Source organism: Asterias amurensis, chromosome 22, assembly GCF_032118995.1.
Source record: "Asterias amurensis chromosome 22, ASM3211899v1".
In the NCBI taxonomy this organism is placed as follows: Eukaryota; Metazoa; Echinodermata; class Asteroidea; order Forcipulatida; family Asteriidae; genus Asterias; species Asterias amurensis.
In genome coordinates, this window is record NC_092669.1 from 6,360,708 (window position 1) to 6,504,886 (window position 144,179).

Sequence of the window (144,179 nt, forward strand, 5' to 3'; positions counted from 1 at the left end):
GCATATTGCTGTTTAAGATAAATAATCATTTACAAGATTGGTGAATGTTGAGTTGGTTGTTAACAAATTGTGTACAACATTTTCAACTACATACAAGACTTTGACAAGATAAAATATTGGTCAAAACAGATTACCCAGGCTGTTTTTCTTTGAATTTGTTTTTATACAGATGTTTATCGGGGACAGTATCATTCGCCACAGCAGCGGCATAGTGGTGGTACAGTGACATGGAAAGGCGTGTATGGGGCACGCCTGGACGGCTGGGACTAGGCTCAGGAGATACGGCAAAAGGCGAGGTCCCGACGACAATAGTGTTACATCTAAGAACCAAAGATATCTTGAAGGAAAATTCGGGACAGATAAGACATAGGGTAAAAGGGAGCCTAAAGATGTTCATCAATCCGATGCAAGAACGTGGGTACCGGGACAGTATCATTCGCCACAGCAGCGGCACGGTGGAGATACAGTGACATGGAAAGGCGTGTATGGGGCACGCCTGGATGGCTGGGACTAGGCTCAGGAGATTCCTGGCAAAAGGCGAGGTCCCGACGACAATAGTGTTACATATAAGGACCAAAGATATCGTGAAGGAAAATTCGGGACAGATAAGACATAGGGTAACAGGGAGCCTAAAGATTTTCATCAATCCGAAGCAAGAACGTGGATACCGGGACAGTATAATCTGCCACAGCAGCAACACAGTGGTGGTACAAGTGACATGGAAAGACGTGTCTGGGGCACGCCTGGACGGCTGGTACTAGGCTCAGGAGATACCTGGCAAAAGGCGAGGTCCCGACGACAATAGTGTTACATATAAGGACCAAAGATATCTTGAAGGAAAATTCGGGACAGAGTAGACATAGGGTAAAGAGAGCCTAAAGGTAATTAGGAACATCCTACCCAACACACGGTTAATTTGGTCAGACATTTTGTTAAGGGCGAAGTATCAAGGTAAAGTTAAAGGAGGGCAGACAAACGCTGCACTTGGGATTTAAATATGTATGCAAAGAAGATACTTCGGGAGATGCAAAACGCACATGTTGTAAAACACCCCCATCTCATTAACCCTTCCCGGAAGGTGCGTACTGGCAAGACATGATTCATTTGGTTCCATCAAAATTAATCAGACGGATAAAAAAAAAAAAAAAAAAAAAAAAAAAAAAAAAAAAAAAAAAAGGGGGGGGGGGTGTTTGGGCAAAGTTTTATATCAAAATTTGCTTTGGCGGTAAGTTTAGGTTGTTCTTATAAACAAGAAGCTAATAGGCATTATAGCCTGTGAGGAAGTGGTAAATTAATTTATGTGAATTTGATATGGATAAATATGGTGGTAATAAAATGATGTGATTGTATATAAAGAAGTAGATTAATTTGGTAACTTCTTGGCAACTCGCTGGAAGTGGGAACCTCATTGACCCGGAGTTTTCTCCAGTCAATGAGTGCATTTATAATTATAATAATTGTAATTAGTCTGGTACCTTCTTTGGCAAATCGCCAAGAAGTGGGAACCTTTGCGGATTGGAAATTTACCGTTCGCAAAGTGAGTAATTGGGACCCTTTGCGAATTGGTCGCAAAGTGTATTATAATGGGAACTGGTATACTTCTTTATGAGTGGATATCACTGGATGGAATTAAATAAAGGGAAATCCCTTATATTATTATGAATTGGTGTTTTACCACGGAATTCAGAGTACGGAATAAATTAACTCTTGGCAGAGTTCACTACAACAACAAATCCCTGTGTCTGTGTATATTTATCAGGTGGCAATGGGCAAATAAAGAATAAGAATAAGAATAAGAACCAATGAAAGTAATGAAAACATATGACGTCGCTCCAATGTCGTCCATACATTAGCAAAGTAAATGGCGGACTATCTCTCGTCTTCTTCCTTTAAAGTGCTGCTTCAGAAAATTTGAAGATTACCTCACAGCGTAAAACCAAAACTTTGAATATTTCGAAAAAGGTTGGACAGTTGATTTATAGTTTTTGATTGTGAACAATTTTCCTGTTATCCTAATTTGTTTTTACACTATAGTATCATGGAGATAGTATTGAAGAGAGGAATCGCTGTCGGTGTACGTGCAGCATGCACACTGATCAGATCGGATCGTCTGCCCATTTCCAGCTAGCCCGGGTGCTAGCTATAGCGTCGGTCGTCAGTCACGCCGTCGCGACGTGTCGGTCCCCCTCTCCCTTTCCCATTTCCAGTGAAGCGTGCGCAATGATTACCAAGTGTCAGACAAAGGCTGAATTTACGGCTCAATGATTTTCGTTCCGATTTTAACCTTTGACGGCTGTTGACGTCCTTTGTATGAGACTTTATGTCTTATATATATGGGTGCACATGTCTTATATATATGAAACTACGTCCAATATAGAGCTGTTAAATATATTTGTGTTTGTCATTTATATTTGAGGTTTTTTTTTTTTTCCCTGGAGGGGGAAATTTATTCAAGTTTCTTCAATGTACAAAGCTACACAAACTACTGGTAAAACCAACTACTTATAGAACGATACTAAGAGAGAAATGGCAAATTGCAAAAACAGGAAGTTTGATGATTATGCAAGGCATTTAGTTGGTACATAGCAATACAAAAGGCTCCCATTTGGTATTGAACTTATCTAAGTTGTTATTCTTAACAAAGATCATTTTTTCCATTACAAAATAATGATTTATTTCCTTTTTGATAAGAACAAATGAAGGCTTTCTGTCGTTCATCTTCATCCGATAAATATGAAAACGGCAAAGAATGAGAATTAAATTGAGAGCAGACCATTTTCTATTAAGGACACCAAACAGCTTAGTCGTGTTGTCAAAATTAATGTCAATGTTCAGTGTATTAGTCAACCAGTGTTTTATCTGACGCCAAAAATACAGAGACACCTTGCAATTACAAAACAAGTGGACTAGTGTCTCTTCTTCCCTTTTACAAAAAGTACACAGATTAAAATTCTTCCGACCAATTTTAGAAAGAAAGGAATTTACACCCAAAATTCTATGCACCAATCTAAACTGGAACCAACGTAACTTGGTGTCACATGTACAGTTAAAGGGTAAACCACAGAAAATGTGCCATTGAGGAATCGGAAAAATCACGCCAATTTTTTCTTCCCATTTAACAATAAACTTGTGCACAACTTTTTTGCTGGAGGTGAAAACACTGTACAGACGGGTGGAGCCCTTTATATCCATCAACAAAGTCTCAAAATTAAATGGTAAAAAAGGGCGAGCAATTTCTGTGGTTTCTCCATTCAGTACATTACGGAAGGAATGTTTGATTGCATTGACCACGCCCCCGTACTCTAAAAAATTTGTTCTGACCCTGAATTTCCTTTGAAATGCCACAAGAGAAAGAGCCACACCTTGCGTGTCAAAAATGTCACACACGAAGTTCACACCCTTTTTGGCCCAGTGTTTATAGTTAATGTTTTTGTTACCGAACATAATATTCTGATTATGCCACAACACATTTTTCAAAGCGTCAATTTGACTGGCAGGTACGTGACACTTAACAAAGCTGCACCAAGCATTAAGAACATCAATCCAAAAATGGTTTTGATTTGCGGCCCCTTTTAAATAGATCAGCAATGCCTGGTGGCCTCCCTCGAGTGCTAGAGGATCATGAATGTTCGAAATCTTCAAAAAAAGAGTGACCCAACCCAAGTTATTTGAACTTAGAAATCTGCGGATCCAGGTGACCTTAAGGACTTTTATATACGAATGCATGTCAATCATTTTAACTCCTCCATGACTATAGCCTTGAATCATCTGGTTCCTGGACACACGGTCATTCCCTTTCCATATAAAGTTATAGAACATACAGTCTAATTCTTTGATAACATTGCTAGGCGGGTTGGGAAGAGTTAAAATAAGAAAAGTAAGCTTAGATAAAAGGAGCGACTTTGTTACAGTAACTCTCCCCAGCACCGTTAGGTTACGTTTAGACCACTGCTCAATTAAACTTTTAATAGCAGAAATGACCTTGGTGTAGTTCAAATTCACCATACTAGCAAGATTAGTGTTAAAGTCTATACCAAGGGCTCTGAAAGAGTTTTCAGCCAAAACCCAGTTGACTTTGATGTGCTCACAAATCCCTTTCTTACGCCCTTTGTTGCTACCAATCCAAACCGCATTAGTTTTCTTAGGGTTTTCTTAGTGGCCGGTATATTGGAGAAAACATTAGGCTGATGTACGACCTGCTTAATTTTACAGAAAACAATAATATTCCCGGTATGTTTTTGTTAATTGATTTTGAAAAAGCCTTTGATTCAGTTTCACACAGTTTCATTTTGAAGGTTTTTGAACAATTTAATTTTGGCCCTTCCATTCAGAAATGGTTCAGTGTTTTTTATAGCGGGGCGAAAGCTTCCGTTCTTGTGAATGGTTCTCTTTCCGAATCTTTTAAGATTGGAAGAGGTTGTAGACAGGGTGACGGTTTGAGCCCCTACCTATTCCTTTTATGTGCAGAAGTGTTCGGAATGTTGATCCGAAAAGACTAAGTGCTTAAAGGCATAATGGTTAGCGGTTGTGAATTCAGACTTTCCCAGTATGCTGATGATACAGTTCTTTTTTTAGACGGCTCAGAAGGCTCCTTTGAAAAGTCCTTTGAAATACTTGCGGCCTTTGCTAGAATGTCTGGCTTAAAAGTCAACATTGACAAAAATATTTGAGGTTTTTGGTCCTTTATATATATTTGCCGTTGATCCTCTATATATTTTCGGTGGTCTTCTGAATATTTGTTTTGATCATTTTACATTTATCATTTTGCTCTTAAATATATTGGTTTGCTCTTATATGGGTTTGCTCTTATATATATGGGTTTGCTCCTTTATATATGGGTTTGCTCTTATATATATGGGTTTGCTCTTATATATGTGGGTTTGCTCTTATATATATGGTTTTGCTCCTATATATATGGGTTTGCTCCTATATATATATATGGTTTTGCTCCTTTATATATAGTTTTGCTCTTATATATATGGTTTTGCTCTAATATATATGGTTTTGCTCTTATATATATGGTTTTGCTCTTATATATATATATATGGGTTTGCTCTTATATATATGGGTTTGCTCCTATATCTATGGGTTTGCTCCTATGTATATATGGTTTTGCTCCTTTATATATAGTTTTGCTCCTATAATGAATAGGGTAGATGGCCTTAGCTTTCTATCCAATCCGGACCTTCTTCAGAGGCATAAAACAAGTACAAACAAATACATATCCATTTATAGAAAAAGAGAGGGGGAAAGGGATTAAGGAAAGGATCCAGAAAGAAGCGGGAAAATAACAGCCAATCAAAGTTTCTATTTCAGAGACAATATTGGTGGCTATGAACCAATAGGAGTGAAGTGGCGAGGACAAAGGATGTTTGGAATGAAAGGATGGGTTACTGGACCATAAAAGTGGTAAATGTATTATTCGACAACAATGCAGGGAGACATGAAAGGGTAGGATTAGAGAGCAAGTTGCATCATGATGCAACTAACAATGGTCAATTAATAAGAATAGCAAGATCAAAGGTATGATGATTTTAAAAATAGGTACGAGGGACCTGTGGAAAAAGGGGGGGGGGTACTTACATCAGATAGTTACAGTGATGAATTTATAAAAACAACTTTAAACAAGATTAAATTATACTTTATGTACAGAATATATATAACACATAAGTTAATAGGCCGAAGTGAAGTGGAGGGTAATGAGAAGTTATTTAACACCAGTGTTTATGTTAAGTCCAAAGGGTTTGACCAGTCCTTACTCTATGGTTTGACTGTCTTGAGTTGGTGAATCCAGGTGAGTGTGATTCTCTACTCTTGCGGTGTGTGTCATCACCATTGCAAGCTTCAATCACCAGAAGTTCAACATCACTGACACTATGATTGGGGCTGTTGAAGTGGATAGAGACTGGGTACGGTTTCTTAGTCTTTATGGAAGAGACATGATTAGCAAAGCAAAGACTAAGTTTGGTCTTAGTCTCTCCCACATATTGTAGCCCACATCTCTTACATGATATGACATAGACTACATTAGACGTGCTACATTCAGAGTCGGTCTTGATGTTGTATGAAGAGCCAGTGGTATGACTCTCCACCTTAAGTCAGGGCTTAATGTGCAGACACGTTCTGCATTTGGAACGGGTACATTTGTGACAGCCCAGTATATCTGTCGGGGGTTGTGTTTGGACTGTACCTGGGGGAAGTTTGGCCCTGACTAGTATGTCACCAAGGTTCTTAGGGCGGCGGAATGCAACCATGGGAACCTTAGGGATTGCTGAGTGTAACCTGCTGGAGGAGTGAAGTATAGGCATGTTATTATTGAGAATTGAGGGAAGTTTGGGTAGTTTGGGGTGGAAGGTGGTGACCAAAGCAACTCTATTGGTCGGAGCTTTTGCTCTTATATATATGGTTTTGCTCTTATATATGTGGGTTTGCTCTTATGGTTTTGCTCTTATATATATGGGTTTGCTCATTTAGTCATAAACGGCCCCTCATACTATACATCTAAAACCGTATTAGTGACCTCATTGTGCACGAGTCATATTTATTTGAGAGGAGGAAGGAATTATACATTTTGGCGTCCACGGAGCATAGAGTAAGTTTGCTTGATGACCACCTTGTTTGAACAACCGACAACTGAAGATATTTCATTATTTTTACGTTTTGAACTTGCTTTATCGATACGTGACGGTAACTGTTTCCCAATTGGGATTAAGAAGGTAAAGAATTACTTATATATTTTGTTGTTGATTAAATTATTTTTTAATTAAGTGCATACCTCGAATGATTGAAGATGTGCGCACTGCGTGTGTGCATTAATTGGATGGCTTGAAACAACATGAATATTTTGTCAGATGCAGTTAGAGGTATGTAAGGTCGCGCGTATAGCTGCAGATGAGATTACTTCAGCCGGGGTTCCTTAAAGACACTGGGCACTATTGGTAATTGTCGAAGACAAGTCGTCTCACTTGGTGTATATCGACATGTGCATAAAAAAACAAACTTTTGAAAATTTGAGGTCAATTGATCGTCGAAGTTGCGAGATAATACATGAAAGAAAAAAAAGATGCTTGATTTTGAGACCTCAAAATCTAATTCTGAGGTCTCAAAATCAAATTCGTGGAAAATTAGTTCTTGCTCGAAAACTACGTCACTTCAGAGGGAGCCGTTTCTCACAATGTTGTACACTATCACAACCTCTCCCCGTTACTCGTTACCAAGTTAGGTTTTATGCTAATAATTATTTTGAGTAATTACCAGTAGTGTTAGTGTCTACTGCCTTTAACACGAATGCTTGGCTTTTGTTTTTTGTAACCCGTTCTAAAATATATTGTCGAGATGTCAGTTATGGCAATGTACAATACCCCTTTTCGACGGTCGTTCAATGTTTTGTAGGTTTTTAAATAATGTTATGATTTGGGAGTGTCGTGGCCGAGCGGTTAAGAGCACCGGATTCAAACGCTGGTGTTTCCGATCAGCAGAGTGTGGGTTCGTATCCCCAGCCGTGACACTTGTGTCCTTAAGCAAGACACATAACCATTGTTTCGTCCTTCAGATGGGACGTAAGGCCGTTGGTCCCATGTGTTGTGTAAACGCATGTAAAAGAACCCAGTGCACTTATCGAAGGGGCTCGCCCCGGTGTTCCTGGCTGGATTGGCAGCATATTGCGCCACAGCACCTTGTAAAACCACTACATGGTGCTAAGGATTAGGTCTTCTATATCTCAAAATTCACCCCACTCCTTGCAGTAGTAATACCTGGCGCTTTGTATACTTTGGCAAAAGGCGCGTTATAAATACGGTTATTATTAGTGCTTGCGATTGGTTCTCGGTTGTTCGTGTGGAGGCAACTACCAATAAAGAGTATTTTTAAACGAACAGCACTTTTGTTTGTGAACATACATAGTCATAGGATCACCACGCTGCAAAAACTGGAGTGTTAAAATTGACGATCTGTGTGTTGTTAAAGAGAATCAGAGTTAACAAAATAAAGAGTGTGTTAAAATGAACCCTTCTTTAAATCCAACTACCTTGGTGTTAACTTAATATCATGTGGTGTTTGGGTATCCGTATATGACTAAAAAGGTTGTGTCACGTTTAACACCCGGTGTTTGCAACTGGTATTTGTATTATTTATTTTAAAGACAGTTGACACTATTGGTAATTACTCAAAAAAGTTGTTACCTAAGAAACTAACTTGGTTACAACATTCTAAGAAATGGCTTGTCCTGAAGTAACGTAGCTTTTGATAGAGGGGTAAATCATCACCCAATGAATAACATACTTCAGCTGAAGCATTTTTTATGCATCTAGAAGCATACAGAGCAAGTGCACCACGAATGTTTTATTTTTATTATGCATCCAAAAACCCACACAGTTGTGCACAAGGGTGTTTTTTCTCTATTATTCTCTTGTAAATTCGATTACCAAAACGTTCACACACAAAGTGAAATTACTGGTCTTTACCAAATGTGTCCAGTGCCTGTAGCGGCAGCAAAGACGGCTATCATTATCAACAGTTGTTCTTGGTGACGTATTTATAAATGTCGCATACAGACAATGGAATACATTAAAAGGAACTAAAAGACTATAAAAACATCTAAATTAGGGGAAGATCATTAGCAGAAATTATTACATTACAAGTTCTGTAAAAACATGAAAACATGTATGTCTGTGTTTTGTTTCCTTGTCTGTCTGAGTTGATTTCCTTTTTACAAGCTTCTGCTTTTCAAAGCGGCCCATACTCTATTTATTACATCGGTGTTTCCTGTTTCTTAAAGGATCATTACAGACTTGGTTTTGCTGGCAGTGTAAGCACTTTATGTAATGCCCTATATACATAAACTGACAAACCTGTAGAAGTTCGAGATCGATCGGCCATCTGGCTCACGAGAGAATAGTGAAAAACCGATTACAAATTTTGCGTTGCATCGATGAAAAAAAAGATAAGATTAATAATAAAAAACGCGAAATTAGATTATTTATTTCTCGTCAAATATGAAATTTCAGACAGTAATATTTCAAGGGATGTTTTCTACTATCATCATCATTGGATCATGTAAGTTTTATGTAAATCTGTGATCTTCACGATTTTTGTTTCTTATCAATTCTGTAACGTTTTCCTTTAATGATATAATTTTTTGCATTACTCCGTAACTGTTGATATTTTGATATGGAAGTATGGACATAAAATGTCTATTTGAGTTTAATGCATTGAATTGAAATCGAAACTTTCGTCAACAAGTTATAGAAGCACATGTTAATTAATAATAATACTACAAATAATATAAAGAAGACAACGCCTCACAACCAACAACAGAATAAGTACAACACATTCTAGAACATGCATTGCAGCAAACATGTCATAAAACAGAAGAGTTTGTTGTTGTTGTAGGGCCGCGGAACAAAGATATGAGAAGAAGTTAAAAAAAAAAAAAAAAAAAGATATGTATTTATTAATGTCCAAGATAAACAGCGGAAATCACTTCAAGAAACGTACAACACTAAAACAGATTCATTATTATGCTGGGGAACATCAGTGGGAAAATATATATTACATTACAAGTTCCATAAATAAAACATGAAAATGAAATCGGAGTTTTCAATCACAAGTTGAGAGAAAACAAAATTAAACACTCGAATAAATACAGAACATGAAGAACTAAAACATTGCACTTTCCCGGGCAAATTCGTCAAAAGTCATAAAGTTTCATTAACACGCATTCAAATTCAAACGTTTCCCCGAATCCACGCAATTTAGCTAGGGTTTCTTATGTGCTGATGCTGCATTGTCATTTTCACGACCGGGATTCGAACCCAAACTCTGATGAACAGAAGCATCAGAGCTTGAGTTCGGTGCTCTTATCCACTAACCCACGACACCCCACTTTATAGCTTTGATCGTTATAAACTGCACTACGAAGTGAGTTCTCCAATTTATTGGTCTCAACGTTTCGACTAGTCTTGGTTCAAGACTCTCCTGGATTTGTCACAAGAGAGCGCGCTATCAACCCCAACGCGCTAGTATACAAATATTGACTGCTTCGAGTGCTATGGTTAAAACTATGACTCCCGAGGTGATCCCCGTAGCGTTCTGTTTTCCCGAGGCGAAGCCGAGGGAAAATAGAACGCTCCGGGGATCACCTCGGGAGTCATAGTTTTTAACCATTGCACGAGTAAAAGCAGTCAATATTTGTTTTATAACACCCCGAACATTGCTAAATACTGTACTATTATTATTAAGTTACAGACCTGAATGCTACAATCCACGGACGACGCGAATACAGATTGCAAACACTTTTGCTGAATGTGTTGCATGTCGTGTCGTGCAATCCGAAATGGTTACAGACTATTAATTTATCATACTCGTACACGCAACGGACGTCTGGGTACTGCAAGCCGTGTGCTAGTCTGTCGGACTAGCGCACGGCGCCATGTGCTAGTCTTCGGACTAGCGCATGGCAAACCGACGGCCGTCGTGTAGCAAAACTAAGACATGTCATGTGACGCGCTCTAAACCAATGAGCAGGCAGAATCTTTGCAAGGGGTGTTATAAAACCCAACATCACCCGAGAACCGCTATCACAGGATAGCCTTTGCACATTCGTTAAATCCCCCCCCCAAGAAAAAAAAAAAAGAAAAAAAAAAACGGGAAAAACATAATGCGCGTGCGTAGGTTTCCCGCAGAGCCCGCCCCCTTTTTTTTTTTTTTTTTTTTTTTTTTTTTTTTGGGGGGGGGGGGGTGGGGGTGGGGAGATTTAACGAATGTGCCAAGACTCTCCTGTGATAGCGGGTCTCGGGTGACAGCGGTGCTCGGGTGATAGCGGTTTGTGGTTGATAGCGCGTTGGGGTGATAGCGCGCCCTGTTGTGACAAATCCAGGAGAGTCTTGAACCAAGTCTACGTTTCGACTTGCTTGCTCTAGTCATCGCTAGCTCTTGTCATGCGACCCGTTCGCATTGTAAAAGAAGATACACGTCAAACAAAGGGTAACGTTGCCTTTGATCGGGCGAGTTGGTCTATGAAAAGCGTTTGGAAACCGTTTGTTATAAATGTGTTTGGAAAGATGTTTTAAAAATAGAATGTAATATTCACCACAAAATAGTTCGCAAAATAAAAGGAAAACCGTGCAAGTTCGAGGCATATTTGTGTGGGCCATTATATTATACTTTTAAAGGCAGTGGACACTATTGGTAGTTACTCAAAATAAATATTATCATAAAACCTTTCTTGATTACGAGTAAAGGGGAGAGGTTGATAGTATAAAACATTGTGAGAAACGGCTCCCTCTGAAGTAACGTAGTTTTCGAGAAAGAAGAAATTTTCCACGAATTTGATTTTGAGACCTCAGATTTAGAACTTGAGGTTTCGAAATCAAGCATCTGAAAGCACACAACTTCGTGTGACCATGGTGCGACAAGGGTGTTTTTTCTTTCGTTAAATTTCGCAACTTCGAGGACCGATTGAGCTCAAATTTTCAAAGGTTTGTTATTTTGTGCATATGTTGAGATACACCATGTGTGAAGACTATATTCTTTGACAATTACCAACAGTGTCCAGTGTCTGTAAAACATCTTCCCAACCATATGCATTTTATAACAAACGGTTTCAAACACTTTTCATAGACCAACTCGCCCGATCACAGGCAACGTTCACTTAAAGTAAACTAATCATTATTTGTTATGATTTTTGTTTAGTGTACTCGAATCGCATTTGTTGCTCGAGAATAGAGGGCGCTGTTCATAATGAGTGGTCTCTACCAGGCTACGTGCCAGGTGATGAAGCTAGTTATTTTGCTTTTTACCTGCAATTTTACACTAGCAGGTAAGTATTTAAATTCACATTCAAACTTACATTTATTACCATACTTCATGAAAACAGTACAAACAAAATTTATACAGGAGTACCCATTAAACAATGCTATTTTATAAGTCAGAGATTATTTAAGTATGGAGGCATCATCTTTTGTTGTATCTGTATGTCCTTTGTTGCTTTTGGGAAAAAATAAAATAAAATAATTTTGAAGCCGAGGCCTGTGTTGATATGCTTACAGTTAGGGACAGACAAACATAACCTAAACAGGAACAAGAACGCACAGACAGACAATTAGAACAAAGACAGAAATGGTAAAGACAACGATGATAAGAATAACAATATTAACATTAACAATATTAAAGGAACACGTTGCCTTCAGATTTCACAAAATTTTACGTTTGAGGGTGTTCCTTATACTTATTAAGAGTTGTTCTTGCAATAAAACACATTTAATGTGTTGTAATTAGTGAATGGTAATTAAAAAAAAAAAAAACACTGACCTCTGACCCCGAAACATGGCCCGCGAAATATATACGTTTTTCAAGCCGTCAAAACGATCGTCCGTTTATGCGCGATGCACAGCAGTTAGGCTGGCACCGTAGCCAATAGCCTGGTAAACCTACCAGAAGAACACGAGGTAACATACCGTTCTCTACCATACGACGTTGTGTGAAATGTAAACACACCATTTTGCTGTCAAAATGGATCGCCGAAAAACACAGATTCAGCTCATTGCTCTACGCAAAGAGATGATTGAAGACACGTCCAAAAAGAAGGAATGGACACCTCGCCAATCAGGGTAAGAATAATGTAGTGGGACATGGACTAGCCGACGAGAGAGAGAGAGAGAGAGAGAACGGACCGTGATTGTTTATACCCAATGCAATGTTATTGTTAGTTATTATTGTGGACGTGACACGTAAATTCACAGCCATGACAGCCGCAACACTGAGTTGTGAGAGTACATAAATGTACATGTACTATGACTAGATTACATGTAATTTTGTAGATCTATTCACTCGGTGCATAGATGGGAGTGGGGATTTGAATCGAGTGTCCAGCGTCCTAATGACTTGGCATAATTTACCCTAATTTACTTTGATGCTACAATTAAAAGAGTCGTTTATCTGGCTGGGAAGGGGAGGACTTTTGTAAAAATTGTAGAAATACATTTTAAAAATACTAAATAGTACAGATTTATTAAATGTTTTTGTATATTTTTAACAGTTTACCCAAAATATTGTACCCAAGTCAACTCGTACCCAAGTCAACCCGAATTCTTTCAAAGAAGTGTGACCTTTCAAACAATAAAAAATAAAATTGTCGAGAACTAATAAGTTATATCAATGGTTATGAATTTCTTGTTGAAGGTACTATGTGAGCAGATGCCAGGACTTGGCGTAAACATCTTGGAGACCTCATCTAACCCAACCAAGCTGGTGTGTTTGTACCAACTGTAGGGAGATGCCAACATAACAGGAGAGGTCATGCTGCAAACAAAGGCCGGATGAATGCTTCTCAAACTTGGCAGTAAGAGAGTGATTATTTCATACTGTCAATGGCATGTGCATGTATAACAATATACACATGTACTGTCAAAGCAGTCCAGTTTTGTTATATGATATTTTGATCTGTCCGCCCCCCCCCCCCAAAAAAAAAAGGAAAAACAAAGTAAATGTGTAATTACTGTAAACAAATATTTAATAAGGAAACACAAATTTAAGCTTTCATTCATTGTAGTTACTTGTAAACAGCCTCCTTCGCCAACGTTGCATTACCAAAAAACTTTACACTGAACAGCCACATCCCAAATTTTAATAACATCATGTCTTTGACCAGCAGCCGATTTCACAAAACTTTATGCAACTGCGTAAGTCCACTTGTGCAACGTTTATAGAGCAACTTGCGCCATTAAAATTGCGCAAGTGGACTCACGCAGTTGCGGCTGCAGGTAGGTAATATTTGCAAAAATGTCACTTTAATGAATCAACATCAAGTGCATGGGTTTTATATTCCATATACATGTACAAATAACCAATTTTTATTTTGTTAATTGTTTCAAAAATGTTTGTGTTTATATTTGAAAAGATCTTGAGGCACCTTGTTCTGGACCACCATTAGAGTTGGCACGACATCACAGGAATGACATGTACACCAGGGGAGCATGATGTACACAACAAATGACTTTGCCACCCAGCCAGCCTTCACAGACAACATGTGTTGTGTCAGAATGGTACTGGAAATAGAGTAACACTACCTAGTTACTGTTTGTAAAATCAGGGATATATTTCCAGATAGTTTCAACTTTCATGTACACATGATTTATGCAAAACAGGTTTTACAAATGGCAATATTTCCTGTTTTCAACAAGTAGATTCTTATTCATAAATTAACACACAATGTCAATATTTCAACTTATTATTATTTTCTTTTGCACATTACTTATGTCAACAAATCATTGAATGTGATGTGAGCAGAGTTTGTTTTCATTAAGTTTAATTTGAAGTACATGGCCAATTGTTTATACAATCATCATATTTATTGTATTATTTATTTGAGATTTCGATATTTTGTAATAAAAAACACACTAGAACAACAAATACAAAAACATAAACAATCTGTAATCAAATAAATTTATCTGAAATATCTTTTTTCTGTATTCATAAAGAGACATGGATCATAGATGCAACAAGTTTGATAAACACAGTGCCATTTCAAATTTTTAACCTTAACCCTTGCAAGTATATTTTGATTTCAACCACATGCCTGTTATGAAATGCATGGTCAGAATGATGTTTTAGAACTAGTCATATTGTTGACTAGCAGACCATGTTAGTTCGAATAAGTAAAAGTTTTAAAGGAAAACCACCGAGTTGCAAGTCATACTTGTGTTGATCATTCTATTCTACTTTTAAAACATCCTTTCTAACCATATGCATTTTACAACCAAATCACTTGATCTAAGGCATTGGTCTCTCTAAAGGGACTTTATACCTTAGATGTTGGTAATTACTAATTTGTGATCATAAAACTCACTTGATTAAGTCTACATGATGAGAGGCATGTCAAAGGACTTGTTTCTATACTGCAATGGTGTTTTTCTTTCACTGTTTCTTGCAGCTTATATTGCCAAATTTAGCCCAAATTGTCACATGTTTATTATTGTATGCATAAATATTGAGGAGATACACCAACTATACTAAGGATACTGCATGGGACTATAGTGTTCTTTGGCAAAGGACAAATTTAATTAGTGTACTGCTGTGAATTGTAAAAACATTAAATAAATTGTCCACATTTTTTTATAAAGTTCCTCTTAATTTGTGACAAAGATTCTCTTTGATTACATACAAACTCTAGAACTTGCCAATAATGCTAATAATGCACTGACCTTATATCTTATGCACACCTGTACAGACAATTTTGTAGCCAAATTGTGGAAAGTTACATGGAAATTAAATTTAAGAAGTGGAAAATCTGGATTTGTGTTTTGCTACAAGTTCTGTTGGTAGTAGTGGTGGTGGTGGTATTGGGGGGGGGGGGGTATAATATTTCGAAACAAAGGCAGAGAAATATGGAAGCTATAAGACGTAGTTGTTTGAGTTGCAACGTGAATCAAGATGGATCCTTGTTCTTTATTCACCTCTGAACTTTAACCTTTGAATAATAAACCTGTATGACAACAAGTCAATAGAGGGCGCTATGCTACATCTCTCCCCTTTTTCAAGATAGAAAATGTTAATGATTTTGTTTTAGATAAAAATTTAAACCAAATCAATTGGGAGAATGCATAGCCAAACTTTCTAAAGTTGTTAAAAGAAAAAGGTTGAGGGCAAAGAAAATGTAAAAAGGAAGGTTCTCCAGTTTCTTTGTTTTGCTCATGAAGATTACGGCTTAAGGCTTAGCAGAGCAAGAGAAGTAAAAGAAATAAAATTTCATAGCAGAATCCTACAACAGTTCAGAGTCATTTTTGTTATTTGTTGTCCTTTACTATTCGGGAGTTACACATAGTCTTTGAACCGAATCGGAGCATGTTTGTCGCGAGAGGGTCTATTTGAGTTCGCTGATGGGGCTTGTTCTTGTTCAACTGATGGCGTACGTGTAGGTTCCTCCTTTCCCACGAATTTCTTGCAATGGGAGACGTTGCGAGTTACAACATGGTGGTCATGTTGAGCAGTGATCATTGGGCCCTTTTTATCAGTGACCGTATAAGGGCGAGGGTGGTAGGGAGGGGTTGTTTTGCGGAGCGTGTGAAAGTTTTTGACGAGAACAGTGTCACCAACAGCAATAGTCGATGGTATTGTGTGACGGCGTTTGTCAGCATATTGTTTCATTTTCTGCTTTGCTAACTCATCCCGTTGGCGAAAGTTGAGCTGTTGGTCGTGAGAAGAGTTGTGTATCTGCGGAATCAGTGTGTTGATGTTGCGGCCGAAGCGTGCAGCCGCCGGAGCAGTGCCTGTGCTGCAGTGCGGGGTTGAGCGATATGCACGGAGAAATGTCCAAAGTTCTTGTTTCCATGGCTTACCTTCTGCCTCAGCACAGCGCACAGCTTTTTTTAGCGTTTTCATGAAATTTTCTGCCTGCCCATTTGCCTCAGGCCAGTGTGGAGTTATTTTGCGGTGGCGAAAACCAAGATATTCGGAGAAGGTTTTGAATTCTGCGCTGTTGAATGGGGGTCCATTATCGGTTTTCACGACTTCGGGAATGCCATGTGATGCAAAGATTTTGTCAAGGATGGGAATCGTAGCGCGAGCTGATGTTGAGCGTAAGATTTCAACACATGGGAATCTGGAGTAATCATCTATGCACACAAGAAGGTAGTCTCCGGAGATGAATGGTCCACAGAAATCAACACTGACGTTTTGCCATGGATATGCGGGAAGCTCCGTCATTGACAAGGGTTCGCGTTTGTGCTCTCGAGTGGAAGATTGGCATGCGAGACAGTGCTTAACAAGTTCTTCAACTTTCTGATCAATATTTGGGAACCACACCTTCTCACGGAGTAGCGACTTTGTTTTTGATATTCCCTGGTGACCAGAGTGGGCAAGACTGAGAACACGCTGTTGCAGAGTGGAGGGGATGACGATACGTTGCTCGCGCAATATTATTCCGGAGTCTGTCACTGTGATGTTCTCGCGAACAGCCCATATGGCGGGGTAGCTTTCTTTGAGTTTGAACCATTGTCCAGCGCGATATGCTTGGATGGAGGATTGGAGTGATAGATCTTTGGCAGTTTCTTGACGGATTTCTTCAAGGGTTATTGCTTTGGGGGTGGAGTGGTGTGCGATCAGGTTGACAAACTCCTCAGTTTCTACAGAGAGGTTGTTGGATTCAGAGTTTGCGATAGGATGTCTTGACATGTAATCCGCTGGATTGTCCTTCCCAGCACAGTGAATAACGGACATGTCATACGACTGGAGTTTTAACAGCCAGTTTTGTATCCTTGGAGATGTATTTGCCTGTGGCTTTGTGAATATTGGTACAAGTGGTTTATGATCGGTGACGATTGTGAATTTTTGTCCAAATACATACATGTGGAAGCGAGTAACACCCCAAGCTATGCCTAGTGCCTCTCTTTCGATTTGGCTATATCGTTGTTCAGTTGGAGTGAGCGCACGACTTGCATAACTCACCACTTTACTTTGTCCGTGTTTGTTTGTTTGTGTGAGCATTGCGCCAAGACCAACCGGACTAGCATCAACCCATATTGCAGTATCTTTAGTTGGGTCAAAGTATGCACCGACTGCTTCCTGTGAGAGTGATTCTTTAAGCAGTTGAAGAGCATTGCGGTGTGTTGCATTCCATTCGAATTTTGTGTTTTTCTCTGTCAGCACTCGAAGGGGTTCAGTTATGGTTGACAGGTTTGGTATGAAGCGCGAACTATAGCTTGCCATACCGAGTAGGCTGCGGACCTCAGCCGGGCTTTGTGGGTCACTGGCGTTTTTGATAGCATCAACCTTTGCGGGGTCCGGGGAGACACCTTTGCCGCTGAAGACGAGCCCAAAGAAGTGAATACGTGGCTGAGCGAACTGACACTTCTCGTTGTTAACAGTTAGGCCCTTTAGTTGTAAACGCTCCAGAAGCAGGTGGAGCCGTTTGTTATGTTCCTCGACGGTAGGGGCATGGATAAGAATGTTGTCTGAGACATTGAGTACACCTTGTATACCTTCGATGGTTTGCCGAATTGTGTTTTGGAAGACTTCACTAGCGGATGAAATGCCAAAGTTTAGTCTTTTGTATCGCTTGAGTCCAACATGTGTAGCAAATGTAGTTATATACCGACTTTCGGGTGATAGTTCAAGCTGATGGTATCCTGAGCGGAGATCCAATTTTGAGAATACTCGTGATCCATTGAGTTCAGCGATAAGCTCATCCATAGTTGGTGTTGGGTGGCGTTCGCGAATTATTGCTTTGTTTGCAGCTCTCATATCTACACACAAGCGTATGCTGTCAGGGCTGTGTGGTTTTGGGACTGCGATTATAGGGGATACCCATGGAGTGGGACCAACTGCATCCTCGATGATGTCTTGGTCTTCAAGTTCTTTCAGTTGTTTTTCAATTTGTTTTCTCAGGTGGAAAGGGGCTTTGCGATGTCTTTGAGCGACAGGGGGTACAGATTCATTGATGTGGAGTTGTACCTGGACTCCTGCTAGTTTGCCAATGCGTGGAGCAAACAAGTTTGGGTAGGAAGTGGCAAAGTCATTATTGTTATGATCAGTGATGTTGTTAACCGGATCATTGATGGTAATAAGACCTAAATCTTGGGCTGTTTGGAGGCCAAGGAGACATCCAGCTTGGTTGTCAACAACAAAAACGTCGGTTGTTATGAAGTGGTTTCCTGTTTCAAGGAGTGCTGTAAACCTACCAAGTATGGGCAGTGGCTCTTTCACGCCGTATGGATAGAGGCGTATGTGTGTTTTCCTGAGAGTTAGTGACTTGTGGCGTGAGATACGACTGAATGTGGATTTGTCGATGAGGTTGCGGGGGCATCCAGAGTCGATAATGACAGTCACTTTAGAACCTTCAATGGAAATGGTTGCATGTGGCTTTCGCGAGGTTGAATCAATTGCAAAAACGTACTCATCATCGGAAGATGATGATGCATTGTGTTCATCTACATTCCTGACCGTACGTGGCTTGTTGTTATATGGTTTTTGTTGGCTTTGAGAGGACCGACAAACCGACGAAAAATGATTGAGCTTACCACAGGAGTTGCATTCCTTTCCTTTGGCTGGGCAATCTTTATCATGTGGGTATTGTCCCCCACAGAAAAAGCATTGCTTCGGCTTGTCATTCCACTGCTTGTTTGCATTGTCACGATTGGTAGATCTGCCCTTGCTGGGAGTTTGACTCGACGGTCGCTTTGAAATTTTGTTAACGGTTTGATGGCTTTCGGTGTGATTTTCAACGCCGCCAGCCCTCTTTTCTGACAACTCAAGGGATCGAGCAAGCTCTAGCAACTGTGATAGTGTGTAAAGCTTCTCAAGCGCTCGTCGGCGAAGTGTTTTTGAAGAGCATCCCGTAATGATTTGTGTGAGCAGTTCACGATTGAGATCAGAGAAGTCACATTTCTTTTGCACTCGAAGTCGAGTGCAAAACTGATCTACACTTTCCTCTGGATTCTGAGTCAGGCGCCTGAAAAGGATGGTCTCATATATAGGGTTCTGTTTTGGAACGAAATGAGTTGTCAAAGCTTCTTGGGCCTTTTCATAATCATTCTCATCGCCCGTGTCAGAAAGTGTATCAAAAACAGTCTGAAGTTGCTCACCTCCGAAATGTAGAAGTAATGCTCGCTTTCTTTTAGCTCCAGTGATGTTGAATCCGACCATAGCTCCTTCAAAACGTTTCAGCCATTTCTCCCATTTGACACTGAGAGCGGTAGGTTCACTGTAGGGGTCGAACGGAGCCAGGGTTGGCATGTTAGATGCCATGATTAGCCGATTAGCTTACGACGTGTCCAGATAAACACGTGTGTGATGACTGTGAATAAATGTTCAGCATTCAGTTCAGGAGTGCGACCGAAAAATGTCCCGAAATCTCACTTTTGTTTGTTGGGATCGCCTTGAAATTAGAGCACTCGACAGATGATGATTACGCTGTGAGTTGAAACAGATCCCATCCTCGTCGCCATTATAATATTTCGAAACAAAGGCAGAGAAATATGGAAGCTATAAGACGTAGTTGTTTGAGTTGCAACGTGAATCAAGATGGATCCTTGTTCTTTATTCACCTCTGAACTTTAACCTTTGAATAATAAACCTGTATGACAACAAGTCAATAGAGGGCGCTATGCTACAGGGGGGGGGGGATGGCGGTTGCGGGTAGAGGCCATCCTTGCACCCTTAGCGGTAAGCCTGGGCGACTAGTGTCGCACTCCAACTATTGAATCCTGAGTCGAGTCGCGACTATTGTTTTCAACTATTCGGTTAAACGTGCTACAAAAATAGTTTAAAAAAAATTGCGTCTCCCTGTTTGGTGAACCAATTTAGTCGCTCATGACTATTCATGACAACATAATTTACTTACAGAACACAGTCGGACATCAGTGACACAAATCTTCAATCTTTTCCGCTTGAATTAGACTATATTGTGCTTGCGGCACACATTGCCACAGTGCATCGTGATAATTAAAATTTTGTTGCGACTAGTGTCGTAGTCGCAACTATTGGATGGAGGTGCGACTAGTCGATTAGTAATTTTCACTGGTCGCCCAGGCCTAATTAGCAGAGTTTTCCTGTCCTGCGAAGAAGCCGGTTGTCATCTAACCGTGCTTGGAAAACTTCTTTGATGTACGTGTACTCTTTCTTGTCCATACCGGCTTCAATAATCACATCACCACCCAACTTTCACTGTGACCTGGGAATCAAGTATCAATACAAAAATGTTACAAATTAATAAAATTGTTCCCCGTTTCTGATTTTGTTTTGTAATTTTTGAAAAGAGTTCTTCTAGACTATGGCCCTTTTCGAAACCACGGCTTTGGCTTTGGATTCAGCTAGGGCTAGCTTGGCCCCGCAGATGTTTGAACAATACTGAGCGTGCTTTGCGTAGGGATTCAGACAAGGGGACGGAGTCTGAAGCCGAATCCATAGCCGATGCCGTGGTTTTGAAAAAGACCTATGGAAGCTTCATTTTTGTGGACAAGAGTATTAATTTATTTTAGCTTTCCTTGCCAACTACCATTTGCAGTATGTGCACCCTGTTCAGATGCATCGCACCGTAAATTTTGCTGTCAAATGATTCTGAGCAATGTAAACAGGAGCTACCTCAAATAGTACTGTCCAAGACCAAGGTCAAGGAATTACATCCCCATAATAGACATAAACATTATTTTATAAAATAATGAATGTATACCCCGAAGAAAGGATCATGTTGGCAAATAAGACAAGTGACATCATCTATCCTATGGCGATGGACTAGTATTAGTAATAGACACCACTGTCCTGTTGCCCTGTGACTCTACATAGGTACATGCAAACAGCATAGAGAAAGGACAGAGAAGTAAAGTCCCTGTAATTTTGTATCTAAAAACGAACTGTGGGGTATAGGCCTATGTGACTCGCAATTGCATACTATACTTACGCGGTAAACGCCTCTGCATGTCTGAGCAGATGTTTTATTGAGAGGATGAACTCTCTAGCTGTAGTTTTGGTGTGGGAGGTCATGACACGTCCATTTTCAACTCCACTCGCTAGTTAGTATACGGGTACTAGACATTCTTCCGTGTACAAAGTGTTCGCATTACTAGACTGGCCCCGCTAAAATCCTACATCGTACGAGCAAGAACGGGGAGTTCACTGCGTCTGGGGAGGTCTGGCCGCGGGGACTGATGGCCCGCTGGACGGCAGCCGCTCGGCCCCGGGACGTGGGCTGAACTTGCTGCTTAGATAGATTAATAAAAAGTTAACTTAAGGTAGGCCCTTTTATTTTTGTTCATGAACTGTTTTGTTGTTGTTGGAGTAACCATCGAGGAAGAGATAGATACAAATGGGTTCGTAAAATTGTTAATAATTGCTCAGTCGTATAGTTCAACGGCTGCGACTGGAAATAAGACTAGTGAATTTGGCGGCCATTTATGGGAGTCAAAATCTTGACCCCCATAAATGGCGGAGCGTTTTGTTTCGAGAAAGTTAGCAAAAGTGAAGCAATTCTAAGGCATGTTTGTGTAGATCATTGTCTTCTACTTTTTTAACATCTTTCCAACCGTAATCATTTTACATCAAACGCTTGTCATAGCCCCAAAACGCCCAACAAAGCGCAGCCCGAAGGCAACGTGTTCCTTTAATATGAATAATACCTCCACTGGCACAACACCGGACGGTCCCAATCCACTCTACTCACAGCCGGAAACAAAATAACTTAATTGGTGGCGGGTAGGACTCAATATATCAAATAATTAAGGATTTAGTAATAGTGTAATACTTCTCATTTATTGATTTAATTTTTATGCCAGTGGTTATAGTGAAAGTTATTGTGATTGTTTTCTTGTAGGTAGTTGTAAATAAATAAGTTTTTTTGCCATAACTTTTAAGGGGTGGTTACCAAACTTACATCTTTCCTTTATTACTTGTGTCATAAAACCCCGGGCCACCCTGCCTTCACGCGCAATGCGTCCGAGAAATACCATGACTCCAAAGCACCCCTTAAAAGTTATGGCAAAAACAAGTTCTGATATTCAGCTTTCGATAATTACAAAGCAAACTCTGAGAAAACATTTCACTTCGAAACTATGTGGTTATTAAACAATATATCAGTTTTTATAAAACAAAAACCAAAAAAAGAATGTGAGAAGCGTTACTGTCACAACGTTTCTGAGATTATTCATTGATAGTAGGGATACTTTTCCTGCGTGAAAATATAAGTTAAGGATTTTAGGAAAAACGCGACCACCTTTTGTAACGCAAATTTCTAGTATTAGCTTCATGGCATACATCAATACCGTTATATAGAAATAAAACGGTAGAATGGTTCCGAAACTAAAAAAATAAACTTTGCCTTAACAACGTGTACTGATAGCAGTACACACTCAAACAAAGGCGTTGGATGACCATAACTCTGCAATAAAGTAATCATCCAAAGACCAATATAAAGCTATACATTTCTTCAAAGCGTAAAGACCTAGGCCTAATTTCATAGAGCTGCAGCCTAAGCACAAACAATTTGCTCAGCATGAAATGTTTTCCTTGATAAAAAAAAGGATTACCAACCAAACTTCCACGTGATTTTCAGTATCAGCAAACAACAGCTGAATACCAGTAACAAGCTAAATGCAACAAATGGAAATTTGGTTGGTAATCCTGTTTTAATCAAGGAAGAAATGTCATGCTAAGCAAATTGTTGTGCTTAGCAGCTCTATGAAATTGGTTCCAGATGATCAGAAACCCACGAGTTTGAATCCGGCGCTCTTAACTACTAAGCCATGACACGCCATGTGCACTTACATGATTCTCGCAATATCTGCACTTCATAAACACAATTATCTTTTTGTTTGTTTTGTGGTTTTGACTGTTCTTGTTAAACGGCCCGATGATGGGAGCTCATAATTTTAATTTCTTCATTCCCCCCCTTTTTTTGTGTTGTGCTTATACTTGCAGGTGATTTTGCATTGATCGCTGATCTTTTTAATAACAGCATTTATGCGGGAAGCATGGGCAAGGCCCTTGTCGATTTGACACCGCTCCCTCTAAGTGGCTTAAAGGGTCCATTGGCCGTTGACTACGACCCAGTGATGGAAATGGTTTACTGGACTGAGGTTCAAGGTGTGCCGTCTTCAAAGATAGCTAGAGCTCATCTGAACGGCAGCAATCAAATGACACTCGTTGAAAGCCTTAGAGGTGAGACTATATTATGCATTGGTTAAAAGTGAACACAATTGGTTTGCCACGTTGTCCTGCTTGATTTGCACTAAGAAAAAACTCAGAAAATTCAGCGGTAACGAAAACGATAACGATACTGCGCAAAGAGAACACATTCGATTGGTTGAATTGCTCCATTCGGAATACGAGGGCGTGCATTTTTTTAACGTTTTCGTTTTCGTTCCCGTTAATCAAGGCCTGTGTGACCGCGCCTTTGTGATACTTTGTTGTTTTCTAAGACAATAATCTGCATCTCCTCCCCTTACAGTACCGGATGGTTTGAGTTTGGACCTGACTTCTCGCATGATGTACTGGACGGATATGGTTTATATGCACATTATGCGAGCCACTATGGATGGAGAAAACAAAGAAGTTATCGTTGAAAATATTGGATCCCCTAGAGCCATCGTTGTTCACCATCTATCGGGGTAAGGGTTTACTTTACACTGAGCTATCGCCTTTAAAGGGAAGGTACACGTTTGGTAGTTACTCAAAATGTGTTCTGCGCCTCTGATAATTTTGTATGTAAGGGGCGCAATGTAAATTTTAAATAGTATTAGTATTATTATTGTTGTTGTTGTTGTTGTTGTTGTTGTTGTTGTTGTTGTTGTTGTTGTTGTTGTTGTTGTTGTGGTTGTTGTTGTTGTTGTTGTTGTTGTTGTTAATGTTGTTGTTGTTGTTGTTGTTGTTGTTGTTGTTGTTGTTGTTATTTTAAAACCAATATTAACTTAAAAACTGACTTTGTAACGAGCATTGGAGAGCTGTTGATAGTAAAAACATTGTGGGTAACAACTCCCTCTGAAGTAACGTAGTTTTTGAGAAAGAGGTAATTCCTCAATCAAAAAATAAAAGACCGATTGATGAGCCCAAATTTTTACAGGTTTGTAATTTTATGCTATGATGGGATACACCAAGTAAGAAGACAGGTCTTTACCAATTACCATTAGTGTACCTTCACTAATTCTAAATCTGAGGTCTCGAAATCAAGTTCGTGGAAAATCATCTCTTTCTCGAAAAGTCACCTCAGAGGGAGCTATTTCTCACAATGTTTTTTACTTTCAACCTCTTCCCATTACTCGTAATCAAGTAAGGTTTTACATATGCCCAACAAATATTTTGAGTTATTATCAATAGTGTCCACTGCGCCCTTTAAGTATAAGTTTTACACCAATTAGAATAACTACCAGTATATTGTTTTGTCCTCATCAGGTTCATCTACTGGACCGACTGGGGGGATTACCCTAAGATTGAGAGGGCAGATCTAGACGGGGGAAATAGGATAACCCTGATTGAAGGAGAGTTGGGCTGGCCAAACGGAATATTAGTCGATCACGAAAGTAAGGATTTTTACCCCGTCTTTGATATCTCATTATATAAACATTACATTTTTTTTCTTTGCTCACAAAACAGTTGCTGGCAGTGTGAGCACTTACTGTAGTCCAACATGTACATAAACTCACAAACCTGGTGAAGTTTGAGATCGGCTATCTGGGTCACGAGAAAATAGTGAAAAAAACGAGTCCATATTTTGGATGACACCGATTAAAAACAAAAAGCGCTTCTCCTCAAATATGACGTTCCAGACAGCAATACTTCAAGGGATGTTTTCTACTAACATCAACTATAGACCGTTTTATGTAAATCTGTGATCCCACAGACGCGATTTTTATTACCACTTTTGTAATGTTCCTCGTATCTTCTTTGCCATCTTACAGATAACATGATGTATTGGTGCGACGCCAGCCTCGACTTGATAGAACGAAGTGATCTTCTTGGAGAAAAACGGCAGGTCGTCAAAAATTTGACGGAGCTTAATCTCCCTTTCCATCCTTTTGATTTGGCTGTTTACAAAGATGAAATATATTGGACTGATTGGAACTATGTAGCTCTTCTTAGGGTGAACATAAATGGTCTAGGGGAGCAGTTCTTTGGGGCACGCGTATTCGAACGGGCTGCAGGACTACACATTCAATTAGGTTAGTTGCCCATAATTATCGAGGAGTTTTGATGACCGTTAACATTGGTTCAACTCTTTAGGGGCACAATTGACACACTTGGAAACTGTCAAAGACCAGTATTTTCACTTGGAGTATCCTAGAATAATGTGTAAAATAACAAACCTTTGACATTTTTTTGCAGAACAATCTTGCAACAAATTGGCTGAAATCTTGCAATGATTTGACAGACATCTTGCAGTGATTTAACTGAAATCTTGCAGTCGTTTAACGGCGATTTTGCAGTCGTTTAACGGAGATTTTGCAGAGGTTTAACTTTAAGCTTTCACTGATTTAACGAAAATCTTGGAAGTGATTTTGCAAAAATATCTTGCAACAATTTGACAGAAATCTTGCAATGATTTAACTTAAATCTTGCAGTGATTTGACAGAAGTCTTGCACCAATTTGACTGCAATCTTGCAGTGATTTGAACAAAATCTTACAATAATTTAACAGATATATTGTAGTGATATGACTGAAATATTGTAGTGATTTGAACGAACTCTTGCGATATTTGGCTGAAATCTTGCAGTGATTTGACTAAAATCTTGCAGTGATTTAACTGAATTCTTTCAGTGATTTGACTCCCATAAAGCAGTAATGTGGCTGAAATCTTGCAGTGATTTGACTGAAATCTTGCAATTATTTGACATAAATCTTGCAATGATTTTGCAGTAATCTTGCTGGGATTTGACTGAAAACTTGCAGTGATTTAACTGAAATCTTGCAGTGATTTGACTGAAATCTTGCAATGACTTGGCAGAAACCTTGCAATGATTTAACTTGAATCTTGCAGTGATTTGACATAAATCTTGCACTGATTTGACTGCAGTCTTGAAATCTTGCAGTGATTTGACTGAAATCTTTCAATGATTTAACTTAAATTTACACTGATTTGACAGAAATCTTGCAATGATTTAACTTAAATCTTGCAGTGATTTGACAGAAGTCTTGCACTGATTTGACTGCAATCTTGCAGTGATTGAACAAAACCTTACAATAATTTGGCAGATATATTGTAGTGATATGACTGAAATATTGTAGTGTTTTGAACGAACTCTTGCGATATTTGGCAGAATTCTTGCAGTGATTTGACTGACATATTGCAGTGATTTAGCTGAAATCTTGCAGTGATTTGACTGAAATCTTGCAATGATTTGGCAGTAATCTTGCAATGATTTGGCAGTAATCTTGCAGCGATTTGATTGAAATCTTGCAGTGAATTGACAGAAGTCTTGCACTGATTTGACTGCAATCTTGCAGTGATTGAACAAAACCTTACAATAATTTGGCAGATATATTGTAGTGATATGACTGAAATATTGTAGTGATTTGAACGAACTCTTGCGATATTTGGCAGAATTCTTGCAGTGATTTGACTGACATATTGCAGTGATTTAGCTGAAATCTTGCAGTGATTTGACTGAAATCTTGCAATGATTTGGCAGTAATCTTGCAGCGATTTGATTGAAATCTTGCAGTGAATTGACAGAAGACTTGCAGGGATTTGAAAAAACACACTTAGCCCGATGCCTGCCTATCTAAGATAAAATTGCTGTCATAAATTGGTTTTCACTTTTTCAAAATAATGATTCATTTTGTGATAACTAGAACCCGACTATTGTGAAAGTTCCCCGTGTGAGACTGGAGCGACATGTGTGGACATCATCAACGGGTTTGAATGTTTGTGTCCTCCCGGATCTGCAATATGTTCTCAAGGTATGTAAACGTTTGTAATATTATTCTTAGCTGTTCCGACCGTCCGTCGGAACAGGTATTGTTCTCGTCTAGATTTTTATTGTTTTTATTATTAGCTGTTCCGACCGTCCGTCGGAACAGGTTTTGTTTTCGTCGAGATTTTTATTATTTTTATTATTATTATTAGCTGTTCCGACAGTCCGTCGGAACAGGTATTGTTTTCGTCGAGATTTTTATTATTTTTATTATTATTATTATTATTATTATTATTATTATTATTAGTATTATTATTATTATTATTATTATTATTATTATTATTATTATTATTATTATTATTATTATTATTATTATTATTATTATTATTATTATTATTATTATTATTATTATTATTATTATTATTATTATTATTATTATTATTATTATTATTATTATTATTATTATTATTATTATTATTATTATTATTATTATTATTATTATTATTATTATTATTATTATTATTATTATTATTATTATTATTATTATTATTATTATTATTATTATTATTATTATTATTATTATTATTATTATTATTATTATTATTATTATTATTATTATTATTATTATTATTATTATTATTATTATTATTATTATTATTATTATTATTATTATTATTATTATTCTTTGTTTCTCCCTAAATCCCTTAGCGTTTGTACACGTTTTTGCGGCAGCCTAATCTCCTAAACCATAATACGAAAGAGTGAGTTTATTATACCAAATTGAAGCTTAGAACATAAGCTTAATTCTTATCGTAAAAAAATGTAAAATTGTTAACTAATAAGCCTTAATTAAGCTTGTGAATATTTAATTTGCAAACCAAGTTAAAACCATATCTCAAAAAGTAGACCGCCAATCCTGAAACTTTTTTCAGCTATACACTAGTCAGGTCCTGTTAATGTGATTTCCGACATAAAAATCTGGACGACGTCACCATGACGTCATGTATTGCACGTTTTGTGTCTGTGCACAAACACAATGGCTCTTGAAGTGTAAACAAACCCAGCTTTCGGAAACATAATTTATTCGATTAAAATTAAATTACATGTTGTACACTTCCCAAAACTGCTTTAGATTAAGATATATTTTATTGATGGTCATTTTAAAAGCATCAGAACTTATAGAAACTATTTTAAAAAACCTGTTTTTCCGGGGAAGATTTTTCAAAGATCATGGGTACGGCGTAAAACTTGATTTGAGTAGTCAAAATTGTAAATTGTTGACTTGACCAAGTCCTTATCCCATTTTCGACCGGTGTTATTGCGTTTTTTTGTTCAATATACAAAGAGGTCTTACGGTCACCGACTAGCACAAGTCTAAACTTGTTCCCAAAATTTGACAAGCCTGAGCATGGTGCGTCGTGGACCGGGTTCATTTCAGGCGACGAGCGTGGTCGACGAAAATAGACCGCCCGGGATTTGGAATTATTTACGGGTAAAGTCACCTTGTTCGCGCCGGGGACCATTTGCCTAAACTAATTCCAATATTTCGCGTTACGTTCGGAAATTAGACCATGATAAACAAAAACTCTTTGACAGGAATACAAAAGCAGAGATTTTATTATGGTGACGTTAATTGGTGGTTGAGTGGCTCAGTTTTATAGAGCTGCTTATAATAAACAGGGAAAACACTTTGCTTTACAAAAATTGCAGAAATTGAGCAGAACATCTGGATTCACAACTTGAACATGAGGCATGGTTAAGCTGCTTTTGTGTTTAAAAAGCTATAATGTAGTTCGGTCCTGGGCCAATGGCTTTTAAAGGAAAAAATCGCAGCGCTTACGTAATCAGGGAACTGTGCTTACGCTAAGCGTGTTTTGCAGCTTAGCAGGGAATGTGTTCTTCACGTCACAATTCGCATACAAAATTTTGCTACAGTTGACTAATTGTGCTCAACTCGATCCTGCGAAACTTTCACTGCGAAAACAGTGACTTAAAATTTTGATTTGCATTCGCAGGAAAAACTGTGCTTTACTTGAGACAAAAGTAGGCAGGGGCGACTAGTGTGCTTAGTGTTAAAGTCGCGACTACAAATTCTTATTTGAGTCGCGACTACTAATTTTCTCTACTCCCGTTATAATCGTGTCCACACATCGACTACAAAATTTGTCCCGACTACCTGTTTGGTGAACCAGTTGTGTTGCTTAAATTAATATTGCCCTTGCGGCATAGCGGCACAAATCTTTAGAATCTGTACTTTATCTCGACAAGTGTCATAGTTAGGTTTGAAGTGCGACTAGTCGAGTAGTAAATTTCACTAGTCACACCCATTCGCAACATAATTAAAAATTTGTCCCGACTACCTGTTTGGTGAACCAGTTGTGTTGCTTACTACTATTCGCAACATAATTTATATTGCCCATGTTGCCCTTGCGGCATAGCGGCACAAGTCTTGAGAATCCGTACTATATCACGACAAGTGTTGTAGTCAGGTTTGAGGTGCGACTAGTCGAGTAGTAAAATTCACTAGTCACACCCATTCGCAACATAATTAATATTGCCTTTGCGGCACATAGCAGCACAAATCTTGACAATCTATATTTTATCTCGACAAGTGTCGTAGTCAGGTTTGAGGTGTGACTAGTCAAGTAGTAAAATTCACTAGTCACACCCATTCGCAACATAATTAATATTGCCTTTGCGGCACATAGCGGCACAAATCTTGCGGTCCGTATTTTATCTCGACAAGTGTCGTAGTCAGGTTTGAGGTGTGACTAGTCGAGTAATAAAATTCACTAGTCACACCCATTCGCAACATAATTAATATTGCCTTTGCGGCACATAGCGGCACAAATATTGACAATCCATATTTTATCTCGACAAGTGTCGTAGTCAGGTTTGAGGTGTGACTAGTCGAGTAGTAAAATTCACTAGTCACACCTATTCGCAACATAATTAATATTGCCTTTGCGGCACATAGCGGCACATTTAGCGGCACAAATATTGACAATCCGTATTTTATCTTGACAAGTGTCATAGTCAGGTTTGAGGTGCGACTAGTCGAGTAGTAAATTTCACTAGTCACACCCATTCGCAACATAATTAATATTGCCTTTGCGGCACATAGTGGCACAAATCTTGAGAATCTGAATTTTATCTCGACAAGTGTCGTAGTTAGGTTTGAGGTGTGACTAGTCGAGTCATGATGGGCATTTGCTTAATGAAAAAGATTCAGTGCTCTGCAGAAGAATTGAATTCTGCGCTTACGTCAAGTGAAATAGACTGCTTATAGCAGGGATTTCTTTTGTTTGTGTGCTTTTCTAAGCTCGCATATTTCACAGCTTAGCAGGGATATTTTTGCTTGTGCGCGGGGAAATTTATCATATGTAATCTTTGCTTTGAACTAATTGCACAGATATTTCAGCGCCTGCACAGTAATAGAATGGATACTTGTATAATAAATGGGCAGAGTTTGGTTGAAGCAGACAGAGCCATAAAACTGGGCCGTGTTCTGTAGGGGCAATTATTACTTGACATTTTATGACAGTTTTGGGCTCTGCGACGTACACATACAAATACAGAGTCAGATACAGACAGTACCGTGCAGAAATCGTGCAATTGAAATGTCTCATAAGCGCATCCTATCGGCAGGAGTAGGAAAATAAAGGAGTATCCTACAAATTAATTATGTGTTTTTAAACACGTCAAATAATATCAAATGGAAGCTTTAGGATGTTTAGCTTAATTCCTATCATAAAAGATATTAAAATTCTTTATTAATTAACCACCAGTGACCCTCATTTGCATGTTAATTAGGAAATCTTTGCAGCATCATATATTTCAAGAACTTCACGGCTGACATTTCAACTGTTTGTTCTTAAAGACTGCTTGGGGGTTGGAGATTAATTTGAAAAAACTGTGACCTCAAGTTGACCTCTACTTCCGCGTCAACCGGAAGTGTCACCATATCTCAAGAACTATACAGCAGATTTTCAAAATATTTTCAGTTTTAAACTCCTTAGGCATAAAATATTAACTTTTAAAAAACCGTGACCTCAAGTTGACCCCTACTTCCTGGTCAACCGGAAGTGGGACCATATCTCAAGAATTATTCAACAGATTATCAATTTTTGTTCAGTTATAGACTCCTTGGGCATTCACGATTAGTTTGAAACAACTTTGACCCCATGTTGACCTTTACTTCCGGGTCAACCGGAAGTGAGCCCATATCTAAAAAAGTAAAAAGCTAATGTTCAAACTTCAGTTATAGACTCTAAGGCAATAAATAATAGCTTTGGAAAACTGTGACCCCAAGTTGACACCAACTTCTGGGTCAACCGGAAGTGGGACTATATATCAAGATCTACACAACCGATTTTATAGAATCCTTGGCATTGCAGATTAATCTTTGGTAGCTGTAGGCCCATGTTGACCTTTACTAACGTGTCAACCGGGAAGTAAGACTTTATAACAAAAGCTACACAACTTTTTTCCTTGGGCAGTGAAGCACATAATCCAAGCAAAACAACACGGAACAGCTTCGTGTTTGTTCACAAACACTTAATGTCTAGTTATTCTTTGTTTCTCCCTAAATCCCATAGCGTTTGTACACGTTTTTGCGGCAGCCTAATCTCCTAAACCATAATACGAAAGAGTGAGTTTATTGTACCAAATTGAAGCTTAGAACATAAGCTTAATTCTTATCGTAAACAAATGCTAAAATTGTTAATTAATAAGCCTTAATTAAGCTTATGAATATTTAATTAGCAAACATAGTTAACACCATATCTCAAAATAACCGCCGATCCTGAAACTTGTTTCAGCTATACACTAGTCAGGTCCTGTTAATGTGATTTCCGACTTAACATTCTGGACGACGTCACCATGACGTCATGTATTGCACGCATTGTGTCTGTGCACAAACACAATGGCTCTTGAAGTGTAAACAAACCCAGCTTTCCAAAACATATTTTATTCGATTAAAATTAAATTACATGTTGTACACTTCCCGAAACTGCTTTAGATTAAGATATATTGTATTGATGGTCATTTAAAAAGCATCAGAACTTATAGAAACAGTGTAATTATTATAAAAAACCTGTATTTCCGAGGAAGTTTTTTTCTAATTTTTGTTCCCAAAATTGTACAAGCCTGAGCATGGTGCGTCGTGGACCGGGTTCATTTCAGGCGATGAGCGTGGACGACGAAAATAGACCGCCCGGGATTTGGAATTATTTACGGGTAAAGTCAACTTGTTCGCGCCGGGGACCATTTGCCTAAACTAATTCCAGTATTTCGCGTTACGTTCGGAAATTAGACCATGACAAACAAAAACTCTTTGACAGGAATACAAAAGCAGAGATTTTATTATGCTGACGTTAATTGGTGGTTGAGTGGCTCAGTTTTATAGAGCTGCTTATAATAAACAGGCAAAACATTTTGCTTTACAAAAATTGCAGAAATTGAGCAGAACACCTGGATTCACAACTTGGACATGAGGCATGGTTAAGCTGTTTTTTTTTTGTGTTTAAAAAGCTATTATGTAGTGTGGTCCTGGGCCAATGGCTTTTAAAAGAAAGAATCGCAGCGCTTACGTAATCAGGGAACTGTGCTTACGCTAAGCGTATTTTACAGCTTAGCAGGGAGTGTGTTCTTCACGTCACAATTCGCATCAAAAAGTTTGCTACAGTTGACTAATTGCTCAACTCCTGCGAAACTTTCACTGCGAAAACAGTGACTTAAAAATTTGATTTGCATTCGAAGGAAAACCCGTGTTTTACTTGTGACAAAAGTAGGCAGAAGTGACTACTGTGCTTTAGTGTTAAAGTCTCGACTACAAATTATTATTTGAGTTGCGACTACTGTTTTTCTCTACTCCCGGTATAATCGTGTCCACACATCGACTACAAGATTTGTCCCGACTACCTGTTTGGTGAACCAGTTGTGTTGCTTATTCGCAACATAATTAATATTGCCCTTGCGGCATAGCGGCACAAATCTTGAGAATCTATACTTTAAAGTAGATAATTATCTCGACAAGTGTCATAGTTAGGTTTGAAGTGCGACTAGTCGAGTAGTAGATTTCACTAGTCACACCCATTCGCAACATAATTAAAAATTTGTCCCGACTACCTGTTTGGTGAACCAGTTGTGTTGCTCACTACTATTCGCAACATAATTAATATTGCCCTTGCGGCATAGCGCCACAATACTTGAGAATCCGTACTTTATCTCGACAAGTGTCGTAGTTAGGTTTGAAGTGCGACTAGTCGAGTAGTAAATTTCACTAGTCACACCCATTCGCAACATAATTAATATTGCCCTCGCTGCACATAGCGGTACAAATCTTGAGAAATCGTATTTTATCTCGACAAGTGTCGTAGTCAGGTTTGAAGTGCGACTAGTCGAGTAGTAAAATTCACTAGTCACCCATTCGCAACATAATTAATATTGCCTTTGCGGCACATAACCGCACAAATCTTGAGAATCTGTATATGATCTCGACAAGTGTCGTAGTTAGGTTTGAGGTGCGACTAGTCGAGTCATGATGGGAACTTGCTTAATGAAAAAGATTCAGTGCTCTGCAGAAGCATTGAATTCTGCGCTTACGTCAAGCGAAATAGACTGCTTATAGCAGGGATTCCTTTTGTTTGTGTGCTTCCAAGCTCGCACATTATTTTCCAAACTTGCACATCACAGTAAGCGGAAAATGGTGATCGTAAGCGCAGATTTTGGTGGTCATGAGAACCATGTAATTTTGCCCTGAAAAGTAGGTTTGGTAAGGCCTGCACTTCAAACATGTAAAGTCAAAAAAGATAGTTAGTACATGAGGGGAAATCTTTGCTTTGAACTAATTGCACTGATATTCAGTGCCTGCACAGTAAGCGGAGAATGGTGGTTGTATAATAAATGGGCAGAGTTTGGTTGAAGCAGACAGAGCCATAAAACTGGGCCGTGTTATATAGGGGAAGTTAAGTTATAGCTTGACATTTTTTATAACAGTTTTGGTCTCTGGGACGTACACATACAGATACAGAGTCAGATACAGACATTACGGTGCGGACTCCTGCAATTGAAATGTCTCATAAGAGCGCCCCCTATCGACAGGAGTAGGAAAATAAAGGAGTAGCCTACAAATTAATTATGTGTTTTTAAACACGTAAAATAATATCAAATGGAAGCTTTAGGATGTTTAGCTTAATTCCTATCATAAAACATATTAAAATTATTTATTAATTAACCACCAGTGACCCTCATTTGCATATAAATTGGGAAATCTTTGCAGCATCATATCTCAAGAACTTCACGGCCGACTTTTCAACTGTTTGTTCTTAAAGACTCCTTGGGGGTTGGAGATTAATTTGAAAAAACTGTGACCTCAAGTTGACCTCTACTTCCGCGTCAACTGGAAGTGTCACCATATCTCAATAACTATGCAGCAGATTTTCAAAATATTTTCAGTTATAAACTCCTTAGGCATAAAATATTAAATTTAAAAAACCGTGACCTAAAGTTGACCCCTACTTCCTGGTCAACCGGAAGTGGGACCATATCTCAAGAACTATACAAAAACAGATTATCAGTTTTTGTTCAGTTATAGACTCCTTGGGCATTCAAGATTAGTTTGAAACAACTTTGACCCCATGTTGACCTTTATACACAAGGCCTGAAAGTCACTTGAAGGTGTTGGCAACAATCATTGTTTCTCCAGGGGTCATTGTAACGTACAGTAGGGCTGAAACAGGGTTACCCCTTCACAGTCCGTACGTACGGACGTATGCTTGGGTAATATCCTTCAGAAGCCTAACAGGAAGAGCAGACAGAAACACCTCCCCAACTTTACGAAACAATACTTAAGTTATTTTACGTGCATTACACAACACACGGGTCTGACGTTGTTCTGTCCCCTTCGAAAGACGAAGCTTAACAGTGCCTTGCTTAAGGGGACATTAAGTGTCACAACTTGGACTCGAACCCACACTCTGCTAACCAGAAACACAAGATTGTGAAATCGGTGCTCTTAAGGTTTTTATTATTTGTCATAGATCCTTCAGATGCTGGCTGTATGTTTACCAGTGACCAAAAAGATAGCGTAACTTTTGTACCGGATAAAGATATCTACCAACCCGGGGAACAAGTGGTGATCTCATGCCCAAGTGGATACAGAGTCAGTGGATCTATCGAACGGATTTGCAGATCGGATTTGACATGGTCGGGAGAAGCAACTATGTGCATTGCCGAAGGTATTCCTACAAAACAAAAACAAAATGTTGTAACACAGAGAATCTGTGTCACTATAAAAGTAATGTAAAATGAAACTCCAAACGCGTATCTTTGGGCTGAAATAATATACAGATGTTATCTTTAAAAACTGTAGGTGCGTTCGATTAGCTTCCCTGTGTCAACCCCGCGGTGCGCCCCTGATAAGAGCTAATCGAACGAGTCTCGTGGTGACGTCATGCACCCGAGGCCAGCCCCAAAGTGACCCACTCCACAAGCAGGGCACTTGGGGCTGACCCGGGTGAGCCCCTGGAATGACGTCACAGCTATTTGAAACGTAATGGGGCAGACCGACCCTGGAAACTATTGGTAATTGTCGAAGACCAGTCTTCTCATTCGGCGTATCTCAACATGCATAATACAACAAACCTGCGAAAATTTGAGATCAATTGGTCGTCGAAGTTGCGAGACAATAATAGCAGAAAAACACCATTGTCACACGAAGTTGTGTGCTTTCAGATGCTTGATTTCGGGACCTCAAAATCTAATTCTGAGGTCTCGAAATCAAATGTATGGAAAATTACTTCTTTCTCGAAAACTACGTTACTTCAGAGTGAGCCGTTTCTCACAATGTTTTATACTATCAACAGCTCTCCATTGTTTGTTACCGAGTAAGTTTTATGCTAAAAATTAGTTTGAGTAAAAAATTACCAGTAGTGTCCATCACTGCCTTCAAAAGATGGAGGTAGACTACAATAAATAGTGAAGAGAAGGCAGTGGATAGTTGGGAACGGGATCGGACTCCTAGTGCAAGATTTTTCACTGGGCTGGCTCACACTATGACCACGTTATGGGGAACGGTAACTACGTTAAGCTGCGACTAAAAATTTATAATTACTGACAATCAGCGTGCGTTGCCGTCAATTGTTGCAAACGAACCCGCTAGCGACTGCAGACGGACGAAATTCGATATTTGACTCCCATAAAAAGCCGACCGTGTTAGCCGACGAGGTAAAAGGCAAACCTCGCAATTTCGAGGCATATTTTGTATAATTATCTTGAAATCTTGCAGTGATTTGACTGAAATCTTTCAATGATTTAACTAAATTTTGCAATGATTTGACATAAATCTTGCAATGATTTGGCAGTAATCTTGCAGGGATTTGACTGAAATCTTGCCGTGATTTGACTGAAATCTTGCAGTGATTTGACTGAAATCTTGCAGTGATTTGGCAGAAATCTTGCAATGATTTAACTTGAATCTTGCAGTGATTTGACAGAAATCTTGCACTGATTTGACTGCAATCTTGATATCTTGCAGTGATTTGACTGAAATCTTTCAATGATTTAACTTAAATTTACACTGATTTGACAGAAATCTTGCAATGATTTAACTTAATTCTTGCACTGATTTGACTGCAATCTTGCAGTGATTTGAACAAAAACTTACAATAATTTGGCAGATATATTGTAGTGATATGACTGAAATATTGTAGTGATTTGAACGAACTCTTGCGATATTTGGCAGAAATCTTGCAGTGATTTGACTGAAATCTCGCAGTGATTTGACTGACATATTGCAGTGATTTAGCTGAAATCTTGCAGTGATTTGACTGAAATCTTGCAATGATTTGGCAGTAATCTTGCAATGATTTGGTAGTAATCTTGCAGTGATTTGACTGAAATCTTGCAGTGATTTGGCAGAAATCTTCCAATGATTTAACTTGAAACTTGCAGTGATTTGACAGAAATCTTGCACTGATTTGACTGCAATCTTGAAATCTTGCAGTGATTTGACTGAAATCTTTCACTGATTTTAACTTAAATTTTGCAGTGATTTGACAGAAATCTTGCAATGATTTAACTTAAATCTTGCAGTGGATTGACAGAAGTCTTGCACCGATTTGACTGCATTCTTGCAGTGATTTGAACAAAATCTTACAATAATTTGGCAGATATATTGTAGTGATATGACTGAAATATTGTAGTGATTTGAACGAACTCTTGCGATATTTGGCAGAAATCTTGCAGTGATTTGACTGAAATCTTGCAGTGGTGTTGAAAGAAATTTAAAGTGATTGGACTAAAATCTTGCAGTGATGTTACTGAATTCTTGCAGTGATTTGACTGAAATATTGCCCTAATGTGGCTGAAATCTTGCAGTGATTTGACATAAATCTTGCTATGATTTGACATAAATCTTGCTATGATTTAACTTGATTCTTGCAGTGATTTGACAGAAATCTTGCACTGATTTGATTGCAATCTTGAAATCTTGCAGTGATTTGACTGAAACCTTTCAATGATTTAACTTACATTTACAGTGATTTGACAGAAATCTTGCATTGGTTTAACTTAAATCTTGCAGTGATTTGACAGAAGTCTTGCACTGATTTTACAGAAGTCTTGCACTGATTTGACTGCAATCTTGCAGTGATTTGAACAAAATCTAACAATAATTTGGCAGATATATTGTAGTGATATGACTGAAATATTGTAGTGATTTGAACGTGGTCTTGCCATATTTGGCAGAATTCTTGCAATGATTTGACTGAAATCTCGCAGTGATTTGACTGACATATTGCAGTGATTTAGCTGAAATCTTGCAGTGATTTGACTGAAATCTTGCAATGATTTGGCAGTAATCTTGCAATGATTTGGCAGTAATCTTGCAGCGATTTGATTCAAATCTTGCAGTGATTCGGCTGAAATCTTGCAGTGATTTGACTGAAATCTTGCAGTGATTTGACTGAATTCCTGCAGTGATTTAGCTGAAATCTTGCAGGGATATAACTGAAATCTTGTCAGTGACTTGCAGGGATTTGACAAAACACACTTAGCCCGATGCTGCCTATCTAAGATAAAATTGCTGTTATAAATTGGTTTTCACTTTTTCAAAATAATGATTCATTTTATGATAACTAGAACCCGACTATTGTGAAAGTTCCCCGTGTGAGACTGGAGCGACATGTGTGGACATCATCAACGGGTTTGAATGTTTGTGTCCTCCCGGATCTGCAATATGTTCTCAAGGTATGTAAACGTTTGTATTATTATTTTTTTTCTTTTACTTTTTGTACAAGTCGCCAAACACACAAGGCCTACAAGTCACTTGAAGGTGTTGGCAACAATCATTGTTTCTCCAGGGGTCATTGCAACGTACAGTAGGGCTGAAACAGGGTTACCCCTTCACAGTCCGTACGTACGGATGTATGCTTGGGTAATATCCTTCAGAAGCCTAACAGGAAGAGCAGACAGAAACACCTCCCCAACTTTACGAAACAATAGTTAAGTTCTTTTACTTGCGTTCCACAACTCACGGGTCTGACGGTTTTCAGTGACTTGCTTAAGGGGACATTAAGTGTCACAACTTGGACTCGAACCCACACTCTGCTAACCAGAAACACAAGATTGTGAAATCGGTGCTCTTAAGGTTTTTTATTATTTGTCACAGATCCTTCAGATGCTGGCTGTATGTTTACCAGTGACCAAAAACTGAGCGTAACTATTGTACCGGATAAAGATATCTACCAACCCGGGGAACAAGTGGTGATCTCATGCCCAAGTGGATACAGAGTCAATGGATCTATCGAACGGATTTGCAGATCGGATTTGACATGGTCGGGAGAAGCAACTATGTGCATTGCCGAAGGTATTGCTACAATATACGAGTAATATGATATACTAGTACTATGATAATATTAGTGGCTAGCTTCTTAAGCAGCGCGCACTGCCGTCACCCAGTGACGCTCAATGCGCTTTAAAAACATTGGACACTATTGGTAATTGTCAAAGACCAGTCTTCTCACTTGGTGTATCTCAACATATGCAAACAATAACAAACCTGTGAAAATTTAAGCTCGATTGGTCGTCGAAATTGCGGAGTGATGAAAGAAAAACAAAATACCCTTGTTACACGAAGTTTTGTGCTTTCAAATGCTTGATTTCGAGACCTCAAAATCTAATTCTGAGGTCTCGAAATCAAATTCATCGAAAATTACGTGACTCCAGAGGGAGCCGTTTCTCACGATGTTTTATACTATCAACATCTCCCTATTACTAGTTACAACGTAAGGTTTTCTGCCAATAACTATTTTGAGTAATTACCAGTAGTGTCCAGTGCCTTTATAACATTCAGTATTTTCTCGCAATGTATGTATGACTACGTTTGATCTATGAGTAATACTCCTTTTATATAGAACGATGTCCATGTAATTTGTTTACTAGCTGCTTTGGTGCAATATGCTGCAAAAAAAAAGAAGAAAAAAAAGACAGGAACACCATGTTGAACCCCCTTCTCTGTGTTCGATAAGTGCTCAGGGTTCTTTTAGGTGAGCTACACAAAACAAGGACCAACGATTTTACGTCCCATCCGAAGGACGAATCACTAGTGTCTGGCTTAAGGACACATGTGTCACGACTTGGACGAGAACCAAAACGCTACTGATCGAACACCACAGATTCGATATTTGACTCCCATAAAAGGCCGACCGTGTTAGCCGACGAGGTAAAAGGCAAACCTCGCAATTTCGAGGCATATTTTGTGTAGATCTTTTACAACATCTTTCTAACCATATGCATTTTATAACAAACGGTCACAGAACGCTTTTCAAAGACCAACTCAACCGACCCAAGGCAACTTGTTCCTTTAAGGGATCCTATTTTGAAACAAACTTTCCAGTAACTTGTATTCCTACAGCAAAATTACCGGAAAAGTAAAAAGTCCTTCATGGTGGGTTTGTACACAACGACGGTTTTGGCTGAAATAATAAAGTATTTTTAAAATTGTTTACTTTATTATGTGTAGGTTTTTGGGCAAAATGTGGTTTATTGTAATTAATACGTTAATTAGCATAATTTATATTTGTATTTACGGAAAGTCATTATAATCAAGGCGAAAATTCACTTTACGGACATTTTTAACAACGTTGTTCCACGTACTGCATCTCTTTGGAACTCTTTGCCTGGTGCATGTTCCCCTCCATCGGAAATGTTTAACATTGTAAAACTGTTGGAATGACTCCCCGTTCTCTCTGTAACTTAAGAGTGCGTTAATTGGGTGAGAAGAACCAGCAAGTTACGTTTCACGCTCACACATTGTAATAGGAGGAACTAGGTCGGACACACTGGTGGATCATTTACCATGAAACTTGTAGTTAAACATGATCATGTTTCCCGTTCTGCAGAATCTGGATGTATAATTCCTCGTGACGATTCAAGCGATATTGAAGTCATACCAAATAAGGATAGTTACTTAACAGGCGACCGTGTTAAGTTTAGCTGCCCCAACGGGTTTCTGCTTAGCTCATCAGCCGAACAGATTTGTCTTTCGAACTCGACATGGTCTGGAGAACAACCACACTGTGTTGTAGATCCGGAAAGTGAAGGTGAAGGTAAGTTACATGTATGCCTACCTGTCCTCAAAGCTATGGAGCGAGCATTCTCACTTTATTTGGCAAAATCTACCCATTTTAATAAATAACTAGCGGGATGCCGCGCTTTGCGCGGCACCCCGCTAGATGATGAAAATCCTTTATTACAAATGTAATGTGGGTGAGAGTGTTATACGCCTCTCTTAATATTTATGCATGGCGTCATCATTCTAACCCAACATGAAGCTATTGCGCACGTCCGCCACTACTTGCAGTGGCTGCGCCCACCTCGTTTTGGGTTAGACGACGTACCTTATGCATACTTCTAGGAACTATAAGGCTCCCCCGTGAGCCTTATAGGGGTCTAATATTTTGGGCCTCCTAAACGCTATACGTTTTTCCAATCAGCGTTGATAGGTGAAAGTTTTACGACCGTTAGCCAGCAATAACTAAAGTTTCTTTTGTATTACACTACCAAAACTTTCCACACACACTCAATATACATTCATAATGCTTGCATTTCCTTTTTGTTGAGTGAAATTAAAAAAAAATCGTCAAACAATGACATTTTCTGCTCGGTACTCACTGTTGTTTGTCTGCCGCATCGCACCAGCCTGCTACATGTAGATCGACGAACTGCCGAGCCGCGGCCGAGTCGAACTGTGAAAGCGGTGTTTTTACAAGGCAGTGCAGCAGTGCGTGGGTGCTGTCCGTTTACAATACCCGCCGTTCACGCATAAAGCTTGCACGCACTGTGGCGGCCATATTGGATTTAGGATTTTGAGGCATGGGACATTTTTGAGCTTGGCATATAGCAAATTCGAGCTTAGCATCCCTCAATACCCCTAAAAAACTTGTATGCCATAAATTAACACAATTTACCTTTAGGGGTGATTTTTTTTTTTGAAAGTTTACCCAGTCTATCTTGCGCCCTTTACTTATTCATCGCGATTTATGGAGCGTCACGTCCCACGATACATAGCGTTGTTACAGCACTAAATAAAGCGAGTTTTCGGAACATGCTGTGTGCCAAAAATCTACTGTATCTACTGTTTTCTTTATACCACCGCTGTTTTTTTTTTTTTTTTTTTTTTTTTTTTTTGTCGGGGGGGGGGCGGTGAGAGCGTAGGCCTCTTTTTAGTTTATTCTCATCTGAATTTGTACTGTAAACTTTCTGGTCAATAGGCTGCACGTTACGGGAGCACTAAACGTGAACGTGAACGTCAATAAGTGTTTTGTTTATTGTCACTTTGGGCTTATTGCATCTCGCGAAATTTTAACGACACAATTTCTGACAGTTCATGTTCACGCTGCTGTAGGAACAAACCTCCATACATCCCATATCTCTGAAACCCTATATCGTACAAACTAAATAAAAACGGTAAATTCGTCCTCACTCCTTAAAGCCATTATACACTTTCGGTAAGCAGTATTGTCCAAGTCCCACACTTCGTGTATCACAACTTATATATAAAACAACAAACCTTTGAAAATTTAGGCTCAATCAATCATCGGAGTCGGGAGAAAATAACGGCAAAACCCACTCTTGTTTCCGCGCGTTTCGCCGTGTCATGACATGTGTTTAAAATAAATCCGTAATTCTCGCTAACGACAATTTATATTGTTTTACTGTTTTCTCAAAAAGTAAAGCATTTCATGGACTAATATTTCAAGAGAAGTCTTTCACCATTACCTTCTATAAACCCTGTAAATTATTTGTAAATCTGTGAACTTTTATTTTTGTTTCTGTACCGGAAGGGTCCAATGGCTTTTAACTTTCTCTAACTTATTTCACTTTCAGAAAGCATGTCAAGTTATTTTTAGGGTTTGTTACGTCCAGTTTGGGTCAATTTTGTAATAGACAAACTCCTAAAAATGTTAACATTATCTCCAGTAACCAACCCGACGGGCCGGTTGCTAAAGTAGGCTACACAATGGATTTGGCAACATGTACATTCTGAGACCTGACTGACACACTGCTCTAACCAATTTTGTGAATGGACTTATTCAAAAGGAAACTTAATGTCGTTTTGCTCCACAATTTTGATCAAATGCAAAATTCTTTTTTTCACAGCTTCAAAACAGCCTTTGACGTACGTGTATAACTTTTCACAAACTTCCGTGATGGGGTAATCTCTGAAACTGCAACACTATACCTCCATGAACAAACCGTATTCTAAAACGGTATTCATGTACTCATTTGAGTTTACTGGCAAAAAGAATCAGAATGTATACACTCTCTTCTTGAAAATAATTTGTTCTATAAAAATAGTGTCCAAAGTTTAAAAACAGCAAGATACGTTTTGCATCAATAGTGCAATTTCTGTATGGAGATTTATTGTAAGTCCGAGGTCGCCACCCACTTTCAACCTAAAGTGGTCCCACGGCGACCTCCTTCACCAAGCAACAGGTGGCCTGTCTCAAAACCAGACAACACACCACTCACAATACACTGACCAGAATGTAAGGAGAGGTTGGGGACGCTTTCACGTGCTTACTTTATTTGTGTAAGCCCCCCCCCAAAAAAAAAAAATAAAAATAAAAAAAAATGATCCCATCCGCCTTGTCTATAATTCTCATGACTGCTTTTTTATAAATATTCTCCATTTAAATTTAATCTTTTCAACAAATGAGTCACCTGTCAGAAGGATTTCTAGTAAGTCTGGTAACAACATCGACCAGCGGTGTTGACACATGGCCGCCTGCGAAACATCAATCTGTGAGTTACTTCAATCATTCAATGCAAATTCGTAAGATTTGTTTCGGTTTTGTCCTGGCACCCAGCCTCTTCGACCCTGCGCGGCAATGAATGAACCAATCCGGAGAACCATGCTTAGTACAACACGAAAGTAACCCGACCAAAAAGGGCGGATCGAACGGCAGGTGGGCGGGCAAGGGGCAAGGGACAATCGTGTTGATTTCCACAAAGATGCCATGCCACCGGACCTTCTAATTTCAATCCAAGATGGCGCGGGTTACGCTTTTAATAGTATAGATTTTTATTTTTTTTGAAGATATCAATTGATGTTATTTCTCTCAATCTGTTTATGTGTACAATACATGTATTCGTTATCGTCTTCAACAAGCCCGACCGTCTATGTTGCCTTGGTATTGCGCTCGAAGTATTCAAAGCACTTAAAGGCAGTGGACACTATCGGTAATTGTCAAAGACTAGCTTTCACAGTTAGTGTATCTCAACATATGCAGAAAATAACTAACCCGTGAAAATTTGAGCTCAATCGGTCATCGCAGTTGTGGAATAATAATGAAAGAAAAAACACCCGTACTCAACGGAATTGCCATTCGTAAATTGTACTGTGCTATAGACGGTGTACAAACAGACGAGGTGCACACTAGACTAGGTCCATTTGTAGCGCATTGTTGTATTTTTCACATACAGACGACTCAACTCTTAACAGAATTTTAACTGACTATAGACCGTCGAATAACCCCTTGTTGCTATAAAAGTGCCCATGTTGTAGAGTAGGTATTTGAATGGTGACGTCATATTCGACACGGTCTACATAGGGCCACGCTATAGACAAAGGCCAACTGTTGTAAGAAAACAAAAATGCATGTTATATTTTGTTCACAGGATTGGGAAAGTACTGAATATACAGTGCTAATACTCATCGGTGTATGGGTAAAAACCAAAATTCATAAATACCTCAGACTCTTTCACTATTCCTATTGGTGGATAGCGCGTCACGTGGGTGTGTATAAACCTTTGTTTATGACCAGTAAAAAGCGTTGAAACATGGGCGTGACATGCAAGCTTGCAGCTGTGCTTATAAGACAGTTTCTTCATTCCTATTGATCGAGAGCAACGTCTGAAGCAGTTGTGCCCCATCACGCGATACGCGTGACGCGCACAGCATCTCCTTAGGAGTTGTTTACACGAGTACCTTACCATTTCATAGCTGGAGGGGTGTTGTGTTGAAAGTAATCATTGAACGATTATAATTGTTTCAGTTATTTTGTTTTTTGACCAAAAAGTATTGATTTTTTTGGACCGAAAATGTATTTATGAATGGGAATCAAAGTGTGTTGAATCGGTTTTCAACTGGAGGCCTGGTTCTTAATAGTTTCCCTCGACTTCGTCTCGGTAAAATTATCAAGTCCAGGCCTCGGCGCGGGTTTGAACCACTAGTTGTAAACCTCTTCACCACACATTGATTCCCTTGTTGTAAACCTCTTCACCACACATTGATTCCCTTATTCTAGTTTTAACTTTCTGCTGTTGCTTGTTTGTTTGTTTGTTTAGAATTTCCTTTGGTTGTCGGCGGAGGTGCCGGGTTGTTCTTCATCATCATCATCTTGGTAGTTGTTGTCATCATTTGTGTAATCAGGTACGTAAAAGCTTCAAATTATTACTACTAATAATTGTATTGTATTGTATTGTATTATGTTTTATTCCAAACTGGAACACACCCCCATAATCCTGGGGAGGGTAACAATATAATAAAAACAAAATAAATTGAATGAATAAGTCATACGGAAAGGAATTTAACTTAGAACAAAAACAAATAATCACACAGTTTGATTTTCTTTTAAAGCGGTAAATAAAAAGTCGTACTTGGCAACGTAAATAAGAATAGCTTCATCGAGAGTGTCCATCAAAAATTTAAACCTGTCTTCCCTGCCAAGAGTTTCAGAGCCTTTGTAATGATCAATAATATAAGCCAACATAATATTCCTAAGGTCGTTGTACAAGTGGCAATCAAGAAGAAAATGGATTTCTGTTTCAACATCAAGGTGACAATGCGGGCAAATTCTTTGGCTTGACTCTATAACCCAATATACCTTCCTATTTCAATATGTAGCTTGTGTGAAGAGCATCTGAAACGGGCCAAAGAATGGCGATAAGAAGGCTTGTTTAAAACACATTGTAAATATAACTCAAACTTAAACTGGGTTTTGAAAAAACGGTATGTCCTGAGCTTATTCTTTTGGCCAGATTTAGTTATACAGTCATTGTGCAATCTATTGTACCATTTGGAAATAAACACATCACATAGTTGTTGAACAAAAATACGATAATAATAATAACAACTAGACATTAGGTGTTTGTGAACAAACACAAAGCTGTTCCGTGTTCTTTTGCTTGGATTATTTGCTAAAATGACCAAGGAGTATATAACTGGGGAAAAAATGGGACAAATGTTGTATATAGTGTATTGAGTTATAGACCAACATGGGGTCACGATATGGTCCCACTTCCGGTGTCAATAGAGGGAGATATATAAGATGAGTGGCCATACAGTTTCAACATCTCCTTTTTACCAGTCAAATGTTCAGTTGAAACGTTTGTCGCAAAAAGTTCATTTAAAAAGTTGAATAAATGTAAAAAACTAATATTTGACTCAGGATTGTTTGATTTGCTGGCTTCTTGAGTTCATGACAGTATTTTTAGAGTCCATTTTCATGTGACAAACTACTTAAGGATAAAATCCTTGTATTTGGTTGGTGGTTTGATGTCTGATCTAGAACGAGTGGATTTCACTAAACTCTTAACCACCAAACTCTGCGCTTACGATCACCATTTTCCGCTCTGTGCAAGCGCGGAATATAATGTGCGAGCTTGGAAGAACACAAACGAAAGAAATTCCTGCTAAGCAGTCTATTTTGCTTGACGTAAGCGCAGAATTCACTACTTCTGCTAAGCACTGAATCTTTGCTTCCAGAGCAGAGCATATTGGGCCCATTCCCACAGTATGTTTCATTATGCAAGTTCCCATCATATAGGCCTGCGTGACTAGTGAAATTTACTATTCGACTAGTAGCACCTCAAACCCCACTATGACACTTGTCGAGATAAATTACGGATTCTCAAAATTTGTGCCGCAATGTGCCGCAAGCGACACATGTTGCGAATAGGAGTAAGCACGACAACTGTTTCACCAAACAGGTAGTCGGGACTATTTTTGTAGACAACGTCGTGTGATGGGCACGATTTTAACGGAGTAGAGAAAAACAGTGTAGTCGCGACTCTAATAATAATTTGAAGTCGCGACTTTAACACTAAAGCACACTAGTTGCCCCGTCCTACTTTTGCACAAGAAAAGCACGGTTTAATATCCTGCAAATGCAAATCAAATTCTTAAGTCACTGTTTTCGCAGTGAAAGTTTCGCAGGAGTTGAGCACAATAATTATTAGTTAACTGTAGCACATTTTTTGTTGCGAATTGTTACGCTCAAGAACATATTACCTGCTATGTCCACCCCATCCACCTTTGATTGTGACTCGTGCCTGCGACTTGTATACGTCCGTGTGTAATGTGCACGTTGCATTATGTGTAAAATGGTTTCCACGAGGAGCAGTTTACCCAATTACGTGCAACATTTTACCACAAAAAAGAGCATGTCCTGCTTTTTTTTAGTACGTCGCAAGGTAAACTTGACCCTGTGGCGAGGAAAATGTGTTTTTGTACCCATAAGTTGCTTTCACTGGCGAATTTTTGTATGCAACTTAAAAAGGTACAAATTACCTTCTCGAGAGTACTGGCCAAAAAGCCACATAGCCCAACATTGCGTAAGAAGTTACTCAACTTTCGTACCCAGCACATTTACTCAGCAAGTTTTTACACTTCTTTTTTAGAGTGTAAGCTGTTAAAAATGCTTAGCGTAAGCACAATTCCCTGATTACGTAAGCGCTGCGATTCTTTCCTTTAAAAGCCATTGGCCCAGGACCAAACTACATAGCTTTTTAAACACAAAAATCACCCCAACACAGCAAGGTATTCTGCTCAATTTCTGCACTTTTATAAAGCAAAATGTTTTGCCTATTTTATATTATAAGCAGCCACTCAACCACCAGAGAAACGTCAGCATAATAAAATCTCTGCTTTTGTATTCCTGCGTAAGAGTTTTTATTTGTCATGGTATATTTTCGAAAGTAAAGCGAAATACTGGAATTAGTTTAGGCAAATGGTCACCGGCGCAAACACGGTGACTTTACCCGTAAATCATTTCAAATCACAGGCGGTCTATTTTCGTCGTCCACGCTCGTCGCCTGAAACGAACCCGGTCAACTCGGTCCCAAACCAACTCGGTCCCAGTCAATTGAGCTTAATACGTTGACAGTTTTTCACTACTTTCTCAAAAACTACAACACCACAGCAAGTAATATTTTAAGGGAAGCTTTCAACTATCATTATCTTCAAACTGTAAGATTAGTGTAAATCCGTGAACACCATGGTATGTCGTCGTCGTCAAAATCCCCTATTTACGCACGTTCGTTAAACGAAAACCCTAATATTCGTACTTTGTACGTGTACAAAGATAGGTCCAGAACTCGGTTACACAACGAAGAAAAAAATCTGCGCTGTGCAGAACGCAGGGTCCAGAACGCGGGTAGAAAACAAAGAAAAAGAGACTTGAGTAGACTCCTCTCAAGAAGTCACAACTCATGATAGGTACATACTGAATTGCATTTACCAAAGAGAATGTTTAACAATAACATGGAAGAGACTGAATCCAGTTATAGTCAAATGCGTAGACTCATCTCAAGAAGTCACAATACATGATAGGTACATACTATTATGGCATTTACCAGATAGAATATTGAACAATAACATGGAAGCGACTGCATCCAGCTATATTCAAACGAAGATTACGTGGTTAATTAATTAACTCTGTTGTCCTTATACTTTAGGTGGTAAGGATTAAAGAAAAAACGTGTACAATTGCTATGGGTTTGAGGCGGGAACAAAGAATAAGAAAAAAAAGATACAAATCTCGACGAAAGCAATACCTGTTCCGACGGTAAGTCGGAACGGCTACTAATATACCGTTTTTATATAGCGCTTTTCAGACACCTCCCTTCCCCGGGTTAAACATCAAAGGAACCACATGAAACCAAGTTGAAATGACAAATGACACTATTCTTTGAACAGTATCAATCACCAGACGAATGTTTTGCTGCATTGGGCCCGGCAGACAACTCCCTTCCCCCGGGTTAAACATCAGAGGAACCACCTGAAACCAAGTTGAAATAACCAATGCAATATTCTTAATACAAGTATCAACTGCCGGACGAATGTTTTGCTGCATTGGGCCCGGCAGTCACCTCCCTTCCCCTGGGTTAAACATCAAAGGAACCACCTAGAACCAAGTTGAAATGACAAATAACCATATTCTTAATACAAGTATCAACTACCGGACGAATGTTTTGCTGCATTGGGCCCGGCAGACACCTCCCTTCCCCTGGGTTAAACATCAAAGGAACCATCTGAAACCAAGTTGAAATGACCAATAACCATATTCTTAATACAAGTATCAACTGCCAGACATAAGTTTTGCTGCATTGGGCCCGGCCGACACCTCCGCAACCCCGGGGTTAAACTTAGAAGGAACGACCAAAAACCAAGTTGAAATTACCAATAACAATATTCTTAAACCCAGGGGGTGGGGGTGTCTGGCGTGCCTAAAGCACCAATTTTTTGTCTGGCGTATTATGATACTATAGAATAGTGTAAATTGGTCATTTCAACTTGGTTTCAGGTGGTTTCTCTGATGTTTAACCCGGGACCGTGGGGGACTGGTCTGCCGGACCCAATGCAGCAAAACTTGTGTCTATCTATTAGGCTGATCTGGTATAAAGAATAGTGTACCAGGCATATTGGCCATTTCAACTTGGTTTTAGGTCATTCCTAGGAAGTTTAACCACGGGGTTGGGGAGGTGTCTGCCGGGCCCAGTGCAGCAAAACTTTCGTCTGGTGATTGATACTGGTATTAAGAATAGTGGTAATGGTAATTTCAACTTGGTTTCAGGTGGTTCCTCTGATGCGTAACCCGGGGGAGTGGGGTTGTCTGCCGGGCCCAATGCAGCAAAACTATTGTCTGGCGGTTGATACTGGTATAAGAATATTGTTATTGATGGTCATTTCAACTTGGTTTCAGGTGGTTCCTTTGGTGTTTAACCCGGGGAGGGGAGGTGTCTGCCGGGCCCAATGCAGCAAAAATTGTGTCTGGCGGTTGATACTTGTATTAAGAATATTGTTATTGATCATTTCAACTTGGTTTCAGGGGGTTCCTCTGATGTTTAACCCAGGGGAAGGGAGGTGTCTGTCGGGCCCATTGCTGCAAAACTATTGTCTGGCAGTTGATACTTGTATTAAGAATATTGTTATTGGTAAAACAAAATTTCAACTTGGTTTCAGGTGGTTCCTCTGATGTTTAACCCGGGGAGGGTAGGTTTCTGTCGGGCCGCGCACAATGCAGCAAAACATTGTCTGGCGGCTGATATTGTCTTCTGTTAAGAATTGTGCATTGGGACTATTGGTAATTTCAACTTGGTTTTAGGTTGTTCCTCCGGGGGGGGGGGGGGGTGTCTGTCAGGCCCAGTGCAGCCAAATTATGAATCAATGGACACAACTTAAATAGCATACAACTTTAAGCCACACAGCTGGTGTCGTTATTAAATTACGGGCTCTTAACGTTTGAAAAGAATACCACCACGACGCGCGGTGTCAGCCGGGGGCGGAGCTCCAAAAGGGGGAGACTTTAGCATATTTTAAGAGGCTGTATCTCGGAAACGACATGGAGTATGGATTTAATTTTTGGTTCGTGGTCATTTTAGCCATAGTGGAACAGTTAGACAAAGTTTCATGTAAATCTGAGCTAATTTTACAACTGGTTAATTTCAACCCATAGGTTTGTACACTAAATATTTGGGGGAGGGGGTGTCTGGCAGGCCTAATGCAGCAGAACATCTGTCTGGCGGTTGCTGTTCCGACCTACCGTCGGAACAGGTATTGTTTTCGTCGAGATTTTATTTTATTTTCTTATTCTTTGTTTCCGCCTCAAACCCATAGCAATTGTACACGTTTTTTTCTTTAATCCTAATATCCTAAAGTATAAGGACAAAAGAGTTAATTAATTAACCACGTAATCTTCATTTGAATATAGCTGGATGCAGTCGCTTCCATGTTATTGTTCAATATTCTCTTTTGGTAAATGCCATAATAGTATGTACCTACCATGTATTGTGACTTCTTGAGATGAGTCTACGCATTTGACTATAACTGGATTCAGTCACTTCCATGTTATTGTTAAACATTCTTTTTGGTAAATGCATTTCAGTATGTACCTATCATGAGTTGTGACTTCTTGAGAGGAGTCTACTCAAGTTTCTTTTTCTTGTTTTTCTACCCGCGTTCTGGACCCCGCGTTCTGCACAGCGCAGAATTTTGTCTTCGTTGTGTAACAGAGTTCTGGACCTATCTTTGTACCCGTACAAAGTACGAACGTGCGTAAATAGGGGATTTTGACGACGACGACATACCATGGTGTTCACAGATTTACACTAATCTTACAGTTTGAAGATAATGATAGTTGAAAGCTTCCCTTAAAGTATTACATGACAAACAAAAACTCTTACGCAGAAATACAAAAGCAGAGATTTTATTATGCTGACGTTTCTCTGGTGGTTGAGTGGCTGCTTATAATATAAAATAGGCAAAACATTTTGCTTTATAAAAGTGCAGAAATTGAGCAGAATACCTTGCTGTGTTTGGGTGATTTTTGTGTTTAAAAAGCTATGTAGTTTGGTCCTGGGCCAATGGCTTTTAAAGGAAAGAATCGCAGCGCTTACGTAATCAGGGAATTGTGCTTACGCTAAGCATTTTTAACAGCTTAGCAGGTAATATGTTCTTGAGCGTAACAATTCGCAACAAAAAATGTGCTACAGTTAACTAATAATTATTGTGCTCAACTCCTGCGAAACTTTCACTGCGAAAACAGTGACTTAAAAATTTGATTTGCATTTGCAGGATATTAAACCGTGCTTTTCTTGTGCAAAAGTAGGACGGGGCAACTGGTGTGCTTTAGTGTTAAAGTCGCGACTACAAGTTATTATTAGAGTCGCGACTATACTGTTTTTCTCTCCCCGTTAAAATCGTCTACAAAAATAGTCCCGACTACCTGTTTGGTGAAACAGTTGTCATGCCTACTCCTAATCGCAACATGTGTCGCTTGCGGCACATTGCGGCACAAATCTTGAGAATCCGTAATTTATCTCGACAAGTGTCATAGTTGGGTTTGAGGTGCGACTAGTCGAATAGTAAATTTCACTAGTCACCCAGGCCTATCATGATGGGAACTTGCATAATGAAAAATACTGTGGGAATGGGCCCAATATGCTCTGCTCTGGAAGCAAAGATTCAGTGCTTAGCAGAAGTAGTGAATTCTGCGCTTACGTCAAGCAAAATAGACTGCTTAGCAGGGATTTCTTTCGTTTGTGTTCTTCGTATCTCGCACATTATATTCCGCGCTTGCACAGAGCGGAAAATGGTGATCGTAAGCGCAGAGTTTGGTGGTTAAGAGTTTAGTGAAATCCACTCGTTCTAGATCAAACATCAAACCAACGACCAAATACAAGGATTTTATCCTTAAGTAGTTTGTCACATGACAATGGACTCTAAAAATACTGTCATGAACTCAAGAAACAACAAATCAAACAATCCTGAGTCAAATATTAGTTTTTTACATTTACCAAAAAGTCCGAAAGTAATTCATGCTTGAGTGAGCACTGCTCACCCAAACGTGGTATTATTTACACGGCTAGTGCTTATTCGATTTAAACTTAATGCATTTATTTTCATACCTCAGAAAAGAAAATACAAACAATACTTTATGAATGAATTAATTTATTGATTATTAACAAGATCTGTCATGTATTAAGATCTGTCATAGGGGGCCTATCTGTTTAAAACTTCATTGGGAAAAACTGTGAAATAGGGGGCTACTTTAAAGAGTGCTTATCAATTCAAAGAATTGTTTTCATACTTCATGAAAACAGTACAAACAATAATATTGATTAAATGTATTTTGTTTCTTCTTAATAAAGGTCGCGATCGCGAAGTTCCAACACCACCAACACCAGTAGTCATTACGATGATAACCATTACTCCAACCCACTTGCATATGAAGATCACATCGAGCCCATATATGAAAGCAACTTCGTCTTCAAGCCCGGAACTGAGTCTAGCCCCCCAATGACGTACACAACTTGCATATAAAACTCAGTGTGAATCACGGTCAGACACATTGCGTGGTCTGAACAAAAAGAAGACAAGTATAAGGGAGATCAAAATCTTCACGGACAACAAAAGTGTTTGTAAGTTACCACCACGGCACTGTTAATAAACAGGCCGAATTGAGCCGCGGTACCTTACAAAAGTGGCTCCTTGCTTAACAAATTTAATGATCTTTTTACACTGTGTTCATCAAATTAATCCATTCATATTCAACTCGCGCAGTTTCAACAGGTGATTTGTATGCAAAATTCAATTGAACAACGTTTTCCCATAACAACATTGTATCTCGTGGCACCCTATTCTGGAACAACGTTAACTCTGATAGTAAAAAAGTCTCGTTCACTTAATTCATTCTCAAAGAAATTGAAACAGCACCTGTTGAATATGTATTTGTAGATAACTGCAGTTAAACACTACGTGTACAGAGACTTTGGTGTTGATCATTATTTTCATTGATTAGAAATACACAAAAGGAATATGCTTAAACTTTTTCCCTGCATGTTGACTAGTACATTAATATCTGTATAGCTATTATCTTCATGTTTCTATATATTGTATTGCTGTTATCTGGCATCCGTCCTTCTTTATTATACTCATCGATATTATTTTGTTTTCTATTGTATGCTTAAAGCCATTATACAATTTCGGTAAAAGTATTGTCCAAGTCCAACACTTCGTGTATCACAACTTAAATATAAATAACAAACCTGTGAAAATTTGGGCCCAATCGGTCATCGGAGTCGGGAGAAAATAACGGGAAAACCCACTCTTGTTTCCGCGCGTTTCGCCGTGTCATGACATGTGTTTACATGCGTACTTCTCGCTATCGAGAATTGATATTGATATATATTTAATGTTTTCTCAAAAACATATGTGCGCATTACAAGTCTTATTATTATTATTATTATTATTATTATTATTAAAGTAAAGCATTTCATGGAATAATATTTCAAGAGAAGTCTTTCACCAATACCTTCTGTAAACCCTGTAAATTATTTGTAAATTTGTGAACTTTTATTTTTTTTGTCTGTACCGAAAGTGTATAATGGCTTTAAAGGCAGTGGACACTATTGGTAATTGTCAAAGACTAGCCTTCTCATATGCATAAAATAACAAACCTGTGAAAATTTGAGCTCAATCGGTCATCGAATTTGCGAGATAATATTGAAAGAAAAATACACTTGTCACACGAAGTTGTGTGCGTTTGGATAGTTGATTTCGAGACCTCAAGTTCTAAACTTGAGGTCTCGAAATCAAATTCGTGGAAAATTACTTCGTTCTCGAAAACTATGGCACTTCAGAGGTAGCCATTTCTCACAATGTTTTATACCATCAACCTCTCCCCATTACTCGTTACTAAGAAAGGTTTTACGCTAATAATTATTTTGAGTAATTACCAATAGTGTCCACTGCCTTTAATTGCCATTATCGACATGGAAAATAAATGTACATTGATTGATTGATTGATTTGATTGATTGATGCTAACTTAACCGGGACAAGAAGTCCAATGCGAACGCACCAACCACTCCGGTAACTAAACAATGCTGTCACATGACTTCTGCCTAAAAAAAAAGGTCTCTGTTGATGTTCGACCCACTACGTGCAATACGTGCAGCTGATAAATGTCAGATTAAAACATAGAGCTACAAATTATAGCGCTATGGATTAAAGCCGAAGTTACCGGACACAAATTAATCCCAGGGCGAACAGCTGTTAATTACCGGGCTGGTTGGATAACTTTACCGGGCTGGTGGGATAACTTTACCGGGTTGGTGGGATAACTTTACCGGGCTGGTTGGATAACTTTATCGGGCCGGTTATAAGTTACCAGACCGAAATGTCCAAACGCGGTCTTTAGGGATGTGTAAGTTTGTGTATGGCCATAGATGTACCAGTTTGGTATGGTTCACTTTAAAGGAACACGTTGCCTTGGATCGGTCGAGTTGGTCTTTGAAAAGCGTTTGCAACCGTTTGTTATAAAATGCATATGATTACAAAGATATTTTATAAGTAGAATACAATGATCCACACAATTATCACTCGAAATTGCGTGGTTTTCCTTTTACCTCTTCGACTAACACTGTCGGCCATAAAAGGAAAACCACACAATGTCGAGGCATATTTGTGTTGATCATTGTTTTCTACTTTTAAAACATCTTTTTAACCATGTGCATTTTATAACATACGGTTACAAACGCTTTTCAAAGACCAACTCGAGCGATCCAAGGCAACGTGTTCCTTTAACTTGTGCTCGTTGTACAAAGTCTAGGTGTTGCCATGCCGGTAAGAGTTTACATAACTCATATCAATTACTTACTCAGCAAATTCTAGACAATTGTTGGGTATGTTAACAAGTAACTTCGATGTAAAGAAGAAGAAGAAAAAAAAAAAGTAAATATTTAATTTATATATTTGTATTGGATGGTTTGTATGAAACTTTGGCCTTTTTGATCGTCGGGATAGTCGGGGTCGGGATTGTCACGCCCTTAGAGCTGAGCTTTGGAAATTATTACTTTTTGTATTATTATTTATTTATTCGACCATTGTCTTAAGTGCAGTAACACAATTTGCAAAACAAAGGTTTAGCTACAGTTCAAAAAACACCATGTTGTAAAGAACTACATGTAGTCACACATGTAGTCACACAGACTAATCAACTAATACAGTACAGGGCCTAAATCTCATAGAGCTGCTAAGCAGAAAAAAATTGTTAAGCATGAAATTTCTTCCTTGATAAAAACAGGATTACCAACCAAATTTTCATGTGATTTTCAGGATAAGCATACAACAGCTGAATACACAACACATTATTGGTTGGTTATCCTGTTTTTATCAAGGAAGAAATTTCATGATAAGCAAATTTTTGTGCTTAGCAGCTCTATTAAACCGGGCCAGGGTCTTGACTGAAGATGACTGACAGCAAGGTTCGAATACAACACGCAACATGTGGGGAATAGATGAGAGATGAGGGTAGATTGAGTACAGGATTAACAAAAGTGTCCTAGGACACAGTGACTTGAAAGCCTGTCAATCCAAACTTGAGATGGTAGGATAATATGCTCCCATCTTATGTTAGGATTGACATACTTTCATGTCACAGTGTGTTTAAAAGTAGTGTACTATAAATAAAATAGATGGATATGAACATCAAAGGAATAATAAATGTATGTAAATATAATGTAATAAAAGCATTTTTTTTTGATATACTTAAATAGAGAAAGAATACAACACCCAAATAATGTTAGACAATAGCTAAGCATGTAAATATCCTGTCACCTATATTTGGAAATTGTTTGGTAGAACACATATTGTTTGTATTATACATTTTAATTAGTGTTGCTGGTTAAATCATGTTTGTGTGTCTTCTCCCGAGTTCTATGATGTCGTCCATCCAACGTCTGCTTGGGGTCCAATCCGTAATGCAATGTGTCTTTTTTTTGTCATGGCGTCTTGCAAGGTGGCCTGACCACCTCCATTTCTTTATTTTTATTTCCTGTATGATGTCCCTGGCATGTTTTCTTTCGTAAGTCCTCATTTCGGACCCTGTCCTTTCTTGTAATTCCAACCATGATCCTCTCCATTGCTTTTTCTGTGACTCTCAGTTTCTTTTCCAATATCTTAGTTGTTGTCCATGTTTCTGCCCCGTAGGATTTTTTTTTTCTGGGGGGGGGGGGGGGGATTCTTTTTAATGATTATTGTATGTTGGAGTTTGTTAACCAATGTTTAATATCATGTAATAGTGCAGATATTTTTTTGTTCGACATGTTTTGGTGTAATTTGTTTTAATTGCTTGCTGTAAGAGCTGACTTAAGGGGAAAACTATATTTTCCTACATTTTACAAAATAAATTAAGTGTGGTGTAGGAAATAAAACTGTCATTTTCACTGAGTTGCTTATAATATAGTTAAGGATTGCCATGAGCTGAATACGATTAATGCACATAATAATGTAAATGACTGTGAATAAGGGTCTTGCGTACTTTTGTAAACACACAACACAATGTCTACATACTTGCCTTACATTCACTGGACACTATTGGTAATTGTCAAAGACCAGTCGTCTCACTTGGTGAATCTCAAAATAACAAACCTGCGAAAATTTGAGCTCAATTGGTCGTCGGAGTTGCGAGATAACTATGAAAGAAAAAACACCCTTGTCACACGAAGTTGTGTGCTTCAGATGCTTGATTTCGAGACCTCAAATTCTAAACTTGAGGTCTCGAAATCAAATTCGTAAAAAAATACTTCTTTCTCTAAAACTATGCCACTTCAGAGAGAGCCGTTTATCACAATGTTTTTATACTATCAACCTCTCCCATTACTCATTACCAAGTGAGATTTTATGCTGGTAATTATCTTGAGTGATTACCAATAGTGTCCACTGCCTTTAAACTCACACAGTTTTAAGAAAATTTTGTAGACAGTTTTCCCTCAGAATATTACTTCCTGGGGTGCTTTTGAAAGTTCTTAAAGAAATGAGTAAAATTAGTCATACAAATAATTTTTGTGTTAGTTTTAGCATGTAAAACGTATTTACTAGTTGTGGTATTTTACCTTTAAATTGGTTAAAACGTTTTTGCAATTATTTGTGTGATTATTCTCTTTGGCTCACACTGTGTTTGTTGGCGTTATTTCTATCTTAAAGTCACATGGAAGTGGTATTTTGTATTAAAAAAATATATAAAAAAACTAATATATGTGTTTTGATGAGTGGAATGTGAATAAACAGTTGACCTAAAAATTGGTTCTTATCTTATTTACAAATTTAAGAGTAGGTCTGACCCGAAAAGGCGCTGTTCGTGACGTCAATCGAGGCGCGATATTTGAAGAGAAAATGCTGCACGCTGCTGAAAAAGACGTCAGACCGGACCACTAGGCACTATTGCTCTTGTGAGTCTGACCAGCCATGCAGACTGACCCCATCTTTAGTTGTTTTGCTGCATCCTGCCTCGATTGACGTCACAAAAGGGGTAGACGGAGTAAACCCCCAAACAACTTTAACTATTTTGTTATTTTTAAACATATAAATCGTGACAAACCATTTCTAAAACAATTGTTTTATTGTTACTAAACATTATATTCTTATGTTTGAACAAAAGTAAAAATTCTATTTCCAGGTGACTTTAAGCAAATCGTAAGAAACCCCAGCACGGCTATTAGGTCAACGAGATTCTTTGTGATCCTATATGCCCCCCTGTGAAACCTCAAAACACCCAGAGATTCCCAGGTAGAAAGCCCGACAACTGTGTTTTTTTTAAAACGACAAATGTAGGGATTCCTTTCTACCTAGTGCAACTAACATGCTAAATATTCAAGAATCTTTTTTTTATTTCATTGAAAGCAAAACAAACAAAAAATTAAACAAACAAAACCGGTAAACAAACTGTCTAGGATTATAACAGCCCCGTTTTTGTAAGTTTGTTGAACCTTTTATGGTTATAACCCTAGATCTTTAGTAAAACAATTATTTGCACAGTTGAGAGGGGCAACTCCTGTTATTCTAATATATATTTGGTTCAAGCTGTACACAGTCTGTGTTGCTCAGTTGCATACATTGTTCGTAGTTGTTTAGCATGTTACGTTTGGCAATAGCCAAGCAGTATTCTCAATTGGTGCATCCCGACATTATGCACACAATAACAAACCTGTGAACATTTTGGGCTCTACTGGTTATCGAACTTACAAGAGATCATGCAAAAAAATTGTTGTTTGACTTTGTGTGCTTTCAGATGCATAATAAAAGGCTTCAGGCCTGAAGTTGTTCGTTATTTTAGTGAGAACTGACCGCTTTCTCAAGACCTACGCCACTTCCGAGGGAGCCGTTTCTCACAATGTTTTCAACTATCAACAGCTCTCTATTGCTCATTACTAAGTAAGTTTTTACGCCAACAACAACTTGTTGACGAAAGAGTTTGCTGTTTTGTGATTAGTGTCTCGATGAAATCAACTCGTCAACTAACTGCTCTGAATGAAATAAACCAGATTTTAAGTATCACCATAATACAGTTGTTTCTCTTAGTTTTGGTATCCAAAGTCTCTTCTTTTCTATCTGTTGATGTGTCGTGGCCATTGCTTCGGAGTCAAGTTATGTTGGCTGAATCTCAGCAGCGTGTGGGTTCCAATCCCGGTCGTGACACTTGTGTTCTTGAGCAGGACCCTTATAAAGGCAGTGGACACTGTTGGTAATTACTCAAAATAATTATTATCATAAAACCTTACTTGGTAATGAGTAATGGGGAGAGGTTGATAATATAAAACTGGGGAGAGGTTGATAATATAAAACATTGAGAAACGGCTCCGTCTGAAGTAACGTAGTTTTCGAGAAAGAAGTAATTTTCCACGAATTTGATTTCGAGACCTCAGATTAAGAAATTTGAGGTCTCAAAATCAATCATCTAAAAGCACACAACTTCGTGTTACAAGGGCGTTTTTTCTATCATGATTATATCGCAGCTTCGACGACCAATTGAGCTCAAATTTTCACAAGTTTGTTATTTTATGCATATGTTGAGATGCACCAAGTGAGAAGACTGCTCTTTGACAAATACCAATATGTCCAGTATCTTTAAATTAAATAATTAAATAATTTGGGGGGCTAATCATCCTTACTCGCAGCTAAGAGCTGAATTGCGAAGGACGCGGCTACAACGTGTTCGAGAACCTGGCATTCAAGGGCGCCTTTGGCTGCCAGCCACATCAACCTATTATGACCACGGAGCACAGCCAAGATCGAAGGTGTTTGAATATTTTTTTCGAGGGAGGAAAACCGGATTGTCTGGAAAACCCTCGTGGCACAGCGGAGAATCAACGCACAACTCAACTCACATGTGGCCCCGGCTGGGAATCGAACCGGGGTCACCTTGGTGAGAGGCGAGCGCTTTACGCATAAGCCAACCATGCGGCCATAACAGACAAACATAACAAACGTAAATGCCTAAACGTAAGCAAACGTATGCGAAAAATATCGAAAATACGTTGGTGTACGCTGATATAAGTTTTGGGTAAGTTGGGGATACGTCGTTTACATTAAGAGCACGCTGTGATACGCTGTAAAAAAAAAAAAATGAACACGTCGAATCCGCGATTTTTTTTTAAAGCATGTTCAACATTTCTCGGCGTTCTGAACGTGTGCTTCATACGTTCTGCATAAAATCCCCGTAAGTTCATGGTACGTTAGAAATACGTTGACTCACGTTGACATACGCTGGCATACGTTAGAGTAACATTACTCGTAGGTTGGTACGTTTATGAACGTCGGCTAACGGGGAAACGTACAGCCAACGTAGTTATAACGAGATGATAACGTATATGTAACGTATGTCTAACCTATGCCTAACGTATCTCCAACGAGTCTCGACGTATTCTGACGTACCCACCTTATGTACAACTTATGCCTGGCGATCGTGTAACGTACATATTGCGTATGTGCCGTACAGCTAGCGAGCATTCGGCGTTTTAGGAACGTATGGGGGGGGGGGGGTTGAGTATATAAATGTGGGTCCCTTCAGTAACTCATTGGTCTAGTCAATCTATGGTTTAACCTATAGACAAAATTGCAACAAAAATGTTTTTTTTTTTGCAAGTGCCTCCTGAAACCTTCTAAAACAACATATCCAAAAAGTAGAAAAAAAGTAAGCAGGGGAAACATGCATAATAGCATAAAATAAAAATTACCGTTTTCCCCCTAAAATATGTATGCACACCCTATACAAAGTAGAATTTATTTTTTTTGTTTTTTTCACAGGTGAAGCAATTTTGTCTAGGTCAAGCCATATTTTTGCTATATTTGACTAGACTACATCCTCATTTCTTCATGATCGGTCGTGCTGAACACAACAACCCATCAGAGACCATGGCGGATGATAGGCTGCGACAATGACAACGGCATAGGTCACGTGTCCGTTGTACGCCGAGGATATGCTGAGGATACGTTGAGGATACGTTGATGATACGCTGAGGATACGTTGAATACGGCAGACATATGCTACGATTGCGTTAGGCATACGTTACTCATACGCTTGTATACGCTGTGATACGCTGTCAAGTGGGAAGTTGGACGTTCTTGGACTTAAACAATTTTCGTTGGCATAAGCTCAGGTGATACGCCATGGGCCTTAACATAACATACAATCCACCACCACTAAACACCACCACTATGACTTTATTTTGCTTTTTGTTGTTGTTGGTTTGTACCGCACCATGAGCGTCATACCCGACGAACCTGAGCGCTCTATAAAGGGCCACTGTTGTTATTATAATTTATACTATTATTAAAATCACAAGGTCACCAATTGTATAACAGTTCTATAGCACCCCCAGGTCTGTCAGATTAGGCCCGGTGATTAAATAGTCAGACTGCTTCTCCAGCAAAAAAGTTGAACTTTGAAGTAAAAGGTTTTATCCAAACAAAAACACAATCGACCGTCGTGACAACTCTCGGGTCTGACCTCACTGTTAGGCAACAGCCAGGCAGGTATCACCTCCATCGCAATGGCTCCCAACGAGAACACAACTGATGATACAAAGCTGATCTTAAGAGAAAGACAAGATAATGAAGGGTGGTACAAGCTGTCATTCGACAATGGCTACATAGGTCAATACCCGTACGTATGGCTGAAAGACAACTGTCGCTGCTCGGCTTGTTACCAACCTTCCGCCTGGCAACGTACATCCCATATCGCAGATTTGGACCCAGAGATTATTCCCCAATCCGACGATATCACCGATGGTGGTGCCGGGTTCAGAATCATCTGGCCCGGGGGCCATCGCAGCGACTTCCTGGCAGAATGGCTGAATCGTCAGCGCTTCTCGGAGACCGAAAAGGACTTCGTGGACGGACAGAAACTGGCGATATGGGGAGCAGAGATGGACACAGCTGTGGAGAAGTTCGACTTCAACAAGATTGTAACAAGCGACACCGAGTTGTATAACTGGCTGTGTATACTGGGTAGTAAAGGGATGGCTATGGTGCAAGGGGCTCCGTTGAAGGTTGGAGCTGTTGGACAGCTTGCCAAGAGAGTTGCTTACCTCCGAACCACGGTATATGGGTAAGTCAATAATTGATGTTATATACCTCATGTATAGAATCCTCTAATCTGGTTGGTTAAAAACGGAGTCATGGAAATAGCTGTGCCCCCTTGTTCTATCAAGATGACGTCATAGTAGTCAATTGACTACGCCCGCTCTGAAAATAACGCAACTATGATATGTATAATGTACGACTAGCGTTTTGTACCACGGCGCGACCTTTCTTCTATTTCTGATGTTGATGAAAGAAATATTGACTGCTTATAATCGGGGAACAGTTAAAATCATATGCCCTCGGTGATGTCAAAACCAGCTTCGCTTCGGGCACAGTCATGGTTTTGACATCACCTTGAACCTATATTTTTGTGCCCCTCATAGCAGTCAATATTTCCATAATATTGATGTAGTAGATCCATAACTAAGCCAAAATGCGCAGATTTAACGTTTGTTGTTCAGACAACCCCTTGGACAATCCACTTTTCTGCTGTTCTGTTTCTCGATAACAGATCGAACGGTTTGTACACACTGCGGTTTTCTATAAGTTGTTCTGCACAAGGACATTGTTTCAAGAAGAGTTGTTCTACAACCAGGGATATTCTTTAAAAACTTACTGCATTTTTTTAAAGTTTACATAATAACTTGTTCATTCGAATGACTTTTTTACACTTCTTTTTTGGAGGTCATTTAGTTAACCGGCAGGCTCTTGGTCGTGCGATAATAGCCCTCGCCTTCGGCTCGGGCCTTTATCGCACGGCCACGACCCTGCAAGGTTTAAAACGGCCGTTTAAGAACAAGTTACTACTCTTTTATTCCCTTTCATAAATTCCATCTTCTTGGTTAAAAGGCGTAATAAAGAAAAAAAACATTGTAAAAACTTATCTAAGTGGGATTTGAAACTTTGCATGGTGGAGAAAAGATATAGAAGAGTTTGCGGTAACACCATGTAATAACAATCTCTAAATGAGTTGGGGTGGTTCTGAAAAGAACCGTTGGGTTAACTCGACGTTTCGATCAGTATGCTCTGATCGTCTTCTGGAGAATGCTGGACTCTGATGATGCATGCTGCTTAAGTACTAGGCGGTGGATCAGCGGTGATGCACGAAGGCGGGAAATGTAGGCGGGAAGTGAACTCGATGATGCGTTTCACGGTTCAGTGAGCACACACCCCCCACACAACCCCCAAGGCTCCACAACAGGTTTCACCACGCATCATCGAGTTCACTTCCCGCCTACATTTCCCGCCTTCAGGCATCACCGCTGATCCACCGCCTAGTACTTAAGCAGCATGCAGCATCAGAGTCCAGCATTCTCCAGAAGACGATCAGAGCATACTGATCGAAACGTCGAGTTAACCCAACGGTTCTTTTCAGAACCACCCCAACTCATTTAGAGATTGTTATGACATGGTGTTACCGCAAACTCTTCTATAAAAACTTATCTGTTTTCCGACGCCTGAGCTCTGTACTATCCTAGTGATGCACTTTTATGAAACCTTTTTTCGTATAAGCATTCGTGCGCGTAGTAATGCATCCTCGTATCCATGGGCTAATTGCGCGGCGGTATCAAGCACCCCTGTGAACAAGGTTGTGCGCTAACCCGCTTAATGATATCCGAAAACCACCGGCTGGTCATTATCAACCGTTTAAACACCACACGTGACACGCTCTCCACCTATAGATATAGCAAAACTGTTTGGGGTATTTTATGAATAAATATTAATTGCCAGCATTTTTTTTATTTTCTTCAAAACTAGAGATACCTTTCAGGTGTTTAGCAAACTTGACGCTAGCAGTGTTGCTTTCACACCTAAATCTCTGGGACTCCACATCGATCAGCTCTTCTATGAATACATACCCGGTGTAAGTTTTAAATGATTTTTCTTTGACTTTTATCAGCGAAATACTCCCGTTTGAACTATTCATCACCTTCATCCCTAATGAAATAGATTTACATTTAAGGGAGAAAGTGCTGTTACGTAAAGGCAGTGGACACAATTGGTAATTACTCAGCATTTACTAGCATAAAACCCTACTTGGTAACGAGTAATGGGGAGCTGTCGATAATATAAAACTTTGTGAGGAACGGCTCCCTCTGAAGTAACGTAGTTTTCGAGAAAGAAATAATCTTCCACAACTTTGATTTTGAGATCTCGAAATCAGGCATCCGAAATAACAAAAATTCGTGTGACACGGGTGTTTTTTCTTGCATTATTGTCTCGCAACTTCGACGACCAATTGAGCTCAAATTTCTACAAGTTTGTTATTTTTTGCATAATGTTGAGATACACCTAGTGAGAAGACTGGTCTTTGACAATTACCAATAGTGTCCATTGTCTTTAAAACATTCCATCATAATGGTACTGTTACCACCTGATAAATATACACAGACACAAGGATTTGTTGTTGTAGTGAACATCTCTAAGAGTTAATTTATTCCGTACTCTGAATTCCGTGGTAAAACGCCAATTCAAAATAATATAAGGGATTTCCCTTTATTTAATTCCATCCAGTGATATCCACTCGTAAAGAAGTATACCAGTTCCCGTTATAAATACACTTTGCGGCCAATTCGCAAAGGGTCCCAATTCCTCACTTTGCGAACGGTAAATTTCCAATCCGCAAAGGTTCCCACTTCACGGGGATTTGCCAAAGAAGGTACCAGACCAATTACAATTATTATAATTATAAATGCACTCATTGACTGGAGAAAACTCCGGGTCAATGAGGTTCCCACTTCCAGCGAGTTGCCAAGAGGTACCAAATTAATCTACTTCTTTATATACAATCACATCATTTTATTACCACCATATTTATCCATATCAATTCACATAAATTAATTTACCACTTCCTCATAGGCTACAATGCCTATTAGCTTCTTGTTTATAAGAACAACCTGAACTTACCGCCAAAGCAAATTTTGATATAAAACTTTGCCCAAACACCCCCCCCCCCTTTTTTTTTTTTTTTTTTTAACAAAACTTTCTCCGAGTGTGAAGTGGAGAACCTCAACCCGTCTGATAAATTTTGATGGAACCAAATGAATCATGTCTTGCCAGTACGCACCTTCCGGGAAGGGTTAATGAGATGGGGGTGTTTTATAACATGTGCGTTTTGCATCTCCCGAAGTATCTTCTTTGCATACATATTTAAATCATACATATTTTAAGTGCAGCGTTTGTCTGCCCTCCTTTAACTTTACCTTGATACTTCACCCTTAACAAAATGTTTGACCAAATTAACCGTGTGTTGGGTAGGATGTTCCTAATTACCTTTAGGCTCTCTTTACCCTATGTCTACTCTGTCCCAAATTTTCCTTCACGATATCTTTGGTCCCTAGATATAACACTATTGTCGTCGGGACCTCGCATTTTGCCAGGTATCTCCTGAGCCTAGTACCAGCCGTCCAGGCGTGCCCCAGACACGCCTTTCCATGTCACTGTACCACCACTGTGCCGCTGCCGTGGCGAATGATACTGTCCCGGTACCCACGTTCTTGCTTCGGATTGATAAACATCTTTAGGCTCCCTTTTACCCTGTCTTATCTGTCCCGAATTTTCGTTCAAGATATCTTTGGTCCTTAGGTGTAACACTATTGTCGTCGGGACCTCGCCTTTTGCCAGTTATCTCCTGAGCCTAGTCCCAGACGTCCAGGCGTGCCCCAGACACGCCTTTCCATGTCACTGTACCTCCACCGTGCCGCTGCTGTGGCGAATGATACTGTCCCGGTACCCACGTTCTTGCTTCGGATTGATAAACATCTTTAGGCTCCCTTTTACCCTATGTCTTATCTGTCCCGAATTTTCGTTCAAGATATCTTTGGTCCTTAGACGTAACACTATTTTCGTCGGGACCTCGCCTTTTGCCAGTTATCTCCTGAGCTTAGTCCCAGCCGTGTCCCGGACACGCCTTTCCAAGTCACTGTACCACCACTGTGCCGCTGCTGTGGCGAATGAAACTGTCCCCGATAAACATCTGTATAAAAACAAATTCAAAGAAAAACAGCCTTGGTAATCTGTTCTGACTAATATTTTATATTGTCAAAGTCTTGTATGTAGTTGAAAATGTTGTACACAATTTGTTAACAACCAACTCAACATTCACCAATCTTGTAAATGATTATTTATCTTAAACAGCAATATGCTAATTAAAGAAGCGGTTGCTCTACACTGCTTATTTATGACCTTGCTACTAGCTAACCCCTTTTAGACAATTGATAACAGTAAATCTGGCCTAATGTAGGATTCAAGTGCTCCAGACTTCCATCTCGCCGTACTTTTGATTTGTTCCTCCCGAACCCCAAACATATCCTGCAACTATGAACTGAAAAAGGGTGTGGGGTTTACCTGATGGCCTTAATCCCTGCTTTAAGATGTGATTAACTTGTCTAGCTGACATAGGGTCCCCCCTCAATGTACAAACAGTGAAGTATTGGCATTCCTGTCAATAGAAATGATTGAACTTTACCCACTTTATCCGTTCTTTAATATCTTAGAACTACTTGCAAATTCCCTTCCTGATTAAAGGAAATATCACCAATACGCAACGCCCGGGAATTTGCCATCGTGAGTTGTAAACTCACTCACCCTCGGAATAACCGAAAAGGGCAACCAAGAATGCTGCTTTTAACAGCAGAGCTTCATATGCTGATTATACTTTAAACATTAACTATGCTACTTTAATAAAGGTCATATAAGTCAAATATTATGGTATGTCTGCAAGCTATGCTGCAACCGGATGAAGATGTCTGCAAGCTATGCTGCAACCGGATCAACTGATTCCTTTTTAATTATTCATCTTCTCTTTTCATCTTCACACTCTTCTACGTTTGCATCGAACATTTTTGTCTTCAATGTAAAATTTTACACCCTGTGATTGAACCTATTTTTATCATGCATCTTGTCATTTCATGTGTATGCTCTGTTACATTTTAATCCAACGTTATAATGTTTGTTACTTTTTGTAAACACTTTACGAATGTTTGTCTTCACTGCCAATAATTACACATGTAACTTGAATAACCGGATCAACTAATCATTTTTAATCATGCGTCTTCTCATCTCATGTACATACTCTGTACGTTTAGTCCCACATTATAATGTTCGTTACTTTTTGTAACCACCGAATTTTTGTCTTCACTGACAATAATTACACCCTGTAACTTGAATAATCGGATCAACTGATAATTTTTAATCATGCGCCTTTGTTTTTCACATACGTAAGCTTTACGGTTTAGCCCGCCTACATTGTTCGATACATTTTGTACCGACATTTTTACGACACAACGTGTCATTGCCATTGAACATCAGTGCTGTGTTGACCGCCATATACGAATAACCAACCGATATTGGAAACGTACACCTGATCTATGCAAATCAACGCTTTCAGGCTCAAGCTGGTACTGACCTCCCTGCTAAGCTATGGTAGCTGCTACTGTTACCCATGACACTTAAACTATATAACGACTAAGAAAATACTAAATTAACAAAGCTTTAACGTGTATATTGATAGCATAGCCAGATAAGCCTTACCCTGGGTACCGCACCCAGTCCTATTCAATGTTCCCGCCTAACCATTGAACCGTGTAACTCTTTATACATAACAAGTATAAAGCAGATTTATTCTAATTCGCCCCAGGACCCAACCGAATAATACAATATTTTGCAGACTGGCGGTAAAATACTACCAGACAGCTCAGCACTGTAAATGTAATGGGACATCTTGAATCTTGCCGAGGGTCCATGCGTCTACAATCCTCTTTCATCTTAGAAACAATGAAACTACCCGTGGGATCCTCCCAACTGTGCAATTTATGAAAATATGAAATATAACTGCAAGCATAGCGAATCACACTGGATTCACCAACTCAAGACAGTCAAACCCTTTGGACTAAACATAAACACTGGTGTTAAATAACTTCCCGTTACCCCCACTTCACTTCTGCGTGAGAACTATAATGCTGTTTATATTCTGTAACTCAAGTATAAATTAATTGTTTTAAGTTGTTCCTATATATTTGTTACTGTAACTATATCATGTAAGTACCCCCCCCCCGCTTCTTTTTTTTCCACAGGTCCCTCATACCTATTTTTAATACCATCGTACCTTTGATCTTGCTTTTCTCTATTAATTGAACATTGTTAATTGCATCATGATGCAACTTGTTCTCTAATTCTACCCTTTCATTTTTCCCTTCATTGTTAACGAACAATGCATTTACCACTTTTATGGTCCAGTAATCCATCCTTTCATACGAAACCTCCTTTGTCCTCGCCACTTTACTCGTATTGGTTCATAGCCACCAATTGTTTCTGAAATAGAAACTTTGATTGGCTGTTATTTTCCCGCTTCTTTCTTTCCCGCTTCTTTCTTCATTTAATCCATTTCCCCTCTCTTTTTCTAGGAATGGATATGTATTTGTTTGTACTTGTTTTATGTTTCTGAACTAGGTCCGGTTTGGATCGAAAGCTAAGGCCATCTATACCCTATTCATTAAACATATGAAATACCAGATACGTATGTACCAATGGAAGAAGATGCAAAGGTCTTTAATTTTAATATTATGCAATAGGCTACCACTTGACTTATGGAAGCTGGCCATTTAGTGCCTAATAATGATCAATCATTCCGAAAGGTCATAATGAAACTTGCTATTGCCCTTCTATTCTTTATGTACACTTTGTTCTAGAGCTTGATTAACACATGGTGCTGTGACGTGCAATGCCCATAATTCATCGTCAATTATTGATGCCCATGATCTAACTGGTGTTAATTCTAAATTGTTGCCTCATTCTAAAAGTGCGCCATCCCCCCTTATTGGACGAGCTGCTGCTCTCTGTGCGTACGATCTGACAATATTTCAATAATTCTATGTGTTCTATGGAGATGAGCTCGCAAATACACTGCTGCATAAGTCAAAAATGCAGAGGTCCATGTATGTATAGAAGTAATTGGACGCCTGTGTTTATTATCTTTCCATATTATAAAACCCCCCTCGTTTACAGCCAGCAAGAATTATTGTGTCTTGACCGCTATTTGTACTACTATATAGGGTCACTCTGCTTTAAAAGATCACAGCGAAATCCACAAACTCGCTATGAATAATCTTAAAACTTTTAAGGTTAGCGGTAGGCCCTCGCCCAATTCGCTACAAGCCGATATCAATGGATTAAAGGGAGTTGATGGCTAATTCATATGCTGCATGTTATTCACCATCGGTATGCTTCAAGAGCCCGCTGTGCAATCAATGGACCCCAACATGCTACTGCTCCCTACTGTACTTATTTTGCACCCTGCATTTGAAAGTTGGGCACCACCCAGTTCTATTGAAGATGATGTCCTTCCTAACCTAATACATGCCCCATCCCTGTTATGTATGGAATATAACCCTGAATATTGACTAGAGTTTGCCAAGTTGTAGACTAAACTACTAGGCTTACTTATTCCTGATAGGCCTGACTGACACAAGCTCTGACTAACTTTCATATTAAACGGCAACCTGCCAGAAAAATAATGATTGTCCGTCCTTTCTTGTCCTTGTGTACCTGTACTCATGCTTTGAGAATGTTGGCCCGTTATACCCCGAGTTACGTGTAAAGGCCGTGAAATATCCTGACTATTAATCCGTGGGATGTTTGCAATTATTGACCCTTTATACACACTAGATGTTTGAAACCTTTCCGTATTCACGGTACTCGTGTTACCTACTAGCGTAACTGTTGGGGCTGTACTTGCCCCAGCATTAGGTCTGAACATGTCGCGACTCACCCGATTGGCCCGGCTAGTAAGCCATCGGCTTCACCACTCTCTGTAGCCGCCCATCTTCGCCCTCCTCATCAGGTATCACTTGGATTTCTTCAATGCGGTTCCCACTTCCAGCGAGTTGCCAAGAAGGTACCGAATTTTGCGAAACTATACAATATATCTTAATTCCTCGGTGGCAGAATATTCAATGACGGTTCCCAGAAAGACAAGCACCCTTTCCCCAATGACGGTTCCCAGAAAGACAAGCACCCTTTCCCCGAAATGCATTGCTTTGGTTGGTTGAAAAGAACAATGGAACCACGTCTGAATGCGCCCTGACAATCCCAATCGCTTATAGCCCCGACTGTGCAACCTGACTATAAATATGCATATTTCCCGGCGTTAAATCGGTTTACTGAGTTACGCATTAAACCCTATTAGCAACCGCAACAAGAACAGGTGAAAGGAAAGCCTTTGAAAGTTCTTTTATTTAAATAAATAAATAAAATAAAATAACAAAAACAATCATTAGACAGGCCCGATTGAAATGGTTGTTGACACTTTAGGCAGTATGACTCGTAGTCTTAAGCCCTTTTCACACGACAAAGTCAAACTAGGGTCCTTGGTCTCCGGTGGCAGTTGTCTTGACCAAGGACGTTGGTCAAACTCAAACAGGACCTTTCACACGGCGCAGAAACCAACATCCCATGTCTCATAACATTCGTCTTTTGTGGTGCTAAAGGTCAACATTGGAAACTTGCTCTCTTGAAGGAGTCGTGCACACGCTAAAAGGTTTAACGTTATCATATAACGGGGTCGAACATCTTGATTTTCTTGCACCTTGTGTTTCTTCTTGCGCGCATGCGTGGTAGCTCCAGCCACACCAGGGTCCTTCGTTACGCAAGCAATTTCCATTCACACAGCACACACGGACGATTGTGGTATAATTTTCACAACGTTGTGTTTTTAAGACAGAGGTCTGGACCTCGGTCTTAAAAAGACCAGGGACCCGTGCCTATTTAAGCAGAGGTACCTTTCACACGATGTGGATTAAACAACGTTGTGTTTTTAAGACCAGGGACCCCCTGCTTATTTTCCTCGTGTGAAAAGGCCTTTAGAACCTGTAGTTAGACAACACTTTCTATACTTTATAAGCTTGTTTGTTCAACAACTCGGTCACTTTTCCATCTTATAAGTGGAAGCGGCGTCCGTGTTAGTCTTGGTTCAATGACCATTGGTGTTGCGCGGTCACACACAACCAACGTTCCGAGGGTACTGAGTATTTCTGAGTCCCGGATCCTACCCGGATAATAATGTCGTCGGGGGACAAGATCGCTAGTCACAGCGCCCTCTATGTTCAATGATTACAAGCGTGTACAGTTTGCCGTGCATAGATCGGAGCGTAACTGCGCAACACCAATGGTCTTGGAACCAAGACTACGTCTATGTGTGAACGGGGTATTACTGGATTTTGACGGCAACATAGCGCACCGGCTTGATACATTTTTGAGATCGGGGCGGTCGGCAAGGTCTTCGTAATGCACACAAAACTAGTTCTGTGTGAATGGGTTGTCAAACAAGAGGCCAAAACATTACTTACTGGAATTGTCTTGCTCAGTGACACAAGTTCCATGACCGGGATTCGAACCCACACCCCGAGAACTAAACCACCAGAACTTCAAATTGATGCTCTACACCACTCGGCAATGAGACCCTACTAATTTGGGTACTAGTTATTCGTGATATCTTGGAAGAAAACAACTAATTTGTGTTTCTCCTCCTTGGTGATACTAATGACCTCATTTTAGACTTGCTTTGAACTCACTCCAATATTTCTCATTATTTTAGATCCAAATGCTGCATTGTATTGAGCAGGCGGGTGAAGGCGGTGAGAATCAGTTCGTAGATGGCGTCAATATTGCAGAGCAGTTGAAACGAGATTATCCCGAGGAGTATCAAATATTACGCTCGACGCAGATTGATTTCAGAGACGCAGGGGATGACCACCTCAGATACCATCTGAAAAGTAGACGTCCCATGATTCAGTAAGACAACCATGAAAGGGCTTGGACACTATTGGTATTGTCAAATACTAGTCTTCACAGTAGGTCTATCTAAACATAAAATTATGCATGAAATAACAAACCTGAGAAACTTTGAGCTCAATCGGTCATCGAAGTTGCATAATAACAATGAAAGAAAAAACACCCTTGTCACACGAACTTTTGTGCTTTCTGATGCTTGATTTCGAGACCTCTTCTTGAGGTCTCGACTACGTCACTTCAGGGGAGCTGTTTCTCACAATGTTTTATACTATCAACCTATCCCCATTACTCGTAGTCAAGTAAGGTTTTATGATAATTATTATTTTGAGGGACTGGACATTATTGGTAATTACTCCAAAGAACGATTAGCAAAAATGATTGACACAGGGGAAGACCACCTTAGATACCATCTGAAGAGTAGAAGTCCGATGATACAATGAGCAAACATTTCACCATTAAAGGGACTGCCGTCCATCTCACCAAACTCTTCCTAACTTCTTAGGACTTACGACGAGTCCCAGCCTTGCACTGTAGCATGTGAAACTTAAAATTAATCTTAAGTTATTACTCGTCCTTAATCGAGATAAGACAAGTCCGAACTCTTTGTGAAATCGACCCCTGGACATAATAATAATTGGTAATCCTCCAATAACGATTAGCGTAAATGATTGACGCAGGGGATGATCACCTCATATCTGAAAAGCAGACGTCTCATGATTCAGAAACAATCATTAAACATAAAGGGACTGGACACTATAGACCTTATGCACGTGACGTCATTTCAGTAGGGCGCCCTCACCCAGAGGTCAAAATGAGGTTGTTCAATGGCCAAACCTGTGGGTACAAATCTGTGCGTTTCGATTGTTTCGTCACCGTTTTACCTCTAAGATGGCGGCTGGATGACGTCAATGCATAAGGTCTGTTGGTAATTACTCCATACTGATTAGCAATGATTGGTAACAAGCAAATGAGAGTTGTTGAAAGTATAAAGCATTGTGAGAAACGTATCCCTCTTAAATATTAGAAAGATGTAATATTTCTCAGTACAACAGTACAACTCAAATAATAAAAGTATTCAGCTGAAGCCTTTTATTATGTATCTGAAAGCACACAAAGTATAACGCAACAAGGGTATTTTGTATTTCATTATTTTCTTGCAAACGATGACCAATTCGAGCTCAAATTTCCACATGTCTGTTATTTTATGCATATGTTGGTATACACCAAGTGAGAATACTGTTCTTTGACAATTACCAAACGTGTCAAGTGCCTTTAGCTGTTATGGATTTTGAGTGATTTGGACGATCTTCGCTGGTAATTCTGAATTATTGGTTGTCAATTCATAATATAATTCTTCATCAGAAGCTCATAGCTTCAGACCAACTCGAGGAAACTATGACTGAAGAACTTGTCCTGTTGATAAGAAAAACATTTATTTCATGTGCTCTCCCAACTCTTACGAGATCCAAACGGCATGATATTCGGCGTCCACCATAATGGCGAACTGTGTAAACTTCTTTTGATAGCGCCCTCTTTTGAATCCTCCTCCTCCAGCAGCCCATGTTAACTTCCCATTAAAGTCACCTGGAAGTGGTATTTTGTCAAAATAAAGCTTTTGTCACTAAAATATGTGTTTTGATGAGTGGAATATGAATAAACAATTAACTAAGGTTTAAAAAAATTAGTTTTAGTTTCCATGTTATTTACAAATTTGAAAAAAGCCCGACCCGAGAGGGCGCTGTTCGTGACGTCAAGCGAGGCGCGATGAATCGCTTGCAGTGCCAAAACAACATAGTGACGCTTGGCGCAAGCTAAACACATGCCCTCAAAGTTGAAACAATACCTGTTTTTTTTTTCACGTTAGGCAAATGCACGTTAGGCGACTTCCCCACTAGCTGGACAAGTTATTGGGGTGGCGTCATGTTTTAGAAAAGAACTTATCTGTTCATGTCAAAATGTGTAGTGTATTCCGGATTCTCGAAGCACGACGGCTCGAATGAAGTGTTTGCTGCACAGCGCTGGAAAAGACGTCGGACCGGACAACTTGGCAAACTGACACCATCTTTAGTTGTTTTGCTGCATCCAGCAGCAATACACCTGGTCGACATTGCTGGAAAAATGCAAGAAAACAACTTTTTCAAAACGTACAAACTAACGACTAGGACTTAAATGTACTTGCCCGTACGTGTGTTCGATGTTCGATCGAGGCAAAGTCTTCCTTGATTGACGTCACAAAAGGGGTAGGCGGAGTCACCCCCACACAACTTTGTTTAATAATTTGTTAAACTTATAAATCGTTAAAAACAATTATTAAAAAAAATATTTTATTGTTCAGGAATAATATACTCTAATGTTTGAAGAAAACAAAATTCTATTTCCAGGTGCCTTTAAATAATCTCCGGCAAACGGAATTCCCTGGGACACCGGCCATTGATCTTTGACAACGAAATTGATTGAGTTGTCGCGTTTTTACCCGATTACGAATCCGCCATGGGTCCGGTTTTCTTCTAACTGGACCCTGTTCGGGTAAAAAAAAAAAACATTGACCCAGACATTATGAGATTGCAATAGATGATTTGCATCAGGGATATCGAATATTAATTGTGGCTTTTACCCTTACACCGATGACTACACCCAGTACTTCGAACCCACGACCATTGCAATTCTAGAGCAATGTCTTACTAACTAAAGCACAGATATTGCAGTTCGAATCCTATGTTTTTAGCAGCGGGTACCGCAACGATAGAATATAATTATTATGTTAAATTTGCATCGATGATAAAGCATAATTATAAAATGAGTATGGTAGATGGCCTTAGCTTTTAGGACAAAGCGCCGGCACGTTAAACCGGAGGTCGTTGGTTCAAATCCCGATCTAGTCAAATGTGATATAAAAAGTCGTATCCCCTTAAGGTGATCCCCTGTCTGCCGCTTCCCAGGTTGTATCGTTACCCGGGTGTGATCCCTGGCTACACGGCAGTTTGTTGTTGAATGGCTTCTGACAGGCACCCCCGAACAAAGATATTGACAAAATCGGGAGACCACCAACATAGGGCTAGATAGCTCAGTTGGTAGAGCGCCGGCACGTTAAACCGGAGGTCGTTGGTTTAAATCCCGCTCTAGTAAATGTTTCTTAGTTCAACCCAAAATCATTTTTAAAATGTACCCAGTCAGTTTCCCTTGTGGTTTATTATTTGATATATTGTTCTCCTATATAGATATGACCGACATGGTAACTTCATGTGCATAAATTACAGTGACCACTGCCGATCAACTGAGCTGTCTCTACCCGTGGATCAAGTCAAGAAACTCTACAAGGCTATAAAGGTGTTCAACAGCGTCATGTATCGACCAGAAAATGTCTTTACCCACCGTATGGAGCCAGGTAATCAAGTATTTATCAGTTATTGTTCCTTCTCAAGCAAAGAGCTTCCAGATGATCAGGGCCCAATTTATGGCTTACCATCGAATTTTGCGCTTACGATCACAATTTAATGTGCTAGCTGTGTAAGCGTATAATGCCTAATACCTTGAGTGCGCACGCACACCAACAAAAATCAACGCTAACCCGTAATTTAAAGCCATTATACACTTTCGGTACAGAAAAAGAAAGTTCATAGATTTACAAATAATTTACAGGGTTTACAGAAGTCAATAGTGTTGGACTTTTCTAGAAATATTGTTCATGAAATACTTTACTATTTGAGAAAACATTAAAACAATATCAATTCTCGATAGCGAGAATTACGGATTTATTTTAAACACAATACATGTCATGACACGTCGAAACGCGCGGAAACAAGAGTGGGTCTTCCCGTTATTTTCTCCCGACTCCGATGACCGATTGAGCCTAAATTTTCACAGGTTCGTTATTTTATACATAAGTTGTGATGCACGAAGTCTGGGACTTGGACAAAACTGTTTACCGAAAGTGTATAATGGCTTTAAAACACGCTTGACGTAAGCGTATCATTCCCTGCTTCCGTAAAGCGCCGATTATTTGCTTACGGTACCAGAGTCATTAAATTGGGCCCTCTTCTTTCCATGACCTAGCCTTTGTTACATGTTTTCTATTATTTGTGGCACTGTGCTGTTTTTTATTCATGTAATGGTTTAAGTGTTTCAACTGTTTTGTTATTGGGAAAATAGTTTTGAAATCACTCCTAAAACTGATAAGACGCCGATTATACTTTGAGTTAGAAGCCTATACCAGCAGCTTTCCTACTGTAAAGTCAGTTTCAGAAACATTTCACTTACAATTAAAGTGGTAATATAACAAAATACATATCAGTTGTTGTGCTCCAAAGCAGAGTGCGGGTTCGAATTCCCAGTCGTGATACTTATGTCCTTTTAAGCAAGACACTTCACCATTGCTTCGTCCTTCGGATGGGACGTAAAGCCGGTGGCCCCGTGTGTTGTGTGTAACGCATGTAAAACAACCCAGTGCACTTATAGAAAAGAGACGGGGTCGCCTGGTGTTTCTGGCTGTGGCTGCTTTATGCGCAGTAGCACCTTGTAAACCCTTATAAGGTGCTAACTAATTGGGTCTCATAATGCATCACTGCAATAACCTATCTATCTGAAAGTTTGTATATTATACTCAGCGCCTTGAGTACCTTGTAGGGTAGATACGTGCGCTATATAAGACTTCGAGATTATTATCTATACTATTAAAAGCGTAACCCGCGCCATCTTGGATTGGAAATTAGAAGGTCCAGTGGCATGGCATCCTTGTGGAAATCAACACGGTTAAGTGTTTGGAATTCAATACGTTTGTGTGGTTTCAGACGTCGGGTTGCAAGTCTATAAAACCCTGACCCAAACTCCCATTTACAAGTCATCTGATTGGAGAAAGTTTGGGCAGTGACCGTGTGTCAACCACTGGTCGATGTTGTTACCAGACTTCCTAGAAATCTTTCTGACAGGCGGCTCATTGGACAGTGTTTCGCAGATGGTTCTCCGGATTGGTTCACTCATTGCCCCTTGCCCGCCCACCCGCCATTCGATCCGCCCTTTTTGGTCGGGTTACTTTCATGTTGTACTAAGCATGGTTCTCCGGATTGGTGCATTCATTGACGCACTGGGTTGAAGAGGCTGGGTTCCAGGACAAAACCGAAACAAATCTAACAAATTTGCATTGAATGAATGAATGAAGTAACTCACAGATTGATGTTTCGCAGGCGACCATGTGTCAACCACTGGTCGATGTTGTTATCAGACTTCCTAGAAATCATTCTGACAGGTGACTCATTTGTTGAAAAGATTAAATGGAGAATATTGATAAAAAAACATTCACTTCCAAACGGCATGAGAATTATCATGATGGACAAGGATGGGATCAAACGGAAGCTTTATAATTTTGAAACATTGGGTAGGGCCGGTTAAAAAAAAAAAAAAAAAAAAAAAAACAGTAGATAAATTAGATTTGTGGCACACAGCATGTTCCGAAAACTCGCTTTACTTATAATGCTGTAGCAACGCTATGTATCGTGGGACGTGAAAATTTCATTTTTTGACGAGGTTTTTTAAAAAGGAAATGCAAGCATTATGAATGTATATTGAGTGTGTGGGGAAAGTTTTGGTAGTGTAGTACAAAATTTACACGGTTTTGCATGTATCAGTACAACAATCAAGGGGCTAGAATGGCATGTTTTATTTTTATCCCCACTTTCAAAAAATGTGACTCCCCCACAAAAGGGGCAGGAATAAAGACAGTAATTAATTTTTAAATAACTATTTTACTGTTATTATGTATTTTAGTCTAAAAGATTGAGCAGAGAAAAGCAAATTTAGTCAAAATTAACATATTACATTTTTTTACCCCCACTTTCTTAAAAATAAGACTCCGCCCACTAAATGGGGCAGAATTCAAGACAGTTATTAATTTTTAAATAATTATTGAACTATTATCATGTATTTTAGTCTAAAAAGAAATGAGCAGAGAAAAGCAAATTTAGTCAAAATTAACATTATTACATTTTTGTACCCCCTTCTTTCCTAAAAATATGACTCCGCCCACAAAATGGGCAGAATTCAAGACAGTTATTAATTTCCAAATAATTATTGAACTGTTATCATGTATTTTAGTCTAAAAAAATGAGCAGAATTGTTTTTCAAATAGTCAAAACTGACATATGAAATTTGTTACCCCCACTTTCTTAAAACGTAGCCCCACTGGGTGAGATCCTAGAAGGGTCCAAGTCTTAAAATGATTTTCAGGGTGTATATGACAATTGTAGGAAGTTTCATGCTTTTACCACAAAGTGCACAATTTGTCCACATAATAGGCCTTAGCAGCTGGACTATTAGTTATTGCTGGCTAACGGTCAGTTTCACCTATCAACGCTGATTTGAAAAACGTGTAGCGTTAAGGAGGCCCAAAATATTAGACCCCTATAAGGCTCACGGGGGAGCCTTATAGTTTCTAGAAGTATGCATAAGGTACGTCGTCTAACCCAAAACGAGGTGGGCGCAGCCACTGCAAGTCGTGGCGGACATGCGAAATAGCTTCATTTTGGGTTAGAATTATGACGCCATGCATAAATATTCAGAGAGACGTATAACACCCTCACCCACATTACACTTCGAAATACTTGTGTAAAGGATTTCCATCATCTAGCGGGGTGCCGCGCGAAGCGCGGCATCCCGCTAGTTGTTATTGGTGTCATTGTTATTATTATTATTATTATTATTATTATTATTATTATTATTATTATTATTATTATTATTATTATTATTATTATTATTATTATTATTATTATTATTATTATTATTATTATTATTATTATTATTATTATTATTATTATTATTATTATTATTATTATTATTATTATTATTATTATTATTATTATTATTATTATTATTATTATTATTATTATTATTATTATTATTATTATTATTATTATTATTATTATTATTATTATTAATATTATTATTATTATTATTATTATTATTATTATTATTATTATTATTATTATTATTATTATTATTATTATTGCTGTTGCTGTTGCTGTTGCTGTTGCTGTTGCTGTTGCTGTTGCTGTTGCTGTTGCTGTTGCTGTTGCTGTTGCTGTTGCTGTTGCTGTTGCTGTTGCTGTTGCTGTTGCTGTTGCTGTTGTTGTTGCTGTTGCTGTTGTTGTTGTTGTTGTTGTTGTTGTTGTTGTTGTTGTTGTTGTTGTTGTTGTTGTTGTTGTTGTTGTTGTTGTTGTTGTTATTATTATTATTTACCAACGGTAAAATGGGTACCTGTGAGGGAAGAAAAGGTTTATGAAATGATACGATTGAAGCGCGGTAACTCGCAGCGCCCGGCGCAAGGCGCTGAGATGGTTTTAGTCATGGAAAATATGACCCTGTAACCACATGTATTAATGTTATAAAGAGCGCTTTGAAACACCCTTCGGTCTTTGAAACCGTCATATAGTATTCGATTGTCATTTTTTATTTTTTATTATTGTAGGTGAGATCATGACATTTAGTAATGGCCGTGTAATGCATGGTCGCAGTGCCTTCAAGTTGACGAGTGGGAGTGGTTCAAGACATCTTGAAGGAGGTTACTTTGATTGGGATGAAGCTAAATCTACATTGCGTGTACTCAGAGAGAATCTGTTTGGAGACAAAAGGCTTTAAAGGTTCTATGTTCTTTTCTTACACAAAACCCAATGTCCACAGATTGTCATTAAAGGCAGTGGACACTATTGGTAATTACTCAAAATAATTATATAAGCATAAAACCTTACTTGGTAACGAGTAATAGGGAGAGGTTGATAGTATAAAACAAATTGAGAAACGGCTCCCTCTGAAGAGATGTAGTTTTGATTTTGAAACCTCCGATTAAGAACTTGAGGTCTCGAAATCAAACATATAAAAGCACACAACTTCGTGTGACAAGGGTGTTTTTTTCTTCCATTATTATCTCGCAACTTCGACGACCAATTGAACTCAAATTTTCACATGTTGTTTATCTTATGCATATATGTTGAGATACGCCAAGTTAGAAGACTGGTCTTTGGATAAGAGGGAAAGTGCCAGGAAGAGGGAGACAGACACTGCCCAGAAAGGACTAAGGCGGAAATAATTCCGGAGCGAGAAATTCTGAACCAAATCCGGAGACGGGGGGCGGGGGGTGGACAAGGAAAACACATTGATATGGTCTCTGGTTATAAACCATTCCCTGTAAGTTTGATGTTGATTTGTGGTATTCCAAATGATCAAACCAAAGAATTATGGTTAGAACGGCCTTATATTTGATGTTCAATTGCATCTACACGGAGGGGGGTTAAAAGGAGTCTTGAAGAACTTGTATCCGTTGATAAATATACGTCGAGCCATCTTATGTATACCTTTAATGGATGGCTCAAGAACATAATATTATTTTCATGGCTTTATATAAGTTAGTCACAATTTTGTTTTTGTCTTGCGCATTTTTAAACTGAGGTGCTGTAGTTTTTGAGAAATAAGTAAAACAACGTCAACTTTTGTCTCAGTTTTGGCATGTAAAAACGTATTAACCAGTTATGTATCGTATAATCATAACTGGTTAATAGGTTGTTACATGTTAAAATAATATTCGTTTCACTAAGACGAGAAAGATAATTATTGTTGTGACTTGTTCTCATATCTCGAAAAACAACAGCACCTCAGCTAGTAATATTTGAAGGGAAGCTTTCCAGTATCAAAATCTTCAAACATTGCAAGTTTAATTTAAATATGTGGACTTTTTGAAAAAGTACCAGAATCTTTTAAAGAAAACAAATAAAAGAGTGTAATTGTCTTGTAAAAGGTGCCTTACTTTCAAGTATTATGTATAATTGACTTTCTATACCGTTCTTTTCATTTACGTTTTTTATATTTTGTAATTGTCTTTATCTTCAGCAGTTTATTCGTTTGTCTGTATGTTTGTCTGGTTTTTTTTGTCCGTCTTTGTATTTTCCTAAAAAAGCATGTACCTATGTTTATGCACTGTTTTTTTTTTATTTTATTTTATTATTTTTTTTTTTTAGGCAAGCCGCTACACAAGCTATCTAGCTTATCTTTGGGCCTTACCCCACGCTTTCCCGCTAGTTTATTCTTTTCTGTCTTTTACATAAGTTTGCATTACAATGTAGAACCTGTAATTTTTGGAAAAGTGCTTCTAGAAATAACATAATTTCAGTCAGTTGAACTGATGTAATACAATTAAGTTGAGATTAAAAAACTCTGTGATATAAAGGTTGAGTCAAGATGAAGTTGAAAGAGATTTATGATTCATAAATACCTCAGACAGTTTCGCTACTCCCATCGGTGGAGAGCGCGACACGTGGGGTGTTAAATCCTTTGATAACGTTTCCTGTTACGGCGATGCAGGCGCTGTTGGTGCGTTGGCCGCGCTGTGTGTGAAAGGAAAACCAGAACGTGTTGCCCCAAGAATATACGCGCATGCGCATGAACGGAACCGGAAACTGTCGGAATAGGCGTCTCAGTCATGACAAAAAATGCAACACACGAACGTCGTACATGTACGTTACATACCATGGAGGTAGAAACATACAGATCTCAAGCACGTTGGGAAACGGATAAGTTTTACAGAGTTTATTATAAGCCTTTTAACCAAAAAGGTAATTATGAATGGGAATAAAAGGGTAGCGACCAGCTCTTTCACGGCCGTTTAAAACATTGCCTGTCTTTGCCTGGTTAAACGGCCGTGAAAGAACTATAGTCGCTTCCTTTTTATTCCCTTATTTAAAGGAAGTGGGCACTATTGGTAGTTTTTATTAAAAGAATTATCAGCAATAACCTTACTTCAACGAGTAATGGGGAGAGTTTGATAGTATAAAACATAGTAAGAAATGGCTCCCTCTGGAGTGACGTAGTTTTCGAGAAAAAAGTAATTTTCTACAAAATTGAATTCGAGACCGCAGATTTGGAATTTAAGACTGGGTTGCTCTAAAAATCAAAGAAGTGGTGGCAGACTTTCAAAAATGGATTTCGTTTAAACTTTGCACAAGTAAAGGCCATCAACCAAAATGTAAAAATAAAGCATAAATTTTGCATTTACACCTTCGTTGCCATGGCAACGGTCAAAAGTGGAAAATTACCATATTTCACCCAATTTAGCTCTTTTCATGAGTAAAAATTACCCAAAGTTGAGGGCTTCACTGTGTAAAAACCCAAATAGTGGACCTACTTCCCAGCTGGATATGGTAAATATACATCCTTAATCTTTCGAAAAATGCATTTGACAAAAGTACAGTTAATTGTGAATGGAAGATTCCATTATTTCAAAAAGGGCTGTTTTGAGGAAAAGTCAATTTGGAAAATACAGGGGGTTGCTAAAACTGTCAGAAGTCTCGAAGTAGCATACTCTGTTGTACTGGGGAGCAGTGCTGCCACAAACTTCGTGCTTTTTGGGAAAAATTGTGTTTATTTTCAAATTGTATAACCAAAAAATATGATTTTTTTTTTAAATTGATTTTGTTTACTCTCTGCACATGTTAATTCCTTCAATCAAAGTGTAAAAAGAAAGCATAGTTTTTGCATCCGCACTTTGGTTGCCATGGCAACGGTTAAAAGTAAGAACATTGCCGTATTTTCACCTAATTTAGCTCTTTTCATAAGTAAAAATTACCCAAAGTTGAGAGCTTCACTGTGTAAAGACCAAATAGATGACCTGCCTCTCAGCTGGAAATGGTAAATATACATCCTTATTCTTTCCAAAAATGCACCTGACACAGGTACAGTTAATTGTGAATGGAATAATCCATTATTTCAAAAAGGGGTGTTTGAACAAAGGTCAATCGTGGAAAAAGAGGGGGTTGCTAAGTTTGTCAGAAGTCCGAAAGTAGCATATTTAGGAAAGTTTTGCTACCAGGCTTGAAAGATAAGATACTGGTCTGAAGGAATTTCAAAAAAATGTTTGGTATTTGTTGACCTGGGGAGCAGTGTTGCCAGAAGCTTCGTGCTTTTTGGCAATTGTTTAGACTTTAAGTTATAAAATTATGCTCTTTTTATGACTTTCTACATGCTTTTAAGCATGTAATGAAGACTGACAAAACATCAGGACAAAATATAATAAAGCATCTTAACAACATAACTCTCAGTTGTATAAACATGCATCACATGTTGAACAATGATGTTGATTAAAAACAATGATGTTGATAAAACCAGGCACACAATACAGCAAAGCAACTTTCAAGTATAAAAATTTAACTCTCAATTGAATAAACATGCATCACAAAGACATTCTGTTGTATGTTTGTGGTAATTTACATTGGGCTATATAGCAGCTACAATCTTTAAGTTAATGTTCAATTTTCTTGACAAATGGACGTTCACAGCTCTTCGTTTGAACATAAAAAATGTCTAACATGTCCTTAACGCTGCGCAGAGGCATCACATAATCAGTGACTGCTTGTACAATTAATGGTTACGAAAATCAATTAACTTCCAAGTTCCCTAATGGAACATAGCCGGATAACACTATACCAGCCGCATTAGCTTGGGTGAGTCTTCGAACTATACACTGTATACAATTGAGAGTTACATTTTTATACTTGTAAGTTCCTTTGCTTTATTTTATCCTGTTTTTTTTTTCAATCAACATCATTGTTCAGCATGTAAGAAATGCCAGTAAAGAGAATTATTTTGTTCTTGTTTTTGCAAATATTATTACCATGTTTGAGGCGGTGTCACTACATGATACAGTTGCCCATTTTGTGCTCCCCAGACATGAGAACACAAATAATCGCCCAATCACAACCGAAATGGAAATATTCCCATGAGACTGAAGACAGCACAAACTTTCCTACTATTAATGATGTGCAATTGGAGTTTAAAAAAGGGACTTTCAACAAAGGAGGCGCAGTGTTCACAGCGCTTTGCAGTGCATTGTCAACACAATTTGATATGCTTGGGGGCTGGGCAGGGGGGGGGGATAAAATCCAAAACTTAGGCCATTAAAAACATTCTTGATCAATTTTGGGTAGTCCACAAGGCTACAGGGTGCTTATGAAAGGTGCCAGATTGATGGAAGACTTAAAAGTATTATTTTATTAAAGTTATTAATTAAATCTGAAGGAAACAACTTCAGAATGCATTTTTTAGGCAGTATTGTTACAACAGGATACAATTGCCAAAGTTTTTCTCAAAAGTTTTTCTCAAAATGGAAGGACCAATGTTGGCCCGAAATACGACCGAAAGGAAAACATTCTGACTCTGAGACCCCTGGCAATGTCATTTTGAGGGCCAAAAAATAGGTTAGAAATGTTGATTTTGCGAATTTCTAAAAACATGCGCTAATGCAGTTCTAAAATAGCATGAGGGTAAAAATTTAAGTAATAATTTTTTGTCTCAAGTAAAACCAAGATCGACTCGTTGTATTGATGTGACAGGTTTTATGAAAAAAATGAACATTGGCTGGGTGGAGTTGCAAATATATGCTAAAATACAGTTTTTCAGACCCCAAAATCGGCCAAAAAACCTCCAAAACACAAAATGAGCTGTTACCATGGCAACGGGCTATATAGTGATTTCAAAAGTTTATTTTGTTTGAATTCACCTCTAGTCCCTTCCACCCATAATTTTTTTTTTTTAAATAAAAAATTACCTGAAATTTACCTAATAATAATGTATAATTTGTGGCCATTTATTGCGTTTTTCCCCTGCCAAAATGCTAACTCTCCGGCAAAACTGTGTTCGCACACTTAAAATACCAAAACATTTTATTGCATTTTTAAGTAGGTCGGTACCTTATCTTCCAACTATAAAAGTGTCATAATCCACGAAGTGCCACTTTCGGACTTATGGCACAATTCAATACCCCTATTTTTCGCTTTAAAATAATAGGACAAAAACACCCCTATTTGAAATAGTGGTTTGATCCAAAGTTGATTGCACACTTAACATTTTCTGAAAGAGTAAACATGGTTGTGCAATATGTGTGAAAGAAAAACTTCAAACTTTTCCCCTTTAGACGTACCATGACAAAATATAATAAAGCATCTTATGACAACATAACTCCCAGTTGTATAACACAGGCATCACAAAATTAAAAAAGAAAGTTTTTGTATTTTTTGAACTGTGGAGCAGTGTTGCCAGAAACTTCATGCCTTTAAAAAAAAGGGTGTATTTTGTAAATTTCATAATCATATGAACAAAATAATGCTCTCTTATTACTTTTTACACGCTGAACAATGATGTTGATTGAAAAAAAACAGGCACACAATAGAGCAAAGCAACTTACAAGTATACAAATATAACTCTCAATTGTATAAACATGCATCACAAAGAGATTCTGTGGTATGTTTGTGGTCATTTACGTTTGGCTATAGCAGCTATACAATCTTGACAAAATGGACGTTCACAGCTCTTCGTTTGAACATCAAAAATGTCTAACACGCCCTTAACACTGCACAGAGGCATCACATAATCAGTGACTGCGTGTACAATCAATTAATTTCCAAGTTCCCTAATGGAACATAGCCGGATAACACTATTACCAGCCGAATTAGCTTGGGGTGAGTCTTTGAACTATACATTGTATACAGTTATATTTTTTATACTTGTAAGCTGCTTTGCTTTTTTTTTTTTTTTTCAATCAACATCATTGTTCAGCATGTAAGAAATGCCAATAAAGAGAATTAATTTGTTCTATTTTTTTTCTTCAAATTTTACTATGTAGTATCACTACATGATACAGTTGTCTATTTGTGCTCCCCAGACATGAAAACACAAATAATCGCCTACTCACAACCGAAATGGCAAATATTCCCTAAAGGAGACTGAAGACAGCACAAACTTTCCTACTATTAATGATGTGCAATGGAAATTTTAAAAAGGGACTTTCAACAAAGGAGGCGCTTTCTAATGCATTGTCAACAAGATTTGATATGCTTGGGGGCTGGGCATGCAGGGGGGGGGGGGTAGTATAAAATCCAAAACTTAGGTCACTACAAATATTCTTGATCAATAATTATTGTGTAGTCCACAAGGCTACAGGGTGCTCATGAAAGGTACCGGATTTTAGGCAGGATACAAGTTTTTCTCAAAAGTTTTTCTCAAAATGGAAGGACCAATGTTGGCCCGAAATACAACCGAAAGGCAAACATTTTGGTACCCCTGGCAAATTGTCATTTTGAGGGCCAAAAATAGGGTAAAAATGTTGATTTTGCAAATTTCTAAAAACATGCGCTAATGATGTTCTAAAAATAGCATTAGGGTAAAAGTTAAAGCAATAAACTTTTTGTCTCAAGTTAAGCATAGGACGACTCAATGTATTGATGTGAAAGGTTTTATAAAAAAAGAATGCACATTGGTTGGGTGGAGTTGCAAATATATGCTAAAATACAGTTTTTTTACCCCCAAATTGGCAAAAAATAGCCAAAACACAAATGAGCTGTTACCATGGCAACGGGCTATATAGTGATTTCAAAAGTTTAGTTTGTTTGAATGCACCTCAAGTCCCTTCCACCCATAAGGTTTTACCTAATAATAATGTATAATTTTTTGCCATTTGTTGCGTTTTTGCCCTGTCAAAGTGCTAACTTTCCGGCAAAACTGTGTTCGTGCACTTAAAATACCAAAACATTTTATTGCATTTTTATGTAGGTTGGTACCTTATCTTCCAACTATAAAAGTGTCATAATCCACAAAGTGCCACTTTCGGACTTAAGGCCCCATTCGATACCCCTATTTTTCGCTATAAGAAAATATGACAAAAACACCCCTATTTGAAATAGTGGTTTGATCCAAAGTTGATCGCACACTTAAGTTTTAAAAACATTTTCTGAAAGAGTAAACATGGTTGTGCAACATGTGTGAAAGAAAAACTTCAACGTTATTTCCCTTTAGACATACCAGTGCTTTCAATTTACCTATATTTTAACTCTTAAAAAAGGTAAAAACTTGGAAAATTTGCTGAAAATCTTATTTTGGCCGTAACCATGGCAACCAATGTCTGATATAACTTTTTTTTCGACTTTTGTGTATTGTGTACCCATACCTACTCATACATGGAGTTTTGCCAAAATCCATTTTTTGAAGTCTGCTAACAACTTAAAAATATCTTTGATTTTTACAGCAACCCAGTCTTAATTTTCGAGCCACCCCGAAGAGCCGAATTAGCGTGATTACTTCTTGCGGATACCCCACCCGAGTGTGCCGGTGCAAATTTGAACTCCGTCACTGTTATATTTTGACGGTAACCGACGATTTTTGGTCAAATTATGACGTCACTTTTGCACCAAAAAGCTGTAATTCCCAAGGTTTTGCAAATTTTGCATGCCTCCACACAGGAAAAGTGTTCAGGATGCTCAACTTGGTCGATTTGCACCGTCAAAACGCGTATTCCAGAGTTGACTATTTGAAAAACAAGATGGCCGCTCTTCCCTTTTCCCTGCCCGGGGAATAAACTTTTTAATTTTCGAGCCACCCCGAAAAGTCGAATTAGCGTGATTACTTCTTGCGGATACCCCACCCGAGTGTACCGATACAAATTTGAACTCCACCACTGTTATATTTTGGCGGTAATCGACGATTTTGAGTAAAATTATGACGTCACTTTTGCACCAAAAAGTTGTTTTTGCCAAGGTTTTGCGAATGTTGCATGCCTCCACACAGGAAAATTGTTCAGGATGCTCAACTTGGTCGATTTGCACCGTCAAAAGGCGAATTCCAGAGTTGACTATTAAAAAAACAAGATGGCCGCACTTCCCTTTTGCCTGCCCGGGGAATAACCTTTTTAATTTTCGAGCCACCCCGAAAAGCCGAATTAGCGTGGTTACTTCTTGCAGATACCCCACCCGAGTGTGCCGGTGCAAATTTGAACTCCGCCACTGTTATATTTTGGCGGTAATCGACGAATTTTTGTGAAATTATGACGTCACTTTTGCACCAAAAAGTTGTATTTCTCAAGGTTTTGCGAATTTTGTATGCCTCCACACAGGAAAGTTGTTCAGGATGCTCAACTTGGTCGATTTGCACCGTCAAAACGCGTATTCCAGAGTTGACTATTAGAAAAACAAGATGGCCGCTCTTCCCTTTTCCCTGCCCGGGGAATAAACTTTTTAATTTTCGAGCAACACCGAAAAGCCGAACTAGCGTGATTACTTCTTGCGGATACCCCACCCGAGTGTACCGATGCAAATTTGAACTCCGTCACTGTTATATTTTGGCGGTAATCGACGATTTTTGGTCAAATTATGACGTCACTTTTGCACCAAAAAGTTGTAATTCCCAAGGTTTTACGAATTTTGCATGACTCCACACAGGAAAGTTGTTCAGGATGCTCAACTTGGTCGATTTGCACCGTCAAAACGCGATTTTCAGAGTTGACTATTAGAAAAACAAGAAGGCCGCTATTCCCTTTTCCCTGCCCGGGGAATAAACTTTTTAATTTTCGAGCCACCCCAAAAAGCCGAATTAGCGTGATTACTTCTTGCGGATACCCCACCCGAGTGTGCCGGTGCAAATTTGAACCACGCCAATGTTTTACTTTTGCGGTAATCGACGATTTTAGGTAAAACTATGAAGTCACTTTTGCACCAAAAAGTCGTAATTCTTTAGGTTTTGCGAATTTTGCATGACTCCACACAGGAAAGTTGTTCAGGATGCTCAACTTGGTCGATTTGCAACGTCAAAACGCGATTTCCAGAGTTGACTATTAGAAAAACAAGATGGCCGCTCTTCCCTTTTCCCTGCCCATGGAATAAACTTTTTAATTTTCGTGGCACCCCGAAAAGCCGAATTAGCGTGATTACTTCTTTCGGATACGCCATCTGAGTGTGCCGGTGCAAATTTGAACCCTGTCAATGTTTTACTTTGGCGGTAATCGACGATTTTTGGTTGAAATATGACGTCACTTTTGCACCAAAAAGTTGTAATTCCCAAGGTTTTGCGAATTTTGCATGACTCCTCACAGGAAAGTTGTTCAGGATGCTCAACTTGGTCGATTTGCACCGTCAAAACGCGATTTCCAGAGTTGACTATTAGAAAAACAAGATGGCCGCTCTTCCTTTTTCCCTGCCCGGGGAATAAACTTTTTAATTTTCGAGCTCCCGAAGAGCCGAATTAGCGTGATAACTTCTTGCGGATATCCCACCCGAGTGTGCCGGTGCAAATTTGAACCACGTCATTGTTTTACTTTGGCGGTAATCGACGATTTTAAGTCAAATTATGACGTCACTTTTGCACCAAAAAGTAGTAATTGCCTAGGTTTTGCAAATTTTGCATGACTCCACACAGGAAAGTTGTTCAGGGTGCTCAACTTGGTCGATTTGCACCGTAGAAACGCGATTTCCAGAGTTGACTATTAGAAAAACAAGATGGCCGCTCTTCACTTTTCCCTGCCCGGGGAATAGACTTTTTAATTTTCGTGGCACCCCTAAAAGCCGAATTAGCGTGATTACTTCTTGCGGATACCCCACCCGAGTGTGCCGGTGCAAATTTGAACCCCGTCAATGTTTTACTTTGGCGTTAATCGACGATTTTTGGTTGAAATATGACGTAACTTTTGCACCAAAAAGTTGTAATTCCCAAGGTTTTGCGAATTTTGGGTGACTCCACACAGGAAAGTTGTTCAGGATGCTCAACTTGGTCGATTTGCACCGTCAAAACGCGATTTCCAGAGTTGACTATTAGAAAAACAAGATGGCCGCTCTTCCCTTTTCCCTGCCCGGGGAATAAACTTTTTAATTTTCGAGCTCCCGAAGAGCCGAATTAGCGTGATAACTTCTTGCGGATATCCCAACCGAGTGTGCCGGTGCAAATTTGAACCACGCCAATGTTTTACTTTTGCGGTAATCGACGATTTTAGGTAAAACTATGACGTCACTTTTGCACCAAAAAGCCGTAATTCTCTAGGTTTTGCGAATGTTGCATGACTCCACACAGGAAAGTTGTTCAGGATGCTCAACTTGGTCGATTTGCACCGTCAAAACGCGATTTCCAGAGTTGACTATTAGAAAAACAAGATGGCCGCTCTTCCCTTTTCCCTGCCCAGGGAATAACATTTTTAATTTTCGTGGCACCCCGAAAAGCCGAATTAGCGTGATTACTTCTTTCGGATACCCCATCTGAGTGTGCCGGTGCAAATTTGAACCCTGTCAATGTTTTACTTTGGCGGTAATCGACGATTTTTGGTTGAAATATGACGTCACTTTTGCACCAAAAAGTTGTAATTCCCAAGGTTTTGCGAATTTTGCATGACTCCACACAGGAAAGTTGTTCAGGATGCTCAACTTGGTCGATTTGCACCGTCAAAACGCGATTTCCAGAGTTGACTATTAGAAAAACAAGATGGCCGCTCTTCCTTTTTCCCTGACCGGGGAATAAACTTTTTAATTTTCGAGCTCCCGAAGAGCCGAATTAGCGTGATAACTTCTTGCGGATATCCCACCCGAGTGTGCCGGTGCAAATTTGAACCACGTCATTGTTTTACTTTGGCGGTAATCGACGATTTTAAGTCAAATTATGACGTCACTTTTGCACCAAAAAGTTGTTTTTGCCAAGGTTTTGCGAATGTTGCATGCCTCCACACAGGAAAATTGTTCAGGATGCTCAACTTGGTCGATTTGCACCGTCAAAAGGCGAATTCCAGAGTTGACTATTAAAAAAACAAGATGGCCGCACTTCCCTTTTGCCTGCCCGGGGAATAACCTTTTTAATTTTCATGGCACCCCGAAAAGCCAAACTAGCGTGATTACTTCTTGCCGATACCCCACCCGAGTGAGCCGGTACAAATTTGAACCCCGTCAATGTTTTACTTTGGCGGTAATCGACGATTTTTTGGTCAAATTATGACGTCACTTGTGCACCAAAAAGTAGAAATTGCCTAGATTTTGCGAATTTTGCATGACTCCACACAGGAAAGTTGTTCAGGATGCTCAACTTGGTCGATTTGCACCGTCAAAACGCGATTTCCAGAGTTGACTATTAGAAAAAAACAAGATAGCCGCTTTACCCTTTTCCCTGCCCGGGGACTAAACTTTTTAATTTTCGTGGCACCCCGAAAAGCCAAACTAGCGTGATTACTTCTTGCCGATACCCCACCCGAGTGAGCCGGTGCAAATTTGAACCCCGTCAATGTTTTACTTTGGCGGTAATCGACGATTTTTTGTCAAATTATGACGTCACTTGTGCACCAAAAAGTTGTAATTCCCAAGGTTTTGCGAATTTTGCATGACTCCACACAGGAAAGTTGTTCAGGATGCTCAACTTGGTCGATTTGCACCGTCAAAACGCGATTTCCAGAGTTGACTATTAGAAAAACAAGATGGCCGCTCTACCCTTTTCCCTGCCTGGGGAATAAACTTTTTAATTTTCGTGGCACCCCGAAAAGCCGAATTAGCGTGATTACTTCTTGCGGATACCCCACCCGAGTGTGCCGGTGCAAATTTGAACCCCGTCAATGTTTTACTTTGGCGGTAATCGACGATTTTTGGTCAAATTATGACGTCACTTTTGCACCAAAAAGTAGTAAATGCCTAGATTTTGCGAATTTTGCATGACTCCACACAGGAAAGTTGTTCAGGATGCTCAACTTGGTCGATTTGCACCGTCAAAACGCTGTTTCCAGAGTTGACTATTAGAAAAACAAGATGGCCGCTCTTCACTTTTCCCTGCCCGGGGAATACACTTTTTATTTTTCGTGGAACCCCGAAAAGCCGAACTAGCGTGATTACTTCTTGCGGATACCCCACCCGAGTGTGCCGGTGCAAATTTGAACCCCGTCAATGTTTTACTTTGGCGTTAATCGACGATTTTTGGTCAAAATATGACGTCACTTTTGCACCAAAAAGTTGTAATTCCCAAGGTTTTGCGAATTTTGGGTGACTCCACACAGGAAAGTTGTTCAGGATGCTCAACTTGGTCGGTTTGCACCGTCTAAACGCGATTTCCAGAGTTGACTATTAGAAAAAAACAAGATAGCCGCTCTTTCCTTTTCCCTGCCCGGGGAATGAACTTTTTAATTTTCGTGGCACCCCGAAAAGCCGAATTAGCGTGATTACTTCTTGCGGATACCCCACCCGAGTGTGCCGGTGCAAATTTGAACCCCGTCAATGTTTTACTTTGGCGGTAATCGACGATTTTTGGTCAAATTAGGACGTCACTTTTGCACCAAAAAGTTGTAATTCCCAAGGTTTTGCGAATTTTGCATGACTCCACACAGGAAAGTTGTTCAGGATGCTCAACTTGGTCGATTTGCACCGTCAAAACGCGATTTCCAGAGTTGACTATTAGAAAAACAAGATGGCCGCTCTTCACTTTTCCCTGCCCGGGGAATAAACTTCTTAAATTTCGAGCTCCCGAAGAGCCGAATTAGCGTAATAACTTCTTGCGGATATCCCACCCGAGTGTGCCGGTGCAAATTTGAACCACGTCATTGTTTTACTTTGGCGGTAATCGACGATTTTAAGTCAAATTATGACGTCACTTTTGCACCAAAAAGTAGTAATTGCCTAGGTTTTGCGAATTTTGCATGACTCCACACAGGAAAGTTGTTCAGGATGCTCAACTTGGTCGATTTGCACCGTCAAAACGCGATTTCCAGAGTTGACTATTAGAAAAACAAGATGGCCGCTCTTCACTTTTCCCTGCCCGGGGAATAAACTTTTTAATTTTCGTGGCACCCCGAAAAGCCGAATTAGCGTGATTACTTCTTGCGGATACCCCACCCGAGTGTGCCGGTGCAAATTTGAACCCCGTCAATGTTTTACTTTGGCGTTAATCGACGATTTTTGGTCAAAATATGACGTCACTTTTGCACCAAAAAGTTGTAATTCCCAAGGTTTTGCGAATTTTGCATGACTCAACACAGGAAAGTTGTTCAGGATGTTCAACTTGGTCGATTTGCACCGTAGAAACGCGATTTCCAGAGTTGACTATTAGAAAAACAAGATGGCCGCTCTTCCCTTTTCCCTGCCCGGGGAATAAACTTTATAATTTTCGTGGCACCCCGAAAAGCCGAATTAGCGTGATTACTTCTTGTGGATACCCCACCCGAGTGTGCCGGTGCAAATTTGAACCACGCCAATGTTTTACTTTTGCGGTAATCGACGATTTTAGGTAAAACTATGACGTCACTTTTGCACCAAAAAGTTGTAATTCCCAAGGTTTTGCGAATTTAGCATAACTCCACACAGGAAAGTTGTTCAGGATGTTCAACTTGGTCGATTTGCACCGTCAAAACGCGATTTCCAGAGTTGACTATTAGAAAAACAAGATGGCCGCTCTTCCCTTTTCCCTGCCCGGGGAATAAACTTTTTAATTTTCGAGCTCCCGAAAAGCCGAATTAGCGTGATTACTTCTTGCGGATACCCCACCCGAGTGTGCCGGTGCAAATTTGAACCCCGTCAATGTTTTACTTTGGCGGTAATCGACGATTTTTTTGTCAAATTATGACGTCACTTTTGCACCAAAAAGTTGTAATTCCCAAGGTTTTGCGAATTTTGCATGACTCCACACAGGAAAGTTGTTCAGGATGCTCAACTTGGTCGATTTGCACCGTCAAAACGCGATTTCCAGAGTTGACTATTAGAAAAACGAGATGGCCGCTCCTTCCTTTTTTCCTGCCCGGGGAATAAACTTTTTAATTTTCGAGCTCCCGAAAAGCCGAATTAGCGTGATTACTTCTTGCGGATACCCCACCCGAGTGTGCCGGTGCAAATTTGAACCCCGTCAATGTTTTACTTTGGCGGTAATCGACGATTTTTTGTCAAATTATGAAGTCACTTTTGCACCAAAAAGTTGTAATTCCCAAGGTTTTGCGAATTTTGCATGACTCCACAGAGGAAAGTTGTTCAGGATGCTCAACTTGGTCGATTTGCACCGTCAAAACGCGATTTCCAGAGTTGACTATTAGAAAAACAAGATGGCCGCTCTTCCCTTTTCCCTGCCCGGGGAATTAACTTTTTAATTTTCGTGGCACCCCGAAAAGCCGAATTAGCGTGATTACTTCTTGCGGATACCCCACCCGAGTGTGCCGGTGCAAATTTGAACCCCGTCAATGTTTTACTTTGGCGGTAATCGACGATTTTTGGTCAAATTATGACGTCACTTTTGCACCAAAAAGTTGTAATTCCCAAGGTTTTGCGAATTTTGCATGACTCCACACAGGAAAGTTGTTCAGGATGTTCAACTTGGTCGATTTGCACCGTCAAAACGCGATTTCCAGAGTTGACTATTAGAAAAACAAGATGGCCGCTCTTCACTTTTCCCTGCCCGGGGAATAAACTTTTTAATTTTCGTGGCACCCCGAAAAGCCGAATTAGCGTGATTACTTCTTGCGGATACCCCACCCGAGTGTGCCGGTGCAAATTTGAACCCCGTCAATGTTTTACTTTGGCGTTAATCGACGATTTTTGGTCAAAATATGACGTAACTTTTGCACCAAAAAGTTGTAATTCCCAAGGTTTTGCGATTTTTGGGTGACTCCACACAGGAAAGTTGTTCAGGATGCTCAACTTGGTCGATTTGCACCGTCAAAACGCGATTTCCAGAGTTGACTATTAGAAAAACAAGATGGCCGCTCTTCACTTTTTCCCTGCCCAGGGAATAAACTTTTTAATTTTCGTGGCACCCCGAAAAGCCGAATTAGCGTGATTACTTCTTTCGGATACCCCACCTGAGTGTGCCGGTGCAAATTTGAACCCTGTCAATGTTTTACTTTGGCGGTAATCGACGATTTTTGGTTGAACTATGACGTCACTTTTGCACCAAAAAGTTGTAATTCCCAAGGTTTTGCGAATTTTGCATGACTCCACACAGGAAAGTTGTTCAGGATGCTCAACTTGGTCGATTTGCACCGTCAAAACGCGAATTCCAGAGTTGACTATTAGAAAAACAAGATGGCAGCTCTTCACTTTTCCCTGCCCGGGGAATAAACTTTTTAATTTTCGTGGCACCCCGAAAAGCCGAATTAGCGTGATTACTTCTTGCGGATACCCCACCCGAGTGTGCCGGTGCAAAATTGAACCCCGTCAATGTTTTACTTTGGCGGTAATCGACGATTTTTGGTCAAATTATGACGTCACTTTTGCACCAAAAAGTTGTAATTCCCAAGGTTTTGCGAATTTTGCATGACTCCACACAGGAAAGTTGTTCAGGATGTTCAACTTGGTCGATTTGCACCGTCAAAACGCGATTTCCAGAGTTGACTATTAGAAAAACAAGATGGCCGATCTTCACTTTTCCCTGCCCGGGGAATAAACTTTTTAATTTTCGTGGCACCCCGAAAAGCCGAATTAGCGTGATTACTTCTTGCGGATACCCCACCCGAGTGTGCCGGTGCAAATTTGAACCACGCCAATGTTTTACTTTTGCGGTAATCGACGATTTTAGGTAAAACTATGACGTCACTTTTGCACCAAAAAGCCGTAATTCTCTAGGTTTTGCGAATTTTGCATGACTCCACACAGGAAAGTTGTTCAGGATGCTCAACTTGGTCGATTTGCACCGTAGAAACGCGATTTCCAGAGTTGACTATTAGAAAAACAAGATGGCCGCTCTTCCCTTTTACCCGCCAAGGGAATAAACTTTTTAATTTTCGTGGCACCCCGAAAAGCCGAATTAGCGTGATTACTTCTTGTGGATACCCCACCCGAGTGTGCCGGTGCAAAATTGAACCCCGTCAATGTTTTACTTTGGCGGTAATCGACGATTTTTGGTCAAATTATGACGTCACTTTTGCACCAAAAAGTTGTAATTCCCAAGGTTTTGCGAATTTTGCATGACTCAACACAGGAAAGTTGTTCAGGATGTTCAACTTGGTCGATTTGCACCGTAGAAACGCGATTTCCAGAGTTGACTATTAGAAAAACAATATGGCCGCTCTTCCCTTTTCCCTGCCCGGGGAATAAACTTTATAATTTTCGTGGCACCCCGAAAAGCCGAATTAGCGTGATTACTTCTTGTGGATACCCCACCCGAGTGTGCCGGTGCAAATTTGAACCACGCCAATGTTTTACTTTTGCGGTAATCGACGATTTTAGGTAAAACTATGACGTCACTTTTGCACCAAAAAGTTGTAATTCCCAAGGTTTTGCGAATTTAGCATAACTCCACACAGGAAAGTTGTTCAGGATGTTCAACTTGGTCGATTTGCACCGTCAAAACGCGATTTCCAGAGTTGACTATTAGAAAAACAAGATGGCCGCTCTTCCCTTTTCCCTGCCCGGGGAATAAACTTTTTAATTTTCGAGCTCCCGAAAAGCCGAATTAGCGTGATTACTTCTTGCGGATACCCCACCCGAGTGTGCCGGTGCAAATTTGAACCCCGTCAATGTTTTACTTTGGCGGTAATCGACGATTTTTTTGTCAAATTATGACGTCACTTTTGCACCAAAAAGTTGTAATTCCCAAGGTTTTGCGAATTTTGCATGACTCCACACAGGAAAGTTGTTCAGGATGCTCAACTTGGTCGATTTGCACCGTCAAAACGCGATTTCCAGAGTTGACTATTAGAAAAACGAGATGGCCGCTCCTTCCTTTTTTCCTGCCCGGGGAATAAACTTTTTAATTTTCGAGCTCCCGAAAAGCCGAATTAGCGTGATTACTTCTTGCGGATACCCCACCCGAGTGTGCCGGTGCAAATTTGAACCCCGTCAATGTTTTACTTTGGCGGTAATCGACGATTTTTTGTCAAATTATGAAGTCACTTTTGCACCAAAAAGTTGTAATTCCCAAGGTTTTGCGAATTTTGCATGACTCCACACAGGAAAGTTGTTCAGGATGCTCAACTTGGTCGATTTGCACCGTCAAAACGCGATTTCCAGAGTTGACTATTAGAAAAACAAGATGGCCGCTCTTCCCTTTTCCCTGCCCGGGGAATTAACTTTTTAATTTTCGTGGCACCCCGAAAAGCCGAATTAGCGTGATTACTTCTTGCGGATACCCCACCCGAGTGTGCCGGTGCAAATTTGAACCCCGTCAATGTTTTACTTTGGCGGTAATCGACGATTTTTGGTCAAATTATGACGTCACTTTTGCACCAAAAAGTTGTAATTCCCAAGGTTTTGCGAATTTTGCATGACTCCACACAGGAAAGTTGTTCAGGATGTTCAACTTGGTCGATTTGCACCGTCAAAACGCGATTTCCAGAGTTGACTATTAGAAAAACAAGATGGCCGCTCTTCACTTTTCCCTGCCCAGGGAATAAACTTTTTAATTTTCGTGACACCCCGAAAAGCCGAATTAGCGTGATTACTTCTTGCGGATACCCCACCCGAGTGTGCCGGTGCAAATTTGAACCCCGTCAATGTTTTACTTTGGCGTTAATCGACGATTTTTGGTCAAAATATGACGTAACTTTTGCACCAAAAAGTTGTAATTCCCAAGGTTTTGCGAATTTTGCATGACTCCACACAGGAAAGTTGTTCAGGATGCTCAACTTGGTCGATTTGCACCGTCAAAACGCGATTTCCAGAGTTGACTATTAGAAAAACAAGATGGCCGCTCTTCACTTTTTCCCTGCCCAGGGAATAAACTTTTTAATTTTCGTGGCACCCCGAAAAGCCGAATTAGCGTGATTACTTCTTTCGGATACCCCACCTGAGTGTGCCGGTGCAAATTTGAACCCTGTCAATGTTTTACTTTGGCGGTAATCGACGATTTTTGGTTGAACTATGACGTCACTTTTGCACCAAAAAGTTGTAATTCCCAAGGTTTTGCGAATTTTGCATGACTCCACACAGGAAAGTTGTTCAGGATGCTCAACTTGGTCGATTTGCACCGTCAAAACGCGAATTCCTGAGTTGACTATTAGAAAAACAAGATGGCCGCTCTTCACTTTTTCCCTGCCCAGGGAATAAACTTTTTAGTTTTCGTGGCACCCCGAAAAGCCGAATTAGCGTGATTACTTCTTTCGGATACCCCACCTGAGTGTGCCGGTGCAAATTTGAACCCTGTCAATGTTTTACTTTGGCGGTAATCGACGATTTTTGGTTGAACTATGACGTCACTTTTGCACCAAAAAGTTGTAATTCCCAAGGTTTTGCGAATTTTGCATGACTCCACACAGGAAAGTTGTTCAGGATGCTCAACTTGGTCGATTTGCACCGTCAAAACGCGAATTCCTGAGTTGACTATTAGAAAAACAAGATGGCCGCTCTTCACTTTTCCCTGCCCGGGGAATAAACTTTTTAATTTTCGTGGCACCCCGAAAAGCCGAATTAGCGTGATTACTTCTTGCGGATACCCCACCCGAGTGTGCCGGTGCAAAATTGAACCCCGTCAATGTTTTACTTTGGCGGTAATCGACAATTTTTGGTCAAATTATGACGTCACTTTTGCACCAAAAAGTTGTAATTCCCAAGGTTTTGCGAATTTTGCATGACTCCACACAGGAAAGTTGTTCAGGATGTTCAACTTGGTCGATTTGCACCGTCAAAACGCGATTTCCAGAGTTGACTATTAGAAAAACAAGATGGCCGCTCTTCACTTTTCCCTGCCCGGGGAATAAACTTTTTAATTTTCGTGGCACCCCGAAAAGCCGAATTAGCGTGATTACTTCTTGCGGATACCCCACCCGAGTGTGCCGGTGCAAATTTGAACCACGCCAATGTTTTACTTTTGCGGTAATCGACGATTTTAGGTAAAACTATGACGTCACTTTTGCACCAAAAAGCCGTAATTCTCTAGGTTTTGCGAATTTTGCATGACTCCACACAGGAAAGTTGTTCAGGATGCTCAACTTGGTCGATTTGCACCGTAGAAACGCGATTTCCAGAGTTGACTATTAGAAAAACAAGATGGCCGCTCTTCACTTTTCCCTGCCCGGGGAATAAACTTTTTAATTTTCGTGGCACCCCGAAAAGCCGAATTAGCGTGATTACTTCTTGTGGATACCCCACCCGAGTGTGCCGGTGCAAAATTGAACCCCGTCAATGTTTTACTTTGGCGGTAATCGACGATTTTTGGTCAAATTATGACGTCACTTTTGCACCAAAAAGTTGTAATTCCCAAGGTTTTGCGAATTTTGCATGACTCAACACAGGAAAGTTGTTCAGGATGTTCAACTTGGTCGATTTGCACCGTAGAAACGCGATTTCCAGAGTTGACTATTAGAAAAACAAGATGGCCGCTCTTCACTTTTCCCTGCCCGGGGAATAAACTTTTTAATTTTCGTGGCACCCCGAAAAGCCGAATTAGCGTGATTACTTCTTGTGGATACCCCACCCGAGTGTGCCGGTGCAAATTTGAACCACGCCAATGTTTTACTTTTGCGGTAATCGACGATTTTAGGTAAAACTATGACGTCACTTTTGCACCAAAATACCGTAATTCTCTAGGTTTTGCGAATTTTGCATGACTCCACACAGGAAAGTTGTTCAGGATGCTCAACTTGGTCGAATTGCACCGTAGAAACGCGAATTCCAGAGTTGACTATTAGAAAAACAAGATGGCCGCTCTTCCCTTTTACCCGCCCAGGGAATAAACTTTTTAATTTTCGTGGCACCCCGAAAAGCCGAATTAGCGTGATTACTTCTTGCGGATACCCCACCCGAGTGTGCCGGTGCAAATTTGAACCCCGTCAATGTTTTACTTCGGCGTTAATCGACGATTTTTGGTCAAAATATGACGTCACTTTTGCACCAAAATGTTGTAATTCCCAAGGTTTTGCGAATTTTGCATGACTCCACACAAAAAGTTGTTCAGGATGCTCAACTTGGTCGATTTGCACCGTCAAAACGCGATTTCCAGAGTTGACTATTAGAAAAAACAAGATGGCCGCTCTTCACTTTTCCTGCCCGGGGAATAAACTTTTTAATTTTCGTGGCACCCCGAAAAGCCGAATTAGCGTGATTACTTCTTGCGGATACCCCACCCGAGTGTGCCGGTGCAAATTTGAACCACGCCAATGTTTTACTTTTGCGGTAATCGACGATTTTAGGTCAATTTATGACGTCACTTTGCACCAAAAAGTTGTAATTCCCAAGGTTTTGCGAATTTTGCATGACTCCACACAGGAAAGTTGTTCAGGATGTTCAACTTGGTCGATTTGCACCGTCAAAACGCGATTTCCAGAGTTGACTATTAGAAAAACAAGATGGCCGCTCTTCACTTTTCCCTGCCCGGGGAATAAACTTCTTAATTTTCGAGCTCCCGAAGAGCCGAATTAGCGTGATAACTTCTTGCGGATATCCCACCCGAGTGTGCCGGTGCAAATTTGAACCACGTCATTGTTTTACTTTGGCGGTAATCGACGATTTTAAGTCAAATTATGACGTCACTTTTGCACCAAAAAGTAGTAATTGCCTAGGTTTTGCGAATTTTGCATGACTCCACACAGGAAAGTTGTTCAGGATGCTCAACTTGGTCGATTTGCACCGTCAAAACGCGATTTCCAGAGTTGACTATTAGAAAAACAAGATGGCCGCTCTTCACTTTTCCCTGCCCGGGGAATAAACTTTTTAATTTTCGTGGCACCCCGAAAAGCCGAATTAGCGTGATTACTTCTTGCGGATACCCCACCCGAGTGTGCCGGTGCAAATTTGAACCCCGTCAATGTTTTACTTTGGCGTTAATCGACGATTTTTGGTCAAAATATGACGTAACTTTTGCACCAAAAAGTTGTAATTCCCAAGGTTTTGCGATTTTTGGGTGACTCCACACAGGAAAGTTGTTCAGGATGCTCAACTTGGTCGATTTGCACCGTCAAAACGCGATTTCCAGAGTTGACTATTAGAAAAACAAGATGGCCGCTCTTCACTTTTTCCCTGCCCAGGGAATAAACTTTTTAATTTTCGTGGCACCCCGAAAAGCCGAATTAGCGTGATTACTTCTTTCGGATACCCCACCTGAGTGTGCCGGTGCAAATTTGAACCACGTCATTGTTTTACTTTGGCGGTAATCGACGATTTTAAGTCAAATTATGACGTCACTTTTGCACCAAAAAGTAGTAATTGCCTAGGTTTTGCGAATTTTGCATGACTCCACACAGGAAAGTTGTTCAGGATGCTCAACTTGGTCGATTTGCACCGTCAAAACGCGATTTCCAGAGTTGACTATTAGAAAAACAAGATGGCCGCTCTTCACTTTTCCCTGCCCGGGGAATAAACTTTTTAATTTTCGTGGCACCCCGAAAAGCCGAATTAGCGTGATTACTTCTTGCGGATACCCCACCCGAGTGTGCCGGTGCAAATTTGAACCCCGTCAATGTTTTACTTTGGCGTTAATCGACGATTTTTGGTCAAAATATGACGTAACTTTTGCACCAAAAAGTTGTAATTCCCAAGGTTTTGCGATTTTTGGGTGACTCCACACAGGAAAGTTGTTCAGGATGCTCAACTTGGTCGATTTGCACCGTCAAAACGCGATTTCCAGAGTTGACTATTAGAAAAACAAGATGGCCGCTCTTCACTTTTTCCCTGCCCAGGGAATAAACTTTTTAATTTTCGTGGCACCCCGAAAAGCCGAATTAGCGTGATTACTTCTTTCGGATACCCCACCTGAGTGTGCCGGTGCAAATTTGAACCCCGTCAATGTTTTACTTTGGCGGTAATCGACGATTTTTGGTCAAATTATGACGTCACTTTTGCACCAAAAAGTTGTAATTCCCAAGGTTTTGCGAATTTTGCATGACTCCACACAGGAAAGTTGTTCAGGATGCTCAACTTGGTCGATTTGCACCGTCAAAACGCGAATTCCTGAGTTGACTATTAGAAAAACAAGATGGCCGCTCTTCACTTTTCCCTGCCCGGGGAATAAACTTTTTAATTTTCGTGGCACCCCGAAAAGCCGAATTAGCGTGATTACTTCTTGCGGATACCCCACCCGAGTGTGCCGGTGCAAAATTGAACCCCGTCAATGTTTTACTTTGGCGGTAATCGACGATTTTTGGTCAAATTATGACGTCACTTTTGCACCAAAAAGTTGTAATTCCCAAGGTTTTGCGAATTTTGCATGACTCCACACAGGAAAGTTGTTCAGGATGTTCAACTTGGTCGATTTGCACCGTCAAAACGCGATTTCCAGAGTTGACTATTAGAAAAACAAGATGGCCGCTCTTCACTTTTCCCTGCCCGGGGAATAAACTTTTAATTTTCGTGGCACCCCGAAAAGCCGAATTAGCGTGATTACTTCTTGCGGATACCCCACCCGAGTGTGCCGGTGCAAATTTGAACCACGCCAATGTTTTACTTTTGCGGTAATCGACGATTTTAGGTAAAACTATGACGTCACTTTTGCACCAAAAAGCCGTAATTCTCTAGGTTTTGCGAATTTTGCATGACTCCACACAGGAAAGTTGTTCAGGATGCTCAACTTGGTCGATTTGCACCGTAGAAACGCGATTTCCAGAGTTGACTATTAGAAAAACAAGATGGCCGCTCTTCACTTTTCCCTGCCCGGGGAATAAACTTTTTAATTTTCGTGGCACCCCGAAAAGCCGAATTAGCGTGATTACTTCTTGTGGATACCCCACCCGAGTGTGCCGGTGCAAAATTGAACCCCGTCAATGTTTTACTTTGGCGGTAATCGACGATTTTTGGTCAAATTATGACGTCACTTTTGCACCAAAAAGTTGTAATTCCCAAGGTTTTGCGAATTTTGCATGACTCAACACAGGAAAGTTGTTCAGGATGTTCAACTTGGTCGATTTGCACCGTAGAAACGCGATTTCCAGAGTTGACTATTAGAAAAACAAGATGGCCGCTCTTCACTTTTCCCTGCCCGGGGAATAAACTTTTTAATTTTCGTGGCACCCCGAAAAGCCGAATTAGCGTGATTACTTCTTGTGGATACCCCACCCGAGTGTGCCGGTGCAAATTTGAACCACGCCAATGTTTTACTTTTGCGGTAATCGACGATTTTAGGTAAAACTATGACGTCACTTTTGCACCAAAATACCGTAATTCTCTAGGTTTTGCGAATTTTGCATGACTCCACACAGGAAAGTTGTTCAGGATGCTCAACTTGGTCGAATTGCACCGTAGAAACGCGAATTCCAGAGTTGACTATTAGAAAAACAAGATGGCCGCTCTTCCCTTTTACCCGCCCAGGGAATAAACTTTTTAATTTTCGTGGCACCCCGAAAAGCCGAATTAGCGTGATTACTTCTTGCGGATACCCCACCCGAGTGTGCCGGTGCAAATTTGAACCCCGTCAATGTTTTACTTTGGCGTTAATCGACGATTTTTGGTCAAAATATGACGTCACTTTTGCACCAAAATGTTGTAATTCCCAAGGTTTTGCGATTTTTGGGTGACTCCACACAGGAAAGTTGTTCAGGATGCTCAACTTGGTCGATTTGCACCGTCAAAACGCGATTTCCAGAGTTGACTATTAGAAAAACAAGATGGCCGCTCTTCACTTTTTCCCTGCCCAGGGAATAAACTTTTTAATTTTCGTGGCACCCCGAAAAGCCGAATTAGCGTGATTACTTCTTTCGGATACCCCACCTGAGTGTGCCGGTGCAAATTTGAACCCCGTCAATGTTTTACTTTGGCGGTAATCGACGATTTTTGGTCAAATTATGACGTCACTTTTGCACCAAAAAGTTGTAATTCCCAAGGTTTTGCGAATTTTGCATGACTCCACACAGGAAAGTTGTTCAGGATGCTCAACTTGGTCGATTTGCACCGTCAAAACGCGAATTCCTGAGTTGACTATTAGAAAAACAAGATGGCCGCTCTTCACTTTTCCCTGCCCGGGGAATAAACTTTTTAATTTTCGTGGCACCCCGAAAAGCCGAATTAGCGTGATTACTTCTTGCGGATACCCCACCCGAGTGTGCCGGTGCAAAATTGAACCCCGTCAATGTTTTACTTTGGCGGTAATCGACGATTTTTGGTCAAATTATGACGTCACTTTTGCACCAAAAAGTTGTAATTCCCAAGGTTTTGCGAATTTTGCATGACTCCACACAGGAAAGTTGTTCAGGATGTTCAACTTGGTCGATTTGCACCGTCAAAACGCGATTTCCAGAGTTGACTATTAGAAAAACAAGATGGCCGCTCTTCACTTTTCCCTGCCCGGGGAATAAACTTTTTAATTTTCGTGGCACCCCGAAAAGCCGAATTAGCGTGATTACTTCTTGCGGATACCCCACCCGAGTGTGCCGGTGCAAATTTGAACCACGCCAATGTTTTACTTTTGCGGTAATCGACGATTTTAGGTAAAACTATGACGTCACTTTTGCACCAAAAAGCCGTAATTCTCTAGGTTTTGCGAATTTTGCATGACTCCACACAGGAAAGTTGTTCAGGATGCTCAACTTGGTCGATTTGCACCGTAGAAACGCGATTTCCAGAGTTGACTATTAGAAAAACAAGATGGCCGCTCTTCACTTTTCCCTGCCCGGGGAATAAACTTTTTAATTTTCGTGGCACCCCGAAAAGCCGAATTAGCGTGATTACTTCTTGTGGATACCCCACCCGAGTGTGCCGGTGCAAAATTGAACCCCGTCAATGTTTTACTTTGGCGGTAATCGACGATTTTTGGTCAAATTATGACGTCACTTTTGCACCAAAAAGTTGTAATTCCCAAGGTTTTGCGAATTTTGCATGACTCAACACAGGAAAGTTGTTCAGGATGTTCAACTTGGTCGATTTGCACCGTAGAAACGCGATTTCCAGAGTTGACTATTAGAAAAACAAGATGGCCGCTCTTCACTTTTCCCTGCCCGGGGAATAAACTTTTTAATTTTCGTGGCACCCCGAAAAGCCGAATTAGCGTGATTACTTCTTGTGGATACCCCACCCGAGTGTGCCGGTGCAAATTTGAACCACGCCAATGTTTTACTTTTGCGGTAATCGACGATTTTAGGTAAAACTATGACGTCACTTTTGCACCAAAATACCGTAATTCTCTAGGTTTTGCGAATTTTGCATGACTCCACACAGGAAAGTTGTTCAGGATGCTCAACTTGGTCGAATTGCACCGTAGAAACGCGAATTCCAGAGTTGACTATTAGAAAAACAAGATGGCCGCTCTTCCCTTTTACCCGCCCAGGGAATAAACTTTTTAATTTTCGTGGCACCCCGAAAAGCCGAATTAGCGTGATTACTTCTTGCGGATACCCCACCCGAGTGTGCCGGTGCAAATTTGAACCCCGTCAATGTTTTACTTTGGCGTTAATCGACGATTTTTGGTCAAAATATGACGTCACTTTTGCACCAAAATGTTGTAATTCCCAAGGTTTTGCGAATTTTGCATGACTCCACACAGGAAAGTTGTTCAGGATGCTCAACTTGGTCGATTTGCACCGTCAAAACGCGATTTCCAGAGTTGACTATTAGAAAAAACAAGATGGCCGCTCTTCACTTTTCCCTGCCCGGGGAATAAACTTCTTAATTTTCGTGGCACCCCGAAAAGCCGAATTAGCGTGATTACTTCTTGCGGTTACCCCACCCGAGTGTGCCGGTGCAAATTTGAACCACGCCAATGTTTTACTTTTGCGGTAATCGACGATTTTAGGTCAATTTATGACGTCACTTTGCACCAAAAAGTTGTAATTCCCAAGGTTTTGCGAATTTTGCATGACTCCACACAGGAAAGTTGTTCAGGATGTTCAACTTGGTCGATTTGCACCGTCAAAACGCGATTTCCAGAGTTGACTATTAGAAAAACAAGATGGCCGCTCTTCACTTTTCCCTGCCCGGGGAATAAACTTCTTAATTTTCGAGCTCCCGAAGAGCCGAATTAGCGTGATAACTTCTTGCGGATATCCCACCCGAGTGTGCCGGTGCAAATTTGAACCACGTCATTGTTTTACTTTGGCGGTAATCGACGATTTTAAGTCAAATTATGACGTCACTTTTGCACCAAAAAGTAGTAATTGCCTAGGTTTTGCGAATTTTGCATGACTCCACACAGGAAAGTTGTTCAGGATGCTCAACTTGGTCGATTTGCACTGTCAAAACGCGATTTCCAGAGTTGACTATTAGAAAAACAAGATGGCCGCTCTTCACTTTTTCCCTGCCCGGGGAATAAACTTTTTAATTTTCGTGGCACCCCGAAAAGCCGAATTAGCGTGATTACTTCTTGCGGATACCCCACCCGAGTGTGCCGGTGCAAATTTGAACCCCGTCAATGTTTTACTTTGGCGTTAATCGACGATTTTTGGTCAAAATATGACGTAACTTTTGCACCAAAAATTTGTAATTCCCAAGGTTTTGCGATTTTTGGGTGACTCCACACAGGAAAGTTGTTCAGGATGCTCAACTTGGTCGATTTGCACCGTCAAAACGCGATTTCCAGAGTTGACTATTAGAAAAACAAGATGGCCGCTCTTCACTTTTTCCCTGCCCAGGGAATAAACTTTTTAATTTTCGTGGCACCCCGAAAAGCCGAATTAGCGTGATTACTTCTTTCGGATACCCCACCTGAGTGTGCCGGTGCAAATTTGAACCCCGTCAATGTTTTACTTTGGCGGTAATCGACGATTTTTGGTCAAATTATGACGTCACTTTTGCACCAAAAAGTTGTAATTCCCAAGGTTTTGCGAATTTTGCATGACTCCACACAGGAAAGTTGTTCAGGATGCTCAACTTGGTCGATTTGCACCGTAGAAACGCTATTTCGAGAGTTGACAATTAGAAAAACAAGATGGCCGCTCTTCACTTTTCCCTGCCCGGGGAATAAACTTTTTAATTTTCGTGGCACCCCGAAAAGCCGAATTAGCGTGATTACTTCTTGCGGATACCCCACCCGAGTGTGCCGGTGCAAATTTGAACCACGCCAATGTTTAATTTTGCGGTAATCGACGATTTTAGGTCAATTTATGACGTCCCTTTGCACCAAAAAGTTGTAATTCCCAAGGTTTTGCGAATTTTGCATGACTCCACACAGGAAAGTTGTTCAGGATGTTCAACTTGGTCGATTTGCACCGTCAAAACGCGATTTCCAGAGTTGACTATTAGAAAAACAAGATGGCCGCTCTTCACTTTTCCCTGCCCGGGGAATAAACTTCTTAATTTTCGAGCTCCCGAAGAGCCGAATTAGCGTGATAACTTCTTGCGGATACCCCACCCGAGTGTGCCGGTGCAAATTTGAACTCCGTCATTGTTATATTTTGGCGGTAATCGACGATTATTGGTCAAATTATGACGTCACTTTTGCACCAAAAAGTTGTAATTCCCAAGGTTTTGCGAATTTTGCATGACTCCACACAGGAAAGTTGTTCAGGATGCTCAACTTGGTCGATTTGTACCGTCAAAACGCGATTTCCAGAGTTGACTATTAGAAAAACAAGATGGCCGCTCTTCCCTTTTCCCTACCGGGGGAATAAACTTTTTAATTTTCGAGCAACCCCGAAAGGCCGAATTAGCGTGATTACTTCTAGCGGGTACCCCACCCGAGTGTGCCGGTGCAAATTTGAACTCCGTCATTGTTATATTTTGGCGGTAATCGACGATTATTGGTCAAATTATGACGTCACTTTTGCACCAAAAAGTTGTAATTCCCAAGGTTTTGCGAATTTTGCATGACTCCACACAGGAAAGTTGTTCAGGATGCTCAACTTGGTCGATTTGCACCGTCAAACGCGATTTCCAGAGTTGACTATTAGAAAAACAAGATGGCAGCTCTTCCCTTTTCCCTAACCGGGGAATCAACTTTTTAATTTTCGAGCCACCCCGAAAGGCCGAATTAGCGTGATTACTTCTTGCGGATACCCCACCCGAGTGTGCCGGTGCAAATTTGAACTCCGTCATTGTTATATTTTGGCGGTAATCGACGATTATTGGTCAAATTATGACGTCACTTTTGCAACAAAAAGTTGTAATTTCCAAGGTTTTGCGAATTTTGCATGACTCCACACAGGAAAGTTGTTCAGGATGCTCAACTTGGTCGATTTGTACCGTCAAAACGCGATTTCCAGAGTTGACTATTAGAAAAACAAGATGGCCGCTCTTCCCTTTTCCCTACCGGGGGAATAAACTTTTTAATTTTCGAGCCACCCCGAAAGGCCGAATTAGCGTGATTACTTCTTGAAGATACCCCACCCGAGTGTGCCGGTGCAAATTTGAACTCCGTCACTGTTATATTTAGGCGGTAATCGACGATTTTTGGTCAAATTATGACGTCACTTTTGCAACAAAAAGTTGTAATTCCCAAGGTTTTGCGAATTTTGCATGACTCCACACAGGAAAGTTGTTCAGGATGCTCAACTTGGTCGATTTGTACCGTCAAAACGCGATTTCCTAGAGTTGACTATTAGAAAAACAAGATGGCCGCTCTTCCCTTTTCCCTACCGGGGGAATAAACTTTTTAATTTTCGAGCAACCCCGAAAGGCCGAATTAGCGTGATTACTTCTTGCGGGTACCCCACCCGAGTGTGCCGGTGCAAATTTGAACTCCGTCATTGTTATATTTTGGCGGTAATCGACGATTATTGGTCAAATTATGACGTCACTTTTGCACCAAAAAGTTGTAATTCCCATGGTTTTGCGAATTTTGCATGACTCCACACAGGAAAGTTGTTCAGGATGCTCAACTTAGTCGATTTGTACCGTCAAAACGCGATTTCCAGAGTTGACTGTCAGAAAAACAAGATGGCCGCTCTTCCCTTTTCCCTACCGGGGGAATAAACTTTTTAATTTTCGAGCCACCCCGAAATGACGAATTAGCGTGATTACTTCTTGAGGATACCCCACCCGAGTGTGCCGGTGCAAATTTGAACTCCGTCATTGTTATATTTTGGCGGTAATCGACGATTTTGGGTCAAATTATGACGTCACTTTTGCAACAAAAAATTGTAATTCCCAAGGTTTTGCGAATTTTGCATGACTCCACACAGGAAAGTTGTTTAGAATGCTCAACTTGGTCGATTTGCACCGTCAAAACGCGATTTCCAGAGTTGACTATTAGAATAACAAGATGGCCGCTCTTCCCTTTTCCCTAACCGGGGAATAAACTTTTTAATTTTCGAGCAACCCCGAAGAGCCGAATTAGAGTGATTACTTCTTGCGGATACCCCACCCGAGTGTGCCGGTGCAAATTTGAACTCCGTCACTGTTATATTTTGGCGGTAATCGACGATTATTGGTCAAATTATGACGTCACTTTTGCTACAAAAAGTTGTAATTCCCAAGGTTTTGTGAATTTTGCATGACTCCACACAGGAAAGCTGTTCAGGATGCTCAACTTGGTCGACTTGTACCGTCAAAACGCGATTTCCAAAGTTGACTATTAGAAAAACAAGATGGCCGCTCTTCCCTTTTCCCTAACCGGGGGAATAAACTTTTTAATTTTCGAGCAACCACGAAAGGCCGATTTAGCGTGATTACTTCTTGCGGATACCCCACCCGAGTGTGCCGGTGCAAATTTGAACTCCATCACTGTTATATTTTGGCGGTAATCGACGATTATCGGTCAAATTATGACGTCACTTTTGCAACAAAAAGTTGTTATTCCCAAGGTTTTGCGAATTTTGCATGACTCCACACAGGAAAGTTGTTCAGGATGCTCAACTTGGTCGATTTGTACCGTCAAAACGCGATTTCCAGAGTTGACTATTAGAAAAACAAGATGGCCGCTCTTCCCTTTTCCCTACCGGGGGAATAAACTTTTTAATTTTCGAGCAACCCCGAAAGGCCGAATTAGCGTGATTACTTCTTGCGGGTACCCCACCCGAGTGTGCCGGTGCAAATTTGAACTCCGTCATTGTTATATTTTGGCGGTAATCGACGATTATTGGTCAAATTATGACGTCACTTTTGCACCAAAAAATTGTAATTCCCATGGTTTTGCGAATTTTGCATGACTCCACACAGGAAAGTTGTTCAGGATGCTCAACTTAGTCGATTTGTACCGTCAAAACGCGATTTCCAGAGTTGACTGTCAGAAAAACAAGATGGCCGCTCTTCCCTTTTCCCTACCGGGGGAATAAACTTTTTAATTTTCGAGCCACCCCGAAATGACGAATTAGCGTGATTACTTCTTGAGGATACCCCACCCGAGTGTGCCGGTGCAAATTTGAACTCCGTCATTGTTATATTTTGGCGGTAATCGACGATTTTGGGTCAAATTATGACGTCACTTTTGCAACAAAAAATTGTTATTCCCAAGGTTTTGCGAATTTTGCATGACTCCACACAGGAAAGTTGTTTAGAATGCTCAACTTGGTCGATTTGCACCGTCAAAACGCGATTTCCAGAGTTGACTATTAGAAAAACAAGATGGCCGCTCTTCCCTTTTCCCTAACCGGGGAATAAACTTTTTAATTTTCGAGCAACCCCGAAGAGCCGAATTAGAGTGATTACTTCTTGCGGATACCCCACCCGAGTGTGCCGGTGCAAATTTGAACTCCGTCACTGTTATATTTTGGCGGTAATCGACGATTATTGGTCAAATTATGACGTCACTTTTGCTACAAAAAGTTGTAATTCCCAAGGTTTTGTGAATTTTGCATGACTCCACACAGGAAAGCTGTTCAGGATGCTCAACTTGGTCGACTTGTACCGTCAAAACGCGATTTCCAAAGTTGACTATTAGAAAAACAAGATGGCCGTTCTTCCCTTTTCCCTAACCGGGGGAATAAACTTTTTAATTTTCGAGCAACCACGAAAGGCCGATTTAGCGTGATTACTTCTTGCGGATACCCCACCCGAGTGTGCCGGTGCAAATTTGAACTCCATCACTGTTATATTTTGGCGGTAATCGACGATTATCGGTCAAATTATGACGTCACTTTTGCAACAAAAAGTTGTTATTCCCAAGGTTTTGCGAATTTTGCATGACTCCACACAGGAAAGTTGTTCAGGATGCTCAACTTGGTCGATTTGTACCGTCAAAACGCGATTTCCAGAGTTGACTATTAGAAAAACAAGATGGCCGCTCTTCCCTTTTCCCTACCGGGGGAATAAACTTTTTAATTTTCGAGCAACCCCGAAAGGCCGAATTAGCGTGATTACTTCTTGCGGGTACCCCACCCGAGTGTGCCGGTGCAAATTTGAACTCCGTCATTGTTATATTTTGGCGGTAATCGACGATTATTGGTCAAATTATGACGTCACTTTTGCACCAAAAAATTGTAATTCCCATGGTTTTGCGAATTTTGCATGACTCCACACAGGAAAGTTGTTCAGGATGCTCAACTTAGTCGATTTGCACCGTCAAAACGCGATTTCCAGAGTTGACTGTCAGAAAAACAAGATGGCCGCTCTTCCCTTTTCCCTACCGGGGGAATAAACTTTTTAATTTTCGAGCCACCCCGAAATGACGAATTAGCGTGATTACTTCTTGAGGATACCCCACCCGAGTGTGCCGGTGCAAATTTGAACTCCGTCATTGTTATATTTTGGCGGTAATCGACGATTTTGGGTCAAATTATGACGTCACTTTTGCAACAAAAAATTGTTATTCCCAAGGTTTTGCGAATTTTGCATGACTCCGCACAGGAAAGTTGTTTAGAATGCTCAACTTGGTCGATTTGCACCGTCAAAACGCGATTTCCAGAGTTGACTATTAGAAAAACAAGATGGCCGCTCTTCCCTTTTCCCTAACCGGGGAATAAACTTTTTAATTTTCGAGCAACCCCGAAGAGCCGAATTAGAGTGATTACTTCTTGCGGATACCCCACCCGAGTGTGCCGGTGCAAATTTGAACTCCGTCACTGTTATATTTTGGCGGTAATCGACGATTTTTGGTCAAATTATGACGTCACTTTTGCACCAAAAAGTTGTAATTCCCAAGGTTTTGCGAATTTTGCATGACTCCACACAGGAAAGTTGTTCAGGATGCTCAACTTGGTCGATTTGTACCGTCAAAACGCGATTTCCAGAGTTGACTATTAGAAAAACAAGATGGCCGCTCTTCCCTTTTCCCTACCGGGGGAATAAACTTTTTAATTTTCGAGCCACCCCGAAAGGCCGAATTAGCGTGATTACTTCTTGAAGATACCCCACCCAAGAGTGCCGGTGCAAATTTGAACTCCGTCACTGTTATATTTAGGCGGTAATCGACGATTTTTGGTCAAATTATGACGTCACTTTTGCAACAAAAAGTTGTAATTCCCAAGGTTTTGCGAATTTTGCATGACTCCACACAGGAAAGCTGTTCAGGATGCTCAACTTGGTCGATTTGCACCGTCAAAACGCGATTTCCAGAGTTGACTGTCAGAAAAACAAGATGGCCGCTCTTCCCTTTTCCCTACCAGGGGAATAAACTTTTTAATTTTCGAGCCACCCGAAAAGCCGAATTAGCGTGATTACTTCTTGAGGATACCCCACCCGAGTGTGCCGGTGCAAATTTGAACTCCGTCACTGTTATATTTTGGCGGTAATCGACGATTATTGGTCAAATTATGACGTCACTTTTGCTACAAAAAGTTGTAATTCCCAAGGTTTTGTGAATTTTGCATGACTCCACACAGGAAAGCTGTTCAGGATGCTCAACTTGGTCGACTTGTACCGTCAAAACGCGATTTCCAAAGTTGACTATTAGAAAAACAAGATGGCCGCTCTTCCCTTTTCCCTAACCGGGGGAATAAACTTTTTAATTTTCGAGCAACCCCGAAAGGCCGATTTAGCGTGATTACTTCTTGCGGATACCCCACCCGAGTGTGCCGGTGCAAATTTGAACTCCATCACTGTTATATTTTGGCGGTAATCGACGATTATCGGTCAAATTATGACGTCACTTTTGCAACAAAAAGTTGTTATTCCCAAGGTTTTGCGAATTTTGCATGACTCCACACAGGAAAGTTGTTCAGGATGCTCAACTTGGTCGATTTGTACCGTCAAAACGCGATTTCCAGAGTTGACTATTAGAAAAACAAGATGGCCGCTCTTCCCTTTTCCCTACCGGGGGAATAAACTTTTTAATTTTCGAGCAACCCCGAAAGGCCGAATTAGCGTGATTACTTCTTGCGGGTACCCCACCCGAGTGTGCCGGTGCAAATTTGAACTCCGTCATTGTTATATTTTGGCGGTAATCGACGATTATTGGTCAAATTATGACGTCACTTTTGCACCAAAAAATTGTAATTCCCATGGTTTTGCGAATTTTGCATGACTCCACACAGGAAAGTTGTTCAGGATGCTCAACTAAGTCGATTTGTACCGTCAAAACGCGATTTCCAGAGTTGACTGTCAGAAAAACAAGATGGCCGCTCTTCCCTTTTCCCTACCGGGGGAATAAACTTTTTAATTTTCGAGCCACCCCGAAATGACGAATTAGCGTGATTACTTCTTGAGGATACCCCACCCGAGTGTGCCGGTGCAAATTTGAACTCCGTCATTGTTATATTTTGGCGGTAATCGACGATTTTGGGTCAAATTATGACGTCACTTTTGCAACAAAAAATTGTTATTCCCAAGGTTTTGCGAATTTTGCATGACTCCACACAGGAAAGTTGTTTAGAATGCTCAACTTGGTCGATTTGCACCGTCAAAACGCGATTTCCAGAGTTGACTATTAGAAAAACAAGATGGCCGCTCTTCCCTTTTCCCTAACCGGGGAATAAACTTTTTAATTTTCGAGCAACCCCGAAGAGCCGAATTAGAGTGATTACTTCTTGCGGATACCCCACCCGAGTGTGCCGGTGCAAATTTGAACTCCGTCACTGTTATATTTTGGCGGTAATCGACGATTTTTGGTCAAATTATGACGTCACTTTTGCACCAAAAAGTTGTAATTCCCAAGGTTTTGCGAATTTTGCATGACTCCACACAGGAAAGTTGTTCAGGATGCTCAACTTGGTCGATTTGTACCGTCAAAACGCGATTTCCAGAGTTGACTATTAGAAAAACAAGATGGCCGCTCTTCCCTTTTCCCTACCGGGGGAATAAACTTTTTAATTTTCGAGCCACCCCGAAAGGCCGAATTAGCGTGATTACTTCTTGAAGATACCCCACCCAAGAGTGCCGGTGCAAATTTGAACTCCGTCACTGTTATATTTAGGCGGTAATCGACGATTTTTGGTCAAATTATGACGTCACTTTTGCAACAAAAAGTTGTAATTCCCAAGGTTTTGCGAATTTTGCATGACTCCACACAGGAAAGCTGTTCAGGATGCTCAACTTGGTCGATTTGCACCGTCAAAACGCGATTTCCAGAGTTGACTGTCAGAAAAACAAGATGGCCGCTCTTCCCTTTTCCCTACCAGGGGAATAAACTTTTTAATTTTCGAGCCACCCGAAAAGCCGAATTAGCGTGATTACTTCTTGAGGATACCCCACCCGAGTGTGCCGGTGCAAATTTGAACTCCGTCACTGTTATATTTTGGCGGTAATCGACGATTATTGGTCAAATTATGACGTCACTTTTGCTACAAAAAGTTGTAATTCCCAAGGTTTTGTGAATTTTGCATGACTCCACACAGGAAAGCTGTTCAGGATGCTCAACTTGGTCGACTTGTACCGTCAAAACGCGATTTCCAAAGTTGACTATTAGAAAAACAAGATGGCCGCTCTTCCCTTTTCCCTAACCGGGGGAATAAACTTTTTAATTTTCGAGCAACCCCGAAAGGCCGATTTAGCGTGATTACTTCTTGCGGATACCCCACCCGAGTGTGCCGGTGCAAATTTGAACTCCATCACTGTTATATTTTGGCGGTAATCGACGATTATCGGTCAAATTATGACGTCACTTTTGCAACAAAAAGTTGTTATTCCCAAGGTTTTGCGAATTTTGCATGACTCCACACAGGAAAGTTGTTCAGGATGCTCAACTTGGTCGATTTGTACCGTCAAAACGCGATTTCCAGAGTTGACTATTAGAAAAACAAGATGGCCGCTCTTCCCTTTTCCCTACCGGGGGAATAAACTTTTTAATTTTCGAGCAACCCCGAAAGGCCGAATTAGCGTGATTACTTCTTGCGGGTACCCCACCCGAGTGTGCCGGTGCAAATTTGAACTCCGTCATTGTTATATTTTGGCGGTAATCGACGATTATTGGTCAAATTATGACGTCACTTTTGCACCAAAAAGTTGTAATTCCCAAGGTTTTGCGAATTTTGCATGACTCCACACAGGAAAGTTGTTTAGAATGCTCAACTTGGTCGATTTGCACCGTCAAAACGCGATTTCCAGAGTTGACTATTAGAAAAACAAGATGGCCGCTCTTCCCTTTTCCCTAACCGGGGAATAAACTTTTTAATTTTCGAGCAACCCCGAAAAGCCGAATTAGAGTGATTACTTCTTGCGGATACCCCACCCGAGTGTGCCGGTGCAAATTTGAACTCCGTCACTGTTATATTTTGGCGGTAATCGACGATTTTTGGTCAAATTATGACGTCACTTTTGCAACAAAAAGTTGTAATTCCCAAGGTTTTGCGAATTTTGCATGACTCCACACAGGAAAGCTGTTCAGGATGCTCAACTTGGTCGATTTGTACCGTCAAAACGCGATTTCCAGAGTTGACTACTAGAAAAACAAGATGGCCGCTCTTCCCTTTTCCCTAACCGGGGAATAAAATTTTAATTTTCGAGCAACACCGAAAAGCCGAATTAGCGTGATTAATACTTCTTGAGGATACCCCACCCGAGTGTGCCGGTGCAAATTTGAACTCCGTCATTGTTATATTTTGGCGGTAATCGACGATTATTAGTCAAATTATGACGTCACTTTTGCACCAAAAAGTTGTAATTCCCATGGTTTTGCGAATTTTGCATGACTCCACACAGGAAAGTTGTTCAGGATGCTCAACTTGGTCGATTTGTACCGTCAAAACGCGATTTCCAGAGTTGACTGTTAGAAAAACAAGATGGCCGCTCTTCCCTTTTCCCTACCGGGGGAATAAACTTTTAAATTTTCGAGCCACCCCGAAAAGCCGAATAAGCGTGATTACTTCATGAGGATACCCCACCCGAGTGTGCCGGTGCAAATTTGAACTCCGTCATTGTTATATTTTGGCAGTAATCGACGATTATTAGTCAAATTATGACGTCACTTTTGCACCAAAAAGTTGTAATTCCCATGGTTTTGCGAATTTTGCATGACTCCACACAGGAAAGTTGTTCAGGATGCTCAACTTGGTCGATTTGTACCGTCAAAACGCGATTTCCAGAGTTGACTATTAGAAAAACAAGATGGCCGCTATTCCCTTTTCCCTACCGGGGGAATAAACTTTTTAATTTTCGAGCCACCCCGAAAAGCCGAATAAGCGTGATTACTTCATGAGGATACCCCACCCGAGTGTGCCGGTGCAAATTTGAACTCCGTCACTGTTATATTTCGGCGGTAATCGACGATTATTAGTCAAATTATGACGTCACTTTTGCACCAAAAAGTTGTAATTCCCAAGGTTTTGCGAATTTTGCATGACTCCACACGGGAAAGTTGTTCAGGATGCTCAACTTGGTCGATTTGTACCGTCAAAACGCGATTTCCAGAGTTGACTATTAGAAAAACAAGATGGCCGCTCTTCCCTTTTCCCTACCGTAGGTATAAACTTTTTAATTTTCGAGCCACCCCGAAAAGCCGAATTAGCGTGATTACTTCTTGCGGATACCCCACCCGAGTGTGCCGGTGCAAATTTAAACTCCGTCATTGTTATATTTTGGCGGTAATCGACGATTTTTGGTTAAATTATGACGTCACTTTTGCAACAAAAAGTTGTAATTCCCAAGGTTTTGCGAATTTTGCATGACTCCACACATTAAAGTTGTTCAGAATAATCAATTTGGTCGATTTGTACCGTCAAAACGCGATTTCCAGAGTTGACTGTTAGAAAAACAAGATGGCCGCTCTTCCCTTTTCCCTACCGGGGGAATAAACTTTTTAATTTTCGAGCCACCCCGAAAAGCCGAATTAGCGTGATTACTTCTTGCGGATACCCCACACGAGTGTGCCGGTGCAAATTTGAACTCCGTCATTGTTATATTTTGGCGGTAATCGACGATTTTTGGTCAAATTATGACGTCACTTTTGCAACAAAAAATTGTAATTCCCAAGGTTTTGCGAATTTTGCATGACTCCACACAGGAAAGTTGTTTAGAATGCTCAACTTGGTCGATTTGCACCGTCAAAACGCGATTTCCAGAGTTGACTACTAGAAAAACAAGATGGCCGCTCTTCCCTTTTCCCTAACCGGGGAATAAAATTTTAATTTTCGAGCAACCCCGAAAAGCCGAATTAGCGTGATTACTTCTTGAGGACACCCCACCCGAGTGTGCCGGTGCAAATTTGAACTCCGTCACTGTTATATTTTGGCGGTAATCGACGATTTTTGGTCAAATTATGACGTCACTTTTGCAACAAAAAATTGTAATTCCCAAGGTTTTGCGAATTTTGCATGACTCCATACAGGAAATTTGATTAGAATGCTCAACTTGGTCGATTTGCACCGTCAAAACGCGATTTCCAGAGTTGACTATTAGAAAAACAAGATGGCCGCTCTTCCCTTTTCCCTACCGGGGGAATAAACTTTTTAATTTTCGAGCCACCCCGAAAAGCCGAATTAGCGTGATTACTTCTTGCGGATACCCCACCCGAGTGTGCCGGTGCAAATTTAAACTCCGTCATTGTTATATTTTGGCGGTAATCGACGATTTTTGGTAAAATTATAACGTCACTTTTGCAACAAAAAGTTGTAATTCCCAAGGTTTTGCGAATTTTGCATGACTCCACACAGGAAAGTTGTTCAGTATAATCAACTTGGTCGATTTGTAGCGTCAAAACGCGATTTCCAGAGTTGACTGTTAAAAAAACAAGATGGCCGCTCTTCCCTTTTCCCTACCGGGGGAATAAACTTTTTAATTTTCGAGCCACCCCGAAAAGCCGAATTAGCGTGATTACTTCTTGAGGACACCCCACCCGAGTGTGCCGGTGCAAATTTGAACTCCGTCACTGTTATATTTTGGCGGTAATCGACGATTATTGGTCAAATTATGACGTCACTTTTGCAACAAAAAATTGTAATTCCCAAGGTTTTGCGAATTTTGCATGACTCCACACAGGAAAGTTGTTCAGGATGCTCAACTTGGTCGATTTGTACCGTCAAAACGCGATTTCCAGAGTTGACTATTAGAAAACAAGATGGCCGCTCTTCCCTTTTCCCTACCGGGGGAATAAACTTTTTAATTTTCGAGCCACCCCGAAAAGCCGAATTAGCGTGATTACTTCTTGAGGACACCCTACCCGAGTGTGCCGGTGCAAATTTGAACTCCGTCACTGTTATATTTTGGCGGTAATCGACGATTATTGGTCAAATTATGACGTCACTTTTGCACCAAAAAGTTGTAATTCCCAAGGTTTTGCGAATTTTGCATGACTCCACACAGGAAAGTTGTTCAGGATGCTCAACTTGGTCGATTTGTACCGTCAAAACGCGATTTCCAGAGTTGACTATTAGAAAACAAGATGGCCGCTCTTCCCTTTTCCCTACCGGGGGAATAAACTTTTAAATTTTCTAGCCACCCCGAAAAGCCGAATTAGCGTGATTACTTCTTGAAGATACCCCACCCGAGTGTGCCGGTGCAAATTTGAACTTCGTCACTGTTATTTTTTGGCGGTAATCGACGATTTTTGGTCAAATTATGACGTCACTTTTGCACTAAAAAGTTGTAATTCCCAAGGTTTTGCGAATTTTGCATGACTCCACACAGGAAAGTTGTTCAGGATGCTCAACTTGGTCGATTTGTACCGTCAAAACGCGATTTCCAGAGTTGACTTTTAGAAAACAAGATGGCCGCTCTTCCCTTTTCCCTACCGGGGGAATAAACTTTTTAATTTTCGAGCCACACCGAAAAGCCGAATTAGCGTGATTACTGCTTGCGGATACCCCACCCGAGTGTGCCGGTGCAAATTTGAACTCCGTCATTGTTATATTTTGGCGGTAATCGACGATTATTGGTCAAATTATGACGTCACTTTTGCACCAAAAAGTTGTAATTCCCAAGGTTTTGCGAATTTTGCATGACTCCACACAGGAAAGTTGTTCAGGATGCTCAACTTGGTCGATTTGTACCGTCAAAACGCGATTTCCAGAGTTGACTATTAGAAAAACAAGATGGCCGCTATTCCCTTTTCCCTACCGGGGGAAGAAACTTTTTAATTTTCGAGCCACCCCGAAAAGCCGAATTAGCGTGATTACTTCTTGAGGATACCCCACCCGAGTGTGCCGGTGCAAACTTGAACTCCGTCATTTTTATATTTTGGCGGTAATCGACGATTATTGATCAAATTATGACGTCACTTTTGCACCAAAAAGTTGTAATTCCCAAGGTTTTGCGAATTTTGCATGACTCCACACAGGAAAGTTGTTCAGGATGCTCAAATTGGTCGATTTGTACCGTCAAAACGCGATTTCCAGAGTTGACTATTAGAAAAACAAGATGGCCGCTCTTCCCTTTTCCCTACCGGGGGAATAAACTTTTTAATTTTCGAGCCACCCCGAAAAGCCGAATTAGCGTGATTACTTCTTGAGGATACCCCACCCGAGTGTGCCGGTGCAAATTTGAACTCCGTCACTGTTATATTTTGGCGGTAATCGACGATTTATTTTTGGTCAAATTATGACGTCACTTTTGCAACAAAAAGTTGTAATTCCCAAGGTTTTGCGAATTTTGCATGACTCCACACAGGAAAGCTGTTCAGGATGCTCAACTTGGTCGATTTGCACCGTCAAAACACGATTTCCAGAGTTGACTATTAGAAAAACAAGATGGCCGCTCTTCCCTTTTCCCTAACCGGGGAATAAAATTTTAATTTTCGAGCAACCCCGAAAAGCCGAATTAGCGTGATTACTTCTTGCGGATACCCCACCCGAGTGTGCCGGTGCAAATTTGAACTCCGTCATTGTTATATTTTGGCGGTAATCGACGATTATTGGTCAAATTATGACGTCACTTTTGCACCAAAAAGTTGTAATTCCCAAGGTTTTGCGAATTTTGCATGACTCCACACAGGAAAGTTGTTTACAATGCTCAACTTGGTCGATTTGCACCGTCAAAACGCGATTTCCAGAGTTGACTATTAGAAAAACAAGATGGCCGCTCTTCCCTTTTCCCTAACCGGGGAATAAACTTTTTAATTTTCGAGCAACCCCGAAAAGCCGAATTAGAGTGATTACTTCTTGCGGATACCCCACCCGAGTGTGCCGGTGCAAATTTGAACTCCGTCACTGTTATATTTTGGCGGTAATCGACGATTTTTGGTCAAATTATGACGTCACTTTTGCAACAAAAAGTTGTAATTCCCAAGGTTTTGCGAATTTTGCATGACTCCACACAGGAAAGCTGTTCAGGATGCTCATCTTGGTCGATTTGTAGCGTCAAAACGCGATTTCCAAAGTTGACTACTAGAAAAACAAGATGGCCGCTCTTCCCTTTTCCCTAACCGGGGAATAAAATTTTAATTTTCGAGCAACACCGAAAAGCCGAATTAGCGTGATTAATACTTCTTGAGGATACCCCACCCGAGTGTGCCGGTGCAAATTTGAACTCCGTCATTGTTATATTTTGGCGGTAATCGACGATTATTAGTCAAATTATGACGTCACTTTTGCACCAAAAAGTTGTAATTCCCATGGTTTTGCGAATTTTGCATGACTCCACACAGGAAAGTTGTTCAGGATGCTCAACTTGGTCGATTTGTACCGTCAAAACGCGATTTCCAGAGTTGACTGTTAGAAAAACAAGATGGCCGCTCTTCCCTTTTCCCTACCGGGGGAATAAACTTTTTAACTTTCGAGCCACCCCGAAAAGCCGAATAAGCGTGATTACTTCATGAGGATACCCCACCCGAGTGTGCCGGTGCAAATTTGAACTCCGTCATTTTTATATTTTGGCGGTAATCGACGATTATTAGTCAAATTATGACGTCACTTTTGCACCAAAAAGTTGTAATTCCCATGGTTTTGCGAATTTTGCATGACTCCACACAGGAAAGTTGTTCAGGATGCTCAACTTGGTCGATTTGTACCGTCAAAACGCGATTTCCAGAGTTGACTGTTAGACAAACAAGATGGCCGCTCTTCCCTTTTCCCTACCGGGGGAATAAACTTTTTAATTTTCGAGCCACCCCGAAAAGCCGAATAAGCGTGATTACTTCATGAGGATACCCCACCCGAGTGTGCCGGTGCAAATTTGAACTCCGTCACTGTTATATTTCGGCGGTAATCGACGATTATTAGTCAAATTATGACGTCACTTTTGCACCAAAAAGTTGTAATTCCCAAGGTTTTGCGAATTTTGCATGACTCCACACGGGAAAATTGTTCAGGATGCTCTACTTGGTCGATTTGTACCGTCAAAACGCGATTTCCAGAGTTGACTATTAGAAAAACAAGATGGCCGCTCTTCCCTTTTCCCTACCGTAGATATAAACTTTTTAATTTTCGAGCCACCCCGAAAAGCCGAATTAGCGTGATTACTTCTTGCGGATACCCCACCCGAGTGTGCCGGTGCAAATTTAAACTCCGTCATTGTTATATTTTGGCGGTAATCGACGATTTTTGGTTAAATTATGACGTCACTTTTGCAACAAAAAGTTGTAATTCCCAAGGTTTTGCGAATTTTGCATGACTCCACACATTAAAGTTGTTCAGAATAATCAATTTGGTCGATTTGTACCGTCAAAACGCGATTTCCAGAGTTGACTGTTAGAAAAACAAGATGGCCGCTCTTCCCTTTTCCCTACCGGGGGAATAAACTTTTTAATTTTCGAGCCACCCCGAAAAGCCGAATTAGCGTGATTACTTCTTGCGGATACCCCACACGAGTGTGCCGGTGCAAATTTGAACTCCGTCACTGTTATATTTTGGCGGTAATCGACGATTTTTGGTCAAATTATGACGTCACTTTTGCAACAAAAAATTGTAATTCCCAAGGGTTTGCGAATTTTGCATGACTCCACACAGGAAAGTTGTTTAGAATGCTCAACTTGGTCGATTTGCACCGTCAAAACGCGATTTCCAGAGTTGACTACTAGAAAAACAAGATGGCCGCTCTTCCCTTTTCCCTAACCGGGGAATAAAATTTTAATTTTCGAGCAACCCCGAAAAGCCGAATTAGCGTGATTACTTCTTGAGGACACCCCACCCGAGTGTGCCGGTGCAAATTTGAACTCCGTCACTGTTATATTTTGGCGGTAATCGACGATTTTTGGTCAAATTATGACGTCACTTTTGCAACAAAAAGTTGTAATTCCCAAGGTTTTGCGAATTTTGCATGACTCCATACAGGAAATTTGATTAGAATGCTCAACTTGGTCGATTTGCACCGTCAAAACACGATTTCCAGAGTTGACTATTAGAAAAACAAGATGGCCGCTCTTCCCTTTTCCCTACCGGGGGAATAAACTTTTTAATTTTCGAGCCACCCCGAAAAGCCGAATTAGCGTGATTACTTCTTGCGGATACCCCACCCGAGTGTGCCGGTGCAAATTTAAACTCCGTCATTGTTATATTTTGGCGGTAATCGACGATTTTTGGTAAAATTATAACGTCACTTTTGCAACAAAAAGTTGTAATTCCCAAGGTTTTGCGAATTTTGCATGACTCCACACAGGAAAGTTGTTCAGTATAATCAACTTGGTCGATTTGTAGCGTCAAAACGCGATTTCCAGAGTTGACTGTTAAAAAAACAAGATGGCCGCTCTTCCCTTTTCCCTACCGGGGGAATAAACTTTTTAATTTTCGAGCCACCCCGAAAAGCCGAATTAGCGTGATTACTTCTTGAGGACACCCCACCCGAGTGTGCCGGTGCAAATTTGAACTCCGTCACTGTTATATTTTGGCGGTAATCGACGATTATTGGTCAAATTATGACGTCACTTTTGCAACAAAAAATTGTAATTCCCAAGGTTTTGCGAATTTTGCATGACTCCACACAGGAAAGTTGTTCAGGATGCTCAACTTGGTCGATTTGTACCGTCAAAACGCGATTTCCAGAGTTGACTATTAGAAAACAAGATGGCCGCTCTTCCCTTTTCCCTACCGGGGGAATAAACTTTTTAATTTTCGAGCCACCCCGAAAAGCCGAATTAGCGTGATTACTTCTTGAGGACACCCTACCCGAGTGTGCCGGTGCAAATTTGAACTCCGTCACTGTTATATTTTGGCGGTAATCGACGATTATTGGTCAAATTATGACGTCACTTTTGCACCAAAAAGTTGTAATTCCCAAGGTTTTGCGAATTTTGCATGACTCCACACAGGAAAGTTGTTCAGGATGCTCAACTTGGTCGATTTGTACCGTCAAAACGCGATTTCCAGAGTTGACTATTAGAAAACAAGATGGCCGCTCTTCCCTTTTCCCTACCGGGGGAATAAACTTTTAAATTTTCTAGCCACCCCGAAAAGCCGAATTAGCGTGATTACTTCTTGAAGATACCCCACCCGAGTGTGCCGGTGCAAATTTAAACTCCGTCATTGTTATATTTTGGCGGTAATCGACGATTTTTGGTAAAATTATAACGTCACTTTTGCAACAAAAAGTTGTAATTCCCAAGGTTTTGCGAATTTTGCATGACTCCACACAGGAAAGTTGTTCAGTATAATCAACTTGGTCGATTTGTAGCGTCAAAACGCGATTTCCAGAGTTGACTGTTAAAAAAACAAGATGGCCGCTCTTCCCTTTTCCCTACCGGGGGAATAAACTTTTTAATTTTCGAGCCACCCCGAAAAGCCGAATTAGCGTGATTACTTCTTGAGGACACCCCACCCGAGTGTGCCGGTGCAAATTTGAACTCCGTCACTGTTATATTTTGGCGGTAATCGACGATTATTGGTCAAATTATGACGTCACTTTTGCAACAAAAAATTGTAATTCCCAAGGTTTTGCGAATTTTGCATGACTCCACACAGGAAAGTTGTTCAGGATGCTCAACTTGGTCGATTTGTACCGTCAAAACGCGATTTCCAGAGTTGACTATTAGAAAACAAGATGGCCGCTCTTCCCTTTTCCCTACCGGGGGAATAAACTTTTTAATTTTCGAGCCACCCCGAAAAGCCGAATTAGCGTGATTACTTCTTGAGGACACCCTACCCGAGTGTGCCGGTGCAAATTTGAACTCCGTCACTGTTATATTTTGGCGGTAATCGACGATTATTGGTCAAATTATGACGTCACTTTTGCACCAAAAAGTTGTAATTCCCAAGGTTTTGCGAATTTTGCATGACTCCACACAGGAAAGTTGTTCAGGATGCTCAACTTGGTCGATTTGTACCGTCAAAACGCGATTTCCAGAGTTGACTATTAGAAAACAAGATGGCCGCTCTTCCCTTTTCCCTACCGGGGGAATAAACTTTTAAATTTTCTAGCCACCCCGAAAAGCCGAATTAGCGTGATTACTTCTTGAAGATACCCCACCCGAGTGTGCCGGTGCAAATTTGAACTTCGTCACTGTTATTTTTTGGCGGTAATCGACGATTTTTGGTCAAATTATGACGTCACTTTTGCACCAAAAAGTTGTAATTCCCAAGGTTTTGCGAATTTTGCATGACTCCACACAGGAAAGTTGTTCAGGATGCTCAACTTGGTCGATTTGTACCGTCAAAACGCGATTTCCAGAGTTGACTATTAGAAAACAAGATGGCCGCTCTTCCCTTTTCCCTACCGGGGGAATAAACTTTTTAATTTTCGAGCCACACCGAAAAGCCGAATTAGCGTGATTACTGCTTGCGGATACCCCACCCGAGTGTGCCGGTGCAAATTTGAACTCCGTTATTGTTATATTTTGGCGGTAATCGACGATTATTGGTCAAATTATGACGTCACTTTTGCACCAAAAAGTTGTAATTCCCAAGGTTTTGCGAATTTTGCATGACTCCACACAGGAAAGTTGTTCAGGATGCTCAACTTGGTCGATTTGTACCGTCAAAACGCGATTTCCAGAGTTGACTATTAGAAAAACAAGATGGCCGCTATTCCCTTTTCCCTACCGGGGGAAGAAACTTTTTAATTTTCGAGCCACCCCGAAAAGCCGAATTAGCGTGATTACTTCTTGAGGATACCCCACCCGAGTGTGCCGGTGCAAATTTGAACTCCGTCATTTTTATATTTTGGCGGTAATCGACGATTATTGATCAAATTATGACGTCACTTTTGCACCAAAAAGTTGTAATTCCCAAGGTTTTGCGAATTTTGCATGACTCCACACAGGAAAGTTGTTCAGGATGCTCAAATTGGTCGATTTATACCGTCAAAACGCGATTTCCAGAGTTGACTATTAGAAAAACAAGATGGCCGCTCTTCCCTTTTCCCTACCGGGGGAATAAACTTTTTAATTTTCGAGCCACCCCGAAAAGCCGAATTAGCGTGATTACTTCTTGAGGATACCCCACCCGAGTGTGCCGGTGCAAATTTGAACTCCGTCACTGTTATATTTTGGCGGTAATCGACGATTTATTTTTGGTCAAATTATGACGTCACTTTTACAACAAAAAGTTGTAATTCCCAAGGTTTTGCGAATTTTGCATGACTCCACACAGGAAAGCTGTTCAGGATGCTCAACTTGGTCGATTTGCACCGTCAAAACACGATTTCCAGAGTTGACTATTAGAAAAACAAGATGGCCGCTCTTCCCTTTTCCCTAACCGGGGAATAAAATTTTAATTTTCGAGCAACCCCGAAAAGCCGAATTAGCGTGATTACTTCTTGCGGATACCCCACCCGAGTGTGCCGGTGCAAATTTGAACTCCGTCATTGTTATATTTTGGCGGTAATCGACGATTATTGGTCAAATTATGACGTCACTTTTGCACCAAAAAGTTGTAATTCCCAAGGTTTTGCGAATTTTGCATGACTCCACACAGGAAAGTTGTTCAGGATGCTCAACTTGGTCGATTTGTACCGTCAAAACGCGATTTCCAGAGTTGACTATTAGAAAAACAAGATGGCCCCTCTTCCCTTTTCCCTAACCGGGGGAATAAACTTTTTAATTTTCGAGCAACCCCGAAAAGCCGAATTAGCGTGATTACTTCTTGCGGATACCCCACCCGAGTGTGCCGGTGCAAATTTGAACACCATCACTGTTATATTTTGGCGGTAATCGACGATTATCGGTCAAATTATGACGTCACTTTTGCTACAAAAAGTTGTTATTCCCAAGGTTTTGCGAATTGTGCATGACTCCACACAGGAAAGTTGTTCAGGATGCTCAACTTGGTCGATTTGTACCGTCAAAACGCGATTTCCAGAGTTGACTATTAGAAAAACAAGATGGCCGCTATTATTCCCTTTTCCCTACCAGGGGAATAAACTTTTTAATTTTCGAGCCACCCCGAAAAGCCGAATTAGCGTGATTACTTCTTGAGGATACCCCACCCGAGTGTGACGGTGCAAATTTGAACTCCATCACTGTTATATTTTGGCGGTAATCAACGATTTTTGGTCAAATTATGACGTCACTTTTGCAACAAAAAGTTGTAATTCCCAAGGTTTTGCGAATTTTGCATGACTCCACACAGGAAAGCTGTTCAGGATGCTCAACTTGGTCGATTTGTACCGTCAAAACGCGATTTCCAGTGTTGACTATTAGAAAAACAAGATGGCCGCTATTCCCTTTTCCCTACCGGGGGAATAAACTTTTTAATTTTCGAGCCACCCCGAAAAGCCGAATTAGCGTGTTTACTTCTTGAGGATACCCCACCCGAGTGTGCCGGTGCAAATTTGAACTTCGTCATTGTTATATTTTGGCGGTAATCGACGATTTTTGGTCAAATTATGACGTCACTTTTGCAACAAAAAGTTGTTATTCCCAAGGTTTTGCGAATTTTGCATGACTCCACACAGGAAAGTTGTTCAGGATGCTCAACTTGGTCGATTTGTACCGTCAAAACGCGATTTCCAGAGTTGACTATTAGAAAAACAAGATGGCCGCTATTCCCTTTTCCCTACCAGGGGAATAAACTTTTTAATTTTCGAGCCACCCCGAAAAGCCGAATTAGCGTGATTACTTCTTGAGGATACCCCACCCGAGTGTGACAGTGCAAATTTGAACTCCATCACTGTTATATTTTGGCGGTAATCGACGATTTTTGGTCAAATTATGACGTCACTTTTGCAACAAAAAGTTGGAATTCCCAAGGTTTTGCGAATTTTGCATGACTCCACACAGGAAAGCTGTTCAGGATGCTCAATTTGATCGATTTGCACCGTCAAAACGCGATTTCCAGAGTTGACTATTAGAAAAACAAGATGGCCGCTATTCCCTTTTCCCTACCAGGGGAATAAACTTTTTAATTTTCGAGCCACCCCGAAAAGCCGAATTAGCGTGATTACTTCTTGAGGATACCCCACCCGAGTGTGACGGTGCAAATTTGAACTCCATCACTGTTATATTTTGGCGGTAATCGACGATTTTTGGTCAAATTATGACGTCACTTTTGCAACAAAAAGTTGTTATTCCCAAGGTTTTGCGAATTTTGCATGACTCCACACAGGAAAGCTTTTCAGGATGCTCAACTTGGTCGATTTGTACCGTCAAAACGCGATTTCCAGTGTTGACTATTAGAAAAACAAGATGGCCGCTTTTCCCTTTTCCCTACCGGGGGAATAAACTTTTTAATTTTCGAGCCACCCCGAAAAGCCGAATTAGCGTGTTTACTTCTTGAGGATACCCCACCCGAGTGTGCCGGTGCAAATTTGAACTCCGTCACTGTTATATTTTGGCGGTAATCGACGATTTTTGGTCAAATTATGACGTCACTTTTGCAACAAAAAGTTGGAATTCCCAAGGTTTTGCGAATTTTGCATGACTCCACACAGGAAAGCTGTTCAGGATGCTCAACTTGGTCGATTTGTACCGTCAAAACGCGATTTCCAGAGTTGACTATTAGAAAAACAAGATGGCCGCTCTTCCCTTTTCCCTACCGGGGGAATAAACTTTTTAATTTTCGAGCCACCCCGAAAAGCCGAATTAGCGTGATTACTTCTTGAGGATACCCCACCCGAGTGTGCCGGTGCAAATTTGAACTCCGTCACTGTTATATTTTGGCGGTAATCGACGATTTTTGGTCAAATTATGACGTCACTTTTGCAACAAAAAGTTGTAATTCCCAAGGTTTTGCGAACTTTGCATGACTCCACACAGGAAAGCTGTTCAGGATGCTCAATTTGATCGATTTGCACCGTCAAAACGCGATTTCCAGAGTTGACTATTAGAAAAACAAGATGGCCGCTATTCCCTTTTCCCTACCAGGGGAATAAACTTTTTAATTTTCGAGCCACCCCGAAAAGCCGAATTAGCGTGATTACTTCTTGAGGATACCCCACCCGAGTGTGACGGTGCAAATTTGAACTCCATCACTGTTATATTTTGGCGGTAATCGACGATTTTTGGTCAAATTATGACGTCACTTTTGCAACAAAAAGTTGTAATTCCCAAGGTTTTGCGAATTTTGCATGACTCCACACAGGAAAGCTTTTCAGGATGCTCAACTTGGTCGATTTGTACCGTCAAAACGCGATTTCCAGTGTTGACTATTAGAAAAACAAGATGGCCGCTTTTCCCTTTTCCCTACCGGGGGAATAAACTTTTTAATTTTCGAGCCACCCCGAAAAGCCGAATTAGCGTGTTTACTTCTTGAGGATACCCCACCCGAGTGTGCCGGTGCAAATTTGAACTCCGTCACTGTTATATTTTGGCGGTAATCGACGATTTTTTTTCAAATTATGACGTCACTTTTGCAACAAAAAGTTGTAATTCCCAAGGTTTTGCGAATTTTGCATGACTCCACACAGGAAAGCTGTTCAGGATGCTCAACTTGGTCGATTTGCACCGTCAAAACGCGATTTCCAGAGTTGACTATTAAAAAAACAAGATGGCCGCTCTTCCCTTTTCCCTAACCGGGGAATAAAATTTTAATTTTCGAGCCACCCCGAAAAGCCGAATTAGCGTGATTCCTTCTTGCGGATACCCCACCCGAGTGTGCCGGTGCAAATTTGAACTCCATCACTGTTATATTTTGGCGGTAATCGACGATTATCGGTCAAATTATGACGTCACTTTTGCAACAAAAAGTTGTTATTCCCAAGTTTTGCGAATTTTGCATGACTCCACACAGGAAAGTTGTTCAGAATGCTCAACTTGGTCGATTTGTACCGTCAAAACGCGATTTCCAGAGTTTACTATTAGAAAAACAAGATGGCCGCTATTCCCTTTTCCCTAATAATAATAATAATAATACCTAAACTTGTATAGCGCCCTAATCATGTGTAAACATGCTCTAGGGCGCTGAACATCGAAAAATAGACAAACTAAAACATAAGAAAATACTGAATTATAACAACGGGAGTAAACATTCTTAAAAACAATCAACAACAAACTTAATCAATAGAAATCCTAAAGTATTAAAAAGCAATTAGGTCTCAAATCTCAAAAGCAAAACATTGTTACACATTGCAAGCATTAATAGTAGGTTAAAAAAATACATGGATTATTGACAATTTAAAATTATTAAACCATTCAGTGAAAATATTCAACTTTAAATAGATGAGTTTTCAGTGCGCTCCTAAATTTGTTCAGTTCTGTTAAGTCTCTTAGGGATGTGGGCAGAGAGTTCCAGAGTGTAGCAGCCGCCTTTCCAAACTGCCTATCACCATATGTGGCAGTTTTAGTGAGAGGTACTCTTAAAGAGGTAGTGCGTTCAGACCTCAATGACCTGCATGGTCTGTATTTGTCGATCAGGTCACAGATGTACGCAGGTGATCCTCCATTCAGAGCATTGAAAGTGTGCACGATCACTTTGTACTCGAGACGACGCTTTACCGGCAACCAGTGTAACTCGATTAGGACAGGGGTTATATGTTCGCGTCGTCGTGTCTTGGCTATGATCCTTCCCTACCAGGGGAATAAACTTTTTAATTTTCGAGCCACCCCGAAAAGCCGAATTAGCGTGATTACTTCTTGAGGATACCCCACCCGAGTGTGACGGTGCAAATTTGAACTCCATCACTGTTATATTTTGGCGGTAATCGACGATTTTGGGTCAAATTATGACGTCACTTTTGCAACAAAAAGTTGTAATTCCCAAGGTTTTGCGAATTTTGCATGACTCCACACAGGAAAGCTGTTCAGGATGCTCAACTTGGTCGATTTGTACCGTCAAAACGCGATTTCCAGAGTTGACTATTAGAAAAACAAGATGGCCGCTCTTCCCTTTTCCCTAACCGGGGAAAAAAATTTTAATTTTCGAGCAACCCCGAAAAGCCGAATTAGCGTGATTACTTCTTGCGGATACCCCACCCGAGTGTGCCGGTGCAAATTTGAACTCCATCACTGTTATATTTTGGCGGTAATCGACGATTATCGGTCAAATTATGACGTCACTTTTGCAACAAAAAGTTGTTATTCCCAAGTTTTGCGAATTTTGCATGACTCCACACAGGAAAGTTGTTCAGGATGCTCAACTTGGTCGATTTGTACCGTCAAAACGCGATTTCCAGAGTTGACTGTTAGAAAAACAAGATGGCCACTCTTCCCTTTTCCCTACCGGGGGAATAAACTTTTTAATTTTCGAGCCACCCCGAAAAGCCGAATTAGCGTGATTACTTCTTGCGGATACCCCACCCGAGTGTGCCGGTGCAAATTTGAACTCCATCACTGTTATATTTTGGCGGTAATCGACGATTATCGGTCAAATTATGACGTCACTTTTGCACCAAAAAGTTGTAACTCCCAAGGTTTTGCGAATTTTGCATGACTCCACACAGGAAAGTTGTTCAGGATGCTCAACTTGGTCGATTTGTACCGTTGAAACGCGATTTCTAGAGTTGACTGTTAGAAAAACAAGATGGCCGCTCTTCCCTTTTCCCTAACGGGGGAATAAACTTTTTAATTTTCGAGCCACCCCGAAAAGCCGAATTAGCGTGATTACTTCTTGCGGATACCCCACAAGAGTGTGCCGGTGCAAATTTGAACTCCATCACTGTTATATTTTGGCTGTAATCGACGATTATCGGTCAAATTATGACGTCACTTTTGCAACAAAAAGTTGTTATTCCCAAGGTTTTGCGAATTTTGCATGACTCCACACAGGAAAGCTGTTCAGGATGCTCAACTTGGTCGATTTGTACCGTCAAAACGCGATTTCCAGAGTTGACTATTAGAAAAACAAAATGGCCGCTCTTCTCTTTTCCCTACCGGGGGAATAAACTTTTTAATTTTCGAGCCACCCCAAAAAGCCGAATTAGCGTCATTACTTCTTGAGGATACCCCACCCGAGTGTGCCGGTGCAAGTTTGAACTCCGTCACTGTTATATTTTGGCGGTAATCGACGATTTTTGGTCAAATTATGACGTCACTTTTGAAACAAAAAGTTGAAATTCCCAAGGTTTTGCGACTTTTGCATGACTCCACACAGGAAAGTTGTTCAGGATGCTCAACTTGGTCGATTTGCACCGTCAAAACGCGGTTTCCAGAGTTGACTATTAGAAAAACAAGATGGCCGCTTTTCCCTTTTCCCTAACCGGGGAATAAAGTTTTAATTTTCGAGCAACCCCAAAAAGCCGAATTAGCGTGATTACTTCTTGCGGATACCCCACCCGAGTGTGCCGGTGCAAATTTGAACTCCATCACTGTTATATTTTGGCGGTAATCGACGATTATCGGTCAAATTATGACGTCACTTTTGCAACAAAAAGTTGTTATTCCCAAGGTTTTGCGAATTTTGCATGACTCCACACAGGAAAGTTGTTCAGGATGCTCAACTTGGTCGATTTGTACCGTCAAAACGCGATTTCCAGAGTTGACTATTAGAAAAACAAGATGGCCGCTATTCCCTTTTCCCTACCAGGGGAATAAACTTTTTAATTTTCGAGCCACCCCGAAAAGCCGAATTAGCGTGATTACTTCTTGAGGATACCCCACCCGAGTGTGACAGTGCAAATTTGAACTCCATCACTGTTATATTTTGGCGGTAATCGACGATTTTTGGTCAAATTATGACGTCACTTTTGCAACAAAAAGTTGGAATTCCCAAGGTTTTGCGAATTTTGCATGACTCCACACAGGAAAGCTGTTCAGGATGCTCAATTTGATCGATTTGCACCGTCAAAACGCGATTTCCAGAGTTGACTATTAGAAAAACAAGATGGCCGCTATTCCCTTTTCCCTACCAGGGGAATAAACTTTTTAATTTTCGAGCCACCCCGAAAAGCCGAATTAGCGTGATTACTTCTTGAGGATACCCCACCCGAGTGTGACGGTGCAAATTTGAACTCCATCACTGTTATATTTTGGCGGTAATCGACGATTTTTGGTCAAATTATGACGTCACTTTTGCAACAAAAAGTTGTTATTCCCAAGGTTTTGCGAATTTTGCATGACTCCACACAGGAAAGCTTTTCAGGATGCTCAACTTGGTCGATTTGTACCGTCAAAACGCGATTTCCAGTGTTGACTATTAGAAAAACAAGATGGCCGCTTTTCCCTTTTTCCTACCGGGGGAATAAACTTTTTAATTTTCGAGCCACCCCGAAAAGCCGAATTAGCGTGTTTACTTCTTGAGGATACCCCACCCGAGTGTGCCGGTGCAAATTTGAACTCCGTCACTGTTATATTTTGGCGGTAATCGACGATTTTTGGTCAAATTATGACGTCACTTTTGCAACAAAAAGTTGGAATTCCCAAGGTTTTGCGAATTTTGCATGACTCCACACAGGAAAGCTGTTCAGGATGCTCAACTTGGTCGATTTGTACCGTCAAAACGCGATTTCCAGAGTTGACTATTAGAAAAACAAGATGGCCGCTCTTCCCTTTTCCCTACCGGGAGAATAAACTTTTTAATTTTCGAGCCACCCCGAAAAGCCGAATTAGCGTGATTACTTCTTGAGGATACCCCACCCGAGTGTGCCGGTGCAAATTTGAACTCCGTCACTGTTATATTTTGGCGGTAATCGACGATTTTTGGTCAAATTATGACGTCACTTTTGCAACAAAAAGTTGTAATTCCCAAGGTTTTGCGAACTTTGCATGACTCCACACAGGAAAGCTGTTCAGGATGCTCAATTTGATCGATTTGCACCGTCAAAACGCGATTTCCAGAGTTGACTATTAGAAAAACAAGATGGCCGCTATTCCCTTTTCCCTACCAGGGGAATAAACTTTTTAATTTTCGAGCCACCCCGAAAAGCCGAATTAGCGTGATTACTTCTTGAGGATACCCCACCCGAGTGTGACGGTGCAAATTTGAACTCCATCACTGTTATATTTTGGCGGTAATCGACGATTTTTGGTCAAATTATGACGTCACTTTTGCAACAAAAAGTTGTAATTCCCAAGGTTTTGCGAATTTTGCATGACTCCACACAGGAAAGCTTTTCAGGATGCTCAACTTGGTCGATTTGTACCGTCAAAACGCGATTTCCAGTGTTGACTATTAGAAAAACAAGATGGCCGCTTTTCCCTTTTCCCTACCGGGGGAATAAACTTTTTAATTTTCGAGCCACCCCGAAAAGCCGAATTAGCGTGTTTACTTCTTGAGGATACCCCACCCGAGTGTGCCGGTGCAAATTTGAACTCCGTCACTGTTATATTTTGGCGGTAATCGACGATTTTTTTTCAAATTATGACGTCACTTTTGCAACAAAAAGTTGTAATTCCCAAGGTTTTGCGAAATTTGCATGACTCCACACAGGAAAGCTGTTCAGGATGCTCAACTTGGTCGATTTGCACCGTCAAAACGCGATTTCCAGAGTTGACTATTAAAAAAACAAGATGGCCGCTCTTCCCTTTTCCCTAACCGGGGAATAAAATTTTAATTTTCGAGCCACCCCGAAAAGCCGAATTAGCGTGATTCCTTCTTGCGGATACCCCACCCGAGTGTGCCGGTGCAAATTTGAACTCCATCACTGTTATATTTTGGCGGTAATCGACGATTATCGGTCAAATTATGACGTCACTTTTGCAACAAAAAGTTGTTATTCCCAAGTTTTGCGAATTTTGCATGACTCCACACAGGAAAGTTGTTCAGAATGCTCAACTTGGTCGATTTGTACCGTCAAAACGCGATTTCCAGAGTTTACTATTAGAAAAACAAGATGGCCGCTATTCCCTTTTCCCTAATAATAATAATAATAATACCTAAACTTGTATAGCGCCCTAATCATGTGTAAACATGCTCTAGGGCGCTGAACATCGAAAAATAGACAAACTAAAACATAAGAAAATACTGAATTATAACAACGGGAGTAAACATTCTTAAAAACAATCAACAACAAACTTAATCAATAGAAATCCTAAAGTATTAAAAAGCAATTAGGTCTCAAATCTCAAAAGCAAAACATTGTTACACATTGCAAGCATTAATAGTAGGTTAAAAAAATACATGGATTATTGACAATTTAAAATTATTAAACCATTCAGTGAAAATATTCAACTTTAAATAGATGAGTTTTCAGTGCGCTCCTAAATTTGTTCAGTTCTGTTAAGTCTCTTAGGGATGTGGGCAGAGAGTTCCAGAGTGTAGCAGCCGCCTTTCCAAACTGCCTATCACCATATGTGGCAGTTTTAGTGAGAGGTACTCTTAAAGAGGTAGTGCGTTCAGACCTCAATGACCTGCATGGTCTGTATTTGTCGATCAGGTCACAGATGTACGCAGGTGATCCTCCATTCAGAGCATTGAAAGTGTGCACGATCACTTTGTACTCGAGACGACGCTTTACCGGCAACCAGTGTAACTCGATTAGGACAGGGGTTATATGTTCGCGTCGTCGTGTCTTGGCTATGATCCTTCCCTACCAGGGGAATAAACTTTTTAATTTTCGAGCCACCCCGAAAAGCCGAATTAGCGTGATTACTTCTTGAGGATACCCCACCCGAGTGTGACGGTGCAAATTTGAACTCCATCACTGTTATATTTTGGCGGTAATCGACGATTTTGGGTCAAATTATGACGTCACTTTTGCAACAAAAAGTTGTAATTCCCAAGGTTTTGCGAATTTTGCATGACTCCACACAGGAAAGCTGTTCAGGATGCTCAACTTGGTCGATTTGTACCGTCAAAACGCGATTTCCAGAGTTGACTATTAGAAAAACAAGATGGCCGCTCTTCCCTTTTCCCTAACCGGGGAAAAAAATTTTAATTTTCGAGCAACCCCGAAAAGCCGAATTAGCGTGATTACTTCTTGCGGATACCCCACCCGAGTGTGCCGGTGCAAATTTGAACTCCATCACTGTTATATTTTGGCGGTAATCGACGATTATCGGTCAAATTATGACGTCACTTTTGCAACAAAAAGTTGTTATTCCCAAGTTTTGCGAATTTTGCATGACTCCACACAGGAAAGTTGTTCAGGATGCTCAACTTGGTCGATTTGTACCGTCAAAACGCGATTTCCAGAGTTGACTGTTAGAAAAACAAGATGGCCACTCTTCCCTTTTCCCTACCGGGGGAATAAACTTTTTAATTTTCGAGCCACCCCGAAAAGCCGAATTAGCGTGATTACTTCTTGCGGATACCCCACCCGAGTGTGCCGGTGCAAATTTGAACTCCATCACTGTTATATTTTGGCGGTAATCGACGATTATCGGTCAAATTATGACGTCACTTTTGCACCAAAAAGTTGTAACTCCCAAGGTTTTGCGAATTTTGCATGACTCCACACAGGAAAGTTGTTCAGGATGCTCAACTTGGTCGATTTGTACCGTTGAAACGCGATTTCTAGAGTTGACTGTTAGAAAAACAAGATGGCCGCTCTTCCCTTTTCCCTAACGGGGGAATAAACTTTTTAATTTTCGAGCCACCCCGAAAAGCCGAATTAGCGTGATTACTTCTTGCGGATACCCCACAAGAGTGTGCCGGTGCAAATTTGAACTCCATCACTGTTATATTTTGGCTGTAATCGACGATTATCGGTCAAATTATGACGTCACTTTTGCAACAAAAAGTTGTTATTCCCAAGGTTTTGCGAATTTTGCATGACTCCACACAGGAAAGCTGTTCAGGATGCTCAACTTGGTCGATTTGTACCGTCAAAACGCGATTTCCAGAGTTGACTATTAGAAAAACAAAATGGCCGCTCTTCTCTTTTCCCTACCGGGGGAATAAACTTTTTAATTTTCGAGCCACCCCAAAAAGCCGAATTAGCGTCATTACTTCTTGAGGATACCCCACCCGAGTGTGCCGGTGCAAGTTTGAACTCCGTCACTGTTATATTTTGGCGGTAATCGACGATTTTTGGTCAAATTATGACGTCACTTTTGAAACAAAAAGTTGAAATTCCCAAGGTTTTGCGACTTTTGCATGACTCCACACAGGAAAGTTGTTCAGGATGCTCAACTTGGTCGATTTGCACCGTCAAAACGCGGTTTCCAGAGTTGACTATTAGAAAAACAAGATGGCCGCTTTTCCCTTTTCCCTAACCGGGGAATAAAGTTTTAATTTTCGAGCAACCCCAAAAAGCCGAATTAGCGTGATTACTTCTTGCGGATACCCCACCCGAGTGTGCCGGTGCAAATTTGAACTCCATCACTGTTATATTTTGGCGGTAATCGACGATTATCGGTCAAATTATGACGTCACTTTTGCAACAAAAAGTTGTTACTCCCAAGGTTTTGCGAATTTTGCATGACTCCACACAGGAAAGTTGTTCAGGATGCTCAACTTGGTCGATTTGTACCGTCAAAACGCGATTTCCTGAGTTGACTATTAGAAAAACAAGATGGCCGCTTTTCCCTTTTCCCTACCGGGGGAATAAACTTTTTTATTTTCGAGCCACCCCGAAAAGCCGAATTAGCGTGATTACTTCTTGCGGATACCCCACCCGAGTGTGCCGGTGCAAATTTGAACTCCATCACTGTTATATTTTGGCGGTAATCGACGATTATCGGTCAAATTATGACGTCACTTTTGCAACAAAAAGTTGTAATTCCCAAGGTTTTGCGAATTTTGCATGACTCCACACAGGAAAGTTGTTCAGGATGCTCAACTTGGTCGATTTGTACCGTCAAAACGCGATTTCCAGAGTTGACTATTAAAAAAACAAGATGGCCGCTCTTCCCTTTTCCCTACCGGGGGAATAAACTTTTAAATTTTGGAGCCACCCCGAAAAGCCGAATTAGCGTGATTACTTCTTGAAAATACCCCACCCGAGTGTGCCGGTGCTAATTTGAACTCCGTCACTGTTATATTTTGGCGGTAATCGACGATTATTGGTCAAATTATGACGTCACTTTTGCAACAAAAAGTTGTAATTCCCAAGGTTTTGCGAATTTTGCATGACTCCACACACGAAAGCTGTTCAGGATGCTCAACTTGGTCGATTTGTACCGTCAAAACGCGATTTCCAGAGTTGACTATTAGAAAAACAAGATGGCCGCTCTTCCCTATCCCTACCGGGGGAATAAACTTTTTAATTTTCGAGCCACCCCGAAAAGCCGAATTAGCGTGATTACTTCTTGCGGATACCCCACCCGAGTGTGCCGGTGCAAATTTGAACTCCGTCACTGTTATATTTTGGCGGTAATCGACGATTTTTGGTCAAATTATGACGTCACTTTTGCAACAAAAAATTGTAATTCCCAAGGTTTTGCGAATTTTGCATGACTCCACACAGGAAAGTTGTTCAGAATGCTCAACTTGGTCGATTTGCACCGTCAAAACGCGATTTCCAGAGTTGACTATTAGAAAAACAAGATGGCCGCTCTTCCCTTTTCCCTACCGGGGGAATAAACTTTTAAATTTTGAAGCCAACCCGATAAGCCGAATTAGCGTGATTACTTCTTGAAGATACTCCACCCGAGTGTGCCGGTGCAAATTTGAACTCCGTCACTGTTATATTTTGGCGGTAATCGAAGATTATTGGTCAAATTATGACGTCACTTTTGCAACAAAAAGTTGTAATTCCCAATGTTTTGCGAATTTTGCATGACTCCACACAGGAAAGCTGTTCAGGATGCTCAACTTGGTCGATTTGTACCGTCAAAACGCGATTTCCAGAGTTGACTATTAGAAAAACAAGATGTTCGCTCTTCCCTTTTCCCTACCGGGGGAATAAACTTTTTAATTTTCGAGCCACCCCGAAAAGCCGAATTAGCGTGATTACTTCTTGCGGATACCCACCCGAGTGTGCCGGTTCAAATTTGAACTCCGTCACTGTTATATTTTGGCGAAAACCGACGATTTTTGGTCAAATTATGACGTCACTTTTGCAACAAAAAGTTGTAATTCCCAAGGTTTTGCGAATTTTGCATGACTCCACACAGGAAAGTTGTTCAGAATGCTCAACTTGGTCGATTTGCACCGTCAAAACGCGATTTCCAGAGTTGACTATTAGAAAAACAAGATGGCCGCTCTTCCCTTTTCCCTACCGGGGGAATAAACTTTTAAATTTTGGAGCCACCCCGATAAGCCGAATTAGCGTGATTACTTCTTGAAGATACCCCACCCGAGTGTGCCGGTGCAAATTTGAACTCCGTCACTGTTATATTTTGGCGGTAATCGAAGATTATTGGTCAAATTATGACGTCACTTTTGCAACAAAAAGTTGTAATTCCCAAGGTTTTGCGAATTTTGCATGACTCCACACAGGAAAGCTGTTCAGGATGCTCAACTTGGTCGATTTGTACCGTCAAAACGCGATTTCCAGAGTTGACTATTACAAAAACAAGATGGCCGCTCTTCCCTTTTCCCTACCGGGGGAATCAACTTTTTAATTTTGGAGCCACCCCGAAAAGCCGAATTAGCGTGATTACTTCTTGCGGATACCCCACCCGAGAGTGCCGGTACAAATTTGAACTCCGTCACTGTTATATTTTGGCGGTAATCGACGATTTTTGGTCAAATTATGACGTCACTTTTGCAACAAAAAATTGTAATTCCAAAGGTTTTGCGAATTTTGCATGACTCCACACAGGAAAGTTGTTCAGAATGCTCAACTTGGTCGATTTGCACCGTCAAAACGCGATTTCCAGAGTTGACTATTAGAAAAACAAGATGGCCGCTCTTCCCTTTTCCCTAACCGGGGAATAAAATTTTAATTTTCGAGCAACCCCGAAAAGCCGAATTAGCGTGATTACTTCTTGCGGATACCCCACCCGAGTGTGCCGGTGCAAATTTGAACTCCGTCATTGTTATATTTTGGCGGTAATCGACGATTATTGGTCAAATTATGACGTCACGTTTGCAACAAAAAGTTGTAATTCCCAAGGTTTTGTAATTTTGCATGACTCCACACAGGAAAGCTGTTCAGGATGCTCAACTTGGTCGATTTGTACCGTCAAAACGCGATATCCAGAGTTGACTAATAGAAAAACAAGATGGCCGCTTTTCCCTTTTCCCTACCGGGGGAATAAACTTTTTAATTTTCGAGCCACCCCGAAAAGCCGAATTAGCGTGATTACTTCTTGAAGATACCCCACCCGAGTGTGCCGGTGCAAATTTGAACTCCGTCACTGTTATATTTTGGCGGTAATCGACGATTTTTGGTCAAATTATGACGTCACTTTTGCAACAAAAAGTTGTAATTCCCAAGGTTTTGCGAATTTTGCATGACTCCACACAGGAAAGTTGTTCAGGATGCTCAAATTGGTCGATTTGTACCGTCAAAACGCGATTTCCAGAGTTGACTATTAAAAAAACAAGATGGCCGCTCTTCCCTTTTCCCTACCGGGGGAATAAACTTTTAAATTTTGGAGCCACCCCGAAAAGCCGAATTAGCGTGATTACTTCTTGAAAATACCCCACCCGAGTGTGCCGGTGCAAATTTGAACTCCGTCACTGTTATATTTTGGCGGTAATCGACGATTATTGGTCAAATTATGACGTCACTTTTGCAACAAAAAGTTGTAATTCCCAAGGTTTTGCGAATTTTGCATGACTCCACACACGAAAGCTGTTCAGGATGCTCAACTTGGTCGATTTGTACCGTCAAAACGCGATTTCCAGAGTTGACTATTAGAAAAACAAGATGGCCGCTCTTCCCTATCCCTACCGGGGGAATAAACTTTTTAATTTTCGAGCCACCCCGAAAAGCCGAATTAGCGTGATTACTTCTTGCGGATACCCCACCCGAGTGTGCCGGTGCAAATTTGAACTCCGTCACTGTTATATTTTGGCGGTAATCGACGATTTTTGGTCAAATTATGACGTCACTTTTGCAACAAAAAATTGTAATTCCCAAGGTTTTGCGAATTTTGCATGACTCCACACAGGAAAGTTGTTCAGAATGCTCAACTTGGTCGATTTGCACCGTCAAAACGCGATTTCCAGAGTTGACTATTAGAAAAACAAGATGGCCGCTCTTCCCTTTTCCCTACCGGGGGAATAAACTTTTAAATTTTGAAGCCAACCCGATAAGCCGAATTAGCGTGATTACTTCTTGAAGATACCCCACCCGAGTGTGCCGGTGCAAATTTGAACTCCGTCACTGTTATATTTTGGCGGTAATCGAAGATTATTGGTCAAATTATGACGTCACTTTTGCAACAAAAAGTTGTAATTCCCAATGTTTTGCGAATTTTGCATGACTCCACACAGGAAAGCTGTTCAGGATGCTCAACTTGGTCGATTTGTACCGTCAAAACGCGATTTCCAGAGTTGACTATTAGAAAAACAAGATGTTCGCTCTTCCCTTTTCCCTACCGGGGGAATAAACTTTTTAATTTTCGAGCCACCCCGAAAAGCCGAATTAGCGTGATTACTTCTTGCGGATACCCACCCGAGTGTGCCGGTTCAAATTTGAACTCCGTCACTGTTATATTTTGGCGAAAACCGACGATTTTTGGTCAAATTATGACGTCACTTTTGCAACAAAAAGTTGTAATTCCCAAGGTTTTGCGAATTTTGCATGACTCCACACAGGAAAGTTGTTCAGAATGCTCAACTTGGTCGATTTGCACCGTCAAAACGCGATTTCCAGAGTTGACTATTAGAAAAACAAGATGGCCGCTCTTCCCTTTTCCCTACCGGGGGAATAAACTTTTAAATTTTGGAGCCACCCCGATAAGCCGAATTAGCGTGATTACTTCTTGAAGATACCCCACCCGAGTGTGCCGGTGCAAATTTGAACTCCGTCACTGTTATATTTTGGCGGTAATCGAAGATTATTGGTCAAATTATGACGTCACTTTTGCAACAAAAAGTTGTAATTCCCAAGGTTTTGCGAATTTTGCATGACTCCACACAGGAAAGCTGTTCAGGATGCTCAACTTGGTCGATTTGTACCGTCAAAACGCGATTTCCAGAGTTGACTATTACAAAAACAAGATGGCCGCTCTTCCCTTTTCCCTACCGGGGGAATCAACTTTTTAATTTTGGAGCCACCCCGAAAAGCCGAATTAGCGTGATTACTTCTTGCGGATACCCCACCCGAGAGTGCCGGTACAAATTTGAACTCCGTCACTGTTATATTTTGGCGGTAATCGACGATTTTTGGTCAAATTATGACGTCACTTTTGCAACAAAAAATTGTAATTCCAAAGGTTTTGCGAATTTTGCATGACTCCACACAGGAAAGTTGTTCAGAATGCTCAACTTGGTCGATTTGCACCGTCAAAACGCGATTTCCAGAGTTGACTATTAGAAAAACAAGATGGCCGCTCTTCCCTTTTCCCTAACCGGGGAATAAAATTTTAATTTTCGAGCAACCCCGAAAAGCCGAATTAGCGTGATTACTTCTTGCGGATACCCCACCCGAGTGTGCCGGTGCAAATTTGAACTCCGTCATTGTTATATTTTGGCGGTAATCGACGATTATTGGTCAAATTATGACGTCACGTTTGCAACAAAAAGTTGTAATTCCCAAGGTTTTGTAATTTTGCATGACTCCACACAGGAAAGCTGTTCAGGATGCTCAACTTGGTCGATTTGTACCGTCAAAACGCGATATCCAGAGTTGACTAATAGAAAAACAAGATGGCCGCTTTTCCCTTTTCCCTACCGGGGGAATAAACTTTTTAATTTTCGAGCCACCCCGAAAAGCCGAATTAGCGTGATTACTTCTTGAAGATACCCCACCCGAGTGTGCCGGTGCAAATTTGAACTCCGTCACTGTTATATTTTGGCGGTAATCGACGATTTTTGGTCAAATTATGACGTCACTTTTGCAACAAAAAGTTGTAATTCCCAAGGTTTTGCGAATTTTGCATGACTCCACACAGGAAAGTTGTTCAGGATGCTCAAATTGGTCGATTTGTACCGTCAAAACGCGATTTCCAGAGTTGACTATTAAAAAAACAAGATGGCCGCTCTTCCCTTTTCCCTACCGGGGGAATAAACTTTTAAATTTTGGAGCCACCCCGAAAAGCCGAATTAGCGTGATTACTTCTTGAAAATACCCCACCCGAGTGTGCCGGTGCAAATTTGAACTCCGTCACTGTTATATTTTGGCGGTAATCGACGATTATTGGTCAAATTATGACGTCACTTTTGCAACAAAAAGTTGTAATTCCCAAGGTTTTGCGAATTTTGCATGACTCCACACACGAAAGCTGTTCAGGATGCTCAACTTGGTCGATTTGTACCGTCAAAACGCGATTTCCAGAGTTGACTATTAGAAAAACAAGATGGCCGCTCTTCCCTATCCCTACCGGGGGAATAAACTTTTTAATTTTCGAGCCACCCCGAAAAGCCGAATTAGCGTGATTACTTCTTGCGGATACCCCACCCGAGTGTGCCGGTTCAAATTTGAACTCCGTCACTGTTATATTTTGGCGAAAACCGACGATTTTTGGTCAAATTATGACGTCACTTTTGCAACAAAAAGTTGTAATTCCCAAGGTTTTGCGAATTTTGCATGACTCCACACAGGAAAGTTGTTCAGAATGCTCAACTTGGTCGATTTGCACCGTCAAAACGCGATTTCCAGAGTTGACTATTAGAAAAACAAGATGGCCGCTCTTCCCTTTTCCCTACCGGGGGAATAAACTTTTAAATTTTGGAGCCACCCCGATAAGCCGAATTAGCGTGATTACTTCTTGAAGATACCCCACCCGAGTGTGCCGGTGCAAATTTGAACTCCGTCACTGTTATATTTTGGCGGTAATCGAAGATTATTGGTCAAATTATGACGTCACTTTTGCAACAAAAAATTGTAATTCCCAAGATTTTGCGAATTTTGCATGACTCCACACAGGAAAGTTGTTCAGAATGCTCAACTTGGTCGATTTGCACCGTCAAAACGCGATTTCCAGAGTTGACTATTAGAAAAACAAGATGGCCGCTCTTCCCTTTTCCCTACCGGGGGAATAAACTTTTAAATTTTGAAGCCAACCCGATAAGCCGAATTAGCGTGATTACTTCTTGAAGATACCCCACCCGAGTGTGCCGGTGCAAATTTGAACTCCGTCACTGTTATATTTTGGCGGTAATCGAAGATTATTGGTCAAATTATGACGTCACTTTTGCAACAAAAAGTTGTAATTCCCAATGTTTTGCGAATTTTGCATGACTCCACACAGGAAAGCTGTTCAGGATGCTCAACTTGGTCGATTTGTACCGTCAAAACGCGATTTCCAGAGTTGACTATTAGAAAAACAAGATGGCCGCTCTTCCCTATCCCTACCGGGGGAATAAACTTTTTAATTTTCGAGCCACCCCGAAAAGCCGAATTAGCGTGATTACTTCTTGCGGATACCCCACCCGAGTGTGCCGGTGCAAATTTGAACTCCGTCACTGTTATATTTTGGCGGTAATCGACGATTTTTGGTCAAATTATGACGTCACTTTTGCAACAAAAATTGTAATTCCCAAGGTTTTGCGAATTTTGCATGACTCCACACAGGAAAGTTGTTCAGAATGCTCAACTTGGTCGATTTGCACCGTCAAAACGCGATTTCCAGAGTTGACTATTAGAAAAACAAGATGGCCGCTCTTCCCTTTTCCCTACCGGGGGAATAAACTTTTAAATTTTGAAGCCAACCCGATAAGCCGAATTAGCGTGATTACTTCTTGAAGATACCCCACCCGAGTGTGCCGGTGCAAATTTGAACTCCGTCACTGTTATATTTTGGCGGTAATCGAAGATTATTGGTCAAATTATGACGTCACTTTTGCAACAAAAAGTTGTAATTCCCAATGTTTTGCGAATTTTGCATGACTCCACACAGGAAAGCTGTTCAGGATGCTCAACTTGGTCGATTTGTACCGTCAAAACGCGATTTCCAGAGTTGACTATTAGAAAAACAAGATGTTCGCTCTTCCCTTTTCCCTACCGGGGGAATAAACTTTTTAATTTTCGAGCCACCCCGAAAAGCCGAATTAGCGTGATTACTTCTTGCGGATACCCACCCGAGTGTGCCGGTTCAAATTTGAACTCCGTCACTGTTATATTTTGGCGAAAACCGACGATTTTTGGTCAAATTATGACGTCACTTTTGCAACAAAAAGTTGTAATTCCCAAGGTTTTGCGAATTTTGCATGACTCCACACAGGAAAGTTGTTCAGAATGCTCAACTTGGTCGATTTGCACCGTCAAAACGCGATTTCCAGAGTTGACTATTAGAAAAACAAGATGGCCGCTCTTCCCTTTTCCCTACCGGGGGAATAAACTTTTAAATTTTGGAGCCACCCCGATAAGCCGAATTAGCGTGATTACTTCTTGAAGATACCCCACCCGAGTGTGCCGGTGCAAATTTGAACTCCGTCACTGTTATATTTTGGCGGTAATCGACGAT

General features: G+C 40.4%; 2 protein-coding genes and 1 long non-coding RNA gene across 4 annotated transcripts; all 3 read left to right on the forward strand.

The window, feature by feature from the left end:
• Nucleotides 1-6,581: 6,581 nt before the first annotated feature.
• On the forward strand, nucleotides 6,582-54,857 carry LOC139953820 (low-density lipoprotein receptor-like). Of its 2 annotated transcripts, XM_071953390.1 has the most exons (13): nucleotides 6,582-6,716; nucleotides 11,692-11,818; nucleotides 23,404-23,643; nucleotides 23,933-24,092; nucleotides 24,874-25,001; nucleotides 25,380-25,640; nucleotides 27,272-27,379; nucleotides 35,376-35,573; nucleotides 38,476-38,583; nucleotides 39,005-39,202; nucleotides 40,737-40,943; nucleotides 45,187-45,271; nucleotides 52,771-54,857. In XM_071953390.1, exons 2-13 carry the CDS (start codon nucleotides 11,740-11,742, stop codon nucleotides 52,940-52,942), a joined length of 1,944 nt encoding a protein of 647 aa, XP_071809491.1. In that variant the 5' UTR covers nucleotides 6,582-6,716; nucleotides 11,692-11,739; the 3' UTR covers nucleotides 52,943-54,857. The 2 variants fall into 2 exon arrangements, with proteins under 2 accessions (XP_071809491.1, XP_071809492.1); XM_071953391.1 differs by lacking the exons at nucleotides 38,476-38,583; nucleotides 39,005-39,202.
• Nucleotides 12,427-14,322, forward strand: LOC139953835 (uncharacterized). Its single transcript, XR_011788015.1, has 3 exons — nucleotides 12,427-12,608; nucleotides 13,180-13,339; nucleotides 13,898-14,322. It is a non-coding gene; the product is annotated as an uncharacterized lncRNA (long non-coding RNA).
• A 373-nt stretch (nucleotides 54,858-55,230) lies between the features above and the next one.
• On the forward strand, nucleotides 55,231-81,486 carry LOC139953939 (gamma-butyrobetaine dioxygenase-like). The gene is made up of 6 exons (XM_071953548.1): nucleotides 55,231-58,832; nucleotides 60,705-62,007; nucleotides 63,741-63,846; nucleotides 71,575-71,771; nucleotides 74,990-75,156; nucleotides 79,228-81,486. The coding sequence occupies exons 2-6, from the start codon at nucleotides 61,451-61,453 to the stop codon at nucleotides 79,395-79,397; spliced, it is 1,197 nt and encodes a 398-aa protein (XP_071809649.1). The 5' UTR covers nucleotides 55,231-58,832; nucleotides 60,705-61,450; the 3' UTR covers nucleotides 79,398-81,486.
• The last annotated feature ends 62,693 nt before the right edge of the window (nucleotides 81,487-144,179 follow it).

Bases quoted from the DNA above. Each gene is read 5' to 3' on its own strand.
- LOC139953820 (XM_071953390.1), top strand. From the start codon at position 11,740: ATGAGTGGTCTCTACCAGGCTACGTGCCAGGTGATGAAGCTAGTTATT. The intron at 35,574-38,475 runs GTATTCCTACAA...TATGATAACTAG, and splicing joins AACTATGTGCATTGCCGAAG to AACCCGACTATTGTGAAAGT. The intron at 39,203-40,736 runs GTATTGCTACAA...CCCGTTCTGCAG, and splicing joins AACTATGTGCATTGCCGAAG to AATCTGGATGTATAATTCCT.
- LOC139953939 (XM_071953548.1), top strand. From the start codon at position 61,451: ATGGCTCCCAACGAGAACACAACTGATGATACAAAGCTGATCTTAAGA. The intron at 62,008-63,740 runs GTAAGTCAATAA...CTTCAAAACTAG, and splicing joins CTCCGAACCACGGTATATGG to AGATACCTTTCAGGTGTTTA. The intron at 63,847-71,574 runs GTAAGTTTTAAA...TCATTATTTTAG, and splicing joins TCTATGAATACATACCCGGT to ATCCAAATGCTGCATTGTAT.